The 133326-nt window shown below is 36.3% G+C and overlaps 1 protein-coding gene across 3 annotated transcripts; it reads left to right on the top strand.

Moving 5' to 3' along the window:
- Positions 1-11897: 11897 nt before the first annotated feature.
- On the top strand, positions 11898-95792 carry PXDN (peroxidasin). Of its 3 annotated transcripts, XM_014869544.2 has the most exons (23): positions 11898-12229; positions 37904-37975; positions 39585-39656; positions 46185-46256; positions 53541-53612; positions 54187-54258; positions 54765-54934; positions 56215-56332; positions 58391-58560; positions 59463-59735; positions 61001-61117; positions 62321-62479; positions 65492-65604; positions 66543-66699; positions 70212-70320; positions 70781-70938; positions 75322-76825; positions 77662-77796; positions 80168-80376; positions 88497-88617; positions 91096-91228; positions 92130-92243; positions 92875-95792. In XM_014869544.2, the coding sequence occupies exons 1-23, from the start codon at positions 12012-12014 to the stop codon at positions 92995-92997; spliced, it is 4461 nt and encodes a 1486-aa protein (XP_014725030.2). In that variant the 5' UTR covers positions 11898-12011; the 3' UTR covers positions 92998-95792. The 3 variants fall into 3 exon arrangements, with proteins under 3 accessions (XP_014725030.2, XP_088018485.1, XP_088018486.1); XM_088162359.1 differs by lacking the exon at positions 46185-46256; XM_088162360.1 differs by lacking the exons at positions 11898-12229; positions 37904-37975; positions 39585-39656; ... (1 more) ...; positions 53541-53612; positions 54187-54258 and having other exon boundaries at positions 54794-54934; positions 58375-58560.
- Positions 95793-133326: the final 37534 nt, after the last annotated feature.

The raw sequence follows: 133326 nt of genomic DNA, 5'->3' as shown, positions 1-133326 counted from the left end.
TAATACTAGATGTCTCCATTCCTATTGCCCAGAAATATTTTGCATGTCACTACATCCTTGTATTACATTTTGCTTTATCTCAATCATTCACTTAAACCTGTGACCAACTGCTACGTTTTATATCAATATATTTTCAAAGTCTATTATCTCTAAGCAATCTCTAACCTTGCCTTTCTATTTAGTTCATCATATCATCAAGTTCTTTATGTACAATATACCAATCCCGTGCTGATCAATCTTCTCATCTTTGATCATTTCTGATTTTGTTATTTAAAATCAGTAATAGGAATGTGCCTCAGTAGTACCACAAAGACAAAAACTATGTCAGAAACTGTATGCACAAATAACTCTGAGCTCTGTCTTGTCTTTATAGAGAGTTTTACTTCCTCATAAAGCAGTAGGGAAGATGTGGAATGGAGCATGTGCAATCAATTCAACACTTTTTGTGGAGAAAACCAGATCTAAATTTAGAGCAAGAGTTTTCATTACAGACACTTTATTCGATTGATTGAAATTGATCTCTAAGCAGAACATTTAACCCAGCTGACAGCGGACTTAATTTTCTTAACTGCCTCTCATGAATGATAAGGAATAATTTGGGGATTCTCCAGATTCACTGACTGTACATTGATAATCACTCCTCTTGCAAATGCCTCCAAAAAGCATGATCAGCCCAACTGTCTGGGAAGGGATCAAAACAGAAAACAAGTAAACATGACTGTCAGACCATCAAAAATCCAGACATAAAATAGAGTAAGTAGCAAAAAAGAAATAGGAACACTTGTCATGGGATAATACACAGCCCTTTCAAGAAGGAAAAGAATGCAGCCTACAGTGGAGCTAGAGGATGCCACAGGTATGCCAAGTGGATGTTTTTCAGCAGTAATTACTTTTTTTCTGATATTCACCTATTGACACTTGTACTTCTTGCTTTTGTGTTACATCCTGTCCAAAGGTTTTACTACTTTTGCTACATGATTCAGGCTGCCAATGAGAGAAACTTTAACCTTAAATTAGCTTTAGATGTGTCTTGCTTTTGATATCTGAAAATAAGATAGTCTTAAGACTGAAAAGTCAAGCTGCATCACTGAAAAAGCCTGATACTGTCTTTTAGTGCACATCAAACATTAGGGCTGCACACACTGACACTGAGCATATGTCTGAGAAACAACCAGCTGTACTGTGCGGGTGACTGATGAAATTGCTTTCTTCAGCTCTGAAACACTCTGAATGTTGGATGACCTGGATTTGTGGGTACCTGTTATTTTCCTCAAGCACCCACTTTCCATTTGACACTTAAACGAAAGTATCCCCCTGAAGGACAGAGCCTCAGGCCAGGTTATCTTCTTTATCAGATCTTGTAGCCTCACTTGAGGATTTCCCTTGCTTCTGGCTCCTCTGATGATGCTTGTCCTGCTATTCCCTTTCCAGTAGCTCTGGGGCCGCTGGCAGAGGCAGAGGCAGCAGTATCTGCAGCAGCTTCGGGGAGAGCAGCAGCTGCAGCAAAGACTTCACTGGGGTGACAGCAGCACTAACTGCTTCTAACTATGCTTTAGAGAACACTTCTGGTTTAGATTCTTTTCTGTGGTTGGTTGTTTGTTATGACAGTGAGGCAAAAATTTATATCCAGCCATTACTTATAATAGGAAGAATTCAAGAAGCAGTATGTTTTTTCCATTTTTTGTGGTGATTATGTGGTGATGGCTGTGGTTATTTTTAAATTGGTTTGTTACTTCAATTAATATAAGTAAATGTGTTAAATTCAATAGTATCTGAGTATGCATCTAGGAAATAATGTGGCTTATAAAGAATGAGCTATTCACTGACCCTTATAACATATGGAATTGCTTTTATTCAGTTCTTCACTGACCATGGCCTTTATAATGAGAGAACGGAAGTGTGCAAGTCATTACTGGATTTGCACATTAAGGAGATGTCAATAAAATGAAAACAGATTTCAGACAGAGACTCTTTTCTGTATGAACCTCCTTGTCCTTGCTTGAAACATTTTTCCTAAGGAGATTATTCTCTACATGCATGAAACTGAAGATTTAATTTTTTTATTGTAACATTAACTTGTAACATTAATGAAAGACATGTGTGTGCACATGTGCATATACTCCTAAATTGTGAAGTGTGCCACTTCACAAAATCTGCAATCATGCCTTGGAGCCCTGAGACTCTGCCCAGATGGATGCCCAAGATGTGTGAGCCACATTCATATTTAAGCAGATCATTGTTAACACCTCCACCAACAGGTTCAGGCCTAGACAGAAGTAAGGTCTTGCTCAGATATGAGTAATATCTAACCTTTATTGCTAAAATGGATATTTCATCTCTTCTGACTACACATGACATGGTACCTATTTACCTCTCATGTCTCATGTTCCCAGATATATACGTAGAATTAGTCTCTGATTAAAAATGCAGATACCCCTAAACTTTATGTTTCCTAAGAAAAGATGGAGAGCCTTTCTACACTGTACTTCTTGGACCAAGAAAGAATTTTATCTTTATTTCCCTTACACTTTCAGTAAACTACAAGAAGAAAGGTTCATAGTAAAATCTAGTTTTGCTGCTCTTCCCAGGAAAATGGCATGGCAACACTAATAGCAGCAAATTTAACCAATTCAAGCCTATTCAGGAGAAACTTCTTTCTATCAGGTGCCAATTTCTCTGATTCTCACCTGCTTAGTTATATGGTCCTTTACAAAAAATTATCTTCTGAAATTCCCTTCCAGTAATTTCACTCTTTGTCATTTGCACCATCTATGATTATCACGATACATGTGAGGACAATTTCTGAAAATTACTTAAGCTGAATTTCTATCCCAGGAGGAAGGTCTGGAAGAATAATTCATTCCAGGAGAGAGAAAGGAAAGATCTTTTTAAGAAATTGCATTTATCATAGGACAGCTGACACAAAATGCTTAAAACCAAGAGCAAAATATAGTATGCCTGAAAATAGATATTGCAGTATCAGCAGAACTGCTAAGTTTTTGTAGTCATAACTTTTGTCACTGTATAATTATATATATATATATATATTATATCAGCCATTTTGAACTGACTGGCATGAAAAGGGAATCTTTCAGAGTAGGTGGGTAAATAAGCAAGAAGCAGTAGCAATATTCATGGCAAAGGTTGCACCTCTCATTGGATGTGCTGGCTCAGGTGAGGCTGCTAGCACTGCACAGGAGGTGATCTCATCTGTAGATAGGGATCATGAAACCCATTCCATGGTGCATCTTGTCCACACATGATCAGCAGCTGCGTGAACAGAGATGATCAACACCTTGGGAAGTCATTGTTCTCACATGCTTCTCTTTAAGAATCCTGGATAAGCTTTGATTTTTCAAACTGCAATTTGTATTCTCCCACAATTTTCTAAGGAATCTGCTACACAGTTAAAGACTCATGACAAACAAACCCATAGATAGAAGGTAAAATAAAAATGGTAAATTTAGATGGAACAAAGATAAAAGGTAATATTAAAAAAAGAGAAAATAAAAAGGTAAAGTATATATGCCACCTATAATACTATATACTAACATATAGCAGCATATATACTCAGAATAATACTCATCTCTTAAATTATCTGTTGTAAATGTTCCAAGTGTTCTTCCTCCATATCTCACTGTAGTCAACAGAAAGCATGACTTTAATGAGCAGGACTGAAAAATGTGAACGTGGCAAGGTGCTGGCTTTGAAAAGAATCTGCCTAGGAATTAATTTCCAAAAGAAGACCAAAACTATTTTAAACACAGAAAAAGGCGGGGTTTTAACAAAAGAAGGAGGTGGGGTTTTTTTTAAATAAGTAGAAGAGAAATAAAAAGATTTTTCAGGTGTGTTCATGAGCTCCTTGCAAGCATGTCCTTGCTTCCAAGCTGACCAACAACTTTCTGAGTCATTGGCTAAGTCCTGGCTTATGCCCCCTGTTCCTAGGAGGCTCCTCAAACTCTCTTTGAGAGGTAATTCAAAGCCTCTCAAACACTAACTGCTCTGGGCCGCTGCATTCACACAAAGGAGCAGCCCTTGTGCTTTTGTGCCACAGGGTTCACCTTCCTTGGTATTTTTCATTAACACAAATTTATGAGTCAAATAAAATGAACACCATGACTCAAAAATAGAAGTGGAATTAGGAATCACTCAAGCACCTTCTAATGTTTTGTTTTTTAACCTAAGACCTGAAAACCTTGTGCATTGAAGAGAAGGGGCAGGGAAAGCATGAAGATGAAGGACGAAATAAAGTTTGAAATGGAAAAATGACTGTGTCCTTTTAATTCTGTGCCTCTGAAAAAATTACAAATAAATATTTGAAGTATGTTGTTTGCATTGGTCTTACAAATCATACAGGGATCAATTTTTTCCCATTTAAAGGCTAATATTTTGTACTGTAATGCCTGCCAGCTGCCAGCTTCTTAATAGATACTTGTTAAAGAGGACAAGGTCTCCTGTGGTCTCTTTCTCCACAGAATAGGCCATCTTAATTGCACTGAGGTTTTCAAATATTTTGCTTTTTTAAAAAACCAAAACAAACAAAAAACCAAAATAAAAACAAACAAAATGCAATTAAAAATCAAACAACAACCCTGTGTTTTCACACTCATTACTAGCTAAAAGCTGTTTTGGTTGTTGTTCTGTTAGAAAAATGAGAGTGAGAATAGAATGAAAATTGGCAATGAAAGAAAAACAAAGAAAACCAGAAAAATCAGCAGAAAAAATATAAAACCTGCTGATTTTCTAAAATTCTTGCACTTAACTTTCAAGTGATAAGGATAAATAATAGACTCTTAACTCATATTTTAAAGATATTGCCACTTTCAGTCAGAACTGGATGGGAATAAATTATGATTTCCCCAAGCTATGCAAAAAGAGAGAAAGAAACCAAACTAGCCAAACTTCCATTTTGTGGATGAGATGGAACAAACAGATGAGTGTAGGCCAGTGGAGTATGTACAGCAAGGATCATGGAGAATAAGATTACTGCCTGTGCAACTGAAGAGAATTGTACATTACATTGATTTACATGCAAAAGGTGGCCATATCCGTAAAGATTTTTACCAGTGGATTTTTTTCTCCTTTTCTTTCTTTAGCACGCTCAGTTTTCCTTACTCTTATCTAAGTCTTGTATCCGGAATGGCTGTTTTGCTCTCTTGGCAGGTCATTATAAATTCAAGGGCCAACAGGAAAAGAGCATGGCTGCAAACATGATATTTTCGACATGATACCTGACTTACAAATCAAGACCCCCGATTTCACTGCCGTTGTAACTTGGAGTTGGCCTCCTGGGGCAAAGAACATTGTTTTGTTTTGTTCTCTTTTTAGTAGTTATTTGTCTGCCTTCCCTTCACAGGACTGCCTTTCTCTCTAAAATTACTTAATTCTAACCAGAGACTGTAACAAACAACAGAACATCAAAGGTGACTAAAGGAGGAAGATCAAACAGCAATTAGTCAATCCGGGGAGCAATTAGAGGACATTGAAAGTGCCCTAAGGGAGAGAACAGGACTGAGCTGGCCCACCCTAGTTGAACAGTCATATTGGCTTTGATCAGCCTGGAAAACGTGGATGAATTAAGGGATATCTCAGACAACCTAGCTGAACACACCTTCTTACCTCTCGGTGTACCTTGGTATTTCACCTGAAAATCTGAGAAACTACATCTTTTTGGTATATTAAACACAAACGTCTATATGGGAAAATACATATTCTTCTGAATGTCCTGTTAAGTATTGCATTACTTCTGATTTTCCAGAGACATTTGTTAAAACTATTATTCCAGTCAAACTATGGTAAATTGATTTTGCTCCAGAAAAATTGCTGCATTTCACTGGAACCTAAGGTCATGATGAATAGAGCAGATCATTCCTGTCCCAGATTGTGTCATGTTGGTGAAGTTGCTCATGACTCACTCTTTAAGCTTGAGAGGCATCTTGCCCACGCTGGTCGCCCAGGCTCAGCTATTGTTAACAGTGAGGTGTCATTGCCAAAGGGCAAGTCAGGTGATGTAAAAAACAGATGATGCCTGGAGGGGATGTCTGAAGACCTCTTGGCCAGCCTCCTACTGAGGTAAGGGCTATTGTCAGCAATCTCTCATAGCAGTCATGGCTTTGTCTAATCAAATCTTAAGAATCTCCGAGAAAGACAATTCCCAGCATTTCCATGTAATCTCTGCCAGTGCCACACTGCCATCCTAGTAAAAAACAGTTTTACACAGTATCTAACCTAAATTTCTCAAACCACAATTAACAACCATTACACCTATATGACTGCTATTATATCATCTGCCACTGCAAAAAATGGCTTTGTTTTATCAATGTTTGTACTTTCTCTTCCAAGTGTCACAAGTTGCAGTTGGATGACAACCTTAACCAAACTTCACCAGATGAAATAAACCCAGATCCCTCAGTTTATGCTCACAGGTCATGTACTCAAGGCCATTGGGCATTTCTTTCTAGCTTTTTGTCATCCCCTTTGATCTGGTGAGTCAGAAGAGGATGTGTCCTTCCAGGAAGGACCTCACGTACCCCAGCTGTGGTGAAAAGCATCTTCCCTCAATCTGCTGCCTATGTTTCTCCTGATGATTCTCATTCGTTTAAAACTGAGAACAGAAAACATCTACAGTGCTCTGGAGAGTTGAACAGCATTTGTTTACCACTGCCTCCAGGACCTTTCCTAGGATTTGGTCCCTCCTGCCAGCCAGGAACAGGGCAGCCAGCCCGGGCATCGAGCACCTCCCTGAGGACTGGGATGAGCCAAGGCTGGGTCAGGACTTTTTCCTGTGGGCTGGGGTTGGGATCAGGGCCATAGGGGGAACCAGTGTTTGTTTGTCACAGCCCTGGGATGTGTGGGCAGGGCTGTGGGGATGGGGATGGGCTGGAAATGGCAGGCTGGAAATGGCAGGTTGTTTAAAAGCACCTCTGCTTGCCCTTACAGGGGCTCTGGCCTTTCCCACAGCAGCTCTGCTCTTCCCAGATTGTCCCAGCACCCCAAGAGCCAGGCCCCTGGGCTCAAGGAGTCCAGGATCAACACAGTACCCAGCTGGGAAGTGGGAACAGTCCCATAGTCTTCAGAGAGGGCATTTTGTTTTATTTATGACTGTAAAACATTCGGCTGGTGGCTCTGATTCTCGGAGGCCTCCAGGCACAGCTGCAGAACAAATCATAGCCTGGAGTCTCTTCTGGGTGAGGTATTTCCTCAGTGTAGTCAAGGGATTAAACTAATAACACCCAATTTCCCGCTATGCTGATATTAAGGAAAATTACTCTGTGGGAAACCAGGAGCTCATTGGTTCAAGTACACTTTCCTTTGGGAAAGTCTCTTCATGGGAGTTTACTTATTTTCCTTTGTCATCACAGGCAAACTCCTCCATTTTATGTTGGCTGGCCACGTTTCTCTGCATTTTAAGTGGATTGCCAAAGCAAGGCTTAATATTATATTTTTTTTTCTTCTTTTTTAATTCAGTATTTTTCTTAGCATATAACTTTAAAAGCCACAAAGATAAAAACTGGTTCTCTTCCTGTGCTATCTACTTTTCTAGCGTGACTTCACTGGCCAGTGCAGGTTGATAAGTGTTTTACCACTACTGTGTAATGTAATGATAAACACAGGTAAAACCTGTGAGAGTTGTGTGGAATCAAACCAAAAGAATTAGGTCTAATAGATCCTTATTGGACAGTTGGTAAAAAACCAAGCTTATGGTTTATATTCCTAAATATCAGATAAGGGGTAGGCAAGGTCAATTTCCTGCATGTAACAAACTGTTCCTTTGAAAGGGAGGAGACATTAAAATGCACTTGCTGAAAGAACAGAAATATGTGGGAAATCTAAGTTATATTGACTAATTTAAGATACAGTAAGCATCTTTCCTTGAACACATTCACTCACACCAAGTAGTCTGGTTGAAGTGGAGATTCGAAGATAACTTGGAAGAAAGCTTTTCCCTTTATTCGTCACAGGAATTTATTATTATAAAGAAACTAACAACACTTGTTCAGGTGTCTGCAAGTCACCAGGCAAATAAAGTTACCCATCACATTCCACAGCTAGACACATTCTTGTTCAAACTTGGAGGGAACATCTTTTATAATGGAACCAGTGAAGGAATTATTTCCTTTAGAATACGTATTATATTCAGGAAAGGAGAATGGCAGCTTTCAAAGATAACATTACTATCCCAACTGAGGGGAAGAAGGATTTGTGAGTATGTGGAGACAATGTCCTCAGTCTTCTTTGCTATGCTAGCAGATATCATAAACCCTCAAATGCCCATGGTCAGAGAATTTACCTTGCCTCTGACAAATCTGGCTATGCAGGTGCACAAGACGTTTCAAGAATGATGTATCTGAGTATAACCTAAGTTTTTCTGGATAATTGAGAAATGTTTATGAACAATAATTGCATTTAGCACAGTTGCTGACATGCCATCCAGCTACTCCAGGACATTCACTTTGCATATATAATAGAAATAAAAGGTAAGATTATACAGTTTCAAAACCAGTTTGAGTTTTGTTTCTGTCTTTAAAAAATTAATCATCACATGTGTTAAATCTTTAGATCCCTGTGCTGGAATATTATCATGAAAACACTTTAAATACAAGTTTCTATGGTGCTACATTAGAGATTTTGTCAATCTGGCCCTCTTAAATGTTACTACTACTATTGACCAAAAGGTTCTAATTAATAAACTAGGTCATGATTCAGTGTCTGCTAAAGACAATGCAAAGCATTTTCACTGTCAGGTGTTGGAAGACACTTTGAAATGTCTGATTTTATATCCAAAGATAGAATGTTAATATGGAGATATAAACTAAACTGAAGAGGATTTGAGTATATATTTCTTATACCTGATTTTTTAGAAAAACAAAAGATAAAAGTATTAACAATTTGATCTTTTAGAAAGTTTTTTTTTAAGTACCTCAGTAAAGCAAAATCTATAAAGCTAAACTACTGGTGTGGAATAAAACCAGCAAGTGGCAGTATTTGACAAAAATTTGCGAGATGGATAGGAAACTTTTAAAAGCAAATGGAGATTTACACTATATCTAATTATAAGGTAATCACTTCTGCAAGCATTCAGAAAGAAACATATCTCATTTCCAGCATAATTTTTTTTCCTTCTTTTTGTTAGGTCAACTCTTCAACTAGAGAAATTGAAAACAGAAGACAAATTTCCCATGGATATTTATATGCAGGGTCAACAAAAATGACCCTGCACATTTTATAAAAATTCTTCTATAAAAACTGGCTAAGAATAGAAACATATATCAAAACCATTTGGAAGTTTTATTTATCAGAAACCTTCCCTGTCACAAATTTAGAATAGCATGCAATGAATATTAAAATCATACAATTATAGCACTGTTTAGGAAAATACCTTTAAGATCACTGAGTCCAACCATAAATGTAACACTTCATTGTTCTGGATTCCACAGGGCATGAAAAAAAGTCTAAGTTAAACGACTTATGAGGCATCAACAACGTATTAAATAAGAGCCTGAAAGCTGCATGTAACAAAGCAAATGGCAAGAATGCCATAGCACGTTACATCTAAATTGCCTAGGGACAGTGAGAGTATCTATGCACTTTTATTCTCACTATCAGAATTACATGTGTAATAGCACAGATACTTCTGAGGCACAGCACAATAGTCTATCAAGAGACTAATTGCTAAAAACTTTTCATAACAATTTTAATTTCCTATAGAAAACATAATTTTGACTATGTACTCTTTTCTGAAAAATAAATCTTCATAAAGCATCAAAATTAAACCAAGTAAACTGTCATCATATTTTCCTAAATGCTATGAATATCCCAATTTGGTGCTATCTCTGTATTACTGTGTTTAATTATCTAACCTCAGATGCTTTCAGTTGCAAGATGACAGATTTACAGCTGCCAAGATGCTCTAATATGCAGTTCTGCAACAAAAACTTACTTGTGCCAACATTTGCACTTTGTAGGTCAAAAGTGCCTGAGGGTTTCCTGGACCAGGTTAATTTTCAGATTAAAACATGCTTATATCCCAACACTGATTACAAATGCGGAGGAGACGATACACATAGCAGCTGCTTGCTAAATTGACATTGAGGTGATGAACTTTTTAACCTGCTTATTCTGTAAATTCTCATCTACTTCAGACTAGTATCCTCTGCTGTAAAACAGCTGATGTGGATGTATATCAGTCTCTGAGCAACTTAGTATGTTGAAATAGAAGACTGAGCCCAGCACTGCAAAAGTATTTAGAAATGCACTCAGTTTAGAAGTTACCTAACTGGTAAGATTCTTCTAGGAGTCGCTGACCACCCTAGAAACTCAGTAATCATACTGATGGCATGTAAGTAAGCCTCCCTTATCTCCAGACACAGACTGAGCCCACAGGCTCCCAGTTAACCACTGGGGTGGCAAAGGATCTTTTAAAGGATTCAGATCATAACCCCTGAACACAAACCCTACTTCTATACTTCCATTAGCTAACTACTTTTTAAAGTACAAGCAGTTTTAAAATACAAGCAGTTGTGTTGTTTTAGAGAAGGAGACATAGTGACTCATGAAAAACATACTCAAAGATAATGAATCATCTCAGTGTATTTTAATTCTGGGCCCAATAGTAATTTCCAGCATCACAGCAGACTTCCAGGCTCTGATTTTCTTGATGAGGTATCTGACTTGACGTTAAAAAAGGGAAAAACAAGTGTCCAAAAGTCATTCCCAGACTCATGGGCTAAACACAGGTTTTCACAGTGAGATTCAGAATAACAAAATCACAGAATAGATGGGGTTGGAAGGCACTACAATGAGTAATCTGGTCCAACTGCCTAGCTCAGGCAGGGTCATGTGCAGGCACATGAAACAAGATTGCAAGAAGACAGTTATCTCCAGTGAGGATTCCACAACCTCTCTGAGCAATCTGTTCCATGAATTACTGTAGTTAAGTTTTAGGCAAGAATGGCCTCTACATTGTTTCTTGAAGAAAAAGAGATTCAGGCAATGCTGCAGAAGTGGCATAGCTTATTTCTGGGGTGGAACTGGGGACAATGACATTTATGAGATAATGTGTTGTTGTTAGACATAATAGGTTAGTTGTGATCACTGCAATTGTCATCATAAAAATTATGTGCCAGTGCTTACCTAACTTAGCTAAAGGGTTGGAGATAAGGTATTGATCTGCTTAGGACTGACTGACATCACATAAGAATGACAAAGTATTTAGAGAAATGTAAGAAATCTCAAAGGCAATCTAGTTTTTTTGGTTTTAGGCAAGATTTGTTTTGAGAAAGTGTTGAGTCACGTGAACTGTGGCTGCAACCATTATTCTACGTGACATTCTAGTGAGTCCTCTTACACCTCCTTGTCTGTGCACCCACCTACCCAAAAATATTACCAGAAAGTCATTCAGGGCAAATCCAACAGATTGTCCTGGCTCAGCAGACAAAGTTGCAGCACTCACAGGGGACAGTCCACGGGTTGTGTATGTGGGTTTTCAAAGCAGAGCATAAATGGAAATTGACTTGTTGACTTGCTTCTTCCCATATGGGTTTCTCTTTCCCTGATCTGTTTGTCCTCATCTTTTCTCTTTACTTTCTGTTCTCCTTTCCTCTCCTTACTCCTTCTTTCCCTGCTCCACTCCCCTCATTTTGCCTTCCTTCTCTCCTCCCCCGCGGTACAAGCTGCCGTCCCGCTCAGGGGGTGCCTTCAGGCTCTCCGTTCCGAGCACGGCGGGGCAGCAGCGGGGGCGTTGGGCGGACCCCGACCCCAGCCCGTGCCGGGCGCGGCTCCGCAGCCCCTCGGTGCGTGCGCAGGGCGGCGCGGAGCCCCGCGGGGCGGCCGCCCATCCCTCCCTCGGCCGGGGCGGGGCGGGCCCACCGCCGTCCCCTCCTCCAGCCCGCGCGGGGGCCGGGATCGCCCCGCCGCCGACCCGAGCGGCAGCCGCGGCCGGGAGCGGAGCGGGCGCGACGCGGATCCGTAGAAGCCCCTGTCCTCTTCCTCCTCTCCCTTCGGCCGGCAGCATGGCCAGGCGCGAAGCCGCGGCCGCCCCCAGCCTCTGCCTGCTGCTGCTGCTGCTGCTCCGCAGTGGGGGGCTCGTCCCCCCCGCCGCCGCGCAGCCGCCGCCGCAGCGCGGGAGCGTGTGGTGCCCCAGCCGCTGCCTCTGCTTCCGCACCACCGTGCGCTGCATGCATCTGATGCTGGAGAGCGTCCCCGCCGTGTCCCCCCAGACCACCATCCTGTGAGTACCCGGCGGGGGCTGCCGCGGCCGCCCGGGGCAGGGAGGGGGCGGAGGGAGGCAGGAAGGGAGGGAGAGAGGGAGGGCAGAGGAGAAGGCGGAGGAGGGGATGGATACCTGGGGTGAAAGGCACTGGGGTGGGTGGCGGCGGCGCCTCAGCTCTTTGTCTGAGGTCGGGGGAGGGGGCTGGACCGGCGGCGGTGGCTCTGCCCGAGGGGCCCGGGCGTCCCTGCGCTGCCCCGGGGCTGCGGTCGCCCCTCCGGCCCCGCTGCCCGCTCGGTCCCGCGGTCCGGCCGTGCCCGGCTCCGGCGCTCCTGCCCGGCGCTGGCGGCGCGGGGTCGGGGAGTTGGAGCGGTGCCCCCGGTTCTGCGGCGCTCCTAGACGTGGATGTTCTGGTTAACTTGCGGGCGGTGTGTCCCAGACTAGTCTTCTCTAGAAGGATTTCAGTACTTCCTTAGTATCCTGTTTAAAAGCATATTCAGGCGGCAGGGGGATCCACAGGGACATAGGTGGCACTTTCTGCTCAGCTCTAAGTAAGATATGTTGGGGATGTACGAGCAAACTGGCACTCAAACCCTGGACTTGCTGAAAACTATCCCGGCTCAGATTCCTACAGGGATATGCGAACATTAGTTCATAACCAGGTTTTTTGTTCAGGCTCAAATGTATCAGTTAAGTGCCCGGCCGGTTCCTCTCGTCACTGTTTTGATGGGATTGCATTGGTGTAAATTTCAGTATTGACAAGGATTGACATTTAGTTCACATTGATTTGACTGAAACAGTTACCTATCCAGGCATATTTCCCTGCAAGAAAGGCAAAGTTCCAAACGAACATCACACGCTATTTTGTTTCGTGGCGTACTAAGAAGAACGGATTTGTTCCACTGACCTGCTTATATGTTACTTGGGCTCAGAAAGCTCTTGGCACCAGCCCTGCCCTTTCCTTACACACACGCAGCCGTGGAAGCTGAGCAGAGCTTGGCCCTGGGAATTTTCTGCGGGGCCTCCTGTCATAAATTTGTCAGATATTTTCAAAAGGGGTCTATAAAGCCTTGCTGTGTTTCAGCTTCCAAGTATTATTTAATGTGAAGAGTACAGTCATTTAGCGTTAACTGAGTCCCTCTTTGGCAAGAAGTGCAGGCTTTTGGCAGAATGGGATTAGTCCTGCAGTACTTGTAAACCTTTTAGGGAACAGTACAGGAAGTGGGTGGTTAATGTTTCTTACATTTGAAACAAAGTACATTTACAGAACACCTTCTGCCTTGAGATTACAGGAAACCGTGTAAAGCTAGTTTTTGTGAATCATCTAAATGTAAAAAAAAAAAAGCCTTAGAGTGTGAAGTCAAGTCTTAATGGTTTGGTTTAGTCTGAAAGATACGAGGGTCTGCAACAGCAGAAAGTATTAGATTTAACCTCGCCGGGGTGGAGCTCCCCTTATGGTGGGTATTTATAATCTTGCAGTGAGTCAGAGGAGAATGTGTGAACAATGCAAGCATTATACTCATCTAACCCCACTAATATATCAAGTTGTCTAGTATCCCAAATCTGAATTGTCATTCTGGTATAACACAAGCTACCATGCTACAGAAGTAATGCAAAAGGAGTTAAAAATATGTTTTCAGCTTGACAAAGAATGATCATTTTCAAAATATGCCTGCAGAGGACGAGCATTCTTCAAAACTTAGTGGTGACCTTACTTGTCATCTAGTGGTGGATATTATCCTTTCTAAACGACTGACTGGGGAATTATTAGAAATAAAATAGGCAGTATTACATCTCTAGATACTCAGTGACTCCTGCTACAGTTCTGCTGAATGGCTGTGAATGGAAAGGAGCTGGGTCAGAAGATAGTCGGGCAGTATGAGTCTTTGGGACAAAGAACAATGGTACAATTTATTTAGTAATCAGTAGTTTGAAGGTGCCAATCATACATAAATAGCTTATCTGTTTTATATGAATTGCCTACTTTTAGCTGTAGGATGTACTTTCAGAATAACTATTACATGTCTGAAGCACTCACTGGATTACCACTCATTTTTTTTATTTACCTGCGATGTTGAACTGTAGCTCTACACTGCAGTGTTACACTGCACAGAGGTAGCCCATCACCCACAGAGGGCTTTCTACACTCAAGAACAGTTTCTTTTTTAAGCATGTTATTTAATCTCTGTTTTGACTCTCAATGTTTGTCTTTTAAGTTGTGCCTGTATATTAAATGTATTTTCTTTAGTAGTGGTGTTGATAGCTAGATAATTAAAAATAATAAATTAATTTAAGTGAATCATCTTCTCCTTTAAAAAAAGAATTTTAGGAAATCCTGCAAGATTTCCTGTGTATTGCTGATGGGTTAAGTCTATTTTTACTGGCATTGATAAATTCCCACTTCTCATCTGTTTTATTTCTTACTTACAACATTGACTATGCAAAATAATTTTGTAAAAAAAATATAGCCCTAAGTTTTTCCTTGTTTATAAGTATTTTGCTGAGTACTAGTTCTGAAAAATGCCCCATTTTGGAAGCTGAGTTGACTTTGCTCTATTTCACATATAGTTTGTTACATGGATTAAAACAGCATGGGGCCCAGACCAATGGTGCAGCCAAGTGTTTTCCCCCACATATCAAAAATGTCTACTCCTAATCTCAGGCTCTCTTTTGAAAACTGTTCATAACATTACTAGTTGCTGACCTTGCCAGTGCTACTTCTGGCTGTACATTTTCTCACTCTCCCTTGCTTCTCCCACTTTCTGGCACTTCCCCTTCCCTGCTGCAGGCTGGGATCCATGGTTTAGATTGCTTCTGCAGGGTGGATTCTGCCAGCTTTGAAAGAGCTCATGGAGCCTTGCATAAGCATGCAGTTTCACCCAAAATGAGATTGTTACCTGGGCTATTTTTTGGACTAGGCCTAACATCCCAGTCCTGTGCTGACTTCCCTTAAAAATGGAGACTTGTGTACAAAATGGTTTGAAAAGCTACTTAATGCCATAAATACAATAATGGAAATTTCATTTCGTCTCTGACTAAATATAGAGTGTTTATATGCACAGAAATTGCTGAAACGTATTTATATTAAACCATTTAAACAGTTGAAGAATGTAAAATTTTGTGTATCCCCTCTTGCTGTCTCCTCCTCCCATAATTGCTCCCATAATTGTACTGTTTTACACTTTTTAGGGGATTTCTGTGTTCTAGAGCAATTTCTTGTATGTGATGTTGATAATTCTGACAGGAGACCCTTGAATATTAATTCAATATGTTACTATTTGTATCTAAACACAATCCAAATCCAAACCTGTCTACAGGGCTAGTTACACATACTCAGACCAATACTGAAATTTGTTCACGGTTTTTCTTGGCAGCACCTCATTGCTCTCTTATTTCTTGCTAGCTGTGCAAACAAAATTGTATTGACTGCACTTGAGTCTAAGAGACTGAACAAGAAAAGAAGCTAATGTTCTGTTAATAGCAGAAAAGGTAAAAATTGACAAAAATAGTTGTCACGAAAGAAAGTGAACTTGATTTGCACTGAGAATGACATGCAAATTATTGAGAAAATTTAATTTTGAAATAAATAATTCTGCATTTGTTGTGTAATTGTTACATTGGGTCACCTGCATGCCTGTGACACACAAAACACCTTTTCAATGTGCGAGTGTCATTTTAAGTGATAAACCTTAATAGGACTCCTTAAGCTGCAGTCATTCCAGCTGTATAGCTTTTGAAGGTAGGCTCTGAAATGAAATTGAAGGTCTGTGTTGCTTGTTACTGCTTTTGTTGTATGATTCTAACATATTCTCAACATTGGATAGTTTAGGATGTGTACTTTTTTATTTACTCATTTATCACTCTATTTCAATTTCTGGTTTGTACTGTGGATGTCAAAGGGAAAGGAGGGGAAGTATTATTCATTTAATTCTATGGTGACTTTCTAGACAACTGAGTAAAAAATTCTTATTTTTCTTACATCTCTCCATAAGAACTTTTGGTGGAATCTAATGTATGTTCATAATGCTAATGAAAACCATTATTGAGGCTTCTCAAGAGTATCTGTCTTAATAGAAATAAAAAAACCCACAATACTAAATTACACAAATCACATATCTATTTGGAGAATATGTGAATCACTAAAGAGGTAGGGGATGATGGAAATGTAATGATATTTCACATTTCATTGTTGGTTTGTGCTAACATTATACCTCTTAGCAGAGGCATTTAGGAAAATGAGATGGGTGATATATATGGAGACTGTCAGTGCAGGAGTCTCTGAGCTATTGTAGCAGAAATCTTCCTGCATTCTGTTTGCAGATCTGCTATTTGAAATGATGCATTTTTAACCAGCAAACAATCATCTCATTTTCGTCTGAAAAATACAAAGTCCTTATGTTTGATTAGATCTTTGAAACCTTTTTAGAAAAATTCCAGTAGATTAAAATTAAGATAAAATAAAATAAACACATTTCATCACTGTGAAGGGTGAAGGATTGCAGTCTCAAATGTGGACTGTGAGTAAACTTGATCACTTCAAAGGTGAACATCAATTTGCATGTAGGAGTTAGTCAAGAGATAACATACCAGAAGATTTTATTCAAGATGCAGGGATTTGTACATATTTAATGTTAAAAAAAGAAGTACAGATACTGAAGATTCAGTTGAAAGGTTTGAAAATAACTTAATACTGACACAGCTATTGTCACTCCTGGCTGGGCAGCAAACTGCAGTAGGTGCTAGTGATGATTTGCTTGAATGACACAGAGCAGGGGATAAAGACAAGATAATTTCAATAAAAATTGTCTTATGTCTTCCTTCATAGAAATTTCATGAACAAGTAAAGAATTCAATTTGAGATTAAGATATCTACATGTTAAGTCTCTATACACAGGACTATACATCTGTATTTGGTTTGTGAATTTTCCTTCTAACAAGTGCAACTTAGCCAGTACAATTCATAGTGCCTGGAGCAGAACTCAACTCACTCAAAAGGGAACACCTTTATTTGAAATAATAATTTCTAACCTCAGGTTAGGTCCCTATTGGGTCTGTGCCATAGCTGCTTGCTCTCAGCCTAGGACATCTAAATCAACAGCAGGAACCACTGGTCAGATACTTGAATTAATTAGCTACTATTTAGTCAGTTTATTAATTTATTTGTTCCTTCCCCAGCCTACGTGTGTTGACTAGTCTTCTGTTGGCAATAAAAAGAGATAAATGTCTGTATGTCGATTCTGATATTTATTTGTCTAAACCAAAGTTTAAAGTATTTTTCAGACAAGAATGTTTTCATAGAATTTTCAACAAGAAGAAACTACTTGCAAAGAATAGGCAAAGGAGTCATAAGCTATTTTTAAAAATTAACTTTGAAATTACCTAAATTGTTGCTAAAAGGACAGTATTTTATCTCTATTAAGCCCTATCTTGAGTCCCAACAAATCAAGTGGATGCTGCAGAAGATACCAATCCTCCCCAGCAAAGCAGCTGTGCAGGGAGTGTGGATGTAAAGCCTGCTGAAGCCGTTCCCAGGCAGTCTGGTTGAGCTGCTGATGGAATGAGGCAGGACCAAGGCATGAGTGTGTTAAGGAGACATTTGCAGAGCTTGCAGAATGTGTTTGGTCATTAGCAGGGGGCAGAAGGGCACAGCACTGATAGTGTTTGACATTTACTGGGAGACAAGAGGCAAAGCTGCTGAGGGCTGCTACAGAAGGCCCAAACGAGTCTTCTCTTCGAGCCATTGGATTCACTGGTGGGAAGATATTTTTGTCATCTCTCAGCAGTATGTTAGCCCTCATCAAATTCTTTGCTGAAGAATGGGAAAACATACGGAACAAAATCATATCCATCGTTTACTGCAAGTAGCTTACTGTACACTTAACACACTGTCATCAGAGGAATGCATTGTCATATATTATAGTGAATAAATACCATTTCTTCTTTTCATTTTGTTTTACTAAAATGTATTTTTGAGCAGTAAATACTAAACATTTAAACGTTAAAAACAATAAATATGTGTTTATTTACAGAAAGAAAGCTTTAATAAGTAAACCTAAAGACCCATTTGACCTGATATCTGTTTTTAGAGGGTAATGGAAAGCACAGCTTATGAACAAGTAGAGAATATAGAGCAGCATATAGTTGTTCATACCTGTAATAATTTGCAGGTATGGATTTTTGAGAATCCATCAAATCTGCATATTTTATGTAGATCTTGATGGATCTCTCCTCCATAAATTGTTTAACTTCTTTTTTCAACTAATTTAGCTGTTAAGTCATGTTATAACTTTCAGTGACAACGAGTAGTATCCAAACTACATGGTGGAAATTGCTTTCTTCTGTTTGAAGCCTGAAAGTTGTTAGCTTCACTTAGTGTTCCCCATTTCTTCTATTGGGAGAGACAGTGAGTACTTGATCCCTCTCTATCATTCTAATGCCAGCCATGATTTTATGATCTTTGACCCTAAGCTTCTCCATTCCTTTCTTTTTAAAGTTGGAGTCTTCTCAGTAAAAGGTTGGTATTAATATCTCATCATCTGGACAATTACTTTCCCACTCTGCTGTGTTTGGAGGTGAGGTAATTGTAACTTTGCCCAGTATTTGTATGGACAAATCTGGTATGAGGTTTTGTGGACTAATCAAGGGTAGCTTAAGATCTTGTCTGTAAGTAGTAATGATCACTTCTAGGCCTGCCATTTTATTTGTGAAGTTTGATTTTCTCTATATACATTATTTTGTATTAATACATACATTAGGTCTGCATTTTAATAGCCATTCATGGACTTTTGACAGGTCTTTTTTGCTATTCTTCCTAGACAGTCTCTGTTAAAATAGATGAATATCATAAGCAAAACTTAGTTCTTTCTGTAGTTCATCACTTTTCCATTTAGGAATAAACTGAACAATGCAGAACTCAGCACAGCTCTTTGTGAAACTACTGGTGACCTTTCCCAAGTACAAAAATTCTCCATTTACTGCACACATCTCTTCATATGCTTATCTAGACTATAGAATATTTGCTTTATAGCTGTTTTAAAAGATTGTCTTCTAATTCCCAAAGCTTTGGGAGCTTGGACTGTTGTCAGCACAAGATTTTTTGTTTGTTCTACTGAAATGTTTTAGCAAGCTATAAGGATTATACAGCTCAGTGGATTGCTTTGTGCTATTGTCTACATCCCCAATTCAAGATCTCAGTTTTAAATATTTTTCTGACTTTCTGATTCTGTTTAACAGAGACCTTCAGTGTCTCTGTTGTTACTCAGTTTTCCCAAACAACATAATTTAAAAATGATGAGTTAAATGAATTTTCTGCATTACTCTGGGGAATTTAGGGGCATGAGGGACAGTGAATAAGAAATTTTTGTGTAGCAGAGACAAACATAGGATTACGTATTGGAAAGAGTAGAAAATGGATGCTTGGACATGAGTAAATACATTCTTTCTCTCATAATTCCCAAAGGCAGCTGGTGGAAAAATAACAGGGAGATGCCTATCCTTGCATCATCAGGAGGGTCTGGATCTGAAACACAGGGAGACAAGTGTCTCACCTAAAATCGTGGTAAACACATGTCTAAGAGAAAAATACGATTAATAAATATTCTAACCTCCTCCACTTTCTGAGTAGCCCCTACTGATTTGTCTCCCAGGTGAGATCAGTGCTCATTAAGAGATGACATGGGGATGTCATTAGCCTGCAGAAAACTTTGTCATTTAGGTGTTCAATAAATGTTAGGCTTGTCACATATGCTCATGGATTACCTTGCAAGTAAGATAAGTTTAAATTGAAAGGTTGAAAGTCTAGGAGAAAAGAAAACTAGGAAATACTGCCAGTAAAGAAAATAGCTTGGCATGAAGATAGAAGGAAACTGAGGAAAGAAACCAACGTAATATAATAGAAGAAATTGATATTGCTATTATGACATGAAAAAATAGCAGAGAGCTATTCAGGAAATAACAAAAGAAGAAGAGAAATAGTGCATTATGTTTAAAATTGTATTTTTGTGGGTTTTTTGGTTGTTTTGTTTTGTTTTGTTTTGGTTTTTTGTTTGTTTTTTTTGTTTGTTTGTTTGTTTTTTGGTTTTTTGTTTTTGTTTTTTTAAGAATTACAAAATGACCTTTACAGGAATATTTTACTATGTATAATGGGTAAAATGAAAAATGCAAGATTAATATTTTGAGACTTTAATTCTATTTTGAACAACTGAAAAACCAATTAAATTTTAATCCATCTTGATTCATGTTTTAATATGGTATTTTTAAAATTATTTTTTAAATTCAAATTTCTGAGACTTTCAAAGCTTATTGTAGTTGGTTTACAGTATTTTGTGATTAAATATTTTGTACAGTCCAGATCTCATCTTGAAGAACTTACACATAGCTTTGTATACATGAGTAATCCCCAGGCTTTTGATTTTTCCTGGACATGGACATTTGCTGAGTCTCTTTCCAGCAAGCCAAAGTGTTTATATCCTTATAGGATGAGACTTCACTTACAGAAAAGATCCATTTATAAAGGTGACATTTAAAATCTCTATCACATAATCCAAACATTTATAGTTTCTTGTCTTTTTGGTAAAGTTTATGTATAAAAAGAAGTTAGTATTTTAAATACTTGTGTATGTGTATGTCTATATGTTTATATATACACATGCTGTACATAATGCATGTATATATACGTATAGATAGATATAGGGAAACAACTGAGCTAAATTGTCTTTATCAGTCTTTTTAATTTGGATTCAATAAAAAACAACCAAAACAAAAATAACTTTAAAGGCTTTCTTATTGCAAATGTGGGCAGGGTTTCAAGACAATCCATAGAGGTGGTGCAATGAGAGCTGAGTGAGCTGGAACGGAATGACTCAAATATTTCCTTTTCCTTCCTTTGCTTATCAGGCTGCCAAATTTGATTTCTTTTTGGTATGGAATTATTACTGCTGCTAGTGAGAGTCAAGTGATTCTTTTAAACAGAAAATTGAATGTTTACTACAAATAACAGAGTCTCAAAATCTTGAGAAAGACACATGAAGGAGAGATTAATGTGGCCTCTCTTCTTCATGTCTTTTTGTTTAATCTGTATTTACAAAGATATGCAAAGATTAGGACATTGAAGGGGTTGTGCAGTGCTTGGCAGGGTTTCTTGAAACCATGTGAAAGTTTGTAGAATAAAAAGTGTGAAGTTTCATGCAATGTAATGTTCTTAGTTTCTTTTCCGAGTTAAGTTCTGCTAAGAAAAGCAATGACCAAATCCACTTAACTCCTTATTAGTTTTACTGCCTGTGGCATTGCTCCCTTTTTCCTTGTGATCTGTCGTTGTAACTTTCAGATTTTTTATTCTCTTTCCAATTGCCACTCCCTGTATCTTTCGGAACATTTTCTTTCAACATTCTTTCCCCTTAAATCACTTATTACAACATGCTCATTGCCTGGCTGGTCTGAAAAAGGAAAAATATTACTTGGTGCACAGCGTTGCCTTCACTAATGACTCCTTTTGGTAAACAGGATGATGACTGCTAAATGTTAAGTTCTTTGCACTATGTTAGCCAGACTGGATTTAATAGCATTTTATTAGCCCTTTTGCTGCTGGTTTCCTTTGTTGCAGAAAAAAATAAAGAAAGAATGAGTCCTTGCATGCTTGGCTTATCTAGGCAGTGTGAGCATCATGATTGGGGCAGCATGAAATTCAGTGCAGATAAGTTATTGTCTTGTGGTGGCTTCTATTTAATGATAGATTATCATCATAATGAGATTAAATCAGTCACCAATATTCAAATCTTTAGATTATTGTCTTGTCATGTTTTAATAGTGAGAAGAGAGAAGCTTTTTCCCCAGTATTTTCAAAATATTTTGAAAAATATGTGGGGCAATGTGTGTTCTGGTGCACAGATAACTCTAGTGAGCCAATCAAAACTCAAATACAAATAAATGCCACATTACATTATCTGCTAAGATCAAGTAAAAAGCTAGAGCAGTAGTATGATGGTGTGACACGTGTGTTAAAAATTACATAGCTTTTCAAAGCAGGATACCTTTTAAGGGATATTTTGCACTCTTTGGGGCAATAACTAATTTGGGCTCAAGAAAGAAGTTTTGATGGTATTTAGATAAACTCTCCAAGAAATTTGAGAGGTGGTAGTATTTCTTTGTTATAGACATAAACTGAATGAGAAAATTCAGATCCTTGGCTTTGGTAAGGTTCTCAGTCTCCAATAAAAAGGGCCTAGGTAATTGAATTACAGTGCCAGTAAAAGGAGAAACTTATATCAGGCAAAGAGAACTGCAGAGTTGTGGGAGCAGTTTGATTTTGTGAGATGATGGCTTGCTCTGGCTAGATTCAAGGCATTAACTTCCTGATTTAATTTTATTGCCCTGGGAAAAGCTTAAGTAAATGCAGTTGCATCCATGTAGGGGGTAAAATGAATTAAAATGTTTCTTATTTAGACTTTTATATATAGCTAAAGCATGTTAATTTGTAGATTGGAGACTTAGTTGTCAGATGTGCAAATAATGGCTACCAGACAATTATTAAAGGTCTGTAAATACCTTTCTCAGTATGGTATCATTTATAATTTATTTAAACCAATTTTTAAAATTCAGGATATTTTTTTCTGAGTCCTCTATCAATCATCTAAATCACTTGAAATTTTTAAAATGTTGATATATGTTGAAACATTTTTCTTGATTCTGTAACCAACAGTTTTGAAAACTTAGTCAGCAAATCCTCTAATCCTCCATTATGATATGAGTATTTTCATGTCTGTCAACTTTGTGTACTTTCTGGAGTAGATGTTTTCTTTTTGACATACTCTATTTACTTAAACATTTTGGATATATCTTACATGGGAATAATTGAATATAAGATTTGGAAAGAGATAAAATATGTTAAAAGAATCTAGGAATCATTAGAGATTTCCAACTGAACAGTAATTAATTAACTGAAAGCAAGGTTTATTAAAAAAAAAAAAAAAATAAAGTAAACCAGCATTCAGTGTCAACCTTTATACTGGTCATCTGTATAAAAGATATATATCCATTGATAGGTGTAAGATAGTCTTGTCTTTTGAAGAAATTTGTGGGATTGCCAAATACCTCAGATAGTACAGGGGAAATTTTCTGGTTTTAATGAAGTTGCAAGGTGAACAACACTTAGATATGAGAGGCAGGCAAGTGACTTGTGTACAGCCCCTACACTCAGGCATATAATGTAGGCCAGTTTTATAATTCCATAGCATGTGTTTATAATCCCTTATTCATCAGAGAGAGAAATAAGAATAATAGCTGTGGTTCTGCACTCACCATTTAACAATATCAAGTTGAATTCAAACTAGTTTTGTCTTTCAATATTGGTAAAATTTTGAATTCCCACTGCCTGTGCTACTTAGATTTCTTAGTTGAGGGTTTTTCATTATGTTTAATTTACTTTTTTTTCCTTCAGAATATCCACAAGGAGCTGTTTCTTAATAGTGCTAGAATAGAACAAGTACCTGTCTTTCAGGTCAGACATTTCTGGGACAGATTTTATATCCTGGTTGATTGGTTGGTTAAATAACTTTTATATACTTACAGGCTCTTGCAGGCTGACTTCACATTAAAAATATCCATATTTCTCTGAAAGAATATTTAATTTTTCAGGAATCAATCTTCTGGACAGTGTAAACAAAATAAAAAATAAGGTAATGATTCTAGTGGAATTAATTTATTTTATTTTATTAACTCTGAATTTTGGAGGTAGTTAGACATGATGGTAGACCCATAAAATAAATTGGTTTTAACATCTGGACCCACATGTAAGAAATTTCTGATAGCATCAGGATTTGTAAATCTTATTGAATGCCTTTGGGGTTTTGTTTTTCTCTTGATTGGTGTCTCTTTCATTATGTAAATCTGTTGGTTTTATCTGCACAGTGATGAAGGTTCAGTGGGCAGGAAATAAAATGTTCATTCAGTTCAGGCTTATCTTTAGCTGTATGGTTTGGGCATGGGAAGGACTTGTCCCTGCAGAGCATGTGTTTAATCTCTCTGGAGGGATTTCAGCCACAGGACTACTGCAGTAGCACAACATCTGATGCCTGAGGAAACTTTACCAGTAGAAATTTTTTTACTTAAGTGCTGAGTTTGTGGCTTGCAGTCGTCAGCCTCTTCAGTCCTTGAAGTGTCTTAAGTATTTGTGGAAATCCCAGCCATTAATTGGTGTTTGTATTCCTTTGGATCAGAGGGGTATATTTGTACTTCTGACCGTTCTTAGAGCAATTATGAAGTTTAACTGTGGGTCCAGAGGATTTGTTTGCAGTTGAACTTAAAATTTGGTGATTAATATTTCTGGAAAAGAATTTTTTCACAGACTTTTAAGCCAAATATATGACATAGCAGTGGTCTTAGTCAAGTGGAATACTACTGATTTATACATTTCCAGGTGATGTAGATATGTGTTTTTGAGTAGTAGAATCATTGTAAGAATCTTTTATCCAAAGCTGGAAATTAATTGGTAGATATATCTGCTTATTGAAACTAAGATTTTAAAAAGTATTTGGCTGCAGATAGTAGTCTTTTTTTAAACTATTTAGATTGCATATTAAAAGAAAATACTAAGTCTATTGTATTTAAGTAGCTGGTCTATTTAATATATTAATGTTAGTATATCTCTACTTGTTTTCTTCTAATTTTCTCTTTTAATTTCCAAAACAGATTTTGTACCCCTTTGCAGTAAAAAAACCGAAAAACAAACAACTCAGAAACACCTTGTGAGGGGTTCTTGGCTTTCTTTTGGCCAGCAGTATTTGCTCACTCCTGCCTGTGGTCTTCATCAATTCTGAGTTAGCTGAAAATAAGCAAGGGGAGAAAGAGAAAACCATAAAACAATCGGAATCTGTGACACAGCTTGAAGGGGCAGGTTTGGGCAAGCAGAGAACTCTTAAGTGGCCCTTCTTGTGAAGAAGCCTCTTTCCACTTTCCTTCCTTGCCAGGTTTGCCAGGGATGTGAGTGCCCCCAGCCCCTGCTCTGTGCTTCCCTGGGCTACTGCACCCACCTGCCAGAGCAAATGTCCTGCCTCAGAAATGTCTTCAGTGTTAACTTGCACAAATTAGTATATAATTAATGTCCCCTCTATTGAGTCGTTGTGCTAGGTATTTATTATGTGGGTATTTTAAACCATCTGATATTCCTTAAAGGCAGGTTTGTACTTAATTTAATTATTTAGAGATAATTCTGGAATTTTCATTCTACTTTGGCAAGAGTAATCAAATGTTTGAACTTTTTTTTTTACATACACACTAAGTCCAAAGTGTTGTTCTTTATGTTTGAGCTGAGGAAAGACCTTTTGAGAATCCCCATTTGTTATTATGTGTTACTGGGCAACACGGCTGCTCTCCTTTTGGCCCAAATGGTACTTGTATAGCCTGGGTATGGCTGGTTTGTGTGGGGTAATAAAAGCAAGAATATAAGTTGAAATGTATTCAAAATATAAAAATCAGATTGAATTATAATTTTAAAAATGGCATTACATTGTGAAGACTGAGGAAGGATAGAATTGCCTTCGATTTTATTCAGAAATTACCTCTTTTACATTATGAACAACATGGAAGTGTGTAAAAACATTTTTCTATCTACAGATGTTTGATACTTTTTTTCTGTTATCTTCAGTATTGTGACAATAGGCTGGAGCAATTACAGAGAGATTCAGAAGAGTGCTTTCTAATTGACTGTTGGCTTAATGCTGCCAATGTTAGAACTGCTAGGAAGAGGGTACATGACAATGCAAAATAGATATGATCTCCTGAGGCCACTGGAACTTCAAAATACTGACAAACATACAATATTAGTAAGATTTACTTGGAAATTTTGGTTACATGCATAATTTTCAGCAATCCAGTATTCCAAGCTGTTATAAGCTGTTTTAAGATGGCAAATCAAATTAATTAAGAAGAATGTAGAGACTGTAGAAAAAGAAATGTGCAACAGAAGAAGCTCTAGGCTAGTATGGCTTAATTCAGTTCTACTTTTGCAATGTGAGGTAAGAGATGATGGCTATTGATTGAGTCAAGCTATGGAAGATAATAAAAATGTATAACGCATAATGTTTATTTTTAATCTTTTATTATTCTCTTGATGCATTCTGTAAAGTAACTTGTTCCCTAATGCTTTTTTGTTGATAATTTTGATATCTGTGTGGGGATGGACATAACATAAGAAGAAAAGGGAAGCAATAATCTGTTCCCAGACATTCCCTTCTCTGAATGTCATTGGGTTGGGTACTTTAAGGTTGAATGTCGTCTAGGAGCCACTCTTCATAGGAAGAAAACAGCTTGTCCCAAGAGACAGGAGTGCCCAATTGCCTGCCTTGAGGCTGTCTCCCCTCCTGAGGAATGGGGAGATAAATACCAGAGGAGTCCTAATACCCCTGTTCTTCTGAGTTTCCTTTGCCAGGAGCAGGAGAAGCTGGAGACAGAGTCAGAAAGTAGCTAATTTATCTGCTCTTGCAGCCTGTTGTTAAACTCAGGAAGCAGAAAATTCCATTCCAAGAGTTGCAGCTTTTCCATTGAGGTGATCTGGGATTTTCCATGAAGTGGAAGGAAGAGCTGTTGCTTTGTCTGAAACCTCAGCATTCTACAAGAACAATTATCCATATAAATTATATAATTTATAATATATGCTTGTATCCATACAAATTCTAAAACCTCTAAGTCTATTGAAATCTAATATGCCTATCACTATCAGAAACAAACAGGAAGTACAAAACAGTTGGAAATATATTCCAGCAAAATCTGCCTAGTGTAGGGGGAAGAGTGACACACAGATTTACAATGAATAAAAGCTTTTGAGTTAAATTTAGATGTTATTTTTAGATGCAGTAATTCCTTCAGTTTTCCACATCCTTTGGCTTGATGTTGATCCTGTGTTGCAGAACTTCTTTTTTAATTGAAGGAGACAAAATGTACATTCTTTAGTAAGATGAATGGCATTTTAGATGCTGGATGTTATTTATTGGCATAATAAATATAATACAAGCTCACATGTACTCCATCAGTGAGGCTGCCTGCCCAAGAAAACAAGTCCCTAAAACTGCAGTGATGGGGAAACCACACTTTTATACTGGCTTGATAGTTTACCTGTCCAGGTTTTGTTCACTCAGAGCCCTCCCCCCTGTTTCAGATGTAGGGTCTTTGTTGCTGAGAGCTCAGCCTTGCACTGATGCTTGCCCAGCATAAGGGGTACCCAGCTGGAGGCTCCTGTGGGAGAGGTGCTGATGTGTCAGAGTTAGAAGGAAGCTTAAGACACTCTGGTAAAACACAGGTGATTATTCTGTGTTGGTTTTCAATTATAAATATGCACACTAGTTGCATCCATTTTCCTGACAGTAAAGAGAGAACTAATCTGCTACAGAACAAAATCAGAGTTGTATTTTTCCTACCCATCCCTATTTAAAGTTTTATGATTTATTTATTTTTTAAATCTTTCAAGAGCTGCTGCTGCAAAAAAAAAAAATTATGCATGAACTTCAGTGTTTTGATTTTTTAAAGAAAAATGGTAGGTGCTATTTCTCACTGAAAGGTGTTTGTTTCTACTGAGCAGAAACTGAAAACAAACATGCTCAAGCTGAAGTTTGGAAGGAGGATGAGACTATCCCATTTTTAACAGTGAATATAGCTTACTACTAGAATGACTAGCAAGTCATTAGGTTTTGCTTGATTAATGGTCTTGAATCACAATTTTATGTATTTCTCAAAGGGATGGCTCAGCTCTGACAGCAATTATTGCCTTAAGACAGGAATTTCTCTATTGTTGTGTGACTTGTCCTGTGTGAGAGGTCAGGGATGATAATGTTTCTTTCTGGCTTTCAGTTCATTCCTCTGAGAATAACAGTATTTCATGGATATAGAGTTTAGAATTAAGCATCCCTGTGAGACAGAGAAGTGCAGAAACAATATTTGTTTTACAGAATGCTATATGGGAGGAAAATAAGGTTAATTTATGACTTATGCTGTACCAAAACAGCAGAATTTCTATGGGCTTTTCACAGTAGTAATTCACAGCACTGCTAACTTTAAAAGCAAACAAAACTAGTGCATTTGTTTCAGTGGTTCATGCTAAGCCATTAACTAGCCAGCTTCCTGTTTTGGTGTCTTCTTTAACTTACTATAGAGGAGAAACTTAATTTTTTAGTCAAAAGTCCAGCTGAAACTGCATATTCTTAAATATTAAAATGGAAGCCAAGAAGAAGTTGCATCTCCAACTGTTACTAGTCCTCTAAAATATTTCAGTGTATCATAGCTGTTTACACAGACTGTGCCAACCATTAGTTTGATCCAAGACCTTTACTATCTCAGATTTGTGTTAGTACAGCACTCAGTCACAACTGCTGTGCTCTATTTTATTGGGCATAGCACAAACACAGGACAAAAAAATCAGCCCTTTTGCAAGGTTATTTCTGTGAAAAATAATCAGTAATAAAACATATGGCTGTGCTGTCAACAGCCTTTTCATTGTTTGGTTTTAGCAATAGATTCCCCTGAGAGAAATAAAGCAGATTTCGCCTTTTCTTCCAATTTCTCAGACTGCAGAACAAGCAATTGCATCTCTTTGAATTCTATCCATGCTGTTAAAAGGAGAGGGGTTTGGTTGTGTGGATTTGGTTTGGTTTTGTTTTTTGTTTTTTTTTTTTTCAAGATAGCATGAGAATATTTTTTTATATGAGAATATTTTATATTTTTTAAGATAGCATGAGAAACCTTTATAAAACAAATTTGCTAATTTCAAAATAATTTCTGTAGTAGATGAATTTTGGAGTGCTCTGAAAGTGAATGAGACAAAGAGCCACAATCCCACCAGGATAAAATTTCCATGTATGATTTTTGACAATTAAGCCTACAGACCTAAAATTTTGGACCAGCAAATCCTACTTGAGTCCTTTTAATGGCACTTTAAATGGATGGTTAGAAATATTGGCAACAAGGTCAGCAAAGGGATCTAAAGACTTAGTAAGACAATACTGTGTTGCATTTCATTGAATTAACATTTAAATGTTTTCCTTTCAACTGTAATGGCAAAATAATTGTTAGTTAAAACAAATCCTTAGCTCTTGGAGAAGGATGTGTCATAAGCTCTCATTCACCAAAGCTGTAGCTGATAAAATAGTTTTTAAGACACGTGAACTCAAAGTTCCTGTCAACAAATCTTACATATTTGTGAATATGTATCAGATATAATTTTAAATGATATATCATTTAAATCAGATATCATTTTAATTAGATAATCGATATATAATGTCGACTTCATTATTTATATTTTCTGAAGCATGGGTTTATGATCAAGGCAAGTACTGCCAAATGTTCTGCATCCTGTTCTACAGATTTCAGTATTTTTGTGGTCCTACCATTTACTTTTGTTACTGAAATTACAGTATACTAGTATAATTGACTATGATACCCTCTCACCATGTAAGAATAATGTTTTAATTTCCCATCTTAAAAAGCAGTGGCTTTTTAAATGTGCCACATGCTAATATGCAGATAATAAAAATACCCCAATATAAATTAGAAAAGATTGCATATTGTATGTAATGATTAGACTGGAGAAGATTAATCCAGAAAATGAATTGCCGAGAAGAGAAGAATTATGTGATTTTGTTTGTAAAAGAAGCTCTGGGGCTAAATCTGAAAAGGAGACAAAAAAATTTCTTGGTTCCTCTAGTATTCTAGCAAATGTTACACTGCTAACAGAGATGATTACTGAAAGTAGTGATATAGCTACAAGTAGGGTTTGGTTTCATTCTTTTAAGTGGTGGCTGTGTCTTTGTTTGCTCAACAAAGTGACACATTTTTTTACAGGGCAGTAGTTAAAGCAGCATTAAAGTGCCATTGACATCATCCAGTTACTCCAGTGACTTGATTATATAACCTCTTTTGTGCAATTTTCATGCTCTGCTCTGTTTGAATGTTTTTACTATGCTGATGGCTGTTTTTCATTTCCTGCTGGGATGACCTTGAATAAAAAAAGAATAAGAATAAAGTAGACATAGGCAGTGTAGTCTGGCTGGCATTTGCAGATCTTTTGTTCTGTATTGAGAAACATAGAAAAGTTTGGTGTTCAAGGTATAGGTTATTTCTGCTGGGTAGCAATTAATCTGCAATGGTTAGAAAAAAGAGTTGTCTTATTTTGTTCTTTTGGATTTAGCAATGGTAAAATCATCTGGTTATGACAATTCCTACCTTATGAGCACATCAGAAAACCGCTAAACACATGATGGTAATTCTTTAACTTAAATTATTGATCTAACCTAATAAATCTCATAGATCTACAAATCTAATGTTTGTCTATTAAATTGCTCCCTTTTATTTTTTTTAAAGGAAAATGAGATTAGCTAGTCTGCACCTTTTTCCAGATTCAGCATATGTCACACAGTTGAAGGAATTGATTTTCCATTTTGTCACTTGTTGCAAATCAGTATTCCATTACTAGCCTTACAGATGAATGAGTGCACTGTATTTCACATAAGCATCTTTTTCAGACTGTTTCTATCCCTCAATATCAGAAAGTTACGAAAATGATAAATCCATAATTTTAAAGTATCTTGCATTATTTCTGACACTACCTCCTTTTAATTCGTCAGATTAAAGTAATGAAGATGATATTACCATACACTTTACAATCACTTATAAAGGAAGAGGTTTGGCTTTAAAAAGTTTTCACTGGACCTTTTAAAAGCATCTACCTTTTGTAGCAGAGGTTGGAAATTTGAGAACCTGTCCATTTTTAAAATATTTAAGACCTTAGTGTTCTTTCAGCTTTTTCTGTTGTGCTGCTTTGGTGATTTTGCTTAGCTGAGGAAATAACTCTAATAATTCCTGTCTTAAATCAATGCTGAAATACTGGTTAACCCTTGAAACGAGGTAATGAGATACTTACCTTCACTGCTAATAAAAATCAGGATTTGGTTTCCCTGGCAAATGCTTTAGTATTTTGCTTTTATATGAAGACTGAGAATAAAAGTCATTAATGCATCAGCACAGCATTTGAAACAGTAGTATATGACTAAGTTGATTTCATGCAAATTGCCTTTGTCTTGTCCAAAGCTAACAGATACACAAATATTTTCAATTTAGAGTATAAAATCAGATGCTTTCAATATGACAGGCTAAAAAAATGCAGCTCTTTGAAACTTCAGTTTAAATGCTTTGTTCTAGTTTGCCAGTGGTAATTCTGGTGTATTTGCTTTATTCTGCATTTACAGATACTGGTTTTGGAGACACTCCTAGGATTTGGGTTTTTTTAATAATTATTTCTGTTTTACTTAGTCTCCTTATCCTGTAGTGTTCCTTAGCGTGAATGTGTGACTGTGATCTTTAATCTATGATACCTGGCAGCAATATGCTGGTCAATAGTCCCTAGAACAGATCTAACAAGTGTAAGTGCAGTTTGGTGTTTATGCTGTTCTGTTGTTTGCATTTAGTGTTATTACGCAAAGTAAGAGGATATTTTCATTTTTGGAGTAGAAAAACTTAGATGCTCACGAGATTAACAAATTATTAAATGGATCTTCTGAAGCTGGGAAGTCCAGGTGATATGAAGTAGTAGGTCTAACCAAAAAGTACTAAGATGTAGCTTCATGTTGCAGAATTGGTTGGCATCAATACAACTAATCAATGTGTGTCCTCCTAAGCCTTAATAGTTGAAAACAGTAACAAATTTATTCTTTAATATGAGAAAGAAATAGAATCAAAAGCCTATTTTTGCATTTATCTTTTTCAATATTGGGAGAGATATAAAGAGAAGATGAAATTGCACATTGTGCTTAAAATATTCCTTTTGCATGTAGAATTCACAGCTTGTAGTTGTGATACTAGATTTGAAATCTCTTTTGTTCGTTTCTGTGACATGCAGAGTGAGTTTTTTTGTGAATGCCCTGATGTTATGCTTTGCATATATACAATATCTCCCATGAGAAATGTTTTTAATTACATCATCACTTAATACAGTGTTTCTATATCCATGTTACAATTGGCTAGTTATGTGTATATATATAGAGAAAGATGTCTATGGGAGAAGCAGCAGCATAACATGCTAAAATTTGTGGGTTTTTATTAAACATCTTGATATTGTGTCATGACCATTTGTTTTTCTGACACAGATTAATATTGAAGAAAATGAAAGCCATTTTTAATATAATCTCTCTAGAAATGAAGGGATCTTGGGGACATCTTCCAAGCCCTAATAAGTCACAGGATGCCCAGTCCTCATGCAGAGGTGAGAAGTGCATGTCTGGGGTGGATCAAGAAGAGGAGAAGCCCTGGTGTCCTTCCTGCTGCTGCTCCAGGAGGTCTTTATAAGGAACTTTCACATTTTTCCTGCTTAGGATGATACTTTTTGTAATAGCTGCTGACTAATGAGTGCTTAGTATTTGAGATCAATAGGGTATCCGTGGTGGAGTGATGACTGGGAGTGAGCAGTTTTGGTGCTGAGTATCCACGATCTGATCCAAAGGTGGATGCCTTTTGAAGTGCGTGATGCGAATAAACAAGTTCTTCACAACTCTACTTTAAATCCATATGATTTAGAACAGTTCATGATTTTTCTGAATTTGATGAAGCAACAGAGTCTTTAAGAAGTCAAGCATATGCAAAAAGGGGTCTAAAATAATATTATTAAAATACATGAATTCTAACCTTTTATAAAATTAATGAAATTAAAATCCTTATCTTTCTACCCTCTATGTTGATTTGCAATAACTAGAAAAAAAGAATAAAGAAAAACTACACTTCAGGCATTTTGTATAAAAAGTTACAGTTTTACTTTCAGTGCCTGGTTTGATCTAAGTAAAAAACATCCATTCTCTCAAAGAGATTCCTGTATTTCAAAACAGAGGGATGTGAAACTCCTTTAATTAATTCTTCATTTAAGTTGCTTGATGTTTAAGGTCAATGTTGTACTGTTTGCTGTGTACCCTGTGTGACTGTCATGTTCCAAATATTTATTAAGGTCTTTAGTTTTTATGAAGTGCTATTTTGTAAACCAATCAGGATGTTTTAACAGAGAAACCCTGTTTTTCATTACTGCACAGTGTCAATGCAAGCTTTAAAGAATGTCCTGCAGTGCCAGGATGTGCCACAGAAGCATTGGATCTTTTGGGACAGTACTGTTTTTCAATTTTTATATACTTAGAAATTTTCACTGTGTTTAGTTAAGTAAAAATATTGTTAAAAGTTAATTTTCAGTGCTAAGTTGGAAATAGTTAAAAATGGACAGTGTAGAGAAGGGAGACAAATGGATGCAGTTAGTTCAAATAAAGAATTTATTAAGAACAGGGTTCATTTTCATCCAGACGAAAAGTGTCTGCAGCACATTTCTCATTTGCTTTGTGACAGAAAAGGAAACATACAAATATTGCATTTACTTATATTGCACACATATGGGTCTTACAGATCTTCCCACAGCCCTGTTCAGGTAACAGCACATGGGAAGCGTTCCAAGTGTGTGTGCACACCCTGCCTGGCACAAATCCTGACCCATGGCTGCTGGCAGGGCCCTGGCACCACGGCCATTCCGAGGTGCTGGAATGTGAATCTCAAGGGCATCCAATTGCTAAATTGGCCGCCTGCTCCCTGGCACGTTCCTGGCCCACGCAGCCTCGCGCTCTGCCCAACATTTCCTGGTCATGCTCCACGGATTATCAGAGCTCCTGAGTGGAGCCAGGAATGCAACCCTGAGAGTATTCAGTTTACTGGCTATTATGGACGTGCTTTGTTTGTGTTATTCAGGCAAGACATGCTTCAAAATGATGGGCTTTGTTTCTGTGGGAGACTGTGCACTGAAGTGGATTTTTCAAATTGAATTATGTCGTGTAGCTACAGTTTAAAGAAGTAAATGTTTTCACTTTGAAACACATAATAAAACAGACAGTCTGAATTAGGTGTATTAGATTTTTGTTTAAAAAAATGCATTGCATTTAGCTTTGGATTGTTGCACGAAAATTGTTATATACCCTAAAATTCAATGCCATCGTCACACGTGTTTGGGTTTCTTTAATGGCTATTTTACTGTTTAGAGATTAGGAGGGGGAAAAATGACAGTGGACAACTAAGTGGTTTTCCCCAGTCTGCTGTTTTAATCTCCCTGCCTGGTCAGTGGGAGTCAGGCTCACTCTGCCCCAAAGCACAGCATCCAGCCAGGATATGTCAGTTTGTGAGAGTGGAAGGGGGAGCAGATAAAAGGTGAAAGGGAATTGAATGGGCAGGGAACAGGCTTTTGTGAGTGAAAGTCATGTGGCACGGTTGGGCTGGAACTAGTCGGAAAAAAGGGGTCAAGAAACATCATCATGCTGATTGACCACACATTATTTCAGCAACACAAAATGCCTTTGAAGATCTGTTCCATAATGGCCTGCTTGAGCTACCCATAATCATTTTTCAGTTTACCACAGTCCTCATTCCTGCCATTCACTCTCCAAGGGAATGTTTCCGATTGCTGTTGGGATTTTGCTCTGAGCTCTTCTGTTCCCTGAAATCATTCTGTTATCATAAGCTGGATAGGGTGTCTGTGCCATTGAGGCATGACATTTCAAACCTGGGTTTGTTTTGGGTTCTTTTTTTTTCTATGATGGTATGACAGTAGTAGCTAAAGATTTTTCCTTTTTTTTTTTTCTTCTACCGAATCTGATTGCTGCCAATTCTGTTTTTTGCAATCTTTCACTTCAATAACTAGTCTTGCATATCTTTTCCCCTAGCAGTTGAACACTTAGTTTACAGATTTCCTCTATTGTTTATGTGAATGGTGTGTAGCATGCCCCTTAAACTAATGCGTGCAATGTAAATTCTATTTCCTTTATCTGCTTGTTCATTATCTTGTTGTATAGGGAAATTATGACAGTTTGACAGATTGCTTTTTTGGAAAACTTCAGATTTTTTAAGTTTTATCGTCTTAATTTTCTTTATTTTTGAGGGATTTTGTGCTGAAAATTAATGAAAATACTTTGAGTGAACACAGAGAAATATTACTTCCTTTGAAGAAGGAAACACACTTTGAAAGAATGGACCAAAATCAGAATGCTACATTTTAGTAAAATTGACATTGTTTTTTCCCTCTAATCTTAATCTACTTCTAGTACTGACTTTGAACAAAACATATATATTCTTTTTAATTTTACTTACAGATGCAAAATATACTGTGCTCTAGAGAAAATTTGTGTTCCATTGCAGCTCTTTTCTCATATCTTTATGTAGAATGAAAATGAATGGGTAGAATTTCAAACTTGGTGTGTTCTTTAGCATGAACAACTTCATATGAGAAGGGCAATAGTGTTAGGAGTTGAGATAAATACCACTATATATGGTATTACATGCAGTGACAGTAAAATAATATTAATTACTTTGCTTAGTGTTCCTAATCCCCTTTTATCCTCATGAGTTACTGCAGAGTAGATGGGACACATCAAGAGGGAGTTCATTTTGTTGCTGACCCAGCAGCCTGGCTCCTTGCTTGCATTCATGAAAGTTAAATTTTTGTTTATTGTCTTTGGCCCACAGTAGGGAATGGGCTTGCTTTTCATATGGATGAATGTATATAATTTTATATCTAAAAAGAGGAATTTTTAGGAGCTAAATATTGCTAGTTGTAATGGTAGTTTGGGGCTTTTGAAAAAAACTCAGTATCCAATATTCCATTCATGAATATTGAATTTTTTGCACTTTTGACTATTTTAATCAAAACTAAAATGCTGGTTTTGAACACAATAAACTTTTAGATAATCTAGAAAAAGCAAGAAAAGTAAAGTGGTATGTCATGTCCAATGATTCTTACAGAGGCATTTGCTGTATCTTCTCTCAGTGCAGGATATGATTGTTCCATAGTTATTTAGAATATCTTGGCACCTGAGGTTCAGAGGCAGCATCTTCTTCTCATCACGCTTGTATGTACATGTATGACACATAAAACATCATTTTGATGAGCAAAACATAATGCTGGTGAAGTAGCAGTAATGAAGGTGCTTTTGTGAAGAACAAATTAGAGCTATGAAAATTTGTGCTTCTAAATCTGGAAATCTTCAGTTCACTGAGGGTTGTGTACGAGGGCTGTCCAGCAGTCTTCAGGCAGTTGAACTACACATCTAAATAAGGGATAGCAGTTTGCATCCCTCGTTTATTCCAGTCACTGATCAAGTACTTTGGTGGAGCGTAATGCAAACAGAACCACATGTCTAATCCTTTCCTTGCAATGAGCACTAGGCCACATCCTAAACTGCTTGTGTAGAAAAAATCCTTCTGAGGTCATTATTCCAGAGCTGAATAAACCCTGATGGATGGATTCATGAGAAATGATGCTTAAGTATGCTCTTTGTAAAAGACTTCAGACAACTATACCTCCCATTAATGCAGCCTCATCCAGTGGGGTTGTATGGGATTAGGATGCAGCTGACATTTTGTCTGCTTTTTTGTATTTCCTTTGACCAAATTGCAGAGAGACTTTTGTTAACATATTACCTGTTGAAATGCAGAGCATATTTGTTTCAATTGAGACCAGGTGTGGTGCAGAGATTACAGTTGTGTCATGTTTATGTCCTACATTTTGAAAGCAATTGATAAGTGCGTGTTCTAAGATACATGATCAGTCTTTCAGATTTTACTTATTTTTCATTTGCTTCCCTTCTGTTTGCTTAGGAGACACTATAAGGTCCTGGTGTCCTTGGTCTGTTGCTGGGGAAGAGGATGGACTCATCACCCTGCTTCCTTTCCCCTGGTCCTGTAGTCCTCCTCTCACCTGAGTGCTCTCCCAGGAAACTTGTCCATTTTGCTGATCAGGCAGAAAATTATTTCCTGGTTGTTTTGAATTCTTTTGCATGGGTTTATTGCTGGTTCTGACCAGTTGGTTAAAGCAATTTTGAGCAGCTGGGATACAATAGTCGGCCATGGAGTCAGGGGAGAGCAGGAGGTGGCAGAGGTAGGAAGCCCTGCTGTCTGCTCTCAGCAGAAGAGAGGGGTGAGACTGGCGCAGCCAAGGTGTTTCCCCACATCCCTGCTCCACTGCCACTTTGCTCCCTGTCCCTGCTCTCTCTGCAGAACTTTGCTTGAAAATAGGTTTCCTTCTTCTTGGAGAAGTTCTCATTAAGCTATAGAGCTAACAGGAAAATGCAAGTGGTAGAAACATATAAAAAAATTAAGAAAAATTAAAATTATATAAAGAAATATCTAGCTTCAGTCAGCTGGGTTTACATCTTTTAAAAGCAAGACAACATAGGGCACTTAAGCCTCTTTACTCAAAACTAAAGAATTGAGTAGCTTAAAAGTCTTAACCTGTCTCTTCTTTTTCCTGATTTTTTTTTTCTGATGCAAATTTCTGTATCTATTTATTTATAAATAAGCATTTTTGTCATATGGTATTATTTACAAGCAGCTTTTAAAATACAGAGACAATTCAATTTAGTGAAATACTGAACAACCCACTATAAGTTGCTTCATTGTGGAAGAAACATACTTCATGATCACAGGTTTAACTTAGGTACAGTCTTCAGCTGACCTCTGTGGCTGGATTTGGTGAATCCTCTGCCCTGAACTTGTCAAACAGTGTTTGGATTTGTTTTGCTTTGGTCAAAAGCTGTGGTTTATGGACAGAGGCTGGTCAGTCATCCCAAAAGACTTGTGCTTAGTTCAGTTTTTCATATGAAAAAATACGTAGCTTTTTTAATAACATTTTTTTTATTTATTCTACAGAGACCTAAGATTTAATAGGATTAAAGAAATCCAGCCTGGAGAGTTTAGACGGCTTAAAAACCTGAACACACTGTAAGTTCTTTTTCAACCCTGAGACCCTTTCTCTTTTGACTTAATATGATCAATTTGATAATATCTCGTATATGCTCACTTTTCACAGGTAAGTAGTCTCATAACTTTGAGCTGTAACATTTACACGGGGGAGAAGTGGGGCTTAGAATCAAAATATTTGAAGGCAAAAAAAGGTGTATGTCTGTCAAAATAAAAAGAAAAGTATTTGCCTACTAGTATTTTATTAACATGCTTTAACTGAATTTCATGAAAAATGCAGACCATTATTGTATGATTTATTTTTTTTTACATAGTGCTAAATTGCTTTGGTGGAATATCACATAACCATGGGGTTACAAGAGAGCTGTTCAAAGGCTCAGATGTGCAAATGCATTGCAGTTACAAAATATTTGAGAAATAGTAATATTCTGAACTTCTGAACTCTGCTTATCAGGACTGGCAGGAGTCAAATGGTTTTGTTACTGCCTTTCATGGAGGTCTTTGTTATCATATACGATTGTGAAGAGAAGTCTTTCTAAAAGATGCTTTACAACCAATAATACAATTTGTATTGCCATTTTAACTTTGTATCTTCTCTATCATTCCTTCAGGCATCACTTTTAAAACAAATACATGCATGTTTCTCTTCTTTAATATATTAGCAGGCGTGAAGAGGAATCAAGATATACAGTTATTTTTACTTTTAAGTGTAAATAATTTATGATTGCAAATGTGACTATTTCCCAGAACACAAGTAGTGTATGAACTGAAATGCAGTAGTGATATCAGTGAACTTTGGATCACTATCTGCAGGCACATCATGACAAATATACTGACACATCTTGTACTCTCTATTCATACCAGAAGAAATGATAGGACTTTCCCCCAAATGTATATTGTCTAAATCTGTGCTGCCAAGATATTCTTACTAACTGTCCCTATTTCCAGTCTCCTTTGGTCATACCACTTTTTGCAGCCGATCCCCAGTTTTGAATTACAACTTCTGCCAGATATCCAGGTCAAGTTTTAACTGTCCAGATCACTGATCTGATATCCCAAATAAAGACAGGATACATTAAGTTTGAATTCCCTTCTCTTTGTAAAACTAGTGTATGAGGGATGAGTGCAAATCTGGGCATACTGTGTTCCTGTTCAGTGTAAAGGGCCCAGTACAGAAGATATTGATAAGAAACATCTGGGAAAAGTCACTTTAATGCACCTGCTAGTGACAAACCTTTGTTTGTATCAATTTCAAACTGATGTGTAGACTTGAGGCAGGAGGTTTTTTCCACCCCCTTCATCTACATCTCAGATACCTTCAAGAAACTACATTATTTCACTTCTGGGTCGGTCTTGCTTTTTGTTAGGGGTTTTGTTAGTTTATCTTTGTTGCTGTTTTTATGGGTTTGGGTTTGGTTTATTTTATTTTTTTTTTAATTCTGTCTAATTTTTTACATGTTTTCACCTGTAAGATGGTGTTTGAGCAGTGTAAGCACATAACCTTTTTTTCTCTACCAGTTTCTCTTAGAGGAAAAAGCATTTTCTATTTAATACTATATTGCACCTACTTTTACACATTTTTTCCTAGTGTTTCTTTTCTTAATAGACAATTGTTTATTTCTTTTTGTAGGCTTCTGAACAACAATCAAATCAAAAGAATTCCTAGTGGGGCATTTGAAGATCTTGAAAATCTGAAATATCTGTAAGTTGAATGAAAGCTACTTTCTTCATCACTTTGTTACAGCTTCTTCAATGGAAAAGTGTTCTAATCTGAGATGGTGATTTCTAATCGAACTCACTATATCAGGAGATATACTCCACTGAAAATCTGTGAAATGAATTTGTGGGGTGGGGCAATGGTGTTTCTCTAAGTAGTTGCTAATAAAAGACTGCTATCTGTAGGCAATACATTTTAATGGACTTACTAGCTGCTGTTTATTATATGCAATTTATAATTTAAAAAGGGATACATTGAAAGGTGTAGGAAACCACCTCTTCAGTGGTTCACTGAAATCATCACATAGGTACTTTTTGTCTTTTGAAAAGTGGTTTAAAAGTAGCTAGTCCAAAGGTTGTGTCTGCAGAAGCTTGTATCTTACCTAAGCTTATTAACTATCCCTAAACTTTTCACTGAATTCATAAGTGAAAAATTCAGTCAAACCCAAAATATCAGAGCATGCATATGATTTACTGTTAGTTCTAGGTCTTCAGTCACCTTGTATATTTTAAGCTTAACTTTTCTCTTTTTAAACAAACCAAGGGTATTTTTTAATACCAAGGGTGTTAATAATAATAATAATAAACAAAAACCCACAAAATAATAAACAAAATTTTAAAATAAACATAATAAAATAATAAAATAAACAATTAATTATTATTTTATTATATTTGTTTAGAAACAAATAAAAGGCATCAAAATAAACAAAAAGCATCAACTTTTTATTTTTGTCTGTATAATAGACTAAAGCAGCATAATAAGTTGACATGGATTCTCAGCTCTAGTTTCTGGAGATGACCTTATAGCATATAATTTAGGAAAGTTTCACTCCATTGTCTTGAAGGATTGATTGATAGTTGCTTGAATGATGTACAGAAAAAAGGTCACATTGAGATTTCGTTGCTTTGGAAACAAATCAGAAGCTGAATTTTCCATGCAGTTTCCAAGAATACAGCCAGAAGACATCCAAGGAGGTGGGAGCAGGGAGAAAATGGCATAAATCTGTGCAGACACATTACCTGTTTTTCCAAGTTGGGCTTGTTTATGTTTCCTGCTCTCATTTTATGTGTATTGTCTTTCAGTAATGAAATTGTTTAACCTATACCCAATAGGAGGGAAAAGAATATTGAACAGACTGTTGCCAATGAATGATTAAAGTCCATGATGATTGTATTTGTTACAACAAATATTTGCATGATGGTTCTGGTTGTGTAGTACATAAGGTTTTACTATGTGAGGTTTGTTAAACTTCTTTTCACAGTCCATTACTTCTTTGTTTTCACATGCTTGCCTTTGCCTAGCTGTAGTAAACCTGAAATAAACCTCAACTATGCAATGTGTTCAGTTCAATGAAAGAGTGAAAAAAGATAACTGAACTCTGGTTTGTTTTCATATACATGTAGTAATGGTTGTCAGTATCTATATTGTTTAGAGGAAGATCTTTTTATTTTCCTGCTGTTCCCTGGAAAAGTTAAATATAAAGTTCAGTGTGGTAATTTATTCAACTGCAGAGAGTTCTTTAAAGCTGTCCTTTGTTTTGCAAAAATAAACTTAATTTAAGAGTTTTTTGCCTGTTTCGATGGCTGTGAAAAATGTTTAAATTGTACAGCTTTAAAGTTACAAAATATCTGGTATGGTCAGATTATCAACACAGAATATTTAAATGTAACAAATCAATACCATTCAGCAAAGTTTCAGCTGAGTAACTGAAGGCAAACTGTATTCTGTGAAAAAAAGGGAACAAAATATTTCTTTCCAATAGGATCCACTGAAGTAGAAATAAGGGGGGAGTGATTGTACAGAAGTTAGAAATACTGTTCAGAATATACTATCATAAAGTCAAATCACCTGGAAAAAATGAGGTTTAGTATAATCTGGTCCTGTGGGTATTTGCAAACCTAAGTTGTACTGTCATGTTTCATAAAACTAGATCATTGATTCATGATGTTACTTCTGTTCTTATGACAACTTATTCTGGATTGCATGTGGTTCTGAAAATGTATAATTCCCTGATTAATTTAAAAAAACCTGTCATTTCTCAGTGGCCCTGATTTAGCAAAATGTGAGTATATATAAATATAAAATCTATAACTATTAGTAAACATACATATATAAAACTAAGTAAAAATATTCACAATTATATATTTTTATATAAAATATATAAAGTGTAACACAGCGTATTTTTTTAAAACAGTCTCTGAGAGATTAAGATTCATTCCTGTATGACTGCTGAAGATCAGCTCTTTTGCCTTCAAACAAAAATTCTCAGCAGGATCTATATCAGGATTTTCAAATGCTTCTTTGTACTATTCCTTTCTGAAGTTGAGCTTAGAGTTTTATGAGGAGTATATGTTACCAGAAGGATTGTCTGAAGAGCACATTTTGACAAAGAGTAGTATTTTCTCAATTTTCTCTGCATTAAAAGTATTCATCACTGTTAAAACTGGTCTTTAATCATAAAAAGAAAATTGTGCATGTAATTTTTTAACCTTTTTTTAGGATATTTTATTGTCTTGTTCTATATATAATTGAAATTCTGGCAATTATGAAAGCAGTTTTGTGTGATTTTGCTGTGCTGTTTGTGGTAATAATTCGGCTTTGTATTAATATGCTCAAGGTTTCAAAGAAAGAAATGTAATTATTGTTTTGTTGTGAAACTAAGAGGGTACTTTTTTTTCCCTTTTTCTTCTGCTTCTCTGCTTTTCTGTCCATCTGTCTTTACTCTATATGCCTTAGTCTTGGCAATAAGGCTCTTTGGTAAGCTTCCCAATCTTAAAATATAGATGCAGGTAAACTTGTGGGAACTTGATAGGATAATTCTTCCTAAGCCTAACAGTCAACAGCTTATTCTCCAAAAGAGATGATAGTTGGGAATTGAAGGTAGACACATTATAACCATTTCAACATGTAGAATACTTGAAGATTTGGAATCAGAAGTGGAAAAAATTAAGGTAAGTTAAAAAAGAAAGAATTCAGGAGGAGATATGGAAAAATATATAGGTTAGCTGTTAAAAAAAGCTTCTAGATAAAGAGAACATGTATTAGACATTTACAGAGCAGTGAGCTAGAACATGAAGGAAGCGAAAGAAATAAAACTGGGGAATGAAATTAACTTTTTCAACAGCATTGTATGTTCATTTGGTATGAAATGCACAGATGAGGAAACAGACATAGAAGCATGTGATAAATGGTAATTAAGACTGTATGAAGTGAATCAGTTCCAGAAATGCTAACGGGGAGCATGCAAGTTTTGTTTAGTGTCTGGTGAATGAAGTAATAGTGGTAGGTGATGCGTTAGAGATTGGCCAAAATGTGGAGTTTTTGCCCTCACCCTTTCAGAATGAGATTAGATTTGATTCCTTCTGTGCCTTCTGCCACTCTTGCTGTCTTGGTCATGTTACTTTGTCCTCTGGGCACCTCCAGAGACTCCAGATCTCTTCTCTTTGCAATTCATGGTTCCACTTTCTCCTTCATGTTCCTGTGTAAACCTGCCTTTGGGTGTTTATTTACTTGTGAGATTTAACTCTACAATGACTGTTACTTTTTGCCTTTTTTTCCCCTCCACTTCCAAACAAATATATCTGAATCTTACTTTCTTGAATCACATTATTTTAAATATAGCCCATTAAAAAAAAGAAAAAAATGAACCCCCCAATCTTCTCATGGGCAATCTAGCAGGCTTTTTAATTAAAGCTGCTTTTTCTTCCAAATTTTCTGGTAACTGATTACCTATTTGTTCACTTCCTAAGTAGATGACCAGTACCTCCAATCTCTAGCAGCCTTGCTTGGATTCCTGGAAAAAAAGATTTTTTTTTTTTTTAACATTTCTAAAAATAGGCATTAGTAATTGCAAAAAAAAAAAGTCTTAATAGAATATATCAGTTTTTCATCTTAATCCACTGTTTATTCATCACCTGTAAAATTCTAATATTCAATTCTGTAAGAGAGCTTTAAGGTAAATTAAATGATAAATTATTTTTTCCCTAATTTTATTAAATTTGTTTTCTGATAATGTAACAGAGATAAATTTTGAGAATGTTTGTTAAAATTTAGCAGTGTTTACAAAGTTTTACTTCTGTAACACTGTATGTGCAGAGTACCATTTTAGACGGACAAATATTTTTTGTGAGTAAATACTTATTTGTACTTTATAATCTATCTTGTCTCTCTCCATTAGGCAAATAATTATATATTTTTCTTTCTGTTAATATTCTCACTGAAACAGCTACACAATTAAATGGAAGTCTGGTTAACACATTTGTCACAGGACATGTACCCTGAGGTTGCTGAGGTTTCTCTGTGGAGGGAGGATATGGTTGACTGAGGTTGGTTGAGTTTCCTGCAGCTGAGGTTTTTCTGGTCAGAATAGAAAAAGCTCTGGTTTGGTGCTGAATCCCAAATAAAGGCTCACTGCAGTGGCTTGGTAAGAACTCCTAAAGGCTGCTCCTTTCCCTGTAGTACAGTGGTAAAAGCCTGCAATACTACAGTCATTATCCCAATTTAACTCACCTCGGAGTTTCACTCTCTGCCTTCTTTTGTCTGCAGAGAATAAATAAAAGTTATATGAATGATTGTGGTAAAAGTTTTAAAAAAATATTATTGGTTCAGATTTTTTGAATAAAATTGTTGAAATGTCCACAAGAGATAATTAACTAAGGGTGGTTATCAAAACTGTCTAAGACTACTTTTGTTCTCTGGTCTGACCAGAAGTTTAGTACTCATAAATAAGAGGGATTTCCACACTGCCAAGTGGAATTAAGTGTATTAAGAAAGATAAATAACCCTTCAGCTGTTCAGTCCTCGAAATTTATAAGGAGTGAAAAGGCATGTTTAAAATTCTCACAGGAAAATAAGATAGGAATTGAATATCCAACAGCGAGGAAAATTAAGGAGAGAAAATTGTAATGACTGTGATCCTCAAATGAACTGGTAAATCTGAACCTAAACAAATATTTTAATAAGAAATGAAATATTTTTTTTCAAATAGAATAAAAACCAGTTCCAGATATAAAATCACTGCTTTCAAATTACATTTAAAGTTTCTCCAGTAATTTCAAATCACAGTAATTTTTTTCTGGTTTTGAATATTTTAAAACCTCAGAAATTTTTACTTCCGTATTACCTGTTCTTGTAAGAACTCTGCTTTTTTATTCAGATGCATATCTACGTTAATAAGCACACAGCAATCTCTGTATATTCATGTGTTGGGTTCTCAGCAAGCAGTGCATTGGAAAAGTTAATTTAGACTCAAAGGAAGGATACTACTCCTTATTGTTCCCCAAAATTGTCATTAGTTGAATATCAAATACCTACAACTTCTTTCCTTGTTAGGGCCTATTGTGAAATGTTGCTCATTGTCACATCAGTGTAAAAACTGCCACCACCTCCAGCAGAGCCAGTATTTTTTCTGTTGCGTCAAAAGGAGTTTGCAATATTTCCAGTAAGTTACTGAAAACTGTAATAATAGAAAACCCAAAACCACTACTAATAAGATGCCTGCTAATAAAGTCATTTGTGGTACAAAGTCTCTTCATCCCCTTTTCATAGAAACCCATATCTGATTAACTGAGTTTCAAATCATTCGTCAAATAATTGTGAAAAAGTTCTTAACTGCAAACCTGTGCCTATCCTAACACAAAAAGAGTGACTGATACTGAACCCCCAAAGTATTTTCATTTGCTGCCTCCATGCAGAAACTGTAATCATCAGCTAAACTGTGTGATTTTTCTCCAATAGCCCCTCACTAAACCATCGTTGCTGCTAAGAGCATGATGAACATGAGCACATACACTCATCCTTCCTAATTTATTTTAATTCTATAAAAAAGGTATAGACAACACATGTGATCATACTGATACTCTGCATGTTTATTCTGTTTATATTATAGAGTATCAATGGGGACCTAATGTCCATCTTCTACACGGTGATAAAACAAATATACATTGCTACTTTATGGATGTGATATCAATATTTTAACTTGTATTTTTTGTGAATATTCCAAAGGTGACATAAGCAGAATTACAGAAACTTCCCACTGTTTGTTCTCCAAGTCACATAAAAGACTCACTCTATCCTAATTTGAATATTTGTACCAGTATTCAGATTAGATATTTTAAAGAAAGTAAGAGGCCAGTGGCATCTCTGGTGTGTTCTGGTAAAGGCATTTCTAATGCAATTCTGTCCCATCGAGTTGAATTTATTTTGACTTTTGGCAAACCAATCAAGAAAACAAGGGACAAAAATCCAGTAATACCATGAGCACTGGGAAGCCCAAGTCCATCTGCATATCAGCCTCAGGGTCTTCAAGGCCCCAGACTTTTGCCTTTCCTAGTAGATATTTGGGATGAAATCTTAAGGACAGGAGATTTTTATGGTTTTAGTTCTTGATTTGTATTTTTTTCTAGTATGTAGTTAGACAGAAAAACTGTCTTCACGTGTCAACTTAATTCTTCTTTTCCACCTTCATGTAGCTCTTGTTTGTGTACTAATATTACTGATTGTTTCTTGTTTCAGCTATTTGTACAAGAATGAAATCCAGTCAATTGACAGGCAAGCATTTAAAGGACTTGCCTCTCTAGAACAACTGTAAGTGCCTTTTCTCTTCTGTGCTGTCATCTCCATGGTTCCCCTGCAGAGGAAAAGTGCACGCCTTGATCCGTACATCCTACCTGCATGCTCTGCATGTCTGCACTCCCTGGGTTGGGCAGAGAGCCCCATAATCATTTGCATGTGAAAAACCCACAGTTGATCTCTGTGTCAAATTCCTCATTTCTATGTTTGTCTTTTATTTGTGATTTGTATTCCTGATGTCCCTATACATTGTTACATAGTTTTGGCAAAGGAGAATTATTGTGGAAAATGTTGAAAACTAATGTGTATTACTTAGAGATAGACTCTGCTTTCATTTCTGCAGGTTTTTGTAACATCTCAGTTCCGTTGACTGCAGCAGTTATTTTGTTTTATGCAGCATAAGTAAAGCTGAATTAGCCTCTGCAAATTCAACCCAGTTTTGTTATACTGTGAAGAAGAATAGTTTTTTAAATAAAAACCTTGCCATTATTTATATGTGTTAATCATTGCCATATACAGATGTTTAAAAAGTAAGGAAGTTTATAATTTGCAATGTAGATGTCTCAGTAATGTCCTCCACAAAGATCTATTAAAATCATATTTCTTTTCCTGTATAATGAAGAATGATTTTTACTGAAAAAGAATGAAGAATGCAGTTCTAAGCATAACAAAATCCAGTTGTATTGATTCCATTAAGTTCAACTATATTTTGTTTTATAGTCACTATAGGAGAGACTTTGAATTGCTGGTGTGAGTCCGGAGAAGGGCAGTGAAGCCAGTGAAGGGGCTGGAGCACAAATCCTGTGAGGAGCAGCTGAGGGAGCTGGGGTTGTTTAGTTTGAAGAAAAGGAGGCTCAGTGGAGACCTTACTCTCTCTACCCCTACCTGAAATGAGGTTTTAGTGAGTTGGGGAGTGGTCTCTTCTCAACAAGTGACAGGACAAGAGGAAATGGCCTCAACTTGCACCAGGAAAAGTTTAGATTGCATATTAGGAAAAAACATTTAATGGAATGGGTGGTAAAGCATTGAAACAGGCTGCTCAGGGAAGCAGTGGAGTCACTTTTTCTGGAAGTGATCAAGAAATGACTGGATATGGCACTTTGAGGTCATGGTTTAGTGATGAACATGGTAGTGGTGCTAGGCTGATGGTTAGACTTGAAAATCCTAAACACCTTTTCTAGCCTTAACAATTTTAGGACTATGATCAGAAAGCATTGCTCTTCATTCATTGTGATAATGTTTAGAAAAAGGAAAAAGCTGTAAATGTGTAGTTGTTTCACAGTTTGACTACCAAATAACAGCAATAAACCAATGAGTTTTGTAGTGTATAAATTGGGGAATTAATATAAATTTTTAAACTCCTTAAAGGTATCAGTGTATTACAAGTGTTCTATATGTACCAGCTTCTTCGTTACTGTAAACCTTTAATGAATATTAGTAGACACAGAGTGTATATGAAATAAAATTACACTTCATATGGGTCCAAAATCATACATGCTGCTTTTAGAGTGCAATAGATGTCTTTTGAATGAGGAGCTTCAATGCAAAACAGAAGTGTTAATTATAAAAAGTATATAAATATGTAATTTTTTTCCTTAATGCCTTTCTCTTCCTTCTCCTTTTACTCTAGAAATTATTACTGCGCCATATTGACAGCACCTGGTAGGGCTTACTTGCATGCTAATAGCAATACTTAATTTCTGTGTAGAATTTGGAACACTGAAGCCCATTTATTGAATTACTAATGTTTCCAAAGTCATATTCTTCCCCATGCCACAAGCCTCATGTGCTGCAAGAGACAACATTTGTCCTTTTTTCTTGTATTCTTTTTTGCTATTGATCTATGTTATTACTAAAAAACATAAATCAGTTTGAAATATTAACGCCCTCTCAATGCACTTTTCCACTCTGTGGCAGTTAAGCTTCTCTGCCTACAGTGATACCACATTGTATCAGCTTAAACTCAAACTTTTGAGACATCGACATTATTCAGTATGAAATTGAGATTCAGACTCAGGGCTTGAGTCTCATCTCTAGCTGGGAAGTGTGGAAATGGAGACAGGCAGAGTCACTGCTCATTGCCCACCCATGTGTGGTGGCAGCACCTGCAGCTGCTGGGGGATGGGGGCAGGTATTTCCCACTGCCTCCGTCAGAGCTCACTGCTTTTTTAGAGCTCTTCTTCTGTCCTAAACAGAGAGCTTGCCAGGAGGGAAAATGGGAGCACATGATACCAGTGGCAGGCACAGAAATAAATTTAACGGAGAGTACTCTTTAAGATTTTTAGTTTACGAGAGATTTGGCATTTATGCATGTTAGGCATAAAAATATATTCTGACTCTACTGGGTCTGTTTTATCACATTAGCTTTGGAGAAAAACTGCTGACAAGACAAGAGTTACTCTTGTCAAGCAAATTCCCAAGTGTCCTAATTTCAGTTTTCAACTGTATTGACAGTACTAAGTCGATATTTCTGCATTTGAGGTCTCTGTGGCCACAAGTTATCAAGCATATTTTGCTGCTGGTTGTGTTAACTCAGCCAAATGCTGTTCTCAATGCTCAGCAGAGTTCTCAGAAGTAGACACTGTGGACCACATTTCAGGGAAAGACTTGTTTCACAGCAATTTCTTCTGCTCTAGTGAAGCAGAATTCAACTTATAGCTGCTTTTTAAAAAATACCTGCACAGCAAAGTAAACACATAGCTTTAGGAGGCCTATTGCATGTATAAGGGACAAAACCCCTCAAGTATTTACTGCAGCTGGCAGGTTCCTCCTTAAACCTCTACAGCAGAATTCTTAGCTGCTGATGTAGTCAAAATAGCTTTTCCTTTGGAAATTTCTGCCAAGGGAATAAGGGATCTTTGAATCAGATCTTGAAACCGTTTGTGCAAGGGTAATTTCTGAAGAAAATTTGGCAGTTTTAGGTACTTGAACACACTGAGCCATACATCTTTCATCACCTAACTTTTCACCTGTGGCTGGGCATGAAGGGAGAGAGTCAGCTGCTGAAAAGTAGGTGCCTAGTACCAGTTTAGACACTGTTAAATCTGCAAGACATATGTTTGGCTCTGGCAAAGACAGCAGAAAGCTGCAGGAAGCTTGGATTTTTTTCAGGGCAGAAGCCGGAAGGCAGCTGGAACACCCGAAAGGCAAGGAGGGCTGCATCTGTATGCTCTGTGTGCCTGGGCTTGACAACTGAACCCCACCTGAAATGTCACAGATACTCTGCCTGGGAGGTCATCCCAAGATCCAGCTCTAAATGGAGTCCATTTCCAGATGGGTTTACATTGCTTTGCTTCCAAATACCTGTTACATTTTTGAGATCTCAGCTTATGAGTTGTATGTATCAGGGACAAAAAGTGTACTCTCCAGTATTTAACTAGTGGGATCCCCAAATATTAATTGAATTATTGAAATCTATTTAGCTAATCCTAGTTATGCATTTTCTTAAAACTTTCATATAACATATTGATTTTGTTCTTTATAAACTGTTAGTAGTTATGATGTAGTTTATGTACACATGTACATATTTAGGGGGAATTAATAGACAAAAACTGAAACTAACATATAGTTATATAGTTTGTTATATTAAGTTTATTTACCTCAATTCAGTTCTCAGTATTTTTGAGGTGTTGCTATTTATTTTCTTATTTTATGCCAAAGTTCCTGATTTTTGCATAACTATATCAGCAGTTATGTACATTTAACACAGCGGAGTCTGTGTAAAGTTGCTGCTAAAACTATCTATGGAGAGGAATAATGAAAGATAATTAATTAATAAACAAACAAACAAACCCAAAAGTATGACAGGGGTTTGGGGAAGTATATCCTTATTATTCTACAATAAGATCAGCTGGGGACAAGAAACTGGAGACAGATGCTTGCCTAGCCTTATTTTAAAAGTCTTCAGTGAGGATTCCATAATCTCCTTAAGTATTCTGTTCCAATATTTTATATCATTACCAAAACATACATTTCAATCTTTTTCCTTGTCGTTTAAAGCTGCAGCTTGTTTTCCCTGAGCAGGGAAAATTCTTTGTGAAATATGGAACATATACGTGTTCATTCTCTTCCAAATAATCAAAAGGGCAAATATGTTCTTTAAATAATCATAACATAGATTATACTCAACTAATAAGTTAGTAAGTACTTCCCCAAAGATGTGAAAAAAGAAGCAATTAGATAAAGAACAATTGGCATGTATGATAAAAGTACTCCTCCACAAAACTACAAAGCTACATAAGATATAATCCCAAATTTAATGCTGTGAAAAATGCCACTGAGACTGAATTTTACTGTAAATTTTTGTCCTACAAGATTAATAATAAGAAAGACAATCTATATCATACTTATTTGATAAAATCTTAATCTTCCTCTCGAGGTGTTTCATTTGGACTTTTTTTCCCTGAAAGTATTTCCTTTCCTTCTATTTAATTCTTGATAGTTAGTTTAGAATTAAAAAAGACATGTAAGTATTTAAAAATCACTCTTACATTCTTTTTCTTTCAATTTTCATTCTGAAAGTATTTTACATATCTAATTTATTATATGATACTACTATTTTTAGTGTTTTGTACTCTGAACATAAAAGATACCTATAAAGATATGCCACTGTGAGAGTATTTCCTGAATATGATTACCTTTAAAGTGAATTTTAAATCCAAGAAATTACCATATTAATTACAATGCTAAAATATACCTTTACAAAACTTTAATGTTCTACATAGAAGAAAATAATAGAAGTGATAAATCTAAGTGATAAAACAGGATTAAAGCTTGGTCATAATGCCAAGGATTTTTTATTCTCTTTATTGCAGGCTTAAAATGCAATCTGGTTTCTGCATCTATTTATTTTGAATTAAAAATTATTTTGCTCAGATATTTAACACCTTGTTCTATTAATAAATTATATGATAAGTTGCTCTGAACTTTTTTAGGTCGTAATTTAAAGACCTGCAAAACTCAACTACCTTGTGTAGCCCAACTACTATGAAGCAATTGAAAATATTTTCTAGCTGGATTTCATAGATTTTTTTAAGCTACTTTAGACAGCATGATATCTAAGGAGGTGAAGTTAGCTGTTGTAATGTTCTTCAGCACCTGAATTATTGTGTTTGTATCTGCAATGATGTGAGCTTGTAAACAAGGCAATGTTTATAACAGAAATATTTTTTAAAATTTGTTTGGAAAAAGAAGGTGACTTTTCAGGCACATATTGTTTCCATCTGTAATTCTGATAGCCCTGAATACTAAACAGCCATTATGGACTCCTGCTTTGAGTTTTGCAATATATACACTACTTAAACTATCAGAGAGGTATTCTTTCTTTTTCTCTCTAATTTCATCCTGATTCATGGCCCTGAAGAAGGGGTTGTGTGCCTCTTTTGTGTGTCTCTGCTTTTACAAATGTCATTTTTTGTTTGAATAAGAGGTGCTTACAAATCTTGCTTTATCAATGCCGAAAAAGTACGAGAGATTAATTTATTTGGAATATAAAGAGATGTGTTTGCAAGGTGCTCATGAAGCATAAAAATGCAAGTAGAATTAAGAAGGTCAAAAAGGAAAAAATCACTGCTGCCTGCAAAAGAAGTGGTGTTTGTAATTTTTTCCTAAATGAAAGCTGCTGCAGAGGTAGCAAACCCTGTAGTTGTGCCTGGCTTTTCCCTTCGTCCTCTTTCATTGCAGTGATCTGCACCTTGCCTTGCCCCTTCCCATATTCTGCTGATGCTGGAAGGTGGACGAGCAGAGCCCTGGCTCTGTCCTTGTCCTGCCAGTCCTTCCTCACTGAGATCTCTCTTCTCTCTGCTGCAAGTCGAATGAACCTTGCCAGAAATACCTGCCTTTGAGACCTGTCTTGTTAATTTAGCAGAAATCTCCCCGTGTGTTTAAAGGGGAGATGAAAACGGGCAGTCCCAGCAAGGTGATGCAGTTCTTTGCTCTTCACGCTAACAAGACCATACTGTATGCTCAGGATACTCTGTGGGCACGCCTTGCACTGGCAGGAGGCAGACTTGACACTGATGTGCTTGATCATGCCATGATTTATTGGCTTTTTCTGTGGTCCCCATTCAGTGCTCCCTGGCATTGCTTGCTGGCTCGTGCTTGTGCTGGGAGGCTGCCAGGCACGAGCCTGGCTTCCCGCTGCACGCGCCTTCCAGGGCTCCCTGCGAGGCCTTGGCTGGAATCACCCTTCTTCCCGCTTTCCTCTCTGCACAGCCACCAGCTGGCTCAGCACGGGCGAATCCCCACGTCCTTGTCCTTTTCATGCTGAGGGATTGATGTTCAGGAGATACTGAGCTCTGAGTTGTTCTCACTGTTTTTAAATGACAGGCTTTTTTGTTCTCCAGACCGCAGTGATTCCTCTATAGGCACATTCTCCAGAGGTTCCCGAGTTTGTCAGAAGCCAAATAGGAAACTTAAAGAGTTTTGAATACATTTCGATATAACCAGGATCCAAAATCCATAAATAATTTTCACAGTTTCTTGTACCACTCTTATCTATTACATCTTGATTTCTCATCTGTAAGGTTAAGGAGTACCTCCACAAAATAGATGCTGGAATGATCCTGCCTTTGCAGTCCATTTTCACAACAGTTATACATTGTCTGGTTAATAATCTTGCTATATTAACTTTCTCAATTTTACAGCATTAACAGCTGTGTAGATTTACTGTTGTACAATGCTAATAGCTTGCATAAGCATCAAGAGAGCATCAAACAGCACCAATTGCTAGGAAGCCCTTTGTCTAAAGTCAAATTAGTCAAACTTGGGTTTATATTACAAATTTGGTTTGAGAGCATTCACAGCTTTAAATGCCAGTGTTCATGGACTAGAGAAGGTTTTTTCTCAACATCTTTTGAAATTTTCACTCACAGAAATGAAAACATTTGCCCACGAAAAATGTTATTGTGCTGGAAACTGTAAATGTTTTCTGAATAACCTTTTTCCTATTAAAAAAAATTCTTTTTTTCAATAACTTTTTTCAAGCATACGTACAGTGAACATCAGATTTGGCAAAATAACATTCAAAGTATTATCTTCAAAATCTCCAAAACAATGTTTGGGGGTTTTTGCCTATATATGTACACATACACTCAATGTGTAATCTGCAAACCTTCTTTGTTTTTCGTGTCTTTTATTACTCAGATTCAAGTCTGAGATTCAGATGGTAACTGAAAAAAGCTGCTACATCATTATGGCCATTTAGATCTGTAAACAGTATGCAAACAATAAATTCTTTGAATATTTCACCAATTAAGAAAATTGTTTCACTATTTTTCTTTTTGTTTAACATATTTCCAGGTATCTGCACTTTAATCAAATAGAAACGTTGGAACCTGAATCGTTTACTCATCTTCCAAAACTTGAAAGGCTGTAAGTTTGTTTTTCTTGGGGTTAGATTCAGAAGACAGCTTGCTTCCTTGTTTGAATAAAATCAAGCATTTGAAACTGAAAAAGAATATTTTTATCATTGCCATAGATTGTTTTTAATCCAATTTTTTACTGTAACTACTACATAGTCTTTCCAAGAACACTTTAGTGAGGCTGACTGTAGAGGCATGAAGAAGTGAGCATTGCCTGTGGTTTATTTTTCTTTTGCAAAACTATTTCCCAAAGATCTGTGATCAATGTTTGGCCTAAAATAAATGTTATGAATGAAAGACTAGACAATTCATTTAAGACCTTTTTTCTTTTAATTTCTAATTTCAATGCATATGAACTCCCTTCCTCGTAGTTACTTATGGCTTCTTTTTCCCCCGTGGACATACCAAGTACACCTTGGAGGCAACTTAAAAAATAGTAGACCATGAGTTGCTGAATCGCTCAATTTTTTTTTCTTAAATTTTCTTAGATTACTTTCTCTCAAAAACCTTCCAGAAGTATGTAAATGAAATGAATTCATCACAAAACATGAATTATTACATGCATATTTCTGTGTTTTTAACAGGTTTTTGCATAATAACAGAATAGCTCATTTGATTCCTGGAACATTTAGTCACTTAGAATCTATGAAGAGACTGTAAGTAAATTGAATTATTATTGAACTAATGAAATCTTAAATAACCCAATTAAACTGTATCTTCTCTTGCAATATTTATCTTCCTTGCAAATGCCTTTTATAATGTAATTGTTTTAAATACTAATTTTTTTTTTTCTTAACTGTTCTCCAGTTGTTTATGGGCGTAGATTGAGAACATAATTTTATATCTATTTTCTTTCGTTATAAATAAACTAAACTAACAGGAAATAAATAAAGTTTATTTCCTATATTGAGATTATTTATAACCATTGTTTTTTAGACTAAATAATATATAGAGCTTGTTCTTTGGGCAGTAAAAATAATACATATTCTTCTAATAAAAACTAGCAGAATGCCTATAAGCAAGTAACCGTCGCCTGTATTGCGTGTTGGCTGTTGTCTGTATTCACAGATAAAGGCACTGCTGCATTTACAGAGCAGTGTTGATCCTAGCACAGTGACTGAGGCTTGCTAACAGAGCTGTGGCTGCTCCTTGTTTTGTGCAGGCGTTTGGACTCCAACGCTCTTCACTGCGACTGTGAAATCCTGTGGCTGGCGGAGCTGCTCAAGACGTACGCGGAGTCGGGTAACGCCCAAGCAGCAGCCACCTGTGAGTATCCACGGAGGATCCAGGGAAGATCTGTGGCCACCATAACACCAGAGGAACTCAACTGTGGTGGGTTTGCCACTTCCTGATGGCTTATTTAATGGGTTGCATGTACCTAAACTGTATTTTTTGGGGGAATTAGAATTTATTATTCTGTTTATTAACGCTGACCACCTCTGGTTAATATTGGTTATTTCTAGAAATCTCTCTATGTACCTTTTCTGTTCATATTCTATCTTTAATGAAACAAATATAAACATGTTTGAAATTTCCCCTTGAAGAACTAACGGTGATTATCCTGAAGGATAATCACTTTTTTCCCCCTTTATATTTCAGTTCTGATCATAACAGGATTGTCACCTAGGGTCTATGGTGTTGCATTAATATTATTTGGTGTTGTTTATTGCCTTCTCTATGAGGGAAAGGAAAGAAGCTTCGCTGAATTGCTCCTGATGACACAGTTCTTGCCTTTAAAATTTTTGTTGATGTAGGAATTGGGATTGGGCCACTGAACTTTTTTTTTTTACTCAGCTATAATTACAAGGAGTGCCCTACACAAGCACTGAAATCCTCTGCCACTGAGGATTAATGTACAAGGACCTTTGTGATCCTTCTGTTAGTCTATATTCCTTCACCCTAGGGGTGCAAAACTTGGCCCCATGGGCACCCTTGGCCCAGCACCTCTTGTGTTCGGAAATCAAAATGCAGATTTCTCATCATTAGCCTGCCCACTCATGTAATGAAGCCAAGGTATAAAACAAATAAATTGTCCCTTTGGTTATGTGTTGGATATAGTTCTGATCATGAGAACTATCACCATAAGCATCTACAACATTCTTGAAAAAGACAGTACAAAGGGAATTTGGCGCAAGAATAGTGCACATGACATCCTACCAGCTTTTTGCACATCTATGGAGCCTGAATATGGAAACTACAGGAAGCAAGCTGTACAAATTATTCTGTGAGGCAAGTTTAGGCACTGATACTTATCTAGAGGAAGTTATTTTAAATGGCACTTGTGCTTGCTGCTTTAAAGTTTTTCCTTCATAGGCAATTTGAGTCTCTGTTCAAATAAATAAAACAGCCGCTTTAGAACCTGATACAAATTTGCACAATCCATTTCCAGTTTGCTGAAAGGTCCTAAGGAACAATGAAGGAGGTCAGAAATCTCACAGTCACTTTTGCACAGGGAAAAGTGTATTTAATCCTGACTTAGCATATACATATTTTAAGTCGTAACATTTGTGAAAAATATTTTTTTACAAGATGTGTGGAAATATTTTTATTTACCAGTTTTTAGTAGTTTTAAAATAAGTTAAAGTTTTTTGTATGTTTTATTGTTGATATAGAGAGGCCAAGAATTACATCAGAGCCTCAGGATGTGGACGTTACCTCAGGGAATACAGTGTACTTCACTTGCAGGGCTGAAGGCAATCCTAAACCAGAAATTATCTGGCTTCGAAACAAGTAAGTTTAAAAGAGGAAGAGAGAAACTTGATTTAAGTACATTTGCCTGTGTGTGTACATTTCTGGGTGCATATCCATGTGCTGTATATGGTAATATATGCAATAGTTACAGCAAAAATTAAATAATTAAAATAAGCATATGAAGTAATTATGGCCCATATATTTTTTATTAGTAATTCTAAATATTTAAGAGCTGGTAACTAGAAAGTATTATTACTCTAGTACTATTTGTAAGGTGTGCAATGCTGCTCACACCTGTAATACTAAATCATTTATATATAAGTACCAGGCAATACACTGTGGGCATGTTGCATGTACAGTCTTTGGATCACTTAGCATTTGTGTATGTTTTGGGGCAGAGCAAAAGATATTTTTTTTAAGGACTCCAGCTAGATATAATTAAAGTTTTAGAGAACTCTTTCTAGAGCCCTAGTTCGTCAGAGCTACCTTCCCTCCAAGGTGTAGCTCTGTCCCAGTAGAGGAGAGACATCTGTTTCCAGCCTCCTCAAAACAGTACATGGAGGGTAGGCAAGTCTTTATATCATAAGATTGTAGCATTATTCACGTTGGAGGAGGTCTCCAAGGTTGGAGGAGGTGGCTAGTTCAGCCTTCTGTTCAAAGCAGATTATACCAGGTTACTTTATCCAGATGGGTCTTAAAAGCCTCTAAGGGTGGAGAAAACACAAGTTGTCTGGGCAACCTGCTGCATCTCTTTCCCTCAGCACTTAGAAGATAGAGGAAGGTTCTATAAAGAATGGCTATCTTTCAACAGCCCAAGGGCCAGCCTGCTGCAGAGTGGCTGCTCAGGCTGTGCCCAGAGCCTGGCTCCCTCCAGCTGCACTGGGCACAGCACAGCTGAACCAGCTTTGTGCTGGCACCCCTTTAAACTGGTGTGAACTTGGAAGGGACGCATGAACTGTGAGTTTACCATCAGTGAATCAGACTTTGGCTTAATAATGCTCTTATACAAATGGATAACCTGACCTGGAACATAAATTCCCTTACAGTTTATATAAAGCATTTTAGTTTGTTAGTTGCTGATGAAATGGCATGGCTTAGAATCCTGGTTCTATATCTTTCTGCTGATGTCAGTGAGAACCCCTTGTGCAGCGAAGGTACAGAATTTATGAGTATGTAAAGAACAGAGCTTTGAACTTGAATGGTGTAATTATTTCTTTAAAATTTTCTCTGGCTCATGTATTTATAATACACAAAGAAAACTTATTCAGAATATACATATGAGTTTTAAGAAGAAACTTGAGCTTGGGGTGAGGGATTATTGACTCTGGCTCATTTCCTGGCTGCATGAATGAGAGCAAAGCTCTTTGCAAGGTAGTTGAATATGGCAAGATTTCAGTCACAAGCCATCAACCTGTTGAGCAGTATGTTGAATAGACCAGTAGGCTGGGTTTTGTACATATGAGGTGTGATCTCATCCCTCCTCTGTGCTTTCTTCATCATGTAGTGAGGGGTGAACTGAGAAACAGTTCCTTTAATAAAACCCCTTAAGACTTCTTAGGTTACGTCACAAAAACTCATCCATGACCTAACCTGAAGACCTGACCTTAACTTATTTTAAACCAGTACAAAATATAATCAATTTTATTAGTACGCCATTAACAATCTAGGCAGAGGTTGGCACAAAGATGGTTTTATAGCAACTAACCTCTCTCCTAGCAGAAAGTATCTTGAATATTGAACTTGCATGACATACTTCCAGTGGAAACAGTTTTAATTGTTTTGCCAACTAGAACAGCCTTTTAAAGACCAGGTACGTGTATTTGTTCACTGCTTTTCCCTTGTAGGCTTTTCTTTATAAAATTATTTTAACTTTTCAATTTGAAGATGCATTACTTGCAGAAGCAAAACAGTCTCATGATTTGTTTTTCCTCTTCTACTCTTTAGGAGAAAATTTAAAGTTCCATTATTTCTAACAAAGTGAAACTTTTTGTCCCCCAAAAGTTATTTTGGGTAATTTATCTCCTGCGTTTTATTATTTGGCAGTTTTCTGCACTTGTGATTTAAAGGTTTAACTCTAGCAGATCCTTTTCTTCTCAGTAATGAGCTCAGTATGAAAGAAGATTCCCGTCTAAACTTGCTGGATGATGGCACGTTGATGATTCAGAATACTCAAGAAACAGACCAAGGCATTTACCAATGCATGGCAAAAAATGTGGCTGGAGAAGTGAAAACTCAGGAAGTTACTCTTAGATACTTTGAGTCACCAGGTAAAGAACACTGTCTGAATTTTGCATTCAGAAAGAGAGTTGTTTTGATAATAAGAGTGCTAAAAAATAACATACTTTGGTGCTTTGACATGTAGATTTGTTGGGCTTGGACATCTTATAAACTAGATCATGAAGCTATAATATCCCTAGAATAAAAATGCAACTCAGCTGGTTAATTAATATGTTTAGTGTAGTATGCAATTTTGATAATAGTCTCGTAGGCAGTAGAAGGGTTTGGAAAAGAGGCTTTACATTCCAACATTGCTCAATGCAGTAACATTCTCTCTGGATACCAAAAACCACAAGCTGCTGAACTCATGGAAGCTTCAGCACACCCTGTGCAGCCATCCTTGCTCAAGAACCTTTTAGCTCTGTCTAGCCAAGGCCTCATGTTTGCATGGACTAAATTCCTGTCCAAGACTGTAATGTTTTTGAAACACAGACTTTGCTGTGGGAACATTTTGTTTTGACACACAGCGTCAGGTAAACTTAAAATGTCACTGCAAATTACTCATGTATTTGAGAAAAGTTGCTTAAAATGTAGCTTAATCAGTTTTGGCTTTTATGCACTTAGAGCAATTTTTAGCCTGTTTGTGTTTTGGGTCTCAGTGTCCATGCCTCTGAAGAGACCTTTATAAAGGTCAGCATGGGAGAACAAAATGTTTGAAAATTATTTTAATGGGAGTTGAGAAAAAACATCAAAGCAATTATGAGTTTTGTTTTAATATATTGGTATCTGCAGTTAGATTAGACTTAAAGCAAGGCAGAGTTTGCACTGAAATTAGAAGTATGTTGGAAAGCAGCTATTAACCCCCTCAGGTGTCCCCAGTTATAGACTGTATTTGTTTAAATTAGAACTGTGCAAGCTAAAAGCTGCATTAGGCATTGCTGTTTTCTCACAGCCCGGCCAAGTTTTGTGATTCACCCACAAAATACTGAAGTGCTGGTTGGAGAGAGCGTTACCTTGGAGTGCAGTGCAACTGGGCACCCTCAGCCACGAATTACCTGGACCAAAGGCGACAGAACCCCTCTGCCCAATGACCCTCGTGTCACAATAACTCCGTCAGGAGGACTTTATATCCAAAATGTAAAGCAGGAGGACAGTGGCGAGTACACCTGTTTTGCAACTAACAGCATAGATAACATCCATGCAACTGCATACATCATAGTCCAAGGTAAATAATATTAAACTAGGAGAAACATATTACTTGAAATAGTGTGGATTTGCCTTTTTTTCTGAGTTGACAGAGCCAAACTAAAAACATAAGAATTTTTACTTCTAATTGCACTATCCTAGTCCTTAGGGAAGTTGCTATACATTTCACACACAGTAAGATATTATATACTATTTCCCTGAAAATTACATGTCATTGAGTATCACAAGTTTAATGTTTTCTAGTGTTAACTTCTTATGTTTTGTTTGCATGGAGGAGCAAACAAGCAGTGTCAAATTTTTGAATGATGAAATATTTTCTGTAACAGGCAGCAATGTTAAAGATTAGAATTTGTGCCTGGAAAACTAGAAGCGTTTGAATACAGGTCTGTGCCACTTTTCTTTTGTAGACACTTCAGTGAATGTGGAAACATTTTCTGCTGAATTTGATAGAAACTATTCTGCCTGCTGAGGCATTAGCACAGCTTTTCTGCAAAGCAAAGTACTCTAACTTGTGATGGCAATCATTTTGATATTGTATGTCAATAGTGTAATTATAAAGTATTTGAGAACAACTATCAAAAGTCCCCTGTATATGTAAATAATGTTTTTGCAAACACTTTAGTGCTGGAACTTTTGTTTCCAAAATACTTTAAGTAACCTTTAAATTTGTTTGCTTCTGTTCTCATGTTAAAATCTTTAGTTGGCAAGCAGTTAGGATTGCAAATGCCTTCTTAATGAGTTCTAAAGCTATACAAAATAACATGTCTGTGTGGTTTGTTCATTTATTATTTACCAGTGGCTAATTGTGTTTTGAGAGCTGAACAAATACTTCTCCCACTTGTAGTGCACAGTGCTACTGCAGAATCTGGGCCATGCTTCACTCATTGCTTTCATGGAAGAAAACAAGCAGCTCAGGAAGGTTTTGATTACATTACACTTTCTTCACAATTTAATTGGGAAGTTTTGAAAGAAAGAGAAGATAGTGTTTTTAATGCAGGGAAGACTCTATGTTTGATTCTACAAGTCTTACTGTACCTCTTATTTTAGATTTGTGACAGTAGATCCCACATGCCTTCACTGACATCAGGGCCAGATTGTGAGAGAGATGTTCCTTTTGCACAAGTGCCTGCCCTAACTCTCTTCTCTTTAGGGGTCACAATATAAAAGAATTCCATTAGCATCTCTCTTTCCACCAATATGAACTATTCCAACTCACACAGGAAATAGTATGTAATTTAGTCACTCATTTTTCTTTTTTAAATGGCTTTATTTCCTCTTCTGTAGCTCTGCCTCAGTTTACTGTCACTCCACAAGACAAAACAGTGATTGAGGGACAAACCGTTGACTTCCCTTGTGAAGCACAAGGTTATCCCCAGCCTGTTATTGCCTGGACTAAAGGAGGTAAGTGTGTTCCATTCTTACTTTCAAACTACTAGGATAGTTTAGCAGTCATATTGGAATCACTTCTTTATTGAAAGGAACTGCATGTATTTGTTTAGATGCTTCAGTCTCTGAAGGAAACAGAATGCATCTCTTTCTCCTTAAGCTGGGAAAGGCAAGGTGTCCCACAGGAGCTAGCTGCCCAAGCATTTTTCATTATTAAGTAAAAAAGAGTCACTAAAATACATGTGTCTATAATAGATTCCTAATAATAAATATTTAAGAAATATGAGGCAAATTACACGTAGCAGTATGTATCACTGCTGTTGTACTGCAGAAGAAATGGCAATGGCTGTCATCAACTGAAGGTCTGAAATTGGGTGGGATTAGGTGGGTTCTTCAGAAACCAGAACAGACCAGCCTGTAACTGGCATCAGTGCACCAGCATCTCTGTCACTTAATGCACATTGACAGAAACGACGGGGTACACTCTGATGACTGTTTTATCAAGCTGTGGCTCTAAAGGCATTTAGCCAAATCCAGCAGGAAGAAATATTGTAGTGGATGTTTTATCAATAAGCAAAAATTCCGGTTGATTCAGGTGAAAAAAATATAGCAGGCTAAATAACTCCTAGGAAATTCTAAATTATGGTACATAGAGCAGATTCTTAACAAACTGATCATCATTTTGATGCTGATAACCTCCCTGTTTCTCCCTCTACTTAGACTGCTCCAATCAAATGAAATATCCGGAAAGGGAGGGTAGAGTACGGACACTGATGTGTGTTCATTTTTCTTATATTGTATTTTTTTCAGGACCACGTGTATTTTTCTGTGGATTGCCTAGGCCTAGGCAAATGAGATAGATTGTATCACACATTGTACACACATGGCTGTAGTATGACATGAACAGTAACACGTTCGTGTTTTTATGCCTTCTCATTTTAATGCTTTAGCCTACTCCTTACATGAAAATATTTATTTCTACCACAAACAGAGAAGAGATCAGAATTATGATTGTGCATATGTATAATTTGTTTGCTTTTCATGCTTATCTTCTTAGAAGCAAAGGTTTCAAACTTTTTTTCTTGTTTGTTTGTTTTTTAAGAAACTTTAAATATTTCCCAATGTTTTATCAAATTTAAAACCTTCTGGGTTTCCCTTTTCCTGACACAAAAGGACTTTGGTGCTATGAAGAGCAAATGATGTTGTTGTGTGTTTCAGGAGGCCAGCTGTCAGTTGACAGAAGACACTTGGTTCTATCCTCTGGAACACTGAGGATTTCCAGGGTTGCTCTGCATGACCAGGGGCAGTATGAATGCCAGGCTGTCAACATTATTGGATCCCAGCGAATCGTTGTGTACCTGACTGTGCAGCCTAGAGGTACAGCCCATGTACAGCTGCTGGGAAGAAAAAAAAGATAAAGAAATATTTAAGCTTACATTAAAAAAACCAGTACCATGTGTGATTGTTTCTGAGTATATTTCCTTTTAGATCCCAGGTGGTTTTCAATAAATAACGTCTGGGTACTTGCTAGTATTTGTGAAGGGTATAGTTCCTTTAGAACAGTCTGTCTTCTGGGAAAGAGGTTTATCTGATTTACTTTTTTTTTCTTTTTCTGCAAGAAGTGGAGGTTTACTTGAGAGGATGACAGTATTCCTATGCTTTGCAAAATATTTTATTTTGTGAAAAGTCTAGTTTCCAATAAGGCTCTATGATGTTAGTTAAATGGTGTGATGAAAATAATGTTTCATGTCCAGAAACCGAACACTTTATTTTACAGAAGCAGAATGAACTTCACAAAGAAAAGTCATTCCTTGTATTGAAAATAAACTGACACAAAGAAAAGACGTAAAACACCAACCCCAAACTCCATTTTTATAGGGTTTTTTTCAATTAAATTCTAAATAAGTTACTTCTAGGATGAATTATAATCGTGTTACCATTCATAATTTATTTAAGTACTTTGATGTTTAACTGAATTAAAGGAGATAAAACATGTAATTCAAATAATTTCTTTTTACTGACCTAATTTAAAACTGTACATTAGTAAAAGAGGCTCAAATGAGCTTAGAAATTTGTCAGAAAAATCTATTGATTTTTCTTAGTTAAGAGTAGTATTTGTCAAAACTGAGATATTTTTAACCTATATAAAATGTTGATTAAAATTATATAAAACAAGTATTAGTTTAAAAAAGTTTTATCTCTTTCCAGATGTGTTCAATTTCACTGGACCTGAGTAAAGTTTAATGAAACAATTCTTCTGCAACTCAGGTTGCAAAATTCAGTCACCAAAAGATAGTAAATACAAGATTGAAGGCTGAATATGTAGCCTGAAATTGGAGCTCTCCACAGATTATTTGCAGTGTTGTTTTCAATCATGCAAGGAGAGAGTTTTTTTTCTTCTGGGCTTCTAACAAAAGGACTGTTCATCTGAGGAGTGTCTAGTCATTGGTCACTGTGGTTAAGTCAGTGTTAATGAATACAGATTAATGGTCCAGGTCTGTTCACAGGCATGGCTCAGCTCACATCCACAGAGCCAGACTCTCTTACCTCCCAGTGCTGGACACCTGCCTCTGCATGCCTTATTTGAACTGGTTTCTGGTCCTTTACAGCAATTTCTGTACAGTTTAACAGTAGGGCCAGATTTGGGTGGTAGTATAAATGACTGCAGTGGAGCCAAATAGTTCTCTGTAAAAGCACAGCCCTCCACCCTCTCTCACTCCCCCCTAGATATCAGTATCGTGACATCAGTAACACAGCAGTATATGTTATAGCAGAAATAGAATTCTTCATGTCTTCATAATCTTGTATGTGCTTCTCATGATGATAGCTGAGTGCCAGGCATCAATCTGGATTTGAAGAAAGTTAGAGTTTAAAAAGACATTAATTTTATTCATAGTAGATTTAGGTAATAGTGTACTCTCTCCTTAGAATTGAAGGTGATTTTTTTGACGTTTTAAGGGCTGAGCTCATAGGTGTCATGGAGATAGAAGCTCTCTCAAGACTCAGTGCCTCAGCAAATCAGGCTGAGAGACTCAGTTGAATAAGTTGTGGAAGGTTTTGTTTTTGTTCTCTAAGAAATTTCAGTTTTTGCTACTTAAAAAAAATTAAAACAAAAAAAGAAAAGACATTATTCAATCTGATGACTTTGTACAGATTTAGCTATTAACACAAATATTTTTCAGAGCTCTAAATTCATGGAACTTAAGTGGTTTTGACAACTACTAGCCTATTATGTTAGAAGTTAAGAGTACTTTAAAATCATCCTGAAGCAGACATCAGGAATAAGGTCATAGAATCGTTAAGGTTAGAAAAGATCTTTCATCAAGTCCAACTGTCAGTGTAGCACTACCACCATATTCACCATTAAACCATGTCCTTAAGTGCCATATCCACACATTTTTTTAATACTTCCAGGGATGGTGACTCTACCACTTCCTTGGACAGTCTGTTCCAGTGCTTGACAACCCTTTCTATGCAAAAAAAAATTTCCCTATATCTAATCTAAACCTCGTCTGGTGCAACTTAAGGCCATTTCTTGTCCTGTCACTTGTTACCAGCCCTTCTCTGGACATGCTCCAGCACCACAATGTCTTTCTTGTAGTGAGGGTTCCAGAACTGGACACAGACTCGGGGTGTGGTGTCACCAGTGCTGGGTACAGGGGACAATCCCTGCCCTGATCCTGCTGGCCACACCATTGCTGATACAGGCCAGGATGCCACTGGCCTGCTTGGCCACCTGGGCACACACTGGCTCATGTTCAGCTGCTGTCAACGAGCACCCCCAGGTCCTTTTCCACTGGGCAGCTTTCCAGACACTGCCCTCAGCCTGCAGCACCGCAGGGGCTCACTGTGATCCAAGGGCAGGACCTGGCTCTTGTCCTTGTTGTGCCTCATACAATTGGCCTTAGCCCATCTATTCAGCCTGTCCAGCTCCCTCTGTGGAGTCTTTCTACTCTCCAGCAAATCAACACTCCCACCCAACTTGGTGTTGTTTATGACCTTCTTAGGGTGCGTTGGTCCCCTCATCCAGGATACTGATGACAATATTAAACAGGGCTGGCCCCAGTAGAGCCCTGGGGAACACCACTTGTGACAGGCCAACAACTGGATGTAACTCCACTCACTAGTACCTCTGGGCCTGACCATCCAGCCAGTTTTTTATCCAGCAAAGAATATACATACACACCACGGGAAGCTAGTTTCTTCAAGGAGAAAGGAATTTAATTCTTAAAACAAAGTTATAAGCAGCTGAGCACCTGCAGATAGAATCATGTAATAGATTAAGAAATGTTCAGTAACTGATAAAAACAGAGTGCCTACCTATTTTTTATCGTCTTTTGCACAAGTTGTATTTCATAGTTTATCAGTGTATCATTTTGGCTTTTTTAGTGACTCCTGTATTTGCCAGTGTTCCCAGTGACATGACAGTGGAGGTTGGCACAAATGTGCAGATCCCGTGCAGTGCTCAAGGAGAGCCGGAGCCGGTCATTACGTGGAATAAGGTACTACATATTCAGTTATTACAGAAAGGCAATGGCCTTTCCATCTCTTCATAATTAATTATTGAAAGTGCACATTATCAAATTATTGCATCCTATGGTGTCTGAAAGCATTACCTGAAGTCCAATCAGTTACTATTTAATACGGAGCATCTATATAGATACTAAACTTGAATTTTATAATAATAAATATACGTATGTAGTTATGCAAATTATTATGCAGACCAGCTAAAATTCATAATGTATGCCTTAAAAGGTCTGTATTTAGTGGCAGTTCTGTGTGAATATCCTACTAATATTCACACTTTCAATGATATTGTAGATATAAAACAATAAGAAATGCTGTATTTGCTACTGCTAGGTATAGACCAACAAGGACATGCTTTGGTAACTTTCTGGTAACCTCTTTGTGGTTTTGATTTCCATTGATGTAATAATTGCTATATCAGACAAAAGAGTATTAGCAGAGTTACCACTGAATTAATGAGTTGCTAATAGTGATATTCAATTTTTCTGATTATATTCTTCTCTATAATTAGTGAGTATTAGAAATTTACTTTAATGGACCTTAAATAGCTTCTAGATGAAGAACATGAAGAACTGACAAACGTAAAGCTCTTGAGATCTATTTCAGTTGATTAATTTTGAGAAGAATAAAATACGTATGTTCTCAAGTGGTGCTGTCTTATTTTTGGATCATAGATTTTATGCGGTAAAATACTTTGATTTGTAATAATGAGTAATTTTAGAAATACTCTACAATTTAGAAATACATTTGATTTTTCTATATAAGCTTATGTAAATCTATCTGACTGTGAACTTGGCATTCAAAATAGAAATACAAAATAAAAAATTAAAGCAGGAGAGAAAAAGATGACAAAAAAAAATCGGGTTTGAAAACAAGTGTGTTTTGAATGAGTAAACTTTGGGCTTTCCTGCAGGACGGAGTACAGGTGACTGAGAGTGGAAAATTCCATGTTAGTCCAGAGGGATTTCTCACCATTCGCGATGTTGGCACAGCCGATGAAGGTCGCTATGAATGCGTTGCCCGCAACACCATAGGCTACTCCTCTGTTAGTATGGTGCTTAGTGTAAATGGTAAGATACATGACTGAGTATCACTTGGATTATTAGTTTTGTCCTAATTGCCCAACATGTAAGATGAAAAAAGTTGTCAAAATACTAAACTAGTTATTTTATTCATATTTCTATTTTTCTCCCATGGTTCTTTTTTTCCTCATATTTTAGTGAGATGGTGATGTCATAATAGGAATATCTCTATGTATTAAGCTCCAAAACCAGCTATGCTTTGGGCTCAAATTAATCTTTTGACTTTCCTCTTGAGATATTATTTAGAGCTTTTAGAATTTGCTAGTCAAATACAAAAGACAAAAGTCTTTTGGCATCTTCAAAGAGACACTTACAGGACTTCATTGAAAATTAGGCTGCAGCCATTGCAAAACAGTTCAGGAAAGTCATACAGACCTTAAGGAGCTTAAAGAGAAAACAGAAAGAAAAGGAGTATATTTGATCTTGTTCTAATTATTTGAAAGTAATAATGGCAAATAATACTTATCAATTATTACTATGTAATAAATGGCAGTAAAGAAGCAAAAGAGGCTAAGAAAATGACTTCGCTACAAAGATTGACCATACTGCTTTTCTGATTTATTGACTAAAACAGCTGATTTTTCAGTTTAATTTTGATGGAAAATAAAAAGAAATTGTATGATTTCTGTCTCTCAGTAGAGAATATAAGACAATATTTTTGTATCTTTGCAAAATTAGTATAGAACAGTGATCTCATTGGTATTTTGAAGATTGCTGTGAAGATATCTTCAATATATTGGATATTGTTTCCCAGTGTTATTTGGGATGTTCTGTATCTTGTTTACTAAATTGATTAAGACATATCAGTGATTTTTCTAATATATTATTTGCCGTGGTATCCATCATATGGTATCAATAAATCTATGATGTTACCTATCTTAGGTTGCTCTAAGTAGACTTTTAATATTTGCTTTCTTCTATGAAAAATATTTCTTTAATCTGTAAAGATTATTCAGGAGAGAAAAATTGTGAGGCTAGGAATTATTCAGTAATAAGTTTCCATCTACATGTATTAAGTCAGCAAAGGAAAGAAAATTATGAAAATCAGTTAATCTGGCTACTCTGGAGATACGTAGCAAAAAAACGTTTTTGTTTAGGAAAGATTAGCTAGTTCTCAAGTCACTAAGAGTGCTGCAAAATGAAACCATGAGTTGAAATAAAACCCCAGTGGAAATGAGTTTAATTCACGTAGTACAGGTGTAAATTTATCATTCTCATCTGCAGAAATCAGCAAACTACAAAACTACTTATTTGCTGATTTGCAGTAAATAATTATAATGTGGGTAATTTCTTCTAAACTGTAGCATAAATAAAATTAGTGGAACTACACTTAATCTGCATTCTATCTGAATCTGTAAATGAAATTTCTCCTTCAGACTAGTGGCATATGAGATGCTGCTTTGCTATGGCTGCTTTAAAAGCTGATGCCGTCAGAGGAGCAAGGAGGACAAGTGGACAGATTATAAGTGTTGGTTATTATAACTGCTGTGGTATATATAATTGGTATATATAATTGCTGTGTAGATAGTATTTATAATGGCACAGCCAGAAATGCCCAAAAACTTGCATGTCATCATTTGTTTTTAAAAAGGCAATGTTTTATGAATGTTTCTGAACCAAAACACTTTCCTAAGATTGAGACTAAATTAAGGCAAGTGTATAGAAGCTGGGAACAGGTTTTTCTGGCTGTTGGATAATATTTTAAAGATGCTTTTCTTTAGCCATTTTCTTCTGTCCTTTTCCATTGTTTTGTAAAAGTCATTCCCCCTCCCTGCCCAAATTTTAAAAAAAGCATTGTGGGAGACCCTTACAAGGAGCGTTAACTCCTAACATTTATCAGTCTGAAAAAAGAACTGCTACCAATAAACAGTCTAAACAAAAATCAAGTACAGAATAGTTAACGTCTGACCAAGGTTTATAATTCAACCCATGTATACTGTTAATCAGAAAGATAGCCCTGCAAATAAACACCAAGTTTACATCTAATGTAGACAGCACTAAGGAAGGTAACCAGCCACTGGATTTTTACAGACTGCAATTTTGTGGTCTTCAGGTCATTCAAGGCACACAAACACTCTGAAACAACTAAAATTTAAAATTTAGACCAGTAAATGACATTTCTTCCTAAAATAAGTAGCTTATCTGATAGTGTTTCAGTATGGCTGCTATTGAAAATGAAGCTGTCAAGCAAGGCTAATTGGTAATTAGGACGGATCAGGGAGCTATTGCCCTCAGGCAGTGTGGAAAGGTTCAGCTGATTTTGGATGCTGGGAATATATTGCCAAAAGCCTGACACTGGCCTCAGGGCACAGAAAGGAGCTTCTTCTGCAGCTATAGAGTTCCAGGGACTGTTTTATTTGGTGGTGTATATGGTTAAGTTTGATTAAGTGGGTCTAGACTATGAAAGACATGTAGACACAATTTAAGCTGCCACTTAGCAAGGAATAATGAAAACTTGCTTAGAAAAAAAAAAAAAAAAGAAGAAGTAATGAAAAGCTTTTAAACAACAGTTTTTATGTCAGATGATTTTGTACATCTGCTGATTTTATTCCAGTATATTTGCTTTGGACTTTTTCCCTACTTTACCCTTCTTCCTGTGTGACTTCTCCAATCTAAACACACTCTGGAAATTGTTAGCTGTTGCCCCTGGATCTGGTAGTTCTTAGTTTAGACTGAAAGGAAGGTTATTAGTCCTACTTAGTTTGTACAAACATCCAGCTGCAACTAAGCATTGTATAAAAAGGTCTATGCATTATTGAATTTCCAATGTTGTGTACAGTTGTTAAATAGCATTTAAGCACATGAGTTTTAACCTAGTATTAAAAATATAGTTTTAAAGTAGGAAACAAAGCAGTGATGTAAACTAAAAAATATTTACTGCCCTTTAAAATGAATCTGTTTGCTTATTATACTAAGATCAGCAAAAGAGCAATGTTAATTTATATTCGTTCAATTATGTGAATTTTGTTCATTGTGTGCCACTTGCAGCACATTCCTGTAAGCTCCTTAAGTTCTTTCATTCAATTCAATACTAATTCAGAACTAGCTGCAATCAAAGGGGACATCTGCACTGATTTCAATGAGTATAGGTCAGGCTCTTGATACCAACACCTGAAATTTGATAATACACGAGAAAAAACCCTAATAATAATAACAATTCATTTTTTGATTTGACCATCTGCATTTGAAATTGTAGGTCTAATTAAAGGTCAGCTAAACACTGTATGCATTTCTCTTAACTTTATCTTACTTTTGAATTATAAGCTAGATGACTTTTAAGCTTATGTTAACTTCTGTTTTAAATTAATTTTGTTCTACTTTAATATGCCTTGATAGAATTTCAAAATGTTTAAGAATTTTTTATTGCAATGAACTAACATTTAAAGAACAGGGTTTACTTTGTAGAACTGAAATGATGTCGTGTCTAGACTCTGTTTTATGGAAGTATCTTTTTGTGTGTGGCCATTTTTGCAATAACGTGTGAATTCCTTTTTCTCTAGTTCCTAATGTCAGCCGAAATGGAGATCCTTTTGTACAAACGTCAATTGTGGAAGCAATTGCAACTGTTGACAGAGCAATAAATTCAACACGTACACATCTGTTTGACAGGTATCTCCCTTTTTTTTGTTGTTGTTGTTTTTGTTTTTTCGTATTGAGAAGTCAGAATTAATTTTGTATATACTAGAAATATTGTGAGATTTATTAAACAAGAAGCCATTTTATTATATAAAAGATATTGTTAATGTCTGGCTGTTTCTGAGAATACTAACAGTTTAACATGTAAGAAATCCTGTTGTTTATACACTTCTGCTGTGATCTCTGTTCACTGCAGTAGTTCTTCTGCTGAGATAATGTGTATTAAAATGGTACTAAATATTTAATTGCTAATAAATATTTAATTTTTTATTATTTTATTGAATCTTTTTCTTCTTGGTTTGCCTTCCATTTTGAGATGAGTAACCAAGGTATGTACTAATCACATCGCTGAACATTTACATGATTTATGTAAATTATTGTTGTTTTGTAACTCCTGTGTACACTTACTATTTTTTCCCAAATTATCTATCAGTCGTCCTCGTTCTCCAAATGATTTGCTAGCCTTATTTCGATACCCAAGGGACCCATACACTGTTGAGCAAGCAAGAGCTGGGGAAATATTTGAAAGGACCTTACAGCTTATTCAAGATCATGTACAGGATGGTCTAATGGTTGACCTGAATGGAACAAGTCAGTATTCTTTCCTTGTTTTTCTGTTTTTATGTGTATTTGCCTTTTTAAGTCATTATACTTCAGGAGACATTAATTTTCTGAGGTTTGGTCCCAACTGCAGAACCATCACATTGAAATCACAGAAGTATTGGAGTGTGCAAAACTTTACCAAATTCTATCCTTGGTTTGCACATTGTTCACTATATAACTCTGAGCTCTTCAAGTGGAGTGTTTTTTGTCACATTGACATATTAGGAAAAAGTTTGGGTTCTGATTCTTCTGCTGGTCCAACTTAGTATAATGGAAGTTCATAATGTAGCCTAATGTTTATTAATTGTCTGTGTGTTAATTTATTAGGATCATTGTTCCATAGCAGAACAGACTTTTCTGTTGTGTGTTAAAAATAAGCAGTATTTTGTTTCTGTTTCTTTAAGAAGAACTATTTAATATCAGTGTGCCTTGGCAAGGAGAAGACATGACATAACAAGAAGGATTTCTATATCTTACAAACCAACTTTTCTGCATGTACCACAATAGTATCCAAAGAACTTTTTGCTAGTTTACATAAATGAGTGTCAAACTAAGCTAATTGCTTTGTTTAACACTGACCTGATGTAATGAGAAATACAGTTCTTGTTACTTTTCATAACTAGCAAAAAAAAGTGTGAGATTTAATTTCTGCCTTTTAGGTATTGGATTCCAGTCAAACTCATGAAGCCCAGCTGGAATGCATACAGCTAATGTGTGTAGATATATGTGTGGATAGGCTTGAAACGTGGGATTGAAGCATTTGGAAATAATGATAGTTTTAGGAGAGCTTTTGAGACTTGAGACATAGCCAAAAACTACACTGACAATCTAGAGGAAATACTTTTACTCATTATGTTCTTTTTGATGTTTATAATTGAGTATTTATTGTAACTTCTGAAAACTTTAACACTGACTATGAACTAGCAAGTATTTATAAGACCAAAGGCAGCAAGCTTTGTAGTGTACTGTCACATTTGCTGGTGAAAGAAGCTTGTTACTCGTTATTAGATCTCAATAGAGATTTTGTGATTAATTGTTTGCCTCAAAAACTCACTCAAAATTCTTTGAAGACTGATGTTGTATAAGAGTTGCCCTCTTTGGTTTGGTTCTCTGATTAGATGCATATGTAACAATATTGAATATATATGCTATAAATATATAGTAGTAGCAATATATAAAATGTGATGTGTGAGAACTGGTTGACTAGGATTCACAACAGTGAAACACCTAAGGTTTACCAAAAACAAGTCATTAAAGCCTAGGGATAGTAGTTAATAAACACAAAATTGGGCAACTTTCTGTGATACTGTAAATTCTTTTTGCAACCAGATCTTGCTTTTCAGACCTACAGAATCCAAAGAAACCTGGCATTTAGGGAAACTTGAATAGTGAAATAAATCTGTTTTCATTTAAATTGCCCAATATTCTGAGTTTTAATAGTAATTTTTGCCCTTATTTCATTTTATTTCAAAATGCAGAGCCAAATGAAAGGTGTTATTTAGCCTTTTTGCATTGGGAACAGTTGAGAAATGTGACAGTTTCCCAGTCAGAGACTTTTTTTTGTTGCAAAACCTCTGAATATCCCAAGGAAAGAATATGGAGCCAAATTCTCCTCCACAGTGCCAGAATGTATAACAAGGGGAATGGCTATTAATGGAGGTCCAGATTAGATGTTAGGAAACAATTTCTCACCAGAAGACCAGTGCAGCACTGAAACAACTAATTCAGAAAGGTGGAGGAGTCTCAGCCTTTGCAGATTTTCAAGCCTGCTAGACCAGTCATACAGCTATCAGGTGCTGGAAACAACTCTACTTCAAGCAGGAGCTTGGTCTGGATAAGAGGTCCCTTATAATAAACATTTCTGTGACCCTATGAAACATCTTCCTTACTTTGAAAAAAAAAGTAATATGTGAATTGACCTAGCCAGCTTCTAAGCACTGGGAATGCCCAGCACCCAGCCATTTAGAGAGCAAAGTTAGTGCCTACAATGTGAGAGGCAATTAAGGGCTGACATGAGAAAGACAAAATCTAATCCATCATGAGATAGTACATCCCACTTGAACTTCTAAGGGAGAACCTGAGCTTTTTTTATAAAATTAGTTCTGAAGGTCATTTCACCCAAAAAATTCACAGTCAAGTTTTGCTCACAACTTGATTGCAGAAGTGAGAGTGGCAATCAGGATAACCACAAATGTTTATTTGAATGAACAATGATCATAAGCGAAGAACTCCATAATGAATGACGATAATTTAAACAGGAGTGTTATTATAAAGAAGATAAGTTTGCTGTGCATCGTTTTAGAATTAAACTGTCCTGGTAGCCAGGATATTTTAAATATTCTGCCAATTATATCCTAAAAGTCTGTATTTTGCTCCATTACCCAATGGCACTTACAGGTTTTGCTCTGTGGTTTGTTTTTTTTTTCCCAGTATGGAATATTCCATAAAATAATTCCTGTATGTCTACGTGAGCATGTTAGCTTTGCCTAATGCAAGCCCTGAATCTCTGATATCTTTGCTTTGACTTGTAAACCATGTGGAGTACTCATAGCCTGAGGCTGAGAAAACAGCTTCCCTGGCTGAGCACAGGTCCCGTCCCAGCTGGGCAACTGTGAGCAGCCCAGTCCCTTTCAAGGCAAAGACAAGGCTGGGCTTTAGTTGGTTTGTTTGCCATTGCCCTGCATTGGGGGTGTTGGCAGAGAGCCAGTTGTGCCTAGCACGTGTTTATGTGTTGAATTTAGATGAAGACCATTGTCTTTGCAGGCACGCTGGGACTGAGCTCAGGACTAAAAGTAACATTTCCCAACTGTGTGCAATTAACTGATATCGACCTCTTGCAAAACTGCATTCTGTTCATATTTTTGAGTGTTTGCCATCATGCTGGGAACCCCTCAAGCCTATGGGAGCACAGTACCACTCTACGCTCACTCATTTCCTTTTTTCCTTTTGCCTTTATACTGCTTGTTTGGTTTTATTCCCGATGCCAAGTTTGCAATCAATATCCGTGGTGGTGTATGATATCTTCTCGTTAGCTAAATGTGCATCTACACTGCCAAATACTCCACCTCCTGGACCTTTTCCTGGATCCTGGAACTTCATTCATCCACACTCTATATCCATTAGTCACTCATGGTGTGCCTTTTGCTTTGGATCAGTGGCTCTTTTTTGAAGTTTTCCCCACTGCTGTGCTTTGGTATGATTTGTGATATGGTCTTGAACAATGTGAATTCTTTTCAACTTAAATGAAAAAATTGGGTCCAGGCCACATTCAGTCCAGGACTACAAAGTAAAGAAACCTACTCCTGGATATAGTAGGCATGCCTTACTCAGCAGAAAAAATTTCACTTACTGAGACATTTCTGTTGGTCTACCAAGGTTGATGATGTAGATGTAGCCAGAAATAGCCTGAAATTAAATCCAAATGTTACTAAGTAAAAATCACTTTTACAATGATTCCTAATAGGCAGCAAGGACAAGGCACAGGCTGACTCTTCAACTATTTGCAGTCAGCCAACACTTTACTGGGAGGCCTTATGGTCTTCAGTCCTTCCACATGCCATAATACCACAACAGAGATCATGCAGGACATAACCTTAGTCTAAGGTTCTAAAAACATAATTCTAGTGAATTACAGTATATATTTTGTATGTATTATTTTTGTATGAACTGAGAAAAAAATACAGGAAAATGATAAGTATGTTTTAGTCCCAGAGGTGAATGGTGTGGATTGCAGAGGAAATCTGTGCCAAATGCTACACAAACACTACTTTTCTACAGAAACCCGTTGAGGGTAATGTGAATATGAGTAACTCCACAACGTTTGTCCTAGAGATCATTCCATGCTTGGCTTTATTGCTGGTCGTTATTTAATTTTTTCTTTTTTTTTTCCTTAAAATTTGCACATTTCAGCAAAACACAACAGTAATGTTCAGTGAATGAGCAAGTCTCAAAAGCTAAAGTCTTGAAGTCCGTTTGTTATTGACATTTTTTAAAATGCTTTCACTTACATGAGGAAAATGTTCTATTTGTGTCAATATGAGACTTTTATTTCTGAAAATATCTCAGCTTTCACAAGTGACCAAATAAGTAATGAGCTCTTTTTGTGATCATTTTGTAAAAGTTGCACTTCTACTGACATTTTAGAAAGTTTCCACTTGACCTAGTGGTGGTGAAGTTGTTCAAATGACCTGATGTTCAAATATGCATATATTGTTATTGCTGTCTTTATCTAAAAATAGGGATGTTTAATCTGGTGAGAAATGTAAAGTAAAATAAAAAATAAAATAGCACCTCAAATACATACATGATCTGTGGAGGCACCGTGAGTCTGTGAATTCTCTGATTATTTTCTTTCTCTGCTTTCTCTTTCAGGTTATCACTATAATGACCTTGTATCCCCACAGTACTTGAATCTGATAGCCAATCTCTCAGGCTGTACAGCCCATCGACGAGTGAACAACTGCTCAGATATGTGCTTCCACCAGAAGTACAGGACACACGATGGAACATGCAACAACCTTCAGCATCCCATGTGGGGTGCTTCTCTGACAGCTTTTGAACGTCTGTTGAAGTCAGTCTATGAAAATGGATTTAATTTGCCTCGGGGAATTGAGCCCAGAAGGCTCTCTAATGGCTATGCACTCCCAATGCCTCGCTTGGTTTCAACTACTCTGATCGGGACGGAAACCGTAACTCCTGACGACCAGTACACTCACATGCTCATGCAGTGGGGTCAGTTCCTTGACCATGACCTTGACCTCACGGTGGCTGCGCTAAGTGAGGCCAGGTTTTCGGATGGTCAGCACTGCAGTTCAGTTTGTACAAATGATCCTCCATGCTTTTCAATCATGATACCACCAAATGATCCCAGAGTCAGAAATGGTGCACGCTGCATGTTTTTCGTACGCTCCAGCCCAGTTTGTGGAAGCGGCATGACGTCTCTCCTGATGAATTCTGTGTACCCACGAGAACAGATCAACCAGCTGACCTCATACATTGATGCGTCCAACGTGTATGGCAGTTCAGACCATGAAGCACTAGAAATCAGGGACTTGGCAAGTCAAAGGGGTCTTCTGAGGCAGGGCATTGTACAGAGATCTGGCAAGCCCCTTCTTCCATTTGCCACTGGCCCACCAACAGAATGTATGAGAGATGAAAATGAGAGCCCAATACCCTGCTTTTTGGCTGGTGATCAGCGCTCCAACGAACAGTTGGGTCTTACCAGCATCCACACATTGTGGTTTAGAGAACACAACAGAATTGCCACAGAGCTACTGAAACTCAATCCACACTGGGACGGTGACACAATATATCATGAAACACGCAAAATTGTTGGTGCAGAAATGCAACACATAACATTTAGCCACTGGCTCCCTAAGATCTTTGGAGAGGTAGGCATGAAGATGCTTGGCGAATATAAGGGTTATGATCCCAGTGTTAATTCTGGCATAACTAATGAGTTTGCAACTGCCGCTTTTAGGTTTGGTCACACACTCATTAATCCTTTTCTGTATCGACTGGATGAAAACTTTGAACCTATTCCACAAGGCCATCTACCTCTTCATAAGGCATTCTTCTCTCCATTTCGGATTGTAAATGAAGGAGGCATTGATCCACTTCTAAGGGGATTTTTTGGTGTTGCTGGTAAGATGCGTGTCCCGTCACAATTACTCAATACAGAATTAACAGAAAGACTCTTCTCCATGGCACGTACTGTGGCTTTAGATCTGGCAGCTATGAATATTCAGAGAGGCAGAGATCATGGAATTCCTCCCTACCATGATTTTAGAGTTTACTGTAATCTTTCTTCAGCTCAGACTTTTGAAGATCTGAAAAATGAAATTAAGAATCCTGAAATCAGGGAGAAACTTAGCAGGTGAGCCTGAGGTGAAGAAAAAGTCAATTATCTAAATGTGCATGCAAAAAACGTAGCTAAATGTCTATCTAGAAAAAGATACTTGCTAAAAAAGACTTAAAGGGATATTTTAAGAAACTTCCATCAGTACCAGAAAGTAGATGTTAACAATTTCCACATGCAAATAATTTCTCTACTTCTATAAACAACAAGAATATATACAGTATATATTCAGTAATATTTACTGTATGTGTTCATGAAATTATTAATTTGACATGCCTAGTTTTGTAAATGCTGTTAAATATGTGTGCTATTTCAGTGTAAAGTCATATTAAATGCCAGCTTCATGCAAGTATTTAGATGTTCAACTCCATTAATTCTGTACAGTGAAACAAATGCCAATATTGTCCACTGCACTGTCATGTGAACATCCTTCACTCCAGTAACCGGTTTTTCTTTAGACTTTCAGTGTTTGAAATTAAGTCTACATCTACATGCCACCCCTAGATTACTTGCTCAAAATTAAAGAGAGAATTAGTCTCAGCTCAATAATAGAAAAAGTGTGTACAGAGGCACAGGAAAGAGAAGCTACAAAAAACAAACTATAAGAAATCAGAAGAAACTTGCTAGGAGAAAAGAAATGCAAGCTAGGCATGCAGACCTACATGGGATATACAGTCTGCATTGCAGGATTTCTTGTATATACACCCACAGCTTGTTCACAAAAGATGAAGTGCTATCACTACATTTTTTTCCTTTGAGTTATTTATATATCTTGTTCTTAGCTTCATCATGTACTGATTATTTTGTAAATATGAAATTTTTGTTATTCAGTATTTGTGTTTTTCAATTTATAGATTGTATGGCTCCCCACTGAACATAGACCTATTTCCTGCTCTAATGGTGGAAGACTTGGTTCCAGGGAGTCGACTGGGGCCAACTTTGATGTGTCTGTTAAGCACACAGTTCAGGCGTATTCGGGATGGAGACAGGTACAGTAAAATACCATGGAACCCAAAATGAATTTTAACTTAAGGATGCTTAGTAACAGTTGCAATATCATGTTTCCAAAACAAACACCATTTTATGTTCATTTATGATTTTAAAATATAACTGAAAAGATGAAGAATACACATTTAAAACATTGTTAGAAGACATGATTCTTTATTAATTCTCTTACTTTTTGTGGTGAATGTCATACTGACCCACAAAAATACAACAGCCAACACATGCTGAGTTTACTTTTGCCAAGATATTCAAGCCACTTACCTTTTTTAGAAAGTGCATGATACTTCTCTTATTGTTACTTAGTTATTTTATTGGTGAAGAAATTGTGGTTGTTACTTAAGCATAGGTTGGAACAGTTATCACTCTGTATATATAACTCTTATGCATACTACAATACAAGCAGTCTGGACTAAGCAGGCGGGATAATCCAAAGAGCACAATTTGATAATTGTTTTTAAATTACTTTAAATTGTTTTAAAATTACTTTAAATTCTAATTTTTTAACATAAAAATACTTTAAATATATGTACATTGCAAGCAATTTATCATTTTCTGCTTTTTGAATACCTGAAACAAGAGAACAGTAATTTCTCCTGTCATAGCAGCCAGATGTCCTTTGCACACTTTCAGCACACTTGTTCAGCATCTGAAAATCAACATTTCCCTCATTTTAACATAATTTGTGACCTAGAATCCTGTTCTTTTCATGACATGAGAGTACATAGACATAGGATGATTAATTCAATCCTAATGAAAGGAAAACAGAGGAAGAATTAGGAAGTTAATTTTGATCCTCTTTATTTAATGCTATTTCCTTGAATTAAGTTATTAAATTGCTACCTATGATATTATTTTTTAGTCAAAAAAACAAACCTTTTTCTATGCTGTTTTAAAAGAACCCCCAAACTTTTTTACATAAAGTATGTTTAAGAATAAAGCTGCAAAGCATAGAACACTCATGCCTGGAGGCAGAGAGAGAAAAAGGAGAAGAAATATATGCAGTATGAACTCCAGGTTACTGGTGACAAGTACCTGTTTGTGTCACAACAGGATATCTATACTGCTTTTTGTTTATATCTGTTTGCATTTTTTCAGCAAAAGCACTTTTTCCTGTTTTGTTTTGGTTTTTGATACAACATTTAGAAACTATAAGAAAACATTGAATATTTATGAAAGGGCATTCTGCTGTCCAAGGAATACAAATATTTGGAAGCAGCGTGCCAGCAAATAGTAAAATATTATTAGACATAATGAAAGCAAGCCTTACTTCTTTGAAAAACTTTTTCAATGGGCAGAGGATCAAAGCCTGCAACACCCTTCAAAGCAGATGTGTCTGTGCATGAGCAAGGAGTGATATTTGAAGGGAACCTAACTTCATGTCAAGATGGAAATTTGAGAATTTGATTGTAGTACTTGGAAATTCATTGGCTGCTGCCCAATACTTTATGAAAATTTTACAATTTTACACTAAATAGGTAAAATGAAATTTCTTGACCCTTCTTCTTTTTCTTGATTTTTCATAAAGTTTAAAGAGCCTCCTTTTTTGTTGTTGTTGTTTTAAAAAAAGTGGGGAAAAAATATCAATATTGATACAGCTTTGGCAGACAGAAAAGATGTCACAATGAGCAGTTCCTAGAATGGTGTAAAATGTTGTCAAATTCTGGACAGTAACTTAACAAATTTTCTTTTCCGTGTGAAGCTTACTTTTTGTAGTAATATGTTATTTATATTTGCTAGTGATAACAGGCTTTTAGCCGTGTATGTATGAAAAACAAACTATTTGAAACCATCGTGTTTCCTTCTTGAATATAATAAATTAACTGAGCATGTATGAGAAAGTCCCTGAATCAGTATAGTCGTGAAAATAGTTTAACAGAAAAAGAATTGTTAGAAAATTAAATAATCTCACTTATCTTGATAATAAACTAGATATAGATTAACCATTCTTCTAATCTCAGCAATTCCATCAAAACATTTTCATGACCATAAGAAAGTTGCCTACAGAAAGAAATTATGGTCATTTAAGTTTCTTACTTAAAGAACCCTTAACATGGTAGTCTCGTGCCATTTTAGATGTCCAGAGATATCCAAGACATTAAAATGAGACTAGAAGAGAAATCAAATAATTTCTTGAAGATTTCATCCCTTTCAGAGTGTCAGCATGACACCAGCTAATGCTGAAGTGACACCATGAACTAAAATTTTTGCATTTGGATCAGTCCCTTGATGCAATGTTAAGTTGGGAACAGGATTTATGAGATAACACATTTCACTCCAAACACAGTATTGATAAACTTTGAAAAACTACCTCTTGTATTTTTCACTAGCAGACTTGTCTTTTCTGTGAGATTACAGGTTGTGGTATGAAAACCCAGGTGTGTTCACGCCTGCTCAGCTCACTCAGATCAAGCAGACATCTCTTGCCAGAGTTTTGTGTGACAATGGTGACAACATAACCAGGGTACAACATGATGTCTTTAAGGTGGCTGAATTCCCACATGGTTATAGTAGCTGTGAAGATATTCCTAAACTGGACCTCAGGATGTGGCAAGATTGCTGTGAAGGTCTGTATAGAGATGGATTTGGGGGCAGTGAGGTGTGTGCAGTTTTTTAAGTGTCTATTTTATTTTAAGAAGGTATTACTATTTTTTGGGTTTTGTTAAGATATTACAAATTCTAATCTGAAGCACAGCCCCTCTTAAGTGGAAAATCATTCCCTATTTTATATTAAATAAACACCGTATAAAAATAGCATAGATTTGAGCATTGCTAGGTGTAGATAATTGTTTACTTGTTTTCTTTCTTTTGCAGATAAATATTCTTGTTCATTGCCATCTCCTTTAAAAATTAGGAGTGTGGGGTAATTTGCTTTTCCTGAAAAATAAGCTTTTTTTCTCCCAAAATAGGATTTCTTTAGCTGCATGGAGCACAGGACACTCCTTGGTGGCCTGTATGTTGTCTCACAGATTTTCTGCATGGCCTCTCTTCTGCCATCATCACATCAGAATTCACTGCAGCTGTAACATAGTTAGAATCCATTCCCAAGAGAATCTTCTGGATCATACAGAATGATTTTCAGTAGCATCAACAACAGAATGCTTCAGAGGACAATGACCTCTTTTTCTTGATATAAGACTTGACAATCTCTACTTGACAATGTTGTTATCATTTGTTTGGACAAAATTCGAATGACATGCCCAGGCTGTAAAAGTATATTCAGGAATTTTGGGAACTTTGCTCTTGAACTCTGACTATTGAGAAGTTGCTGTCAAACAAATTCCTAGTATGAAAAGCTGTGCTCATATTTGAGAGGATAAGGGTAGTATGGTTTGATATTATTAGAATCTCATCCTTTCCCTAATATATTTCAATACTAATACCTGGTAGATTTGCTGATGAAAGATATCCAGATCTGTGTTCTTCATCTTTTCTACTGCTAATTCTATTGAGTTTACTACTACTGAGTAGGCTATTCAATATTCTGTTGAGAGAAATGCATGAATAAAGAACTGGTGAATTGCATCTTTGAAAGAAGTTACAATTTTCCACTAGTGTCCTGACTAACTCTTTTGTTAAGACATAATTGTCCACAATTACAAAGTTCTTTTGTGATATGGCTCAGAACTTCAGGCAGAAGGTAAAAGTTAAACTGATGGAGGATGTCACTAGTCTGCTACATTTACAGATACAGTAAATACTGAGGAAGGATTTATACTGGTGTGACTGTACCATGAGAACAAACTCAGATATCATTAGCAATTAAAAAGGTAGATAGAGATTTACAACTCAGAGATATTGTATAACTTAGCTTTTAAACTGATTATTGTATTGTCTTATCCAGTTAACAAGTTTTGTTTTTTTTTTAAATTACTCTCTAAGAAAATTCTTCCTTGGAAGACTCTGTTGAAGATGTCAGTTATCAGTGTGAGACTAACAGAAATAAATACTTTAAATTTCAATAAGATCTTGTACAGTATTCCCCATATACAATATCTTTCAGGCCTTACTCTAATTTTTACAGCTTTTTTTTTTTTTTTTTTTGGTAGGTTACTCGGGTTTTTCTAAATGATGTTTGCCAGGTTTGCCAGTCATAAATTAATGATAATGGTTTCTAAAAAGCTAGACATGATTGACACATTGTAATTTTAATACAAAGTCTTCTTGAATATCTTCAAAAATTCCCTGACATATGCCTGAAGCATTGGGAGAAAATAAATTATCACTCTTTAAATGCTTTACCATAAATAAATCACGTTCTTCCAGTTCAGGATAAGTTCACTTTGCCATGGTTCATGAAGCTTGACAGACAGTTTCACAAATACATTTTTATATTTGGAAAAATAGTAAAGCTGTTCTGAGAAATTATGTGTTGATTCTCTAAATGTGATGTTATCACTGAGCCCTTTAGAACATATGTTATCTTTGGAAAGCCTTTAGAGTATTCTTATGTTCAACAACCCAGTTTGTATTTTCATTTAAGAAAGTTGCTACCAGAGAGTACCACTGGATGCAGTACAGTTAGACAACTGTCAAGCAAAAGAAAGGGTAAATAATTACTGTTTTGTAAAAAACTTCCTATATGTATCCCCTTTTTCTGAACTCCTGAAGCCTTGCAGGGTTTAATGAAGAGAAAGTGAAGTACACATGGCTTGAACTGCTTTCTTGCATGGGTGAATGACTGTGACGTTTTCTGTGGGAATCCAGTTTAAGCAACTGATGTAAAAAATTTATTTCCTTCTGTGGCCACCCCTCCTCTGAGGTGGGGCATACACTCAGGAACAGCGTTTACTTTGAGCTGAATACATTAAGGGAGTCTGTTTATTTGAATTTATGATTGTTTTTTATTTAAAGAAAAAAATTAAACCCTTCTCCACGTTTAAAATGGTTCTAATGATTTTAAAATTAAATTTATCCTAAGTTTAAATTTCAAGTACAGAATATTGCTCATTGCACTTTATGTATGTTTCATAAGTGACCCATGTGTTCAGCTGTTTCAGCCTGGCTAAAAAAACATCTGGTTTTGTTGTCCTTCCTGTTTTGTTAAAAGTCAAAATGCTTTTCCATATGAAGCCTAGAAAAATTTCTTAGTTACAAAAATCTGCCTTGTAGATTTTTAGAGTAAAACTAGTATTTACTTTTTGCAAAGCAAAGCGTTTTTCCTCTTTATAATAAAAAATCAGATTACTTTTAGATTTCAGTTGGCAAATCATACAACAGAATTACCAATTTATAATGGCAAAAAGTAGGAGTTCCACTGAAGTGCACAAGTTTTCTTCTCTTTTCCTTCACTTTCTACCATTCTTTGTCTTGTCAGAGATGATGAGTAATTGCTGGATTTGCTGCAGCTCTTTATTTGTGCAAAGAGCACGTGAGCTTCAGATTTTCCAAACAAGAAACTTTTGGTGCTTTAGTTCAGGCTCTCTAATGCAAAAAGTGTATTTTGAATTTGTATTTTTAAAATGATCGATGTATGCTTTTATGATTATTCAAATGTGAGTATTTAAAAGTTTCACACTTTTTGATTTTCTTTTGTTTTGGGGGTTTTTTTTGTAAGTTGAAATAAGAATTTCTTCAACCAAAACCCACGAGGTTTTCACATGGACCCAGGAGGACAATGGACAATAACCCTGGAGGAAGTGATTCAGATAAGACACAAGTCATCCTTATAATTGTAAACTGATTTAGAAAGATTTTTCTTAACTCTTTCTCAGTTAGCGAACAGCATGTCTCCTCCGTTGGATATTGTTCTTTTTGGGTTTTTTCTGTTTAATTTAGGAATACAGCCTTATACAAATTATGATCAAATATGTTTAAATCCCAGTGAATTTCATTAGAAGAGTTAAAGCACATTCTTAATCTGAATGCTTTTACACATGGTCATTCAGTAGATTAGACCTATATTTACGAACTCCTGTATTTTAAGACCAGAGGAACATTATGCTGTCTATTGCTTCTCTACTGACAACATTAATCTCTTACTATGCACTTCTCATTATGTCCTTTAATCTTCAATGAGAATACTAAACAGCACTGGGCTAAGCACTAAATTCTATAGAATACACTGGAAATAACATTTTAAATGTTAGCAGAAATCACTGAGACTGGAAGTCATCTTTTGACAAAGGATATTGTTCACCAAGAACTCCTCAAAATACCAAAATGATGTGATTTATGCCTGAAAAGGTTTTGTCTTTACACAGAACTTCTATGTTGTTATCAGGTCATATATTTTTGCTTTCTATATTCAAATTATCTTTTTACATTTAAATTTATGTTTAAAGACAGTGTCAGCTTAGTAACAATTCAGTCTATGCCAGGCTAATAAAATTAAGTTTCAGTGTCTCTAATTATAAGGATGTCATCCTTTTTATCTTTGAGTGGATGTACATTTAATACACTCCAGTGTTTTTGTATGATTACAGATTTTATTGAGAGAATCAATATTTCTATTTCATCCAAGCAAAAAATATTTTATCTTTCTCAGGTATCTGTGATCCATTAAATAGAATTCCACATTCATAAACATAAAATAAGGAGACTTAAGTTATGACATTGCTTTGTCTTTGCTACAAGGAGTCTCCTGCCAGTAGTTGCCATCCCTTATGAAGAGCAACAGGGAAGCAATAGGCTTCGATTGTTGTGTTTAAATTCGAACTCCTGAATGAGTTACCAGATCTGTCAAAGTCCCACTGCTGGCAATAAAGAGATGTCTCTGGAGGACAGTCAGGCTGAAATCTTGATTTATGTCATTGACTCTAATATCAACATGGGAAGGAAAGCATCCTAATTGAAGTGTCTCAGTGGTTTCTAAAAATTGAGGCACCCGGAGGATTTCCTTATTTCCTGTGAACTGTTGCTGCCTTTCGAAGACACTGTTGACTTCACAGTCTAATGGGTAGAACAGTTCTTAGAGTCTTTATTTTAAAAATTTCCATGGATTTTCAGTCTGTCTGAAATTGCTTTTTCTTATTATTTATATTCCAAAAATGACATGTTTTAGATCTTCAAAATCTGCTAACTAGTCCAATTTAATTTTTCCGCTGGAGAAGTTGGATTTGCTTTGGTTTGGTGTCAAGAACCTAATGTTTCTTCTTTATCTACCTGCAGACTGTCCAAGACCTATTTAGATCATGAAAGCATGATATGTTTTTAAATGTCTTTAGTCTATCATTAACTATATATTAACAAACTGGACATTTGCTTTCTCAACAACATCTGAGCCTGCTAGTTCTGGCAGTGGACTGATCTTGAAGCTCAGTCTGTGAGCTTTAAGATCGACTACAGGAAGCATTTTTATTCTTAAAATTTCACAGTCTATCAGCTGGCAGATGAGACTCCAAGTTGTTACTTCATCTTCTACCTTCTATACCTTTTCCTTTTCAGATGTTTAAGTAATCTTTATACAAAATGATCTGAGAACATTACTGTTGGATTTTAGACGACCACATTGCATTTTTGGTGCTGTTTAATTTATCTTCTGTTAGACTGTCTTATTCAACAGAAGAAATTAAGATATGCAGTGCAAAGTGAAGGGTTGCTACCCATTCTGGCAATAACAAAACCAGCTATTTTGAGTTAGGGCTTCATTTCATGTGAAAAGTCATTTTCCTATGTTGTGCAATTTTTAAGTAGCTTCTTTGTGAAAACATCTAGTCAAAAAAGTCTTTTTACATCAGATACTTTCAGTGTTTCTCCACCCTTTTACTGGTCCCACTGGCATGTCTACAAGTTCTTAATACAAAGGCTTACAGTAACAGTAACAGGAACCTAATTTACTACAATAAATCTTGGAGAATCAAACTAGTATCAAATAGATATATGTGCTTTTCTTCAGATTTCCTCAGTCTTTCAAGTTGTTTTGTTTTAATTTACCATTAGATTGGTTCTCCATGGCCTAGATTTTGAGGAGTGATTCATAGAGAATTAAGACTGCTCAATAATTCTCTGTTGTGTTTTTTATGATCCAATTTACATAATAGTTGCATTTTTAAAATCTTGTGGGAAACAGGATTTTCTAAAGATGTGGACATGGCTTCCATATGCAAATGGAAATGCCAATTTTTTCATGGAAAGGGCTGTTATACATTGGAACAGGCTGCCCAGGGAGGTGGTGGGGGAATCATCACCCCTGGAAATGTTCAAGAAATGGCTGGCTATGGCATTTAGTGCCATGGTGTGGGTGACAAGGTGATGTTTGGTCAAATGTAGGATCTAATGACATCAGGGGTTTTTCCAACATAAATGATTCTGTGATTCTGTGTTTTTCTCCAAATAGATCAGCTTGACACTTGCAGTGTCACAATAGCTAACTTTCTGAAAGAAAAACTGTTCATAGGGAAGAAGAATTCTTAGGTTGCTTTCAAACATGCACTTTTTCTGCAGAAAATTAATAGGAATAGGTATAGCTAATTTGGGGACATTTTAGTTAAGCTGTGGAAAAAGGTAACAGACTTTCAGGCTTATTTTTCTTATTTACTGCTACTTCTAAGATATTTTTCAGTAAGAATAAAATTAAGGAAAAATAAAAAAGGGAGAAGAAATTTCTTGATTTAGGCTTTCTGAAATCTGAAGCACTTTGTCTTGCACCTCTCATCAGTGACATTCCTCCCTGTTGTACCTGAAACAGAAACAAAGAACAAGAGCTATTAATTTGGCAGGTTGACATGTTTGAGTTTTAAAAAGCACAGAAAGTCAGATATGTGTGCTTAAAGCTGTCACTGAACATATGGTTCTCATATTTACCAGTCTAAGGTGATAAAACCTTCCCAAGATTTCAGACCTTTGTTTCTAAGAAACAACCTAGGAATAAAAAAACCCCTATAGGCCATTGTGTTACTGTACCCAAAATAACAAAAACCAAAAAAATCTGTATTATGCAAGATGACCATAAGTTACTGAACAAAGGAGGATAGCAGAAACCTTTCACATATTGCTTCTAAGAGAAACTAAAGATTTGATACTTGAGAAACTTTAAGCAACACATTGCTTTAAGAAAAAAATTCCTTTGACCAAAATTAGTTCTTTCTTCAGGAGCCCTTCAGTATAATCCTTTTTCTCACCGTACTAAATATAGAAGTGTCTCAGGGTGTTCAGAAATGCCTTTGTGCTGAGCTTCTTACAGACACGTTGGTCTGTTCCCATCTGAAAGAGTTTACTTTCTGAGTGGACAGCAAGTGGGAAACAGTGGAACACACATGGAGAATAAACAATATGTTGGCAGCAAATACTATGTACTACTTTGGTGTGTGCTGTTATTATAGGAGGAAAGTAATGCATTTATTAAAGAATGGGACAAACCTCAAGGAAAGAAAAGGGATGGGGAATTGTGTTCAAGAACGATCTGTAGATATTGGCTTTGATCTGATTTTTTTTTTTTGGTCAGTTATCTTTTTCTTTTTTTGTGTGTGTCTTAAATGATATTAAGCCATTAAAACAAACTTACATTTTTCCTAACAGAGAAATCGTAATATTTTAATGTATGTAAAAGTTCAACACAATTAAAAGTAGTCCAAGATACCTAATTTTGTGTAATTAGAGCAACCATACATTTGTTTCTCTAGTTGCTCATTTCAACAGTGTTTATAGACTTGAAACTTCTGCAATAATTTGTATTAATATTTCAGGTATTCAATCAGAATTCAACAAAAATACTTTATGAATGTTATTGAGTTTCTAATTTTTTTTTTTGGTGCAAATTAAGAGAAACATTATGGAAAATGACTCCTTCCTGTGTTCAGTTGCTTTCATGGCTCATTCTGCTAATACCAGACTTAGCTGAGAAATGTCTATGGCATTCTGAATTTAGGTTTTCCCTTCAGTTTTAGCAGACTCTGCTTCTAGCAACTGATCATGTAGTTTATTCTTGCTTCAGCTTGGCCCATTATAACTTTTAGCTTTAAAGCTTCTGTGAACAGAAATGAGAAAACTTCTATTTTCTCATTTTCTCCTCTACCAAGTGCTGTTGCAGTATTATTTTGTTTTCTTTTTATTTTTTAAATGGGACTCTTTCCAAATACTCACTGTGTTTGGAAGGCTAAATAAAATTAACTGGAAGAAATTCATACTTCATCCTGTCAAGATGTCTTCTTAGAATCTTAGGAAAAGATTTCTGTCATAGATCATTCTCAGGATTAAGATTTTTACTCTGTGGTGGAAGCAGTTTTAGAGTCTGGTGATACATTCAGATTCCTCAGATACGGAAATAAGACTCATCAACCTATAAAGCATGTCTGCAAATCTGGAATTTAATTGAAAATTCTCTTTCAGATGGCAAAAAATAAAAATTAATAATGGCTGAGATAGATCAGGAACACACAGAGTGTTTTTTCTGCCATTGTTTTTCTTCATATGTAACTGCCCTGTTTGCCCAGAAAATAATTAGAAGCCAAGAGAGTGAAAATTCCAGAAGTGAAAAGAATAGTTAAAGTAGCACTATATGGGTTTGTTAAAAATGTATTTTTCCCTTTGTTTCACTCTGAAAAGCTGGTTTGTGGGTAATCACATTCTCAGCATCTAGCTAGCTTAAATGTTCCATCACTGAGCTGTATTCATCTGCCATCAACCAGTTCCAGAGGAATCAGACTGAATGTATGACTTGCCTTTACCAATTCAGAAAACACTGCAAAACCATATTAATATTGTAACTGCTGAAATATAACATAGTTTATTTCTTGTCTGTTTTCAGACTGTAGAACCAGAGGACAGTTTAATGCATTTTCATATCACTTTCGGGGGAGACGTTCTCTTGACTACAGCTTTCAGGAGGACAAGCCCCTGAAGAAAATGAAAATGTCCAAATCAGTAAGGTGAGATTTTATTTTTTTTAATGATTATAAAAGAATGGCATTTATTTTCAAAATGGAATGAAGCAGAATGATTTCTTTGTGAGCACATGCCACTTTTTTCCAGAGTCTGCTTTCTCAAGTTTATGATTGATGTATTTTATTCTGACACTTCTACATATCTACTAACAATAAACCACTTTTTTCAAACTCACATTTTTGTAAAACTCTTTGTGACTAGTATAAGTATATTACTTCTTCCTGCAGTTTTCATGAAAAAAAAATCACTAATGAAGCGTAATTTGGGGATTTGAAATGCCACATTCTTACAGTGTCTGCAGTAACTAAGCTAATCTAAATTATTTCATGTCCTATTTGGACCTTCTACATGCTCTTGTAGAAATAGGAGGGTAACAAGTGTTGATTTCAGTTGCATAGAAATTTGTGATAATGGTAAAGATTGCTTCTGGTACCAAAATACTTCAAGCAGGAACGGAGAACAGCAGTGCTAATAATATTGTTTATAACTCCCTAATCCTCAAAATATAGCAAGGAAATAAATATCAGTTTCAGTTACAAATTATCAACTGCACAGGGTCCCTGCCCTTCATGGGAATGAAAACTTATGTATGAATTAGTGACATGAAGTGAGTTCTGCTCAGACCATTTCTTGTGAAGATCCTTCATGATGAACAAATTTGAGACACTTGAATTATAGCTCTCTGTATTCAGCATGCATTCTTTTAACAAATAATACTTTTTATTTGAGTGATGATGATGATGATGATGATGATGTTCAAGCAGAGTCTACCCACTCTGGCAAGGAAAGCATGTAGACAGATACATAAAGAGGTAAATGAATTTCAGCAATTTCAAATACTCTGGAGGTGTTATAGTACTTGAAGAAACACCATGATTATATTCCAATTATTTCAGAGGAATCTGTCCTGAAATGAAAGATCCTTTAGGGGTTTAGGATTTTAGACAAGAGAAGACAGCAGCTATGTATAAGCTGGTTTATAGATAATATGAAAAGGTAGGTTACTTTGAAGTAATCCTTGAAGAAGGATATTTTGTCCATCTTTGCAAGTGAACTGCTAGAAAAATTTACAACAACAATTTACTTTTTAAAGATGCTAGTCCCATAATTCTAAAATTGAAAAAAAGGGTTAAATAAAAATGAAAGCAAGAAAAACATAAACACATCTAAGTACCAGCTTGAATGTGTTTCAGTCCAATTACTAATTAGGAATACAAAATAGTAGATTTACAGTATTTCATTTGTAGCATAAATAAAGCTAAAGCAACGTCAGTCATTGAACATTCCCATGAGTTCTCATACTCAGTGTTGTATTTAAATTACATTTGTGGTGAGAAGGGTTTTTTCTTCCTTTTTTTTAGCTTCTCATTTTCAATAACTTGAACAGGTGGGGAAGATTAAATATTTTGTTATACCATAGCAGCTGGTTTACTTGAACTTTGGCATGTTATGTTGTTTAGAGTTCTTCTTCTCTAATTTAGATGAAAAACTATGGGAAACTAAGTAGTTTGAACCCCTGCCAGTAAGTGCTGTTTTAATTTATGCAGGAAGATTATAAATCCTGAGCCCTGATATATGAGAATTTCTTTGCCAGTTCATTCTTTGGGTATTCCTTAGCACTGGAGATAAGATGTTAACAAAATAGTAATGCCTGTCATTATTAATAGATTCAAGAATCTTCAAAAAATTAAGTGGATTCAAGGATCTTAATGCAATAAGTGACTTAAAAATTAGTGTTATCCATGCTTTTGAATGCCTTTTTTTTCAAATGGTACCAGATAATAAATTGTTAGTTAAAGACAGTTCCTTTTGTTACTCTCTCATCAACAGATTGAATTGATTAACACAATTCAGTGTTATATATCTGTTATGAGATATCTGCTGGAAAGCACTAAAGACAAAAGACTTTAGATTTTGTGTACTATAAACAGTATTGATGTCAAATGTTAGTTAAAAATATGTGCATATCTAGAAGTACTTCTCATTTATTTATGAAACCAAACTTCCTCCTTTTTAAAGTCATATTTCTTAAAATACATGTTTTGCTAACAAGCCTGTAGAGGAAGAATCTATGGTTCAGAACGTGAAATGTGAATTTCATATTGGAGGGAACACTTTTTAAGACTCTTTCACTTTAGTCTGCTTTTATATTGGAGGCTCAGGGGTGAATTTAAGGTGACGTTCTATAGTGTCCATGGTGAGAACTTTATGTGTACCCCTGCATGAAATACATAATTTTTCTAAATATAAGAAAATCCCTTTTGCTAGTGATATTGACAGTAATCTAGAGCTCACCTGTCCTGGGTCTGTCTTCAGCACCAGCTGGTCTTGTGTGCTGTTGTGGTTCACATTCCTACATCTGTTGACTGCTCTTCTTTTACATTTTTGTTAAGTATCCTCAAATATCTATTCAATAAAAATGAGTTAGATGAACATCCTGACTTAGCATTCATTTGTTGCAGTTCTGTGAAACAGAGTAAATATTTTCGTAATGCCACATCCACCTCTAATGAAAATAGAATTGTACCCGCAGTGAATGACTTCAAAGAGTTTGTTTTGGAAATGCAAAAAACTATTTCAAGCCTCAGAAATCAGGTGAGATGATATAATGAACTAACTCTAGTCTATCATGTCTAACTGTAGATTTAATTAATAATGTTTTCTTAACATCTGTCTTATATTTTTAATATTTAGACATTCCCTTCAGACAAAACCCACCACATAGGCTCTCAAACAAAAAAATCACCAAAACACAGAAGATGGTGTGTTATTATTCCTTATTTCTGTGTTCATTTGAAAGCATACTGAAATATTCTACAGCTGGACCCTCTTGACTGAACAAGAAGCCTTGTGTAACTATTGTATACTAAACACAGAATTAATTTTTTTTCTAAAAATTGGTGTGTAGTGTTAATAAAATATTTTTTACCATTTGAAATGTATACAATTTGTGTAAAGCAATGATTAAATTAATAAGAAGTAATGTACCAGACTACAGCTGTAAACAGAGTTAAGATCTAGATCTCTTAGAGAAGACTTTACAATGTGCGCAGGTAAACTCTATTCAGCTGTAGTGGAATCCCAGTTTTAAAATGTACACCATTCAGAAGTTAGTAAAAAAATCAAGTAAACATTTTTAATTAAGGTGTCTTTAAAAAAACCCTAAAAATTCACTTCTATTCCAATAAATTTTTGACAGTTTAAATTTGTCTTTCTGTATATGAAACATGAAGTTTTTTTCTTCTTTGTATGCTCTAGCTGAATATTCCAACAGTAGGAAAGATGTATTTTCTGTTAGCTTTCTTTTGAAATACTATCTCCATATGTATTATATGTTTCTAGTCTTTAACCATTATAAAAACTAAGTAGTGAGAAGAAAAACCCAGACAAGTATAACAAGACTTATGTAGCATGTATTATAAGAGAAAAACCAGAATACTTTACACAAATAAAAACCTTTTGTCATTCAGTTACAAACTTTTTTTCATGTTTTCAGATAAAAAAACTTGAATCACGCCTCAGTAATTCTGATTGCACTGATGAAGAGGGTAAATCATATTCCAGCAATGAAACCTGGAAAAGGGACCCTTGTACTGTGTGTGAATGCAAAGTAAGTATGTGGAAGTTAATTTTGAGGTAGAAATTATAATTTTGCTTCTAAAACAGCAGTTCCAGCAGTTGCTAATTTCTGAGTATTTTTTTTATGGTTCTTCAGTTCTTTTTTGCAGAAAATTATATTATTCAGATATCCCTGTCCTGGACATTGTTTTTCAATCCAGCTGTTTCCTATTTTTTTTTAATATATATTTCTATTTTTATTTATGTATAGTTATATGGGTAAATTTAACTACAAAGTGAGACACTTGAAGAAATCTAACCATCTAATCCATAAAAATCAATAAAGCTCATCTGACAGTGCTAGATGGTTATTTTCTTCAATCAGAAAGACATTTTTAAAAAGGTAGTAAAAAAAACATGCTAGTGCTCGGTGCCCCAGTCCCACCTGACTGTTAGACAAAAGCATATATACTGCTTTATTAAAAAAATATGGTAATACAGAGAGTGCCTTAACCTTCTCAATGTAAGTTTATACTAAAACAAAGTACATGGAGTTACCAGATTAGTCAGGTTCTTACAGAGAATGAATGAGAATATCTTCTGCAATAATATGAAAATTGTATTTCTTATTTGGAGCAAGTAACTAAGTATGTTTTTGTTCTGTTGTATTTCTCCTGGCACAGGGTGGTCAGATCACCTGTTTTGTGGAATCGTGCCCGCCAGCTGAGTGCGAAGCCCCTGTGAAGGGTAAAGGAGATTGCTGTCCAGTCTGCTTACAACAAAATACTAATAAAAAGAAGCCATAAGTCTACTTTTTAAGAATTTAGGGTGCATAGTCCTCAAATCATATCAGTGCCTGCTGATGGCAAAAACAGGTAACTGCAGTCCTAACAACAGCAAGAAATCAAGATTTACAGTATTCTAATGGTGCTGTAACAGTATAACATAATGCATCATTTTATTTTCTGCCCATGAAGGTAAATCACAATGCAAACATTAACAAAAGGGAAAATAGCAAACAGGTCAAAGTTAATTGTGTGTTATACTTCTCAGGTTAGACAAACTCGAACTGGTGCTACTTTAAAAGAACACTGTCGGGTAGTTTTAGGTACCCAAAATAACTGGGTTTAGGATTTACTCAAAAATGAACACTTTGTTTCCTGTCTTTACTTAGCAACATTAAAAGTTTACTGTCCCTTTCTAGTACCAGTCTGTCTTGAAACTTAACTTTTTGCTGTTATTTAGTAAAATGCCTGGAAAAGGAAAACACAAGGTCACTGTGCCTGAAGCAATGCCATAGCCGGGCCAGTTTCTGCAAACATCAATGCATGGAAATTCTGTTAAATCACACTATCACTGCTGGGCCTGGACCAGCAAGGAAATAAAGAAAGCTACTTGATACCTTTCAACATCCTTTCCTTAATTTAAGGAGCAAAGTTAACCAAATGTTCAAGGGAATAAAAGCTAGAATTAGTAAGGAAATATAAATAACTATAATTGGAAGAAAGCAAAATTATTGTAGATGTAATTGACAGTGTTCCTCATTCTAGGGAAACATGCATGACAGAGTAGCATTTGATCTTAAAAATTAGCATAATCCTCTTTGTCAAAACATTCGTAATTGCTTGGCAACATTTGTTTGTTTGTTTCATTTATTTTAAATCTTTGTAACATAACCATCCAGGTCAGCTTGAAAACATGCTTCTCTTGATCACAGATCAGCTCATGTAATTGTATGGCCCTGTTTTGAAAATGTGAAAATATGTCACATGCCATTTTTTATACAAAGATTCCTACTGATTCATTGTGCATATTATCAATAGACATATGTTCCTGATTATATTGTGGCACTGTTGAAAAAAAGAAAAATCAAAATCAAGCAGCATGATTAATTGTGGATTGACTACTTTTTCTGACAAGGTATTTGATTTTATTTTTTTTCCAGTTTCATCTAATGAATATATATTTTTACCTCAATATTTTTATCATTCATGTTAAAAATGGTCCATCAATGGACTTTCTCTCCCATTTAAATGTTTAACGTTACAGAGTATATGTCTACACTAGCATTTCAAAGTTGTGTACTTTTTAGGATGCAAACTGCATATTTTATACCAGGAATTACATTGAGTGAAGGACAACTATCATACCTCATTTTACAGCTTTTTTTTCTGTTTATTCAGAATTGATTCTTTCCCTGAATACTTAATTTGTTAGAGGTAATTGCACTGTCCTTTAGTCCTAAGTCACGACTCACTAGAACCAGAACTAGTTACATGGTTCACTGACTTCTCAGTTTAAGCATTCAAGTTCAAGGGACAGTGATTGGGATATCAAAGAAATCTGCACAGAATTAAACCTCCATTTGTTAAGCATTTCAGATTATGCAAACAGACTGAGTACTTAATTATTGCATGGTAGAACAAATACCTGTCTAATAACTAACTTAGCACAGCAATATGAAATCCACTATCATATTTTGGCACATAATTTCTCTGATTACTAACATTAATAATTTCTAATTTGATAAACTATTACGATGACACACATTCAAACTTTGGTGTAACTTTAAAGCTTACTACAGAAACTTTGTTTCATAGTATGGTAGAAGCAATATGTACATGTGAGTGCTGTGTTAAAGGTGTGTGGTACACGTGGAATTGCAATTTATATTTTTAAGAATATTTTAATTGATTTTATATACAATGTTTTGATTTATGTAATATTCTTTGTTAATACTTCTAGAAATTGTGTGGCGAGCATGCTTGAGTATCATACGGTTCCTAAAGATTGTCATTCCTGTATTTCTTTGATACTCTGTGTTTTGTTGACTTTTCTTTAGAGTCCAAACCACATGTCTCGTCCTGTAATTCCAACTCAGATGGAACTCCCATTGACCTATAGCAGAAATTCCTCAAAGAGGAAAGGTTGCAGAGCTAAACCAAATATAATTTAACTGTCCAAACAGTTAAATAAGGCAGTAATACATCCAGCTGGTTACTACTTGCATTCTTTCTTTTCAATGTTATATTAAATAAACTTTCTCAAGATTTCCGCTTATAGGAGAAGAGAGTTTCCATTTTATACATTATAAAATAGTACCTTATAGCTGACTGTTCCTTTTCTCCAGCCTCCAGAGTAAAGTGGGAGGTTTTCTTCATTGTTCACTGTTTAGTCATATGTTATATAAAATGGGCTTAGGAGTCTGGATATGCTTAAACAAGTGTAAAACATCTAATATTGAGCTGTTTTCCACCATCCATCTGTTTATAAACCAGGAAAAACAGGTCTTTATCCACAGCCTAAAATGTAATCAGTCATGGATTGTACTAGTTCAGTTTTATTGCAGTGTCTCTAGAATCAGTGTTGATTTTAACATTTCTGAAACAGTGGCCGATGGCTACATGACCATTTCCTCAGTATCCACTGTGAGAATATTGCTGTAATATGATGCAAATTTTACATATTTATTTTCTTTTTTAATGTTACCTAAAACAAAGTCATCGTTGTTATTTTAATCAGTAAATTTACCAAAGAACTGTTTGCACTGTATAATGAATGCTTTTCAGTTAAAATAAAATGGCCCACATTTCCAAGTAAATTTCAAGATTTCTTCTTGTGCATGTATTCTTTAGATTATTTGCTGAAGTTCCAATGTGTAGGCTTTGATAAGATTCATATTACTTACCTTAAGCAGGATTGTCATAATCAAGACTACTTCTGAGAACTAAGCAATGGGCTAATGAGTCATGTAGATTTAGTAGTTTATGTAATATTACAACACATAGAATTAAAGTATCTGTTCACGTTTTCTTCTAGATAATTGGAAAAAGATACCATAGGATTAGGAAGGATATTTAAAAATACAGTTATTTCTTAGCAAAATGCATTTTTTAGGCCTTGGTGCTGAACTTTTTTTTAATGGGAATGTCATAACAGTTAGATTCAAATACACACAAATTTAAGCCTGTTCTTACAGTTCCTCATGTCTCTAAATAGATTCAGTCACGACTTGCCTTCCAAGCACTTGATTCTACATTCATTCTTTTTTTGCATCATTTCACCAATAGATTTTCAGATTCATGTAATCTCAGTTCAAAATGAGTCTTCTGTGCAAAAGAGATCTTCTTTACCTCATTTATTCTTTTTATCCCAGGATATGAATTACTGCTGGACACATGATGAGATACTCTCATCCTTTGGTGAGGTATTTGGATCTGTAGGACAGTAGGTCAGTTCCTTTGTCAGATTTACTTGAAATTCATATGAAGAATTTTGTTATACAGTATCACTGAAATTAATATAATTCTAAGTTACCTTATGGTGATATGGGAGAAGTTAAAGATGGACTCCAAGAGACAAAGTTAAGAATTGTGTTCAGGTTGCAGTTAATTGCACCTCACTATAGTTTATATAGTTCATCGTTTTTCATAAGGCAAGTCTAGAAAAGTAAAACTGCAATAGCTCATTTGTGTATTTTCCAGCAGACTGCTGAAATGTACTACTGCTTATCCCTATTTAGTGTTAATTGCCTAGAAGTTTGCTGACAAACCACGGAGTGTATTCTAGATTTTAGAATAAAATCCTTGCACTGATACTGATATATTTTGAGGAAGACTCAGTTACATTTGAAATAAATCAAATAAATTGACTTTATTTCTTTTAGTTGATTACAGCTAAAAATCATTTGGGTGCAGTATGATTAAAGTTGTCTTTATAGAGAATGACCTCCTGTAGTCATTAACTTTGTTTTGTAAAATGATATTTTGCTGCCATAGCATATATCATTAAGTGATCTAAAGTATTTCTCCTCATATTTTCTTTTGACTCCCCAACCAGCTTCATGCTTTTTACCTATAGCATATACCAAATCAGTAATCTTTGCAGGGAGATCATTAGAAATGTTGGACTGTTCCATGGTTTTCATTTGAAAACTAGAATAAGGTATCAAAAGCTGGTATGTTTGACTAATTTTCTCAAAGCATCTGCATTATTCTGTTGTTGTATTGTTAAAATAGTTTAAGTTGTGCACACAGAGTATAATGTAGAAGAATAGACTACATAATGTCCTCTAATGGTCTCTCATCTACAACATGGGTTTCAGCGAAATATATTTCAGAATTCACTAGACTAATTTTTGTTTTGTATAAGAAAAAATTAGATCCGATATGCGAATAAACTGTGTCAACAAAAAATACTAATATGAGCATATGCACATTTCTCACATATGCTGGGAGTTTGTCAGACTCTCAGGGGAATGAAGCATTATGCTTATTAAAACTAATGAGAACCAATAAATTGCTAAATGCTTAATAGCTCGATATTAATACTGTCCTGACCATCTTTGGTTTATGATGTACCTAATCAGGAGATTGTTCTGAGTCATGAAAAGGCAGCATTGTCGTTTAACAGTGTATTTTAAAGCCGACATACTAAGAGCACCAGACTGTTGTTTTGCAATTGTCCTGGCTGCTTAGTTCACAGAACCATAGAATCAGCTGAGTTAGAATAGACCCACAAGGATTACTGAGCCCAATTCCCAGCCCTGCATTTCCGAGAGTCACACCATGTGCCTGAGAGCATTGTCCAAATGTTTCTTGACCTCTGTCAGGCTTGGTGCTGTGACTGCTGCCCTGGGGAGCTGGGGAGCCCAGCCACCCTCTGGATGAAGAACCTTTTCCTGATAACCTCCCTAAACCTCCTCTGGCACAGCTTCATGCCATTTCCTCGAGTCCTCTCTTTCATGATGTAGTTCCTTTACTTTCCTTTTTATTTCCACTTAGCCTGATATGACATGACAAGGAAACCTGTGCACCTCCAGCGTACTTCTCCTTTGGTTTTGGGCCCAATGTATTTGCTGTCCAGCTGGCAGTGTTATGAATGGTCCTTTCATGGGGCTTAAGCATTACAGCCTGCTAACAGATGGAGCAGAGTACAGATCAGATATGTCTTATTTACAGGAAGATCTGGCTAGCTGTGTTTAGCTGAAAAGCAATGAACTGGATATCTGTTTAGATTCGGAAATGGAACAACAGAACAACAATTCCTGCAATAAAGGAATAAACTTAATTGTTGCATTTGGGAAAGATGTTTGTGGGTTTTTTGATGCCTCCCTCAGTGATACAACTTTACATTCCCACAAGTCATGTTCTGCTGCTGAGTTGCCAAAACAAATCCCCTTATCTACTTACATCTGTATGGGAAGCTGTAAGTGGTTAATCTGGTGTGCAGCCATTCCAAGGATTGAAATGGCAAAGTGCTTCATGTCTCTTTTCATAGAGATAAGAATGAAAAAGGTGTCCAGAGGGGGAAAAAATTAGTCAGGAATTGTCCAGGGAAAAGGAAATAAACTATTGCTATGTATTAGGGGGGAAAAAAGGAAAGATTTCATCAAGACCTCTGAATTTTTTCAGGCAAAACAGATTGTTATACCAAAGCAACACATAGACTGTGATAGAGAGTCCTGAGGCACTGGGAAGCAATTTCACCATTTATTGAACCAGCTACTAGTGGTAGTAAGACAGGCTTTAAGTCCCCTACCTCCACTCTGTGTATTGCCTCTGTTGCAATGAAAACCGTTTTTTTCTCTCCTGCCTGCTTTTACAACTAAAGGACTTAAATATGAACACAAGACTGAAGGTCAAGGTGTCTATTAGAGCAAATCATCAGCCTGACCCAGAGTGGCAGGTCCTGGCTGGTGAACAAGGACAAGAGAAGCCTGAATGAGATGCTTCAGAGTCATCCAGTTAAAAAACATTACCCAGAGGGACATACAGGGGTTCCTGTTCTTTTCCTGTGATTGGGTGATAGACTTGGCACTGTTAGTAATGATTCATTAACACAGATTTCACACTTCTATGGAACTCTGCTAGGAGACACCCAAGCTGAGGGCTTGCTCTTTCCTAGGTCACTCTTTTCCTAGAAAGCCATCTTCTTGCTACACCTGAGAGGTAAGTGTGACAACTTTCATATATAGAGAGCAATTCCAGTTGCTGAAGGAATACTCAAGCTGTTTTAATGAATTATTTTCTCTACCTCTGGGTAAAAATCAGTTAGTTAGCAACCTACATTTTTATTTAAAAACTCAAATGTTGTCACAGAATAGGATTTTTTTTTTTTAATTAGGCTTTCTGGAAATAACTTTCTTGAATGGAGTACAGCAGACTGGAGACATTGTAGAAGTGGAATAAATGTTTTCTTCCAGCTGAAATGCCTTGGCATGATTGCATGCATCCTTATATGTTGCCAGGCTGTTCTATTATATTGAGAGTATTTAAATATTGCTGTGCAATTATTTGGGTTTTCTTTTATACCAACAATCAATTCAGGCAGTAACAAACAACAGGTGTCTTGCAGTCAGAAAAGGACAGCTTGTTTCTGCTACAGGCAAACATTAATGTAGATTTTAAAACCTACATCTTATGTTCTTTCCTTCTATTTTTTTTTTTTTTTTTTTTTGGTGGTGGAATGCTGTTGTTGCCCCAAATCCTACCTCACAAGCAGCTAGTATTTTTTATTTGATCTGCAGATATATATCAGAAAATGTCACCTTACCTTTTTGAGTTCAAGCATTTTGCACACTGGGAGTGGTAATAAGGGGCATAACTCCTACCTATTACTTTAGCTTTTTTCACTACCTATTACTTTAGACTTTTGAAGCCCTGAGAAGTCTCTATAGCCTTGTCTAGTAAACTCAATTTGTCTGGAGTTTCTTGCATTAAAATACTATCTTGTGTTTGAATAGTGTCTTGAAAAGACTTCCAGTCTTGATGGAAAATTTTAAAATGTTACTTCTGCATCACCATAATTTAAAGTGTAGTGGGGGCTACTTAGTTTCATAGAAAAAAAATCAGCCTGCACTAGTTTTGTATTCTGCTACTGAACTGCTCATCCTAACCCAGTTTCACTTTTAAAACAGATCAGCCTTCTTTTTGTTTTAATTTCAAAACTACAAGGTTTAGATGGGTGCCATTTGCAGTGTAAGATGACTCTTCTTCACTAAATGACACCAAGAATTCATGTTCAGCCAGATCTTAGAGCTGCTTTTAGCTATAGGCCTGAATTTTTTTACTAGGAGTCTCATTCTTTATTCCCCCATGAATGATTTTACATTTAACTATGTTACTCTAATCAGATAAAATCTAGAAAGTAAGCCAGATTTATCAGTAATTGTTTTAATTTTCTTTCTAGAAAGTAATTTACATAAGGTTTCAAGTTATGTAATCTGGTATAGATGTTATGATGCAGCTATAGGTGAGTCCATGTTGTAGATTCTTTGTATCAATAATTAGCCAAGTATGACTGACCACACTTGAGAGAAGAAGAAAGCAAAGGAAAAACAAATGAAGGCTGAGCTGCTGCTTCACTTCTGTTGTGAGAAGATGATCACAAACAAAAAAAAGCTGGTGATGGTCTCTGGCCTTTTTTCTCCCCATATCTGCTGATGTTTGCTTCACTCTTGATGCACTATTTAAAGCGATTAGAGAGAAGCTTTGATAGAAACCCAGGATTTACATGGTGTAGGTTGTGTTCCTAGTGATAGTCTTGTCTCTCCTTTCCCTTTCAGCTTTCCTGTATTGCAGCCCTTAGTTCTGTCTCTAATTTAAATTAGATTAAAACAAGAATAGCCCACACTTATGAAAGAGCAGAAAAATATGGCTGGGGAAACTGTTTATATTAGAAATTTAAAGACTTTGGGCTACATGAAGCTATCGCTGTGGTCAGGAATTTTTGCATATTTTAGTGCTGGATTTGCAGCACTGGAAAATAAAATGCCTTGGCCTGCAGAACAGCCATAGCTGGCAGATGTGAGAACTTTCTAGTGCCTCTGAACTCCACCACAGCTCTGGAAAATTACTCAGACACATATGAAGACCCGAGTTCATTCAAGTCTCAGTGTCTCTGTTGAGTCTGACACTGCAAGTACCAGCCTCGATGGGCTTTGTGGCACCACTTGTTTACAAGCTGTTAGAAAGGAGTGTGCCTCTGTTCTGTGCTGAATTACTGGTTATTATTTTGTTTCTCCACTAAAAACCCTGTCATCTTACTACATCTACTACAGTTCAGTATAAGAGCACTGAACAGTATATTTTCATTAGGAAAAAATCCTATCCTCTGTAATGTCCCATGCCTCTGTGCTAATTTTTGTTTGTTTACACAAGTGCCCAGTGCAAGTAAACTCAATAAACAGAGAAGTTAGTTGCAGCTCCTGAAAACAGAAGTATCCCAAGGAACACTCATGACCAATTTACTTAGAAATCTTCCTTAATAAGATTGCCAAGGATAATATGTGACAACAATTTAAGGACAGGATTTCACCAAGCGTATTCCTTATAGAGGACACTAATAAAAACCTTGGCGATGTTATCCTAGAAAATATTTAATTTATTTTTAGGTAGATTTTGTTACACAAAGTCCATCCTTGTGAGTGCTAGCTACAAATGAAATGGGAATCCATGTAAAAACTAACTTTTGTGGTTTGGGCAAGATATCAGGAAATCCTTCACTCTTCAGAGAATATCTTTGTTTCTCCCAGCAGGTTCACAGAATTCTTTTAGACAGCTTGCCAGATTGTCAGGATGATGGCTGCTATCTCAGATCTCACTTAGCACATTTGGATCTTCAGTGAAGATTCCCAAGGCTTGTTACATCAGTCTTGGCACAGCACACCAAGGAAGCATGCACAGGATCATGACTTACATGAACACATTTCTCTCTTGGGCCCTGAATAAAATCTCTGGCAATCAGGCAGAAAACCCGTACTTCCCTTTTGTCTTGTAAACTTGAGAACCAATTAGTTAAATATCCCTATAGAATACATGAATTTCCAGCTGGAGGCAGGAAGGAAACTTCCACTGAAAATGGTATTCCTTTAGTACATGTATTTTCTTTTAATTATGAAATATTTGATATTTATATGAGTTTAAGTCTTTGTGACTGCAGTGATTACATGTATTTATTTCTAAGATGCATATATTTCTTACGCCTATCTAGTGACTGCTGTAGTCCACACGACTCTATTGTATGACACTGGAGACCCTGTACCTAAACAAGTGATCCAAAGCTCTCACCAAAGTGTTCTGTCAAAGGGGATGGATGTAAGAGAAAACCAGCATTTATGGTCCCATGGGGACTGGTTTCCTAAGGGAGTTAACAGACCTTTTGCCAAGCAGCCATCATGAAGTGTCTGAATATGGCAACAATTCACAATTATTTTGAAGGAAATGTTTGGAAAAATGGAAGGAAGGGGGTTTTGAGGTGGTTTAAATGGAATGCAGTTTTGGGAGGAGAAAAACGGCCATTGAGTATTGAGCTACCCTATTTGATTCCCCGAAGTGTGGAATAATCCCTGAAGTAAATGGAGTGAATTAATTTGTTCAGTCTGTGGTAAAATTTACACAAAAATTAATGCAGGATACCCAAAAATGAATGCAGGATGCACAAAAATATATATTAAATTGTTATTTTTCAATATTTGTAGCATATCTAAATACATAATCTCTTAACTATTGTTTGACTAGATTTGGAACAATTAATTGAAGGCAAGATAGCCTTGAGGGTAAGAAACAGATGGTTTCATTCTTGGGTTAACTTTTGGCATGCCTAGGCAATTAATTTAAGCTCTCAATATTTAAGTCTCCTGTCTGTAAGAAAGACATAGTAATGCCCAGACTCTTAAAGCCTTTTAAAAATCTCTGAAGCTCACTGGTGGTGAGTTATGTCTCAGAGAAAGCTTACTGTTGTTCCTTCTTTTATGGTGTTTCCTTTCCTGTTTTTTTTTCATTTCGGTAATCTTTGCCTTTATTTTGAATAGGAGTTTGGTCAACCAAAGGAAGACAAATCTACCGTGTACAACACCTCCATGGACTTTTAGCCAGTGGGGAAAGCTGAGTCTTAGATGATCTGATTATGACAGAAGTTTTCCAGGTTTTCCAGTGGCTGATAATGGCCTTGTAGTGCCTGTTATTTCCTACCAGCTGCTCTGTCCTTTCTTCCTTCCTCTCATGTAGGTGGAGTTAGGCATGTGAAGAATTAGTGAGACCATACTTGTTAATGTTTAATTCCTGTCAGATAGCCTCTGCCCTTAAAAATAAATCCTTAGATCAGTTGAACATCAGATTACCCATCTGAAACTAAACCAAAGGAAAAATGTTAGTTAATAAAATTTGAAAACAATCATAGAACATCCCAGAATTTCACTGGATTCCAGTGAACTTTGAAATCATCATCAGACAAGACAGAAAAAATACTGTCTCTGCTAGCAGATAGAATTAAGTTTTCATCAGTTTAATTTTCTGAGATGTTGGATGAGTCCTAAATTTCACCTTTCATCAGAATGTCTGATTTTTTCAGACAATCTTCATCCTGAATTCATCTGGAAAATATTATCTTCACATCCTATTGGCATATTTACCTTCCTTAAATTTTCCCAGGCAAGCATGGAATCAGACAAGACATGCTTCTACTTTCTCAAAACACTGGAGTTTCTGCAGCCATGCAATGTTCAATCATCCTCAATAACAAGTTTGTTTCTTCCAAGTTCTTCATCAAGACTTCTTGATAAAGATGTAGAGATGTCCCTTTCATAAATATACCTGATGAAGGATGAGAGATGGAATAATTTCACAGCTGAATTCAAATTCTTCTGACTGAAGATAGGTATATCTTTATAGCATGAATTATATTTTCATTCCCTTCCTCCAAAAGGAATTAGCAGCTTTAATTCTATTTAAGAAGTTTAGAGATTTCCCTGTGAAAAGTTGAGCATAGCTAGAATTAAGCAAAGTATTTCTTAGATATACCCCTACTCCTGTTAGTCTTTGAATTCCTTATCTAGTTTGCATGGATGTTTTTACTTAAAGATTTCTATGATAATCACCAGTGATCTTGTCACCCTGTGGCAAATTTTCTGAATGACTATTAACTGCTTGATGTCATAACATAAAAAGTAAAATTGCACTTATATATACTCCTAGTAGGAAGAGCAACTTTCTATAGTTATAAATTACTGTGTACAATAGTAACAATCAATACAGTATTTCTCAAATGGGTAGAAAACTCTCCGAAGATAGCTACTTTATGAGAAATACCATTAAAATTATGGTCAGAGAAAGACATGATATTGGATATTAAACTTAATATAATGCACAATGACACTTTTTAAAAAACTAAAAATTGGCTATATGATAAAAGAATATGCTTAACAGTGAGATACCTACACTAACTCGAAAGGGACATTTTCCTTTATGTAACTGGGAAAAGGCATGCTAGTGTCAATTTTCAGCTACGTGATAATAATTAATGTAAAAGTCTTCTGAGACTTTTTTTTAGTGCTTTGACAGTAATTCGATGGCTTATAGTGTTAGAGGAGCAATGCAGTTTTGCAGATGTAGCTCATTATGCTTAAGAGGCTGAGAACTAGGTGGCGCCTAATATTAAATATTCGTGGAATGAAGGGAGAGACAATTCAAAGACTTGAGGACAGATTTATCTGAAGGTTAGGCTGTTCTGCATGCAAGTACAGCTGATTGTGGGCCTAGGCAGTGATGTAGACATGCAGCTGATTCCAAGGGATTAGGTTGATGTCAGTAAATGAAACAATGCCAGGCTTCATACCTGTGAATGAGTTAGAAAGAACCTGCCCATTTCCATCTCATTCCAACTAACACTTCCCAAAAAGTTAGCACACACAGGCCAATGTGTTTTAAAGAGTGGCAGTTTTTAGATAACTAAAAACCAATGGATTAGATGATGCCTGGGATAACTGGAAATTACATGAGCTGCTTGAAGACTGCAGGTCTATGTAATTTCTACATTAGCTGGCAATCCCTGTTTGGATCTAGCCCTGCTGTCACTTCTCTGATGCACCCTTCAGTTTGCCTTCTCTTCTGCATTGGCACCCTGGTTGCTTGCTCGTTTTATCCTTCTTGTATCCTTAACTACTCATTTTAATCCCTCTACTCCCATTAGATTTTCATCCAGATTTTCTCATCTAACTCCCACTGCATCCAGATTTGGCTTAGCTGAAAAAATCAAACATGTCATCAAGCCTCAGCAGAGCAATTTTGAGTCTAACATAAGTAGACATTGCCTGTAAACCTGATATCTGGATTATATCCATGATGTAAGAATGACGAATGGCTTACTAAATAATAGACTTCATAAATGCATTATCATTTCAATTAAATGTTCCATAGCATTTCTAAAAAAGCAATAAGAAGTGAACTGTGGTGCAATTCTCTGCTGAGCTTCACAGACAGACCTAATTCTAGGTTCGTGTAAGATGCTGAAAAAACTAGTTGGCACGTGATATCACCACCAGACGCTATAGTCATCACCAGAGATATAATTTGATGTATTTCTTGTGGTTAGTGGGCCACATTATTCCCCTTTGTCTAAAAGCAATGATACATCTGTTAGGAACTGCACTAGGCCTTTGGGATTTTCAAATGCAGCTATGCAGTTTTGCAGACGTAGCTCATTGTAAATTATTAGAAAATGAAGATTTAGATTTGTGGGGGGGGGAGGGGGTGAAAGGAGAGGAATGTATTCCATATTTCATTTTCTTAGTACAACGAAATATCCTTATATTCTAGCTCACTTAGCAGAGGAGAGGCTTAAAAAAGAAACATTTTATTTGGTTTATTTTTTTTCAAGAAGTGCCATCTTCTCTCACAGTGATCCCTGTATGCAGCATTTTGCCATGTAAATATCATAATTTATATTTCAAAGATGATATGAACTGACTGTGGCATAAAGAGTTGGTCTTAAACGATGACCAGCACAAAAGAACAATGCAGGAATTTTGTGATGCATAAATATTTGTTAAAAAATCATGTTTTAATCAATGCAATTCAATTTCTGAAATGCAGAGACAAAAAATAACTTTAGTTAAAATTGATAATCTCTTGCCAATAGGTGTAGATTGTTTTCTTTGAAATTTTAGAGTTTCCACGAAACAAAAAAAAAATAATTTCAATGAAATATATAGATCTGAAACCTAGTTTGGATATTCCAGTATATATGTCTTGCAGCTGAGTTGTAAAATGTAAAGGTGAAGTATATTTAGGGTTGTAAAGCCTGCAAACACAGAGAGTTCTTTCTTTTAGAACACTATCTACCCAAATATTATTTTTAGGCCAGCAGTTTAGGATGTCTTGTGAGACAACTGGTCTTTACATGTGCTGCTGAAATGTGTATATCTTAGACAAAACCTCTTATCTCTGACAAGTGTTTTTTGTTGTATATACTATGTCCTCCCCATTCACAGCAGTAGTTAAAAAACATCTCATTCACCTTACATTGATGGCATTTCAGGACAATTTATGAAAATAATTTAGGTAAAACCTTGTATATCTGAATGTGGGAAAACTCTAGTCACCCTGTGAGGACATTTTAAAACATTTTTTAAAAGTAAAGTTTCTCCTTGACCACCTGAAAATCCTGGATATTAAAGCACCACAATAGAGTTGCTTTAAAGGCTTATCTCTCAAGTCAATATCCAGGATTGGTCTGTAAAAGCTCATGGCCTCTGCATACAGGAAAATTTGTTTAGCACTTTCTTTAAGAACCTACATAACAGAAGGTCCATCTTGACCCAGCTTGGGAATTTCTTGTTATGAATGCCATCACCTCTGAGGCCATGAGACCATATAAGAGCAGAGCAGCAGATGGAGCCTTGCAGTTTAGCAGGGTCTCCTCACATATTCCTGATCCCTGCCTGAGGCCTTGCTCCAGCTACAAAGTCACTGTTGGCAGATGATGTCCAACCATTCAGTCTGCTCCCAGGACCAGGGCTGCACACAAAGTTCCTCTTTTCAGCCTAAAGATAAACAGGCCCCTATCTCTCAAAGAAGGGAGTGGGGATTGCCAAGGATTTTACCACATTTCATTATATTGAGGGGAAGCAAAGGAGGAATTCAGCAAATGTTATGGCTGGTGATATTTGTATGTGTGAAATAGTTGGCTGGTAATTTCAAGGGCATTTGCAACAACCTGAATATCACTCAGTCTGGAGAAGTCCATTCTTTGGGCTGCCATTTGACCTTGGCTGCTTTTTCAAAGTTCTTTTACTCTCAAAAGTGTAAACTTCAAGTGTGTCTTTTCCCCACTAAAATAATTTAGGAACTTAAAACAACCTTATGAATTTCTTCTAACTCCTGGTAAAACCTCCTAGTTTACACTGAACTGCACACACGTTTGTGGTCTTTTCAGTTTCAGGTTTACAGGACAGGTCTGAAAAGTACGTTAACAAATCCTTAATGTACCCCCAAATCAGGACACTAGGCAAGCTACTGTGTGTTGATTTTAAGCCTTGCAAGTCGCCTGACATTTTTATGTCCTGGACAGAAAGCAGCAATTATACCTTTACTATTTGTTTAGCAGCTGAAAAAAAAATCAGAAATATTTTCTCTTTTATTAACCAGACCAGTTTGTGGACTCCAGGGACTCCTTATAAACCAACTTTTTTCAATATTTTACTTTCTTCCAGGTGGCTGAGGAAAATAATGCATCTGTTCCAAATCTCAGCAGACCCACACATTACAGACATTACTGGAGCCCTAAAACAAACATGTTGTGTAAGGCTGGAAACGGTTCAAGAGCTCCCACAATTATGAATTCATCTGACATTCACTTGAGAAACGTAACTGCTTGGAACAAATTATCTTTCCAAGCTAGCCAGCTACACCTACATTTTCGTCAGTGTGTAGAAGGGGTAAGAAGGCAGAGGGGTGGACAGATGGGTTGAACCTTGTCCCATACTGAGCCAAAAAGGGGCAGAGGACATTCCCAGCAGCCCAAGGTCTATGACTGGGAGTGAGGTAATGAGTTACCAGTCCCAGGTTTTACTCCTCTGGTGGTTTGAGCTGTAGGATCCATTGATTTAAATTGACAATGATACATGAGGAGAGAGCAATTTCTCAATAACTCAAAGCAAATCCCTTCTGCCAGAATTACCTCCTTTGCTTACTTTATTGAAGCTATTTATACATGGCTTCATCAGGAAAATCTTCCTTGTGACACAGTTCACAGTTTCAAGGAGTTTCTGGGAAATCTTTATGACCCCCTGGATATTTTAGCTTGTTTCTACTTGGAACATAACCAATAGCATTTTTGTTTTCTGTGACAGGGCATTTTAAAAAGTTGTGGGGTTTGTTGTTTTGGATTTTTTTGGTTTTGTTGGTTTTTTGTTTTGTTTTTTTTTTTTAATACTTTTCAACAATATTTTATCCCCATTTAAACAACAAAAAATGTTCACCATAACTATTCCAGGCAGTTTTATGATAACCTCATTTTCATATGTTAGTTCTTCTTAATTGTTCATCTTTATAGATGGCAAAGTAAAGCATTTTTAGCTCTTCAGAAGTATTTATACTTTTAACTGCCTGCTGTAATTTTGAGACATAATACAGTAAAAACAGTCGTGCAAAAATTTGTGTTGCATTAACTTAGAATTATTTTAGAATGTCACCCCTTGTTAAATACCAGAAATACCAGAAAAATACTATTGGTGATCAGTATAATTTAAACAAAATGGATTTAAGTAGTCTAAATAATACATTTATGAATAGGAAGAAAATGTATCTGTAAGGAGCAGGACCTGAGGAAAATGCAAGATACATGAAAAAAAGAGAGAAAAAAGGGGAAAGGAAGACAAACAGAGATTGTACTCTGTAGAAGGGCTTAAGTTGTTGACACAACCATGGCATTTTTATGACTTCTTTTTAAAGGTGACTGCCTTAAATTATTTTAAGTCCCATAGCTTGAACTGATGCCAGCCTGTCTCTATTTAGAATGTTACTTGTTTTTTGACTTATCCCTGTTTCCAATTTCTGCTTTATTGTAACCTCTTTTCATCTTTTTGTATTTATTTTTACTTATTTATAGTGTTTGTTAGTTCCCCTCCAATTTTTGGCCATGAATTGTGTGGCAGAGAGTAATGAAGAAGAGTAATGATCTTCAGTCTGTCTCTGTACAACTTCCTTAAGGTTCTTCTTCAGCATATGCAGGAGTAAAAAACAGCTCTGCACTTGGATATCTGAATTGGATGCCCAGCTCAGGATGTTATCAATATTTGCAGTCTTCACAATGACTGACAGTGAGCTCTGATAATCTGAAGATCTTGTTCTTTCTCTTTTGCCATGCTCTACCAACAGTTTGTTGGAAGTGATAAAATCCAGCATGACTGGAGAAAAAGTACAACTTTGTAAACCCAGCATTTTTTACTACTTGATTAATGATGCATTCATGTGATTGAAGTGGCATTATTCTTTTCCCCAGGACTCTGTAGGCCTAGGCACTTTCACTGATTTTTAAGGTATACTGGCATACCTCATACTGTTAGGGGTGTTTGAAGCAAGTAATGTGTCCTGATAAAGCAGAAAGGAGATAAGAAGCTGAATGCATATGTTCTTGCTTTGAAGTTTTGTCCAGCCTGGATCTTGCATCTATCTTCTTCCTGCTGCTGCTAATATCCTTCTTCCATGGTCATCACTTTTCTGAGACTTGTGTTCTCCAATGAGAGAGAAGGGGTGTTGGAAAGTAAATCAGTGCAGCAATAAAAGCATGAGAGATTTGGATTCCCTGCATCAAGAGAAGACAGACAACAATAATGGTAAAAATTTCTGCCTTATGAGATAGAAGAGATGAAAAATATAATTTCTGGATTTGGAAAGTAAATTGATATATGCTGTTTATATGCCCTAAAATCAAATTTCTTTACAGATGGACAGGTATCAATTTGAGGATTACAGGGACACATGAGGATGATTTGTCTTTTATTAGCCACTAATGTAATTACTACAGTGGAGGCCAGTAAGGCTGATGTATATTGAGACTGCTGTATTAACTGCATTCTGCTTATGGTTCACTGGTAGATCATGTTTTGGATGGACCTAGTGCAAGTGTACACTTCTGCTCTGAGAGGTCATTCTGTGCATCATATCCAGTGGGTCCCATGTGTCCTGGAACTCTGTCAGATCGTTCCACCCACATACAGGGGAATTCCAAATTAACTGTATGGAATTCCAAAACCTAGCACATGTACACATATTTCTGCCTAGGAGGTGCCACTCAAAAACTGCTAAGAAAACAGTGTACCTTACCTAGGGCAGAAGGAAGGGATCTTGCACCCCCTCTGGTCTCAGAAGCTTTGGTAACTCAGTTACATCTGTTGCTGAAATTCTGGAAGTGATATGCAGGAATGAAAAATACATTTTTCTCTATGTAGTATACATTAGATGTGTCGAATTTTTTCTTCCACCTTTTCAAATAATAGGAGACAGATTTCAAAAGACTATGCCTGCTGAGAATGATGAGGTGAAAAATTTCTAAATGTCCATTTAGAACCAGTGTTCCCTAGATCAGAGACACAGAATAAGGGGTCCCTTTCAGTGGCAGACATTTTTCTGATGTGAAGCCCAAAAGAACTCTTCAAGCTTTAGAGTGAGATGCAAGAAAATAGTTTAAAGCAATCATTTGATGGAAAACACTTTTTTGCTAGTTTGAGCATTGTGGGATGCTCAGTTAGTGATATAGACAATGACTAAAATCAGTTTTGGCTATGAACTATTCACTGTTACAGTCATTAATATTGTTGTATTCTAGTGACATTTTTATGTGTTTTGGTGCATAGATATACGTTTTTAGAAAGTCTATTTGACATACATGTTTTTAAATGTTTGGTACAGATTTGATGTTCACATGTAAATTCATGTTATGAACCTAAATTACTGTGCCAGGTATTCATCTTCCCCAGCTACTTCCTCCAATTCTCTGTTGAAAATTCATTCTCCAGATCCTCTTCCTTTCCCTTGTGTTCCTCAGGAACATTTCCTTCCTGCTGTCTGGAATCCCAACAGCAAAAACAACAAGATTACGTTATCTTCAGTATACCAAACTGATCTCTCATAGATTCAACATTAAGAAAAATTGGTATTTTTCTCTATGAAAATTCACATAAGATAATGCCGTGACAAGACACTCAGCTTAGTGAGTTCTGGTGGGAAAGTTGCAGATACCTTGTGCTGGTGTTGATAGGTACTTCTGCCCTGGAGTAAGGAAACCTGGCACTGGTTTGGATGCACCTCTGAAGATGACTGATGTTGGGTGCTGAGCAAAATGAGCTGTGGGATTTTGTTCAGAGGGTATCCAATTAGAAACCCTGAAAGAGGAGACATTAGTCTATGGAAGTGTTGGCAGTAGCAGGGAAATAATAATTACAGGCTGAAAATTACCTCTCTACCTCAAGCCCACTGAGTCTTGTGCCAGCTCTTTATTTTTCATCCCCTTTGTGATACTTGGATCTTTGTTTGCATACTTAAAGTTATAATAACAGTGTACATTATTTCTAGGAGGCTGCAGAGATCTTGCCTTTTCCTTGCTCTAGTCAGAAAGGGTCTGTTTTTCTCATAGCATTTCTTTTCCACTTGTCCTTAGAGCAACTGATTGTTCCTTTGGTTACCATGGGGACTAAAAAGACATTCAGCATATACTCAGTATTTTTAGAGGCTGCCTAATGCATGCACAATTCCAGTAGCACGATACCATCTTTATTCATGTAAAACTTTATCTCCTCTCTTAAGGAAATGTGCATTATATACTCTGGACAAGCTAACAAGAAGCAACAAGTAGCACCAGCTACCATATCATTAGCTCATTTTTTTTTCTCATTTCTTCATTGTGTTTTTTAAAAGAAACTTAAAATAAAAGCAAGGGGACAAAAGTCAGTTCAACCCTTTGAAAACCTCTGTGTCCAAAAGCAGAGATTGCCCTTAAGCCAACAGAATTATAATTACTTTTGTCTTACTCTCTTAGACCTAAATTACATGCAGATGTAATCAAGACCAGAGAAAGTTAACACAAAGGCCATTTCATTTTTGTTCTGGGAGTAACAGAACAAGAATCCTTCCATGTTATTATTCATTAGATCAAAGATGCATTATGAAGGAATGTTGTATTTATGTTCTAAACTTGGATTTCCCTCAGCAAAGGGCTTTAGGCCTAAGCTTTGGTGATTAAATTAAATACTAAAAGTCTGATAAAGCACTTCAATGAAAAATTTAAAAATACTTGACCCATGGTTCACATTTATTTCTGCCTTATTTTACTGCAAAAAAATTATTTTTTTCAGAAGTACTCTGGGGGCATATTGTCCTGTTTATATTTTCAGTGCACCTACTCATTTATCTGTCAAGTGATTTTGGATGTTTTGGTGCTAGAGCAGAAATGCAAGGCACTTTAAACTGTCCTCTGCTTGGCCTGCAAAATTTCACTAATCTAAAACCACTCAGCAGTTTAGAGATCCTTGCCCTATCTTTAAAACAATGCCCTCTTTAAGTGGAAGGTCGTTGCAAAATTGTTCTGTGACTGAACCAGTAAATCCTCTATCCTAAATGTTTTCCTTGCATTTGCTGGGCTTTGGCATTGTAAGAAATGGTATCCTTATCCTTTTTGGAAATCAAGGGAAATTGAAAAAGCTCTGGAGAGTCCCACTTCAAATTTGCCCCTTTCTCCTACATGAATAATTATGCCTCAAACAGTCTCAAAAGCTGACCTTCCCTAGGCTTTCTTCATAAAGCTGTCCCTTTTTTTACTTCTATTGTGAAGGCCCTTAAAGGCTGCTTATCAGAGGATCTGGCCAAGAGAAAGAAATAAGGCTTCATTTCTGGACATAGGTCAGAAAACTACAGTAGACCTGTTAGAAATCTCCTACTTACAGAAAATTTCCCCTAAGAAACACTTTCTTGGAGCCACTTACAAAAGACATACGGTTGTCTAAAATGCACTGAACATCCAGCTTTCCCCATGCCATTTTCAGGTTAACAAATTTTAGCTCTGCCCTGCAGAGTTATGCTATACCCCAGCTACCACAGTCTTTCCTGCTTCTCTTCTCCATTTTAATCTTACAGTACCGTTTGCCCCTGGATTGGAATATGCAACAAGAGTTTGTGTGAAAAACACTCAGCAGGAACCAAGTTGTGTTCTTAATCTGATAAAGCCTCACATCCCTGACTCCCCGAGCTGTTCATGCTATGAGGTTACGTGAGAATTCATGCATACTTGGATGCGATGGGCTTCTAAAAATAACGAGCTCCAATGTACATGCACACTGACAGCAGAAATGCCAGACATTCCTCACTGCTCCAGGCTTTTCTACTGAATGTGTGTGCACATGAAAAATAAACCAGTTTGAGGAATGAAACCACTTCCCATTAAGGCGGAACTCTAGATTTGATTTAGCAGTTTCTTCGCTAATTGTCCATAGATTCTTTGTTTCAATTAGTTGGCAGCTGTAACCCAAAGTATTGTAGGTCTCCTCCTGCCCTTGGCTATTCTGTCAATTTGACTAACTGTGAAAAAAATCAAAGGGAGGGCTGCAGTCAAAGGAAATTTGCTATTGAAACAAAAGTGGATCTGCTTCCCTGCCAGACTTTCCACGGACAAAAGGGTGTTTGTTTTCCTCTTGGTACCCACTGTGGCATGGCTTTCATTAGAAAGTTAGTGGGCCAAGGTTACAGCTGTACAGGATTGCCAGCCAGCTTTTGCAGCCAAATGGTCTAAAGCAATCCATGAGAGCACAGCTGTCTCCTAGTACAATGAAGTGAGGAGCACATGATGAATAGCTAAGTCTGTGTCTGTGGGGGAAGTGGGGAAGGAGAACAGATCACCAAGGATATTGCAGAATGCAAGTAATACAAATTATTCAGAGCATTTGCTGTCAGTGAAATGAGCTATGTATCTGATAGTGCCTGAAAGAACAGATGGATTGAAACTAGTATGTCACATCCAGCTCATCTAATCTTTGGCCAAGAAGGGCGGGGAAACATTTGAATTCCCAGCTTTAACATAATTTCTTTGCTTATGGTTTCCAGTAAAATCTCAAAGCTGGAAGAGCCTGTTTCCCATTTGAGATGCAGCCAAAGATTTCAGAAAACAACAGTTCTCAGGAGATTTCATGAGATTTTTCCAAAACCACATAATTATTAGAAAACATTTTGGCATGATTGGTTCTGCCATCAACCCAAGATATAATTTTGGTGAACTCCAAGCATAAGCCAAGACCAAAAATCTTTCTTTCAGCCCGTATTTACTAGAAAATATATCATATATATATCTGCTAGGAGAATTCAATAGTAGTGAACAAATCATTGTATTTTTAAAATTTATCCATCTTCCTTTGTACTTTAAAATGCCAGGTAGAATCAATTGTTTTTAAGAACAGCTACCCTTAAAATCAGTCAGATGTATGTTAAATAAAGAATATGTCATTTTTTGTTCCTTTGAAGCTTTCCAGAGCCATGAGAGAACTGATAGACCTTGCTAATTCTGCCGGCTTTCCACACCCGTTCCTGTAGTGCCAGGATACCATTTGAGCTTGGCCACAGCTACTCTGTCCCTGTCCAAACTGTTTTGTGTCTGTTTGCAGCTATTTCCATCTTCTTTTGCCCCCAATCAGATCCTTGGCATCAGTTGTGGACCTGGATCTGGGGCTGTTGACAAACCTTGCTACCAGCCCATGATTCTGGCCAGTTCGCTCACCCTGTAGAACTGCACCCACTTGGTGAGGGCTTGACTTGCCCTGGATCACTCTCACTGTCATTGCCCTTAGGCAGAAGCTAACCCTTGCTACTCCCTGGTATCAGATTTTTATCAATGGATTTCTTTTTTCTTCTTTTGGCTTTTTGTCTTTTAAACAGAAGTGCATTTTTTTGTGCACAACTCTTAAGCCCTATTTAACTTTCAGCTGATAGTTACACTTGGAGTCTGCCTCTAAAGAAACAGAAATATGGTCAAATTTTGTCATGAAATGATTTGTGTAACTTGCCTCTGTTTCTGACTCAGCTCTTTATGTGGTGTAAACACTCTGTACAAATACAAGCTGATGCATAGTGGAGGGGAAAAAAAAGGTTACAAGATTGGACAGTCCTCAGTGTTTGGCAGTAGCTTCATATTTTCTTAGAGCCTTCTGTTGCCAAAAGCCTAGCTCATGAGGGTGAGCTAAGCAGTAGTGATGGATGAACTGGCTGCATGGACCCTGCTCCTGATACATTTGAATAGGAAAAATGAATCATAGTGGCCAAACATCTTTAGTACCAATCAGCACCAGAAATGGCCTGGAGTCTTTATGTCCTTCTTGTTCTGTTTGTCACTTTTAAAATCAGAAAATATGAAGTCATGCCAAGTTTTCTTTCCTCAGCCCTATCTGGATTACCCAGTCCTAATTCCGTCAACATTTATGGGCCATGTTTTTAAGACCTTCAGTCATTTCTGTTGCTTGTCTGGACTGACCCACATTCTTCCTGATCTGCACTGCCCAAAAATGGACATAGTGCTCCCCTGAGGTCATGCTACTGACAAGTTACTTCACATGTTTTGCAAATAAAATTATTGTTTATCCATCCCAATGTGTTATGTTGTGGTTTTTTGTAGCAGCCTAACACTGAATAACTTTTAACACACAGCTTGTCATACTTGAGAGACCATTTTCTATAGTACCAGAGATCATAATTATTCAGCCTGTCGTTATACAGCTGATTGCTCTTACATACAGAACTTGACATTCATTCCTGATGAATTGCATTATACTCTTCCTTGGACAATATATCTAACATTGCTCAGTGATTCTGTTGAAAGCCTATTTTTAGAACCAATTTTGTTAGCAGAAAGTGGCTGAAGCCACTGTCACTGATGCCAGATTATCATTAGGTAATGTTTGCAGTGCCAGTTCTGTCAGTCCACTTTAGAGTAGCCCAAACACTGATGGACAGAAGACATCTCCACTTAAATGCATGAGGTTATGTATCTACAGGCATTATAAGCACTTAAAAACTTCCACTGCAGGCAATGGAAATGTGGGTTCAGTGTGACTTATGAATATTTGAGGATTATTTACTTAATCAGCCATCAGTACATTGATTCCTGAGTGTCATTTGAGATGACCCAGCCTGGCAGCAGAATGACAGAAGTCATACAGGATCTTGGGGATAGCTGAGCCTTACTCAATGGCAGCAGGGTGTCAAAAAGGAGATAATTTCAAAAGGGCCTTTCAAATGTTACTGGATCCCTCTGATAGATGGAATCAACCCCTATGCAATTAATATATAGTTAATCTCCAGAGGTCACTTCCAACTCTAAGTATTCTGTGATTTTGTGATGGTCAGTGAAAGGAGGCAAATACCACAAGTGGTAGCAAGAGCAAATCTAGCTGGATATAGGGATAAAAATTTCACTGTGACATTGGTTAAGCACTGGAGAAGAAAGGCTATGGAATCTTCATCCTTGAAACAGCAGAAACTCAACTTGACAAGGCCCTGAACAGCATGACCTGGCTTGGTAGCTGGCCCTGAGTCAGGGATTGGACTAGACAGCCTCCACAGATACCTACCAACCAAACTTCTTTTATTCTAAACAGCATGCAATGTTACTGTAATTTCTTTGCTATTGCATTCACATCACATTTAATTAGGCAAAGAGACAGAAGAAAAAAGAGAAGGGTAGGAAGCAATTGATACTATTTGGTTTCTTTAATTGAGAAAAAAACAAAAGTCCATGGCAACAACTGCCATTTACTTAATTCAGCACCCTTAATTAAAACGAATAGCATTTTTTAATCAAGACTCTTTATCAAGTTTATGGTGCATTTATTCCTTATATGACACTTCATTACTGTCAGCCATGACCCGAGAAACTTGACAGATGGAGAAAGAACAGCAGTGCACTGGCAGAATTGGAAACAGAATGTGCTCTTCCAGCGTTCAAAGCTTTAGACAATTTTGCCTGTTTCCTGTTGGGAGATCTCTATTTTAAACTGCTGTTTTAATGGATAGTCAAAACTGAGTGAATGCTGTGCATGTTCGCACTTGGACAAAATTTGGCCAGCTTGCTAGGTCATGTTAGAGAGCACTTCACCAGCAAGGATCTCTGCTGACGTAACTTCTAATTTATTTGTCTAAAATTACATTAATGTAATCTGAGTCTCCACGTTCCAGTGAATTCCTGAACAGAGTAAAGGGAAGTCATACATGGACTCTGTTTTTGCTCCCAAGATCCCAGCATGAAATGGAAATGGGAAGAAATAGCCACCATAGGAAAAAGCTCTTCTGTTCCAGCTGTTCTATTATGACAGCTTGAGCCCCTGAACGTTTTGTCTCCCGTTGAGCTACTCCTTTTCCTGTCTTGTTTTCTCCAGCCTGACAGCTAATTTACTGGCTCCCTATTCAATTCTGCCTTCCTTCAGACTTTTTTCACTGCCTGTTTTATAACATTGCTATCCTTTCTGCATTCATTTTTGGGTCATGGTGGTGTGGCAGGTCATTGTAATTAATCATGCACATGAATCCAACCTGCTTTGCCTCTCTGAGGAAAACATACAGCAGGATTCCAATTTTCCTGGAAAGTTTTACTGTTTGAGCTTTGGTGTTTTCTCCATAAGTTTTGACAGGATGGGATATCTTACTATTTGACTCTGCTTTTTCATTTGGCAGTCAGACAAAGAAACCCAAAAGTCAAGCTTTACTTGCAAAGTTTGTATGATTTATCTGGATTTATTTTTCCCCCTATTGGCTGAATGGATTTCTTGTAATTGAGTTTCTTACTTAAATGCATAAATCAATTTGTTTCCCACCTTTTTATATATGCATTCATTTGTACAGTCATACCTGACAAAAGATGATTATAAACAACAGGCATGACACTGGCAAATTCACTACATTAGGACTGTAAGTAATTGTAGGAAGTGCTTGTGAAGAATGCTACTAAAAAACCAATAAAAAAGGTGAAAGCAATAAAAGATATTCATTATTGTCAGAGAACTATGTGTGTATTTCTGTTCAGTGGTGGTTGGAAGCAGATGTTTCAGCTTGGTGTAACAGGCTGATGTGGCAGATACCACCTGTGGGGAAATTCTTTCTCCTTCAGCAGCTGGAAGATGGTTCATACCTAAAACCGAAGGACTTACATATAAAAGAAAAGTTCTGTGAATATTTTCTATCTTCTGGATAGTTTTACTATTCATACGAAGGTCCAATACCTTGGAAAACAGCTAAGCTATTTGGCTTCAGTAATGTCATGTTTGAATCTTGTAAAATGTGTTCACCCTTCACAACCTCTAAAACATATGGGAATATCTCTTAACAAAATTCCTGCAGAAAAGAAACAGAACAAAACACAGTTTAGAGCAGATAGAAATTCCCCTTAATTTGTGAGCTGGAATGGAAGGAAGATCTGGATTTTTCAGTTTAGTGCACAGCAAATGAATAGCATTGGAAGAAATATAATGTTGTTAAACAGAAGTAGTTAACATCAGTCTCCAAAGGAAATAACTTGTTTTAATCTCCATATCCAACTCCCCATTATATAAATAATAGCTGCAAATGACGGTCCATGGTAATAGAAGTCTGCAGGTGTGTTAAGATGACTGCTTCTTGGAAAACTGGAAAAAAATTTGCACTGTGGATAATGTAAATCTTACTTGTTGTAACAACATTGATCATAGAACCAGTTAATGAGCGCAGACTCCACTAATCACACATAGAAAAATCTAGGCATTGCGGAGGAAAACAGAAAAGAAAAACAGCTGATAAAATACAGTACTTTGCTGAACACTGTTTCAGATATGGAGCCGTGCTAATTTTGGATGAGATCCATTTCACCTAAAACATCTAATAGCAGTAATTTAAATAGTGCTATAAAAGATCCAGTTTACAGTTTGGATGAAGCCATCCTGCTTTAGTGGGATAAAACCATTTATTATTAATGACACAAACTTTTTCACGTCTGTTGCCTCAGTGCCAAAAGTGGTTCCTAGGCATTTTTAACTTAGTACTACAGCTGTAGTCCTAAGTCCCTTCCTTCCTGAGTAAGAATTTGAATGCCTAAAATTCATCTGTGTTTCAGACAGGAATCTTAGCAGTCTTAAATTCAAGATGTCCTGAAATTATGGGCATCTATATTAACTAGGCACATTCTAACATAGCTTGAGAGTTTCCAAAACCCTTTAACAGGTATTTTTCATTCCATTCATCTGCAGAAGGGCTGTTCTTACTTCTGGCATTTTGCCTTCAAAAGAGAATGAAGGCAAGGAGCTTCCATCCAGCTACTTCATATTTGTGCTCTTAAAGATTTCTCTTTTGAACAAAATTGAGCCAAGAATTAAAGTCACTTCTTTGCTGCTGGAATTCTCTAATCATTATTCTGTCAGGCCAAAGAAAAATAAGCCCACTGTACACATGGTCTTATAAAGAAGAAGCCAAGGGGATGCTGCATTCTTGCTCGGTGTACTTCTAAAGACAAATGTAGACTTCTAAATTGCTCAGAGCCTAAAGTGGGAGGAGTATTTTATTTATGACACTGGAGCTGCAGAAGGTGCTTTGCTGGGCAGAATGGCTGTCCCTTTTCTGGTTTATAGCGGTGTCTCCATCCTCTAAACAGGCAAATCAGGCACTGATTTTAGACAGTCATAGTTCATGTTCACAAATATTTAAATGTTATTCAGATGAGCTGCCTTCAGTTCATTAAATGCTTATTTCATACCTATGAAATGTGAGACTTCATCTGGAAAAAGTGCTGCCTAGACAGTTCTAAGCTTGGAAGACAATATACAAAATTATGTGTTTCAAATCTTTTTCGTGCTCTCTATTAGAAAAGTCCTGGATTTGTTTTGCAGTGCTGGGAACTTACAAAGCCAGGTAAAAAAAAAAAAGCAGCAGTCATTAAAAAGGCTGAGAAAGAGTCAAGATCTACTCTGAACTAAACCTATTTATTTTTACAAGGGGCATGTTATACCTAATAAAACTGTCTACAGGAAACATATTAGCAGGATCACAATTTGAAAATTGGACAGAAAATGGGGGTTTATAGTACAAGGGTAATTAAGCCCAAAGTGCAGCTTGAAAATAGTCATAAAAAGTGACTTTGCTCTGGGAACAGTTAAAACTCGTGGTCAAAAATCTGAAAGGACATTCATTGGCTCAGAATCTGAGACACTAATTTGGAATCTATCTTTATTTGATCTGTCACAAAAGGCTACATATTTAGAAGGGAACTGTGCACCTGGGACCATTCTGTGTCACTGAGGCCAAGAGGAAGAGAAGAGAATTCATTATTGTCTTAGACACCAAAGCAGGTTGTACATCCTTTGAGATCAGTTCCTAGACTGCACTAACATTCAGGCCATACCTGGAAATTGTTTGATAGAGCACTTGCTGGCCCAGGAAAAATTATGCCAGGGAATGTTCTAGGAGTTTAACATTTTCAAGTTCAGTGCCCAGGAATGTTCCCTGGCAGTGCTTGATTTGTTAACACAGAAGTAGCTAAAAGGCTTTTGTTTCAGACACTTAAAATGACACTTGAGACACCACTAGCAAAAGATGATCTCTATAGAAAATTAAAGTACTCACTGGAGAAAAAAACACAAAGGAATTGTGAAGGTGGTGGATGAAGGGATATGAAAGACAATTAAAAATATAATTTTTTGGATACATCACGGAAAAAAATTGAAAAGAGATTAATCTTAATTGATTTTTAAATTTGAAGACAAACAGTGGCACTGTTTTTAAAACTATCATTCTGATGGCATTATGAAGCATTTCAATTCGTATGTCCAATCTGAAGCATTACTGTGATATTTTCCACCTTCAATCAATATTGGCCATCTTTTCTAGAATCTTCTCTATTCTTTTATGGATGTACCATTTCTACAGATTAACAGACCTATGCAACTTTATTCCTTATGTATTAAAGTATTCTTTCTCATTGTCCTTATTCTTGTTGTGTTTAAATGTTTTATATTATTTTCCTTCAATTTTTCCAACTGCTACTTTATATATTTTTAGTATTAGTTTTCTGAATCTTCAAGATATCACTTTAGTTTTAGAACTGCCTTCTTATTTTGTTTACTGTGGGTTCTTGTTTGTTTGCTTGTTTGTTTATAGGCTTATTATCTTTTGGACATGAAGCAAAATACTCACAATTGATTTCTAACTGATATATGATTTTTCTGCTTAAATTCTTTCTGCTAGTTGACTTGGCTCATAATTCTTTTCAGTTCTGGGACATGTCTCCTTTCAAAACTCTAATTATGTATATTACCGCTTTGGAATTTATTGTGCTTATTGTAGCAAGACTGATCAAACTGAGATTTTGTACTTATACTGTCATTAATTTTTGCTTACACAACAAATTCGGCTTCATGTCTCACAATGGGATTTCAATTTCATGCATATGCATTCATGTAGAATAAGAGAACTACTGCGTTATGCATGCTGAAATTTCAAGGATGTTTAAGTAGTGTCAGTATCTCATTCTTGTATTTCATTCATATTGCTTTCACTGTATAAGAGATTTATTTCCCTTAATCAGTGGGCTGATATTTACACTACTGCTCATTCTGTTCCATAGAATGAATCAAAGAAAACACAACAAAAAATATTTCCATCTTGTAGTCTATCTTCTACAGCATTGAGTCTTAAAACTACAAAATTATTTTTGGTCTAAAAAATAATTTCCTAGACAATGATTTCCATATCAATTATATAATACTGGGCTTAAAATTCTAATAATTGATTAATTTCATTGAATAAATTATTTAATTTCACATCAAAGATATTTATTCCAACTCCAGGTAGGGAAGAAAACAGGATCTAGATCACAGTTGATGTTCTACTTGCCATAAGAATGAATTTGGAAGGAGGATTTTTTTATTTTGAGGTTGTGTATTTAGTGAAGTTGAGCAACAGTTGAATTATTTGGGCTTCCTTATTATATGGTGTAGAGTTCAGCTATGCTTCTATAATTTTTCATTTGCCTTTTAAATTTTCCTACTTCCCAATCTTTTATTTATAAGCTCTGTTTTTAAACGCTATTGATGTGAAAGTATCCACATGTATTTTTTCTGTTGTCATCTATATTCTAAAAGATGTGTGAAAACAGATGGAGTTATTTTTTACCTATAAGTTATAGCTGACAACAGAGAGGAATCCAAATAAATGCTCATGCACAATCTGATTTTTACAATTTTTTTGGCTGCACGTTGCAGTAAGTAATAAGAAGATGAATGTTACCACATGCATTGTCCATCACCAGAGTAATTATTGCCTAAGTTCAGATAAAATGGATGTTCTCTAATCTAGGGTAGCAATCACAGGCTATATGACATTTGAAACTACTTCTAAGGAAGAAATTAAAACCTTATCTGGAGAATTTTTCTGTCAAATGAAGGCAAGTAGGATAAATTTTCAGCAAGCTCCATCACTCAAGCTGAAAGAGAAAATATTGCACGTCATTCTTTGGATGAGAAAACAAGGGTTGTGTAGAAAAAAGGAAATAGGTACTATTGTTTCTGTAAGCTCAGTGGAGCAACCCTCAAGAATCTTTCTATTCTAATTGCATTTTTTATCTTGATTAAATTGGCACTTTCCACAGTTTTGGTTCCATTTTTAAAATTCTTTTCCTAGAGGACCAGCAGGACTGCTGCTTGTACAGTGTAAATATCAGATCATACTCTCTAAATACCAAGATGCTGAAAGAATTTAAACATCACAGGTGTTTCTGATGGAATATAGCTTGCAGGAAGAGAATATCATAAGCAATCCAATTTGGAAGTGTTCCATGTAGAGGAACAGTGTGTGCCAGAAAACACTGCTGGAGGAATTTTATTTAGATATTTAGAAAAATGAAATTATAAGCTAATTGTCATCTATATTCATAGCCAAACCAGGAGAAATTAAGTTAATAGATTTGTTCTTTTAGTATAAAAAGCTGGCTGTGCCCTGCAAAGCCTCAGACTGCGGTCTATAATTCTATCCCTAATGGCTGCTGAATTGCTAGCTCCCATTCGCATATTAATTCTTTGCAAATGTTTTTTGGTGCAAAGACTCAAGATGTTCAGTCTTGAAAAAGGCTCAGGCTTCAAAGCACAGTCTGTCTTTCCCTCTCTCACATATTCCCACAAGATTTTTTTTTTTTTTACTAAACAATGGGAAATACCTTTCTCACTGTGAGATTTACTGCTCCTTACAAGTATCTGACAGTTAACCTTGGCAGTAATTTTATTGCAAGAGGATGCAAGAAAAATATCTGAAAGTTCTGGGGCTCTATTCATCTGGCAGCTAAAGGATTCCAGCAAAGCCTCCTTGGCCTCAGTCTGAGTATGGAAGCTTTAATTGTCCACGTGAATACCTTAAACCAAAAGGAGCCTGAAGGTTAAGGGGCATTTCCCAGTATATCTGCCTCAGAGGATATATATATATAGGAGAGTTTATCTGTTCCTATGCCTATTTCACAACATTTTAGCTGCCAAAAATCTATTGTATTACTTGCATTCATTGAATAATTGCACTGTATGGCTATTAATTCATATTGGCAGTTTTCCCTATTCATTATCTTTCTAAAAATTCGAAATCACATAATATAACAGTATGATTTCCTGTTGATTCCTGGTATAATTTCAAATGATTTGCAAAAACCTTTACAAACTGATGCACACCGATGTCATTGGGAGTATTTTCATTCCATAATAGGCTGTAAATTAAACATATTCTGGTAAATATAATGTTTTCAAGAAATATTTTTGAAAATTTTTAAGAGCATACAAACCAATCTCAAAGCTGGCAGAATTATAATGTGTGGCAATAAGCTTTGTAATATCATAAATATTCAAAAGGTGATAATGATAATCCCTCAGAAATAAGTGTGAAATTGCTTTCAAATTTCTTTCTTATCAAGACTTTTAATGTCCTAACTTTTTTTTTCCTTTTCATTTAGTAAGTCACTTCTTTTTCTATAATTTGCTCAGGAACTTTATACAGACAAGCTTACTGTGGTGCTGTCATGATGTTGTCCAACCATGAATACTCCTATAGTCACAAACACTTGTGACCAGGGAAATAGTTCTCCAGGGGTAGTCCATCCCAAGTCCAGTAGATATGTGTACACCTTGTGTAGGTAAAATACTATTCTGTGAAAAGTAGCAGCTGTGTCAGCTCTGTGCACAGTAGCAACCTAAGTAGGAAAAACACTTGGAGAACCCCCAGGTAAAGGTCCATAACAGTTTTGAAGTTTCCCTAGTTCTTAATTTGTCTAATGTGGACCTTAGAATAACCCCCACTAGATGCCATGTGGTTTTGCTTGTGCAAACAGCTGCATTCAGGAATGTGACTCTTGGGTGAAGTGGTGGCTTTCCCATCTCCGTGGTATATCATACCCAATGACAGGAGAATAAGCTGAAAAATCCACTTGTTCCGTTCTGGGACATGAGGACTGGAGAACTAGAGCATTGTAACCAGGACCTTACATCAATATTTGCAGTGAGGTAAAGTTTGTACCAGCTGGAGATCCAAATCATATTTTAAATATTGGGTTACTGGTATTTTTGTGACTTTAAATTTTAATATGCATTCTCTATATGCAGGTCTAGCAGAGATAACATTAAGGAACTATGAAGTATAAAGGGCTATATTACTTGTAAGAATTGCTTCCCAAAACAGACTCTTAACCTTGTCAGAGAATCCCAAGATTGGTTCAGGAGAAAAGCAGAAATTAGCCTGACAGGGGCCAATGCTAACTGGACAATTTTGACTATTCCTGCCCTTGAAATTTTTGCATAGTTCCCTTTCTGTTACATTAGCTGTAAATCAACATGTGAATAAAGTAAATAGTTAATTAGAAAACTCTTGTAATCTGTGAGAACAGTAGTATTATTTCTTTCCCCTCATACTGAAGAAACAGCGTTTAAGAATAGTTGTCATAAAATCATAAAAAACTGAAACAAAGATATCTGCATATTTTCAGATTCTTGACCATGTGCTATTTTTCTTCTTACCTGCTTTATATCATAATTTTTTAGTTGAATCTCTCCTATTGGGACTTAAAATTTAAAAATTCTAGAGAAGAGGGCACACTATTTACACTAACAAAATTATATTATTTTTATTTGCAATAACAAGAAGTTCGTCCTTAAATTGGAAGGTGGCAAATATCTTTGAAATATCAAAAGAGAAACTGTGAAACGTATTTCCTCTGGCATTATACAGTATTTTTATAATGGATGAAAAGTTAAAATATTTTGGGATAAGCTGTAGATGAATAAAATTCAAATCAGAAAGAATTTCACTGGAATGATGCATAGATGTAATTAGTAGCAATCTCTTGAATTTATGGTTATGCTAGTCTGAAAAGTCTTTTTATGTTTAATTGCTAAAATAGAGCTTACACCTACTGAAATGAGCTTGCATTTCTTCTGGTCTACAGAGTAATAATTTTGTGGAATTTTTTTTTCCCGATAGAAATATTTCCATGGAGAATACTTTTCAAATCTATTCTGAATATTTGCTGCCAGAATGGCTTAGTTCCAAAAGTTTTGCAAGTGTATGTTTTTAAGTGCTGCCAGAATTAATTCCGAAGTCTTCTGTTAGTAATATAGATTCAGTGCAAACCATCAAAAAGAGAAAACCATCAAAAGTTTTAACACTTTGCCTCTTGTATACCTTGCTTTATTAGAGGATGATATATTAGACCCTCAGTCAGCATAAATCAATCTAGTACAACCACGAGGATTTTTGCCAGCTCTGATCTAGTGTCTAGTCAATCCTTGGCCTGTTTACTAAAACAACAGATAAGTTTGCCAAGTTGGACATACTAGCTTAATTTGAATGCTTCTGCTTTCATATGAGAAAAATTGGCCTATAGTATCAATCAAAAATGCATTGTTTGATGTCACAGATAAAGAATCTGCCCTACCCTTAAATTCATATCATTGCCTCTTCTCTTACACTTGGTGAGGGTTTTTTTCACCAAGTTCATACAGATTCAGATAGCAATCTGTCATTATTTATTCTGGATCTTGACCCAGCTTCTGCAGAAGTCAAGGGCAAACTCCCACCAGCCACTGAGACAGATCAGTCATCAAAGGCAAAAAAATCCCTGGAGTACTGGTTCTTCACAGGAATATGCAGAAGGAGATGATCACACAGCAACAGCAGTCATTATGTAGAAGGGAATTTTTTCTGGGGATGAAGTATTAAGGATGTTTATTAGAGCTTTTGTCATGTTATGTTCTGGAATTAGCCTGTTTTTCTATTGCAGAAAATTGACTGGCCTTTTGCCAGGTAGGATTTTTGTTCCCATTTCCACTACCTTTCAGATTTCCCTGGAATTATTTGTTACTCCAGACTGTGTGTGAATATTTGTCTCTTTCTCCAGTACATGTTAAAAATTTGGTTGTATTTACTAAAATGTAAAAAATTCAAGTAACGGAAATGAAACAGAAAGCATTATGAAATTTGGATATGATTTTTCAAAGCTTTTTCCCACCAACTTTGAAGGTATTCCTCAGTAGAATTAAGTTCACTGAAATATATATCATCATTGGCCTCATCAGTTGAAAGGAAATTTGATAAGCCCCAGAATTTAGCTTTCATGAAATAGGTGCCACAAAATCCATGTGTCTTAAAGTATAAAACTATTCATTTTCAGAAGTTACCTGTTGGGTAGAAACTTCATCAAGAAACTAAGGGAATTCCCAGAAAAGTGCCCCAGACACCTCTTCAAAGACTGAAGACTGAGGGAGGGAAAGTTTAAGAGGAAAAGAAGAGATGCTTCCACACTTCCTATTTTAGCAGAAGATCCTTACTTCTCTTTTCCAACTTGTCTTTAATGATCTCCTATTTGCACCTCACTTTCCTCATATTTTATTTCTTCTCTGAGACTGCTGTGGACAGCATCACAGTTCCTGACAGTGTGCTGGCACAAGATAATATTTGTATAAGCAGTGTTGCTAAAGGATTTGAAAAGATTTGTCCTGTAATACCAGTACTGGATACTCAGGCACCCAGACAGTGTAAACTGGTGGTCAGTCCCACCAGTGTAAAGATTTAATGCACTGTAAATGGTGAGTGAGTGTTGGCTGCCTTTGCTAAGGTTGGAAGCTGTGCCACATAAGATGCTCTATTTTTATTCTAGGGTATGTAGAACACTAAAATAAGACTGACACACTGTGAAATAGAAGGATACCAGACATCTTGTGATTAAGAATATACCCAAGATGAGGATTTTTTTCTTCTTTATTATCCTAGCAACAACATTTGTTTTTCTGTTTTTCTCTTTCTTAGTTCTAAGTTATTCAGCTTAGAGGAATGCAGTTTATTGTCCACATATTCTTACAGCCATGCATTTCTAGTCAGTGTTGGGATCTCACGTATTTATCACGCAATGATTATTCCCTATTCTTTGTGGACAGATGGTTGTTGAGTAGAATTTTGCCACTTAGTCTAGTATTATTGTTCTCTTTTTGCTCTGGGTATAAACCAAAGGTAATTCTTTCATCTTGTGCTGTGGAGCTACTCCCTGTTAGAGAGCTCTTTATTAAAAGGTGTTTTTTCCTCAGTCTCTTGTAATCCTTCTCACGATAATTGACACAACTCCATTTTCTTCAACATATTCCACTGGCTAAAAGGTGTTGCAGAAGGATCTTTCTTGAAGGTCCTTCTAGAAAGATCTTGAAGATCTTTTTAGAAAGACCTTCAAGAAAGATCCTACTGCAACACCTTTTCACAGCCAGTCAGAAACTGGTAACAGATATACTACAAATCTTCATTTGGACTTTGCTTGTTTAGGATTGCAGAGTAGATAATAGTATTTTTTTTGGGGGGGGGGTTAATTTGCACATTTGTCCTTATAGTAATTTTGTTTCGGCCAAAACAGTTTCATATTTGTCAGATTTTATCCTAGAAATATGATCAACATAGCATCCTGAAGGAAAAAGTTTTCTGTCTGAGACAAAAGATTTGGTTATAATCACTTTGCAATCATTCTGGACCATAAACCTAAAACGGTAGCCATTCCATTGTTTCTATGAGGAATAATGAAAACAAAATAGGATGTGAAGATTTATTATTTAGATGCTTCTTTTCTGAAACCAGTAGTTTTCATGAACATGAGGGACTTGCTGGGGCTCCATTCAAGTGTATTTTGTCAGAAACAGTCTCATGGTTTGAGGGATAATCTCATTTCACACGGTTCGGGAGGAGGGCAATTTTTAAGTGCAGTCAGTAAAATGACATTAACTACAGTGAATACACATATGCAAACAAACACAAAGTTCTGTGTGAACTGATCCTCAGCTTCCTGTGGGAATGACATCTTCAATGGATTATATTTGAGCTCACTGAGAATCAGCTGGGATGACAGCTGAGCTGGAAGCTGTGCCAGAATACTGGCTGCCGTCTGGTTTTGTGTATGTTTGTGATACCTATACTTAGCCTGTGCTGTCTAGGGTAGAGACAGTGAAATTGGTATGATGGACTATTGTAAAAGGAGCCTGATATGTGATTCTTCTGAGCAATTGTAACATTATTTGAATAGAACAGAATTATTAAGGTTGGAAAAGACCAAGATCAAGTCCAGCCTCTGTCTATGCACTGCCATGCCAAGTAAAGTATAGAAGTGAGTGCCACATCCAGTCATGTCTTGAACTCTTCCGGGGATGGTGTCTCCACAGCTTCCCTGGGTGGCCCTTTCCAATGCTTACCCACCCCTTCAGTGAAGAAACTCTTCCTGATGTCCAACCTGAACGTCCCCTGACACAGCAGCTGTCCAAGCCATGGGCTACCAACTTCTCCAGGAGAATACTGTAAGAGACAGTCACAAAGGCTTTACTGAAGTCCAGGCACACAACATCCACAGCCTTTCTCTCATCCACTAGAGGAGTCAGCCTGTCCTAAAAGGAGATCAGACGGATCATGCAGGTCCTGCCTTTCCCAAATCCATACTGATGGGTCTGATCCCTTGGTTGTCCTATATGTGCCATGTGATTGCACTCAAGATAAATTGTTCCATAACCATATGTCAAGATGCTTCCTGAAAAGTGATCTCTATTTATGAATTGTTTTATGGCTCAATGACTTTTTTATTTCAGTTGGTAGTACTGGTTATTTTCACACTTTATACTAAATTTATTTCTTGATAGCAAGGTAATTTCTGAAAAGTAAAAATTCATTAAGAGTAGAAATTAGATACGTAGAATGGAATTAGCAAGTTATGTATATGGGCAACATAACACAAAGCCCTGAACAGAGATCTGGCTGTACCTTGATAGCCTTTCTGTCTGTGAATGTGTACTTAGAATTGAATTACCTTTCTTCATCATACATGTAGGGGCACTATGTGACTAGATTACAATACTAACATCCTTTGACAAAAACCATGAGAGTGATGTGAACCCTTAACTTCTTCAAAACTATTACCACTAAGTAATGCTATTAGGGTCTTGTAGAAGTGATTTATTGACATGAAAATTATAGTAGTGATATAACCTACATTTCAAGAAGAAAAAAATTCAGATGAATAAGACGATAAGAAGGCTTTTATGATTATACTCTTTATAGCCCTTGGCTGAACTTGCTTCAATATGTCAGTGTCCCTCTGGTTCTGAGTGGCTCAGAGCTGTACCCAACAATACAGATGAGTCCCACCAGTGCTGAAAAGGGGAAGGATCACCTTTCTGATCCTGCTGGCAACACTCTGCCAGTACAGGAGGCTATTTGCCTTTGCTGTGATGTCCCTTTGCTAGCTCATGGTCAACTTCATATCACCAAGACCCTCAGGACCTTCTCTGCTTTCCAGCTGGTTTTCCCCATCTTGTGCTGCTCCAACGAGAGAGCACAGGAAGTAATCTTGGTCTCAGTCCCTCTCAGAGGAACTGGTTTCACACACAGCTCAAGGCAATGGCTTTCCAACTCAGCCAGCCTCACTGTGTAAAACTGACTGTTGTGAATATCCTTCCCTTCAGCCTGTAGAGTATTTTTAATTATTCCGTCATACCCCTATAAAATGAACAGGGATTTATGAGTAGCAGCTTCTGTCTGAATAGAAGTTAATCTGTAAAAGAATCTAAAGAGCAGAGATGTGACAGAAATTCTAAAGTGGAGCAGCTTCATAGGAGCTGTGATGCACATCCTTACTCCTTTTCACTGAAGTTGCATAGTTTTGAAATTATCATTATTTCTTTTGACTTTCCAAAGTGACACTTTATATGTAATTAAAAATAATTAACTTAATTGCTTTTTTTAAAATCTAATATCTAGGAACTATCTTCTTTCAGTTATTTCTAGCTGAAGCTTAATGGTGGGACAAATCTTTGCAGACTTAGAGTATTTTCTGTCCTTGTTTGAATGTGCTAGTCCATCAATGCTAAACAACTCTTCCAGGCCTGAACAGGAAGGAGTATTTTTCTTGACATTGTGCAACTGCCATAATTCCATGGTTTCTCTTCAGCCCTAGGGTTGCTTGACTCATGTGCTTTGTAGATATAGTGAAGACTATAGTCACTGTATCTTGCCTTTATAAAGAATCATCAGAAGTCATTGCTAATAGCTAGTGTGCCAGCTGGGGAATGATTTCATATAATTGAGTCTCAAACGAAGTTCATTAGAGTGGACTGAAAAATATGAATGCTATCAGCTGTCAATTTTAAAACAATAATTTATGCCAGAATTTCCAGGGTATAAAAGAATCGCTTGACAGTATAAAATATTGTGTGTGAAGAATATGTTCCCTCTAAATTATTTTTGACTTTTTATGCTTTGTGCATTGAATCAGTGACACTTCATTTATATACATTCTCTTTGAATAACCTGAGAAAGTGAGGGTCAAATAGAAAACTTTTTCAAGATCTTGTTGATTTAGTTTAGGAATAAGTTGCATGATATACTTCATATGCTACTCAAAATCAAGTTGTTTGTCATAATTTAGCAACATTTTACAATATGCATTTCATTCAATGCATTTTAATCTTGTCTGAGTATGCATTTTATATATAGTACATATAGAATATACAAACTCTGGACATATTATGCAATCTCAAGGAACCTCATATATAGCAAAAATTATCTAAGCTCTTATTTTAATTTAATAAATTAATCTTTTTTTTAAGGTTTGAAGGCATGGGATTGTATGTACTGTTACAATCCAAAAGTATTAAAAAACTGTTTTATAAACAGGGCTTGGCTAAAAGCAGCAACACAGTCTGTCTTTAGCTGGAACAATGACTTGGATTGGACACAAGAGTAGCCCCTTTTGTTACCGTGAAAGGAAGAAGCTTTGAGATGAGCAGCACTGTAAAACTTCTGTGTGACACATTTGAAAAAAATGATTAAGGATGTTCTGTAAACACTGAGTCTTAGTGCTTTGCAGGGGAAGGAGCTCTCTGCTCCCATCTTTCGGTGACCAGCAGGAAATTTGCTGGTTTTATCTAGACATTATGTTTTATCCAGAGCAACATCTGGCTGGGGACTCTGGGTCTTCTGGCTGGATAGATCTTGCATATGAAAAGATCTGAATAACCATGACCTCTTTTCACTGACAGAATAAGACGTGTATGCTGACTCCAAAATCTTTGCTGGTAAATTCCTCTGCAGGAATGTAAGGAGAAATGAAGGTTCCTTCTTCAGGCCCAGATTGTTCTTGAGGAGAAGAAGCCTCCACATACACAGGATATTTGTGCCAGCTTTCATAAACATAAATTGCATTAGTTTTGCTTACATGTGTGCAGTTTTTTATTCATTACTAGAAGTGTAGACTAAGCATTGATAATCACATATCTAAACAGGCTCCAAATCTTAACCCATTCTCTTTCTTAGAGATAATTTAGGACATTATTCACCCAAAAGAGAAAAAAATATCTTAAATATGCTCCAGTACATCAAAGATACAATGCTTTGGGGGTTTTTGTATTGAAATTACTGTAATTAATTTTATTTCTATCTATGATACATGTACTATCTGGAAAAAAATTCTTGCAAATCAGTAAAAACTCTTTTCTACACGATATTTCATCTGCAGCCAGTGCACTGTAAAAGACTTCTTTACACAGAGGCTTTGGTCTTCAGACATGGAACTGGACAAAATGTTTCTCCATAGTTTAGCCACTTGACATGTGTGGATAAGTAGTCTTCATTCTCCTTTTGCTCTCAGAGCATCTTTCCCAAACTCTCTGTCACTCTCACGAGTTCTGTCTTCATGTCCTTATGTATAAAATTGCCATTATCTGAAGTAAAAAAATAAAACAAGATCTAACTCCATTAGACTGCAGTGAAACTGAAGTAAGGGAAGGAAAAATTAGGTCCTGATTATTTAAAGTGCAGCTGTGATGGGAATGAAGCAGGAAGGAGAAATGTGGGAGGATGAGTAACAAAACCAGAGAAGTGTGTGGAAACTACTGAATTTTCTCAGGGGCATTCTCCGCCCCATCACACAACATGTTTGGTAACTTTGCAAATCTCCAACACAGTAATACAAAATCTTTCTCTCTCTCTCCCACTGAAGCCAGTATGGACTTCACCTATTTACCACTGACCTTGCAAGAATCTTAGTGTATCATTTGATCTAGTAAATGTAGATATCTGAAATGTCTGGCAAAAGCCCCAAACTTTAACCCAAACCTAATATGTCTGGCAGGAGACTCAGTTCTTCTAGTTAGTTAAGCCTGGGCCAAACTGCTATGTTTTCTGGGCTAAGCTTTCTTTCAGGAAAGGAAACTGCAACTGACCTAATCCTTTGAGCTCTGAAGAAGGGAATTTTCTTTGTTCTCACAGGATGTTTCTCAGCAAACAAATGTATTTATAGTAAATAGAATTAGATACAATATTAGATTTAATTTTCCTCATTGATAAGTAGGAAAAAATACATAAACAATAAAAGGAATATCTTCAAAAGCTTCCCAACTTAATTATATTCATTTTTTAAAGCAAAGTATCTCCACTTTCTGAAAAGCAAACTCTAAATTTTTCAAGTCCAAAATACTAAGAGGAAAAAAAGAATCTCAGTATTTAGATCTGAAATATGGATGAAGAATTTAAAAGGTTCTAGCTATAAGATCCAACAAAATCACATACAAAACTTCTCAATTTTATCTATATTCAATTTGCTTACATATTTGTAGTCACACTTCAAAGGAGTGTCAATGAAAATTCTAGTTTAGGACATGGTGACTGGTAAATAAAAAAGACAGTGAAGTAAAACAAACACAAAAGTTTCCCTGGACATGATTTAATTTTGTAAAGAAATAAATTTCAGTTTATATTTAGTCACAAAACATTTTCACAGGCTAACAGCTTGAGAGCAGTGTAGGCAGTGGCTCTAGA

This window comes from Sturnus vulgaris, chromosome 3 (assembly GCF_052056855.1).
Source record: "Sturnus vulgaris isolate bStuVul1 chromosome 3, bStuVul1.hap1, whole genome shotgun sequence".
NCBI classification, from domain to species: domain Eukaryota; kingdom Metazoa; phylum Chordata; class Aves; order Passeriformes; family Sturnidae; genus Sturnus; species Sturnus vulgaris.
Note: the sequence above shows the minus strand (reverse complement) of the source record. Positions and strands in the feature narration are given on the sequence as shown.

What these genes read in the sequence shown, in the direction of transcription:
- PXDN (XM_014869544.2), top strand. Translation starts at nt 12,012, where the DNA reads ATGGCCAGGCGCGAAGCCGCGGCCGCCCCCAGCCTCTGCCTGCTGCTG. An exon ending in ATCAGGGAGAAACTTAGCAG is followed by an intron (nt 76,826 to 77,661) that starts GTGAGCCTGAGG and finishes TTCAATTTATAG; the next exon opens with ATTGTATGGCTCCCCACTGA. An exon ending in AAAATGTCCAAATCAGTAAG is followed by an intron (nt 88,618 to 91,095) that starts GTGAGATTTTAT and finishes CATTTGTTGCAG; the next exon opens with TTCTGTGAAACAGAGTAAAT.